The 123,523-nt window shown below is 48.7% G+C and overlaps 5 protein-coding genes across 10 annotated transcripts; 4 read left to right on the forward strand and 1 right to left on the reverse strand.

The window, feature by feature from the left end:
• Positions 1-16,513: 16,513 nt before the first annotated feature.
• On the forward strand, positions 16,514-19,745 carry Prg2 (proteoglycan 2, pro eosinophil major basic protein). The gene is made up of 6 exons (XM_006989653.4): positions 16,514-16,557; positions 17,355-17,424; positions 18,062-18,366; positions 18,711-18,842; positions 19,285-19,396; positions 19,582-19,745. Exons 2-6 carry the CDS (start codon positions 17,367-17,369, stop codon positions 19,638-19,640), a joined length of 666 nt encoding a protein of 221 aa, XP_006989715.2. The 5' UTR covers positions 16,514-16,557; positions 17,355-17,366; the 3' UTR covers positions 19,641-19,745.
• A 6,239-nt stretch (positions 19,746-25,984) lies between these two features.
• Positions 25,985-32,109, forward strand: Prg3 (proteoglycan 3, pro eosinophil major basic protein 2). Its single transcript, XM_006989654.4, has 6 exons — positions 25,985-26,006; positions 26,370-26,504; positions 26,977-27,278; positions 29,495-29,626; positions 31,114-31,225; positions 31,817-32,109. The coding sequence occupies exons 2-6, from the start codon at positions 26,444-26,446 to the stop codon at positions 31,873-31,875; spliced, it is 666 nt and encodes a 221-aa protein (XP_006989716.2). The 5' UTR covers positions 25,985-26,006; positions 26,370-26,443; the 3' UTR covers positions 31,876-32,109.
• Positions 32,110-35,704: 3,595 nt separating this feature from the next.
• P2rx3 (purinergic receptor P2X 3) lies at positions 35,705-71,777 on the reverse strand. Its single transcript, XM_006989655.4, has 13 exons — positions 71,568-71,777; positions 69,527-70,143; positions 61,342-61,477; positions 60,888-60,959; positions 60,629-60,692; positions 59,990-60,083; positions 59,668-59,745; positions 58,847-58,988; positions 58,210-58,346; positions 38,350-38,443; positions 38,013-38,078; positions 37,305-37,382; positions 35,705-36,766 (listed from the first exon to the last, which is right to left on the reverse strand). The coding sequence occupies exons 2-13, from the start codon at positions 69,643-69,645 to the stop codon at positions 36,653-36,655; spliced, it is 1,194 nt and encodes a 397-aa protein (XP_006989717.2). The 5' UTR covers positions 69,646-70,143; positions 71,568-71,777; the 3' UTR covers positions 35,705-36,652.
• Positions 71,778-71,796: 19 nt separating this feature from the next.
• Positions 71,797-82,632, forward strand: Ssrp1 (structure specific recognition protein 1). 3 transcript variants are annotated; one of them, XM_006989659.4, is made up of 17 exons: positions 71,797-71,950; positions 72,428-72,602; positions 73,016-73,201; positions 75,058-75,163; positions 75,436-75,626; positions 75,730-75,960; positions 76,086-76,189; positions 76,315-76,443; positions 76,713-76,934; positions 77,577-77,649; positions 78,039-78,177; positions 78,304-78,349; positions 79,774-79,903; positions 80,838-81,008; positions 81,128-81,216; positions 81,726-81,912; positions 82,140-82,632. In XM_006989659.4, exons 2-17 carry the CDS (start codon positions 72,549-72,551, stop codon positions 82,209-82,211), a joined length of 2,130 nt encoding a protein of 709 aa, XP_006989721.1. In that variant the 5' UTR covers positions 71,797-71,950; positions 72,428-72,548; the 3' UTR covers positions 82,212-82,632. The 3 variants fall into 3 exon arrangements, with proteins under 3 accessions (XP_006989721.1, XP_006989722.1, XP_076425941.1); XM_006989660.4 differs by lacking the exon at positions 71,797-71,950 and adding an exon at positions 72,046-72,152; XM_076569826.1 differs by lacking the exon at positions 71,797-71,950 and having other exon boundaries at positions 72,186-72,602.
• An 857-nt stretch (positions 82,633-83,489) lies between these two features.
• Tnks1bp1 (tankyrase 1 binding protein 1) lies at positions 83,490-109,802 on the forward strand. Of its 4 annotated transcripts, none has more exons than XM_006989661.4 (12): positions 83,490-83,624; positions 86,443-86,542; positions 87,545-88,172; positions 89,620-89,689; positions 93,667-95,013; positions 97,729-99,830; positions 106,264-106,633; positions 106,882-107,032; positions 107,144-107,280; positions 108,455-108,612; positions 108,851-108,923; positions 109,354-109,802. In XM_006989661.4, exons 2-11 carry the CDS (start codon positions 86,458-86,460, stop codon positions 108,909-108,911), a joined length of 5,109 nt encoding a protein of 1,702 aa, XP_006989723.2. In that variant the 5' UTR covers positions 83,490-83,624; positions 86,443-86,457; the 3' UTR covers positions 108,912-108,923; positions 109,354-109,802. The 4 variants fall into 4 exon arrangements, with proteins under 4 accessions (XP_006989723.2, XP_076425940.1, XP_015863531.2 ...); XM_076569825.1 differs by lacking the exon at positions 83,490-83,624 and adding an exon at positions 83,672-83,719; XM_016008045.3 differs by lacking the exon at positions 83,490-83,624 and adding an exon at positions 83,981-84,553.
• Positions 109,803-123,523: the final 13,721 nt, after the last annotated feature.

Genomic DNA, 123,523 nt, shown 5'->3' on the forward strand with positions numbered 1-123,523 from the left:
TCCACTAGGTAAATGTACCACATTTTCTTTATACATTCCTCAGTTGACGGACATCTAGATTGTTTCCAGGTTCTGGCTATTATGAATAAAGCTGCTATGAACATAGTTGAACAAGTCTCTTGTGGTATGATTGAGCATCCTTTGGGTATATTCCCAAGAGTGGTATAGCTGGGTCTTGTGGTAGATTGATTCCCAGTTTTCTGTGAAACCGCCACACTGACTTCCAAAGTGTACACGGTCACATTCCTGCCAGCAGTGGGGGAGTGTTCCCCTTGCTCCACATCCTCTCTAGCATGAGCTGTCACTTTTGTTTTTGATCTTAGCCATTCTGACAGGTGTAAGATAGAATCTCAGAGTCACTTTGGTTTGCATTTCCCTAATGGCTAAGGATGTTGAACAGCTCCTTAAGTGTTTTTCAGCCATTTGAGATTCTTCTGTTGAGAATACTCTGTTTAGATCTATACCCAATTTTAAAAATTGGAATATTTAGTTTGTTGATAACTAGTTTCTTGAGTTCTTTATGTATTCTGGAAATCATCCCTCTGTCAGATGTGTGGTCGGTGAAAATCTTTTCCCATTCTCTAGGCTGCTGTTTTATCCTATGGACATTGACTCAGACATGAATTCACACACCTATGGACACCTAATTTTCAACAGAGAAGCCAAAATTATACAATGGAAAAAAGAAAGCATCTTCAACAAATGGTGCTGGTCTAACTGAATGTCAGCATGTAGAAGGATGCAAATAAATCCATATCTATCACCTGGAACAAACTCAAGTCCAAGTGGATCAAAGACCACAACATAAAACCAGATACACTGTACCTGATAGAAGAGAAAGTAGGGAATAGCCTTGACATAGGAGACAACTTCCTGAAGAGAACACCAATAGCGAAGACACTAAGATCAACTTAATAAATGGGACCTCATGAAACTGAAAAGTTTCTGTAAGGCAAAGGACATTTCAGTTCTTAACATCTATGCCCCAAATGCAAGGGCACCCACATTTGTAAAAGAAACATTAATAAAGCTTAACTCACACATCCACCTTCAACACCCCACTCTCACCAATGAACAAGTCATCCAGATAAGAACTAAACAGAGAAATAATGGAGCTAATAGATGTTATGAACCCAAATGGACCCAACAGATATCCACAGAACATTTCACCCAAACACAAAATAATATACCTTCTTCTTAGCACCTCACAGAACTTTCTCCAAAAAAATCACATACTCTGTCACAAAGCAAGTCTCAACAGATATAAGAAAATTGAAATAATCCCCTGTATCCTATCAGACCACCATGGATTAAAGCTGAATTTCAATAACAACAGAAACAACAGAACGCCTACAAACTCATGGAAACTGAACAACTCTCTACTGAACGACTACTGGCAGAAACAAAGAAAGAAATTAAAGACTTCCTAGAATTCAATTAAAATGAATGCACAACATACCCAAACTTGTGGGGCACAATGAAAGTGGTGCTAAGAGGAAAGTTCATAGCACTAAGTGCCTTCATAAAGAATTTGGAGAGATCTCATACTAGCAACTTAACGGCACACCTGCAAACTCTAGAAAAATAGGAAGCAAGCACACTCAAGAGGAGTGAATGGCAGGAAATAACCAAACTGAAGCCTGAAATCAATAAAAACAGAACAAAAAAGAACAATACAAAGAATAAATGAAACAAAGAATTGGTTCTTTGAGAAAATCAACAAGATAGACAAGCCCTTATCCAAAGTAATTAAAAGATGGAGAGAGACTATCTGAATGTACAAAATCAGAAATGAAAAGGAGGACATAACAAAGGAAATCCAAAGAATCATAGGTCATACTTTAAAAATTTGTACTCCACAAAACTGTAAAAATCTAAAAGAAATGGATAATTTTCTCAGTAGATACCACTTACAAAAGCTAAATCGAGATCAGATAAACAATTTAAATAGACATATAACCCCTAAGGAAATAGAAACCAAAGTCTCTCAACCAAAAAAAGCCCAGGTCCAGACAGTTTTAGTGCAGAATTTTACCAGACATTCGAAAAAGAGCTAATACTAATACTCCCCAAATTATGCCACAAAATAGAAATAGAAGGAACATTGCCAAATTCATTTTATGAGGCCACAGTCACTCTAATACCCAAACCACACAAAGATTCAACAAAGAAAGTCAGACCAATTTGCCTCATGAACATAAATGCAAAAATAATAAAATACTCACAAACTGAGTCCAAGAACATCAAAAAGATTATCTATCATGATCAAGTAGGGTTCATTCCAGAGATTCAGGGATGGTTCAATACATGAAAATCAGTCAATGTAATCCACCATATAAATAAACTGAAAAACAAAACAAAACACATGATCATATCATTAGTTTTTTATGTTGAAAAGCCTTTGACAAAATTCCACACCCTTTCATGATAAAAGTCTCGGAGAGAGTAGGGATATAAGGGATATACCTAAATATAATAAAAGCAATTTGCAGCAAGCATATAGCTAACATTAAATTAAATGGAAAGAAACTCAAAGCAATTCCACTAAAATCAGGAACAAGACAAGGCTGTCCCTTCTCTCCATATCTATTCAATATAGATAGTACTTGAAGTTCTAGCTAGAGCAACAAGACAACTGAAGGAGATAAAGGGGATACAAGTTGGACTGGAAGAAGGTAAAGTATTGCTATTTTTAGATGATGTGATAAGTGACTCCAAAAATTCTACCAGGGAACTTCTACAGCTGATAAACACCATCAGAGAAGTGGCTAAATACAAGATTAAAAAAAAAATCAGTAGCTCTCCTGTGTACAAATGACAAACAGGCTAAGAAAGAAATTAGGGAAACAACACCTTTCACAGTAGCCACAAATAATATAAAACATCTCAGGGTAACTCTAATCAAGCAGGTGAAAGACTTGTTTGACAAAAACTTCAAGTCTTTGAAGAAAGAAATTGAAGACAATATCATAAGATAGAAAGAGCTCCCATGCTTGTGGATTGGTAGGATTAACATAGTAAAAATAGCCACCTTACCGAAAGCAATCTACAGATTCAATGCAATCCTCATTAAAATCCCAACACAATTCTTTACAGACTTGAAAGAACAATACTCAGCATCATATGGAAAAACAAAAATCTCAGGATAGCTAAAACAATCCTGTACAATAAAAGAACTTGTGGAAGTATCACCATCCCTGATTTCAAGCTGTACTACAGAGTTATAGTAATAAAAACCACATAGTATTGGCATAAAAACAGACAGGTTGATCAATGGAATCAAATCAAAGACCCAGGCATAAATCCACACACTTATGGATACCTGATTTTTGAAAAAGAAGCCAGAAATACACAATGGAAAAAAGAAAGCATCTTCAATAAATGATGCTAGTCTAACTGGGTGCCTACATGTAGAAGAATGCAAACAGATCCACACCTGCCACCCTGCACAAAACTCAAGTCCAAGTGGATCAAAGACCTCAACATAAATCCAGATACACTGAACTTGAATGAAGAGAAAGTGGGGAATCACCTTGAATGAATTGGCACAGGGGACAACTTCCTGAACAGAGAACACCAATAGCTTAGGTACTAAGATCAATAGTTAATAAATAGGACCTTATGAAACTGAAAAGTTTCCATAAGGCAAAGCACACTGTCAATAGGACAAAACAGCAGCCTACAGAACTGGAAAAGATTTTCATCAACTCCACATCTGACAAAGGGTGTCTTAGGGTTTTTATTGCCATGAAAAGACACCATTGCCATGTCAACTCTTTTTTTGGTTTTTTGAGAGAGGGTTTCTCTGTGTGGTTTTGGTTCCTGTCCTGGATCTTGCTCTGTAGACCAGGTTGGCCTGAACTCACAGAGATCCTCCTGGCTCTGCCTCCCAAGTGCTAGGATTAAAGGCATGCACCACTGCCACCCAGCTGCCACGTCAGCTCTTATAAAGGAAAATATTTAATTGAGGGTGGCTTGCTTACAGTTTCAGAGGTTCAGTCCATTATTACCATGGTGGGGAGCATGGAGACATGCAGACAGACATGGTGCTGGAGCCGAGAGTCCTACATCATACAGGCAACAGGAAGTTGAACTGAGACATTACATGGTATCCCGAGCATAGGAAACCTCAAAGCCCACCCCTACAGTGACACACTTCCTCCAACAAGACCATGTCTCCTAATATTTTCACTCCCTATGAGATTATGGGGGCCAACTACATTACAACTACCACAGAGTGCTAAAATCCAAAATATATAAAGAACTCAAGAAACCATACATTAACAAACCAAATAATCCAATTAAAAATGGGTTACAGATCTAAACAGAGAATGAAAATTTGAGAAATCTCAGATGGCTGAGAAACAGTTAAAGAATTGTTCAACATCTTTGACCATCAGGGAAACAAAAATCAAAACTACTTTGAGATACCATCTTACCTGTCAGAATGGCTGAGATAAAAACACAAGTGACAGCTTATGCTGGTAAGGATATGGAACAAGGGGAACACTCCTCCATTGCTGGTGGAAGTGCAAACTTGAACAGCCACTATGGAAATCAATACAGCAGATTCTCAGGAAATTGGGAATAGATCTAATTCAGGACCCTGCTTTACTACTCTTGGGCATATATCCAAAGAATGCTCCATCTTAGCACAAGGACACTTGCTCAACTATGTTCGTAGAAGCTTTATTCATAATAGCCAGAACCTGGAAACAACCTAAATGCCCCTCAACCAAAGAATGGATAAAGAAAATGTGGTACATTTATACAATGGAGCATTACTCAGCTGTTAAAAAAATGACATTATGAGCTGGACAGTGTTGGTGCACATCTTTAACCCCAGTACTCAGGAGGCAGAGGCAGGTGGATCTCTGAGTTCAATGCCAGCTACATTGTCTACAAAATGAGTTCCAGGACAGCCAAAGTACACAGAGAAATCCTGTCTTGCAAAAAACCAAAAACCAAAAAGATGTCATGAAAATTTCAGGCAAATTGATGGAACTAGAAAAAAAAAAGTCATCCCAAATGAGGTAACCCAGACCCAGAAAGACAAACATAGCACATACTCACTTATAAGTGGATATTAGCTGTTAATTAAAGGATAACTATGCTACAATCCACAGGCCCAGAGAGGCTAAGTAACAAAGAGGGCCTAAGGGGGGATGTATGGATCTCCTTGGGAAGGGGAAATAGAATAGAATAGATGGAGGGAGAGAGTAGTGAGAGAAATGATGGAAACTGGAAGGTATTTGGAGGATGGCATGGAAATCCAGTGCTGTGGAACTCCCTGTAATCTATGAGGGTGACCCTAGAGAAGAAGATTTTTAGTATTGGGGGATATGGAACCTGAACTTGCCATCTTCTGTAACCAAGCAAGGCTTCCAGTGGTGGGACTGGGACATCAACCCAGTCATAAAACCTACCATCTACAATTTGTCCTACCTGCAATATGTGCTGGGATAATGTTGTCATAGAACTTATGGGAGTGGTCAACTAGTGATTGGTCCAACTTGAGGCCCTCACCATGAGAGGGAGCCCACATCTGACATTGCCTAGATGGCTAGGACCCAGAGGCTGGATAGCCCAGAGACCTAGGATAGAACCAAACACAACTGGCCAAAAAAGAAAAAGAAAAGTCAATGAAATGATTCTTAATGATATTCTGCTATACTCCATCGTCATCTGAGGGGCTTCATCCAGCAACTGATGGGAGCAGATGCAAAGACCACAGCCCAACATTAGGTGGAGCTCAGGGAATCCCTCAGAAGAGGGGGAGGAAGGATTGTAGGAGCCAGAGGATTTGAGGATACCAGGAGAACACAGCCCACAGAATCAACTAAGCATGGCTCATAGGAGCTCACAGAGGCTGAAGCAATAATCACGGAGGCTATATGGGTCTGAGCTAGGTCCTCTGCAAATATATTATGGTTGTTTAGCTTGGTGTTCTTGTGGTATTCCTAACAGTGGGAGTAGGGGTGTCTCTGACTCTTTTGCCTGCTCCTGGAACACTTTTCCCCTACTGGGTTGCCTCCTCCAGCCTTGATATGAGGGTTTGTGCTTAGTCTTATTGTAACTCGTTATGCCACTGTCTTACTATTGCTGTGAGGAGACACCATGACCATGGCAACTCTTATAAAGAAAACATTTAATGGAGGGGGCTCACTTACAGTTTAGAGGTTCAGTGCATCATGGCAGGGAACATAGCAACATGCAGGCAGGCATGTTGCTGGAGAAATAGCCTAGTGTTCTACATCTTGCAGGCAACAGGGAGTTGACTGACATTCTGGGCAGTATCCTGAGTATATGAAACCTCAAAGCCCACCCCCACAGTGACACACTTCCTCCAAGAAGGCCATACCCACTCCAACAAAGCCACACCTCCTAATAGTTCCCCTCCCTATGAGATTATTAGATTATGGGATTATGGGGTTCAATTACATTTGAACTACCACAGTCATGTTTGGTTGATATCCCTGGGAGGCCTGCTCTTTTCTGAAGGGAAATGGAGAAGGAGTGGATCTGGAGGAGAAGGGATGTGGGGGGATTGGGTGGGGTGGAGGGGGGGGGAACTCTAGTGGGGTTTAATGTATGAGAGAAGAACAAACAAACAAACAAACAAATAAATAAATACATAAGAGTTCAAGGAGTTTAAAGAAGACACAAAGAAGGGCTGGAGAGATAGCTCAATGGTTAAGAGCACTGGCTGCTCTTCTAGAGGGTCCGGGTTCAATTCCCAGCACCCACATGGCAGCTCACAACTGTCAATAACTCTAGTTCGCTGGGATCTGACACCTTTACACCAATGCACATAAAATAAAGCTAAAATAAATAAAAAATAAAAGAAGACACAAAGAAACAGCTCGATGAATTCAAGGAGAAAGAACTTAAGGAGAGTAAATGCTGGAGCGAAGTAAAAGAAAGCACAGACATAAAGCTGAGGGAAATGACGGAGCCAATTCAAGACTCGAGAATGGACTTCAGTCGGGAGATAGAAACATTGAAGAGTCGAAATGAAGATGGAATGGAAAACTCCAGTAACTCAACTAGAAAATGCAAAGGAAAACCTTGCAGGTAGAATGGATCAAACAGAAGACAGAATATCAGGTCTCAAAGATAAGGTAGAGTATCTAGACCAAATAACCAAGCAAAATGAATTAAATATAAAAGCACAGGAAAAGAACACAAAACAAAAGTAGGAACTGTGAAAAAAATTAAACATTTGAATTATAGGCATAGATATGAGAGAAGATTCCCAAGTCAATGGCATAGACCAGCATGATCATAGCAGAAAACTTCCCCAAACTAGGAAATGACACACCCATACAAACACAAGAAGCACACAAAACACGGAGACCAGAATAGAAATAGACAAGACCAGAAAAGAAATTCCCCATGGCATATCATAGTTAAAACACTAAGTATACATAACAAAGAAAGTGTACTGAAAGTTACAAGAGAAAAAACACAAGTCACATATAAAGGAAAACCCATCAGAATAACAGCTGATTTCTCAATAGAAACTTTGGAAGCCAGAAGAGCCTAGAACAATGCATTCCAAGTCGTAAAAGAAATGACCAGCCTAGAATAATATATCTAGTAATGTTTGTTATTTTCCATGAGTGAAAGAGAAAAAAAAAAAACTTCCATAATATAAACAGCCCAAAAAAGTTTATATAGTGTAAACCAAACCTAAACAAAGCACAGGAAACTTTATTTTGGGCTGAAGAGAGGAATGAGCTATCAGGATAACTGTGGCAAGAAATATGAAGCCATAATTATTAAAACAAAAATACCACTGAGAACACAAACACCACCAAGAAATCAACAGCACATGACAACAATTAACACACACATGATAATAATAACTTTAAATGTTGCCAGGTGTGGTGGTGGACTCCTTTAATCCCAACACTTGGGAGAGACAGGCAGTTTAAGGCCTGCTTGGTTTACACAGAGAAACCCTGTTTTGAAAAACAAAACAAGCAAGCAAACAAACAAAACTTTAAATATCAATGGCCCCAATTCTCCAATCAAAAGACATAGATTGACTTAATGGATCAATAAACAAAATTCCTCTCAGTTGCTTTCATTAAACACATTTCAGTTTTAAAGACAGGCAGCACCTTAGAGTGTGGACAAAAGTACTCCAATCAGACGGGACCAGGAGGCAAGCAGGTGTCTGTATCCTAATATCTGACAAAGTGACTTAAAACTAAAAGTAAACAGAAGAGAGAGACACTTCATTCTAATTAAGGGAACAGTTAACCAAAAAGACACCACTATCCTAAATATATATATACACCAAACTCTGGGTCACCCAATTTCCTTAAAAAATAATTACTGGATTTAAACACAGATTCACACTAATCCATTAAAAATAGGTGATTTCAATATCTCACTCTTTCCAGTAGACAGGTCATCTGGACAAAAAATAAATAAACAGGGAAGTATCAGGATGAATTGTGATCACATCAAATGAACTTAACAGATATGAACAGAATATTCTACACAAACTCCAAAGAATACACATTCCACTTAGCAGCACATGGAAGCTTTTCTAAAACAAACCACATCCTGGGACACAAAACAAACAGTTACAAATTGAAGGAGATTGAAATCATTCCTTGTGTCCTATCTGACCACAATGCACTACAACTTAAAATTAACAGCAAATAAACCTCCAGCAAGCAAGCAAACTCATGGAGATTAAACAACTTCATATTGCATGATGAATGGGTCAGAGAAGAAATCAAGAAAGAAATGAAAAACTTTCTGGAGCTAAATGAAATGAAAACACAACAAAACCTCTGGGATACAATGAAAGTGGTCCTATGAGGGGAATTTATATCTCTAAGTGCCGACATTAAATCAGAAAGAACACACTAAATGGCTTAGTGATGCAACCGGAATAGTTGGAAAAACAAGAACAAACTAAATCTAAACCCAGTAGACAGAAAGAAATAATAATAAGAATCAGAACAGAAACCAACCAAACAGAAAAAGAAAACAATACAAAGAGTCAACAAATCTAAGAACTTTGTTTATCTTTGAGAGGATAAACAAGATGAAGAGACTGTTGGCCCAACTAACTTGAAGAAAGAAAGAGGGGACACAAATGAACAGAATCAGAAATGAAGAGGGAAATATTATGACAGACACCAAAGAAATACAGAATATTATAAGGGAATATTTTAAAAACCTGAACTCCAATAAGATGGAAAACCTAAAAGAAATGGATAAATTTCTAGATTCAACCAAACCACTAAAACTAAACTCAGAAGCCAACAACCTAAACGGACCCATAACAAATGACAAAATTGAAATAGTAAAAAAAAGCCTTTCAGCTAAAAAAAAGTTCAAGACCCAATGGATTCACACCAGAATTCTACCAGATATCCAGAGAATCTCTTTAATTTATTAATAAAAAGAAAGGGGGGCTGGAGAGATGGCTCACAGGTTAAGAGCACTGCTTGCTCTTCCAAAGGTCCTGAGTGCAATTCCCAGCAACCACGTGGTGGCTCACAGCCATCTGTAATGAGATCTGGTGCCCTCTTCTGGCCTGAAGGGATATGTGCAGATAGAACACTACATACATAATAAATAAATAAATCTTAAAAAAAAAAGAAAAGAAAAGAAAGGAAGGAATGAATGAATGAAGGAAGGAAGGAGCACCCCAGACTTTTTCTACAAAGTCACTATCACTCTAATAACCAAATCAGGTAAAGACACAACACAAGAAAAGAAAACTACAGGTCAGTATCCCAGATGATTGTACACTCAAAAATACTCAAGAAAATATGTTCAAACAGAATATAGACATACATAAAAAAAAATTATACACAGTGACCAAGTTGGCTTTATCCCTGAAATGCAGGGGTGGTTCAACATATACAATCAAGAAATGTAATAACTGGGTCTTGGGGTAAATTGATTCCCAATTTTCTGATAAACCACCATACTGATTTCCAAAGTGGCTGGACAAGTTTGTATTCCCACCAACAGTGGAGGAGTGTTCCTCTTGCTCCACATCCTCCCCAACATAAGCTGTCTTCAGTATTTTTGATCTTAGCCATTCTGACAGGTATAAGATGGTATCTCAGTGTTGGTTTGATTTTCATCTCCCTGATAATTAAGGATGCTGAGCAATTCCTTAAATGTTTTTTGGCCATTTGAGATTCTTCTGTTGAGAATTCTCTGTTTAGCTCTATAGCCCATTTTTTAATTGTATTGTTTGTTATTTTGATGTCTAGTTTCTTGAGTTCTTTATATATTTTGGAGACCAGCCCTCTGTCAGATGTGGGGTTGGTGAAAATCTTTTCCCATTCTGTAGGCTGTCGTTTTGTCTTATTTACTGTGTCTTTTGCCTTACAGAAGCTTCTCAGTTTCAGGAGTTCCCATTTATTAATTGTTGTTCTCAGTGTCTGTGCTACTAGTGTTATATTTAGGAAGTGGTCTCCTGTGCCAATGTGTTCAAGACTATTTCCTACTTTCTCTTCTATCAGGTTCAGTGTAACTGGTTTTATATTGAGGTCAAGACCCAGCTACCACTCTTGGGCACATACCCAAAGAATACTCAATCATACCACAAAGACACATGCTCAACTATGTTCATAGCAGCATTATTCGTAATAGCTAGAACCTGGAAACAACCTATATGCCCCTCAACTGAAGAATGGATTAAGAAAATGTGGTACATATACACAATGGAGTACTACTCAGCAGAGAAAAACAATGACATGAAATTTGCAGGCAAATGGATGGAACTAGAAAATATCATCCTGAGTGAGGTAACCCAGACTCAGAAGGACAAACATGGTATGTACCCACTCATAAGTGGATACTAGATATAAAGCAAAGAATAATCAGGCAACAACTCACAACTCCAGAGAAGCTAACTAACAGGGAGACCCAAAGAGGAACACATGGACCACCCTATGAAGGGGAAATAGATGAGATCTCCATGAGTAAATAGGGGATGATGGGAGGCCAATGGAGGGTAGGGGATAGGGGATGAGAACATAAGGGAATGGGATGGCTGAGCTGGAACAGGGAGGGAAAGGGAATGCAATGAAAGAGATACCATGATAGAGAGAGACATCATGGGGATAGAGAAAAACCCGGGGCTAGGGAAATTGCCAGGAATCCCCAAGGATGACCCCAGCCTGGGCTACTAGCAATAGTGGAGAGGGTGCCTGAACTGAACTGGCTTGCCCCAGAGATCAGACCGGTGAATACCCCAATTGTCATCACAGAACTTTTCTCAAATGACTGATGGAAGCAGATGCAGAGATCCACAGCCAATCACTAGACGGAGCTCCAGGAGTCCAATCAAAGAGAGAGAAGAGGGATTCTATGAGCAAGTGCATCAGGATCATGATGGGGAAACATGCAGGGATGGCCAAACCAAACTAGAGGGAACTCATGAAAGTTGGATTAATGGTTGTGGAGCCTGCATGGAACTGGGCTAGGCCCTCTGCATGGTGAGACAGTTGTGTAGCTTGATCTGCTTGGGAGGCCCCTGGTGGTAGGATCAGAATCCATCTCTGGTGCATGAATGGGCTTTGTGGAGCCCACTACCCATGATGGGACACCTCGTGCAGTCTTGAGGCAGGGGGAAGGGCTTGGACTTGCCTCTACTGGATGTGCCTCCCCATGGGAGGCCTTGCCTTCTTGTGGGTGGGAGTGGGGATTGGGAGGGGGAGGCTGGGGGGGTCGGGAGGAGGGAAGAGGGGAATATTTTATTTTATTTTATTTTATTTTATTTTATTTTATTTTATTTTACAATACCATTCAGTTCTACATATCAGCCACGGGTTCCCCTATTCTCCCCCCTCCCACACCCTCCCCTTACCCCCAGCCTACCCCCCATTCCCACCTCCTCCAGGGCAAATCCTCCCCCGAGGACTGCGATCAACCTGGTAGACTCAGTCCAGGCAGGTCCAGTCCCTTCCTCCCAGACTGAGCCAAGTGTGAGGGGAATCTTTGATTGGTGTGTAAAATGAATGAAAAAATTTTCTTAATTAAAAAAAAAGAAATGTAATAAACCACACAAATGTACTTAAAGACAAAAATCACAGGATCATCTCAACAGATGCAGAAAAAGCCTTTGACAAAATCCAACACGTCTTCATGATAAAAGTACTAGAGAATGTAGGGCTAGAGGGAACATACCTCCACATAATAAAAGGTGTATACAAGAAATCCACAGCCAGCATCATTTTAAATGGAGAAAAGCTTGAAGCATCCCACTGAAGTCAGGAACATGTCCACTATGCCCACACCTTTTCAATATTGTGCTAGAAACATCAGTTGAAGCAATAAGGCAAGAGGTGGAATTTAAAGGGTACAAACAGGGAAAGAATAATTCCTAATGTTTTGTTCTCACTGTTTCAGTGTTTCATGGTTCCTGTGCAGGTCTTTGATGGATTTAGAGGTAACTTTGTGTAAGGTGGGGGATTCAGGGCCAATTTCATCCTTCTGCACGTGGCCCTCAGGTTTCCCAGCACCGTCTGTTGAAAAGCTTTCCTTTCTCTTTCGTCAAACATTAGGTGGCTGAGGTCACATGTATGCATTTTGGGTCTTCAGTTTTGGTCTATTGGCCTACATGTCTGTTTCTGTGCAAGTACCATATTGGTTTTATTACTATGCCTCTGTAATATGTAACAATAATACTATGGCTTAAGAACTGAAATTGTAAGCCCTCCAGCACTGTTTTTTTTGCTCAGGATTGTGCTGGCTTTCAAGGTCTTTTGTTATTCCACGTGAATCTTAGGGTAGTTTTTTTGTTTTGTCTTGGTTCTGTTTGTATTTTTCTATTTCTGTGAAGAATGACGTGGGGATTTTGATTGAGATATCACTGAATCTAAGGTTCAGGGAACACTGAGGAAGCCTGGGCAGAAAGATTTTAAGAGACAGAGGATCAGGGAGTTTGCTGTGAGATTTTTGTCTCCTAATAATGTCAGAAACTACATCCATAAAGTCTCATCAATGTGAATGCCCGTATGTGAGCTGAACAAAGATGATACTGATGGCCGTGCCAAAGCAGACAGGGAAAACCCACAGAGCCTCAGCCCTACACAAAGAACTACAGGCAACTGACAAAAGAGGGGAGCAGGAGAGATGGCCTTCCCCAGGGAAGAGCACATGAATTAGCTGTCCAGGGCCAAGCGGCAGCCCTGAAAACATACATAGGAGTCACATTATACAGACTGAACAGGTTATATTTAGGAAAACACACACACACACACACACACACACACACACACACACACACACACACACACTATGCACACATGCATGCACACACGCACGCAATAGTTTTTGTAAAGGCCATGAATTTGAAGGAGATCAGTGAGAGGATTTGGAGGGAGGAGATGGCAAGGGAAAATGTAATTATATTATAGTCTCAAAAGTGAAACTAAAATACAAAAAGAAAAAGAATGATGTGGATCAAAGTAACTGGCTATGATGGGTGGGTGTGTGCTTGTCTAGACGGTTCTTAGAGAAGGCTTGTGTGAACAGACAACCATTAGCTGGGGGCTACCAGTCGAGCTAGAGTAGGTCAGAGAAGTTGGGATCACTATGATGAGGACCTATCACTCTAGTGAAGTTGGATCAGTGGACAGGACCCTGCTAGTGGACAGCCTTGCACACGGCAGCAATGAGATCGGGTTATTTGCTTGGGAGCAGAGAGACTTTCAATACGAAGTGTGGGGATGATGGGTTTTGTAAAACATCACCCATGGTGGCTTGGGCCTGTGAGACTGCAGCTGAGAAGGAAAGGGAGCAGGAAGGAATCAGGTTGCTTGGTCTTTCGATAGCAGACACTTGGAGGCTGGACTGGCTCGTCTCTCCGGGCTCTTCCAGCTCTGGGATGTGGGACATCTTAATCTATAATAAGTGTTGGGACATCCGAATGAGGAAGTGCCAGGGAAGCTGTTGTCAGGGCTGATTTCACAGAGCAACAGCTTCATCCCTATCTCTTGGGCCACTTGGCCCTGGGATTGTGTTGCCCCTTTCGCCACCTTTTATCTGCCCCACAAGAGTGTTGGCCAAGTCCAGGCAGCGGGCCGTTGATCAGATCTGGACTCCATCTTTTTTATGAGGCTGGGGAATCCAACTGGGCCGAACTTGATTCTATAAGAGGCTCCTTATGGTTTTTTTTTTTATGATCTGAAGGGACTCTCCCGCTGTCCATTGCCTGCTCTTCTGTCCCTGCCTTCTGTTCTAGCAGGTCCTCAGGCTCATTTCCTGGGACATGTGTCCCTGCCACTCCCTCTGCCGAGCGCACCAACTGACAGGGAGATGGGCCCGAGGTTGTTAGTCACCCCTGCCACAGGACACATTGCTACACATTTAGCAATGTCAGGCCACATGCATTTATCAGCACAGTTCAGTAGATCAGAGATAGGAGCATGGCATGGCTGGGTTTCTGTTTGGGGACTCGCAAGGCTGAAATCCAAACGTTGCTCGACCACATTTCTGAGCTAATGAGGTTGTGGCGGGATTCTGTTTCTTGTGGGTATGACACTGAGGTTCCTGATTCCTTACTGGCTGCAAGAAGGGGCAAGAAGTTAGGCCCTCAAGACTGCCCACATTCCTTGCCATGGTGTCTTCCACTTTAAAAGCCAGCAATAGGTCTTCTGGGTTGAATATCCTAACACTTGGGATCTGTAACTTCAGGAAGAGCCCAGCTTCTTTTAAGGGTTCATTTCATTAGGCAGATTCACCCCATATAAGCCATTCTTTGTCTTCTGTCCTTCTTACCTACCTCCCTTCCTCTTCCCTCGTTTTCTCTCTCCTCCTATCTGGTTTTTCTCCTGTCCTGTCCTGTCCTGTCCTCTCTTCTCTCCTGTCCTCTTCTCTTCTCTTCTCTTCTCTTCTCTTCTCTTCTCTTCTCTTCTCTTCTCTTCTTTTCTGTCCTCTCCTCTCCTCTCCTGTCCTCTCCTGTCTTTTCCTGTCCTGTCCTCTCCTGTCCTGTCCTCTCTTCTCTCCTGTCCTATCCTCTCCTGTCCTGTCTTCTCCTGTCCTCTCTTGTCCTGTCCTCTCCTCTCCTCTCCTGTCCAAACCAAAACAGCACACATATGTAACCCCAAAGCTGTGCAGGAGAGAGCAAGGTGGAATCAGTTCCTGAGAGCTTGCTGGCCTGCTGGTCTAGCCTACTAGTGAGTGCCAGCTTCAGTGAGAGACCTTGATTAAAAAAAAATAAGGTGGAGCACACATGTGCACACATGTGCACACATATGTGCATAGGTACATGCATATACTGCACACAAAGATTAAATGAGGCAGTATTTCCACACACAGTACTGAAATCTGTACAGTAAATTTTATGATTATGAAGGTGGTAGATTGGCCAACCAAGGGGTCCAATTCTGAGGGTGAGTAGTTGGTGCATGAGAATACTTCTTGTTCACCAAGCTCCTCAGCTCAGTGATTTCCAGGTCCATTTGCATCCCCATAACCTGGACACGTTAAACGCAGCTGTTTGCTTTCTACTCTAGAGCAACTAACCAATCAGAATTTCCCAGAGACGGTCTTATGTGTTTTAAAAACATGTTTAATAAGGTCTCACTTCAGCATATAGATTTTGCACACATAGATTGCAATACCTGGAGACATATAGAATAATAAAAGAAGGAACAGTTACCTCCCTTCTCACTCATGGAGGCCACCAAGGTCGTCAGGCTGGTGTGAATTCTTTCCACATCTAAATATGGTCTCGATGAAAACTCACAGGAAGGAGCTGCCCAAGGTTTCTTCTTGTAAAGTGGTGTTCTCACACTGAATATTTTCTCCTTGCTGGGTGTGATGGTAGCACATGCCTGCAGTTTCAGCACGAGAGAAGCTGAGACAGGAGGATTGCCACAAGTTGGAAGACAGCCCGAGCTATATAGTATCAGGCCAGTCAGGACCACATGGCAAGACAAAAAGCAAAAAACAAAGGGGAAACAGAGGCAGTGAACAGACAGACAGACAGACACATGTTTTCCTGTCTGTCTTGCTTTGTTCCCTTCCTGATGGGGCACACAGCTCCTTAGGCTCAGAGGCACAAGAATTCTCTAGAACAGATGTGACCCATTTCAGTCACCATCCATGGCCCAGTCGTTTTGATGGTACAATCAACCAATAAACAACTTTGTGAAAGTTTTCCTATGTACAGGTGCTTTTCTATCTAAAACAACAGGCTACAAAGAGGGAAATTGGCCAAAAGTCAGTCTTTAACAGATAATGAGTGTTTCCCCCAATGACTTAGGTAAAGTGGGAAAATAATGAATTGGGGAAAACTCCCATGGAGAGTCAGAAATGGAGCCCAGAAATGGAACTCTTAGCTCAGACCAAGAACTCAAGGCTCCCTTCCCCCACACGTGGTGGCTAAGGAATAGACTCATCAAATAAGTGAAGAAAGGACTCTTATCAGCCCACCCTCTCCCTCTGGCTGAGGCAAACCCTCCTGTGCCCAGGGGACTTCCTCCAAGGTGTCTATAAAAGTCACTGTGAGATGGGGTGAGGAGGGATCCAGCTTTGCAAACTTGATACGACCCAGGAAGACCTGTAAGTTTTTTCTCAACTGGGGATGTCCAGTCTCTGGGGAGGCCCCTGACTTCTAGGCTGAGGGCTCTAGTCACCTGGCAGGGCTTCATGTGGCTTTTGGCTTCTGCTGGAGCTAGTGCGATGAGCATCACTTCTGAGCCACAGACACACTCCCCTTGTCCCGGCGAGGAAAGGAGAATCCTGTGTGGCTTGGGGCAAGGAACACATGGTTTAAGGGCTGTGCATTCCCAGCAAGATCAACAACCATTGCTTCTCCATTCACTCACATTGCAGACACGGACAAGCTTGTTAATGTAAATGAATGGAGAAATAAATAAATAATTCATTTTACTTGCTGGCTTACAAGAAAGCTAGGCAGAGCTGCTCCTTATGGAGTGCTTTATTTTGTTCAGAAAGGACTTCCTGGAGCTGGGGCTGGGCCTCAGTTGGTAGAGTACCTGCCCAGCATGCACCAAGCCCTGGGTTCAATCCCCAACAAAATATAAACCAGGGGTGATGGTACATGCCTATAATCTCAGCGCTTGGGAAACAGAAGCAGGATAATCAGGAATTCTATGCCATTCTTGGCTACATATTGAGTTCCAGGCTACCTAGGCTATATGAAACCTTGTCATGAACAGAGCAAAACAGATGAGTTCCTTAGAACCGCATGGACTGGGCTCAGCCTTAGCTCTTCTGGCTCATCCTAAATTCTTGCCTTCTTTTTCTACACCCTCCTCCCATAGGTCCAAAATGGTCTGGCTGTAGAGTGTGTGTGTATGTGTGTTTGTGTAAAACATCTGTGTTCTCTGTTTCAGGACAAAGCCAAGATGAAATTCCCTCTGCTTCTGGCTCTTCTAGTCGGAGGAGCGTCTACTCTTCATCTGAGTGAGTCGTCAGTTCTCTCTCTCTCTCTCTCTCTCTCTCTCTCTCTCTCTCTCTCTCTCTCTCTCTCGTTCCTGTGTGGAATAGATGAGGTCTGACTCACATAACCAGTGCCATCACCAATCATTCCCAATTTTAGAATCCCTGTACACTAGAGTACACAGGGGTTCTGCAGGACCCCTGAGAACATCCGTTAGGCCTGTAGCCTTGATTCTGTTCCGGCATTTCCAATTTTGTTCTTTCTACATAATTCTAAATGATGTTTCCAGTAATAATGGCTTCTTTTGACTTTGAGTTTACTGAGCATTTTCCTCTGCATGTTATGTCCTTTAGTCCCCAGAGCAGCCCCATGAAGTACCTGGGGTTGTATACCAACTTCACAAACAAAGAAATAAAAGTGGTAATTGCCGAGTCCAGGACCCAGACCCACAAAGAATGGACTCTAAGCTACTGTGGTTAGCTTTCTTGACCTCATGTGTGACATGGGGTGTCTCCTCATGGAGATGTGGCTGTAGGTTTCTTTCTTTTCAGGCAGGGTTTTGCACACTAGTGTTCAGGGAGTGAGGCAGGAGATGCCCACAGGTCTAGGGAGACTAGGGGAAAGTGTGAAGGAAAGACACTTGAATTTTCTACTTGCCAGGGTCTGACACTTCCGACTTCAAAAGCCCATTGAGAGATGAGAACTTGCCTAGGGATGTGGGGATGTCAAGACCGGAAGTAGAAGAGTGTCCTCCTGGGGAGGGGCTAATACCGCTGGAGGAAGAGGAAGGTTCTGGAAGTGAAGATACTCCTGGGGATGAGGGAGCTGTCTCAGGCCAGGATGTGTCCAATGAGGACCTTCAGTGCCCTAAGGAAGAGGACACAGTGAGACTGATGGGCGACTCCGGATGTAAGACCTGTCGCTACCTCCTGGTGAGGAGTCCTCACCAGTTTGACAACGCTCAAGTAAGTGGCTGAGGCGGAGAGCAGGGACAGACAGGAGACATGTCTCCATTTCCCACAGCGTTAGTGCTTGCTCTTTTTGTGGGCTGGTGGTGGGGGCATCAGCAGAGGATGAAGTTTCAGAGATGTTGGGTGGGGAGAAGGTCTTGGGGAAATGTGCTGGACTTTGCTCTACTGCTTTCTAATGGCTATGGTTATGGAGGGAGGGGAAAGAGGGCAGGGAGTAAGAACAGAGGGTGGGGGCGGGGAGGAAGGGAATGGAGACACAGAGACCATGACTGTGACCATGGGCACTCCTGGCGAGGGGTGAGGGACTTCCCTTCTTCCTCTTCTGTTTTGTTCTGCAGGCGGTTTGCCGGCGCTGCTACCGGGGCAGCCTCGCCTCCATCCACAGCTTCAGAGTTAACTTTTATATCCAGTGCTCTGTCAGGGGACTCAACCAAGGTCAAGTCTGGATTGGAGGCAGGATCTCGGGCTGGGTAAGAGGGATACCAGAATTAAGTGGGAGCACCTCTTGACCCCATCCAGTATCAACTTTGCCACGGCTTTGTCTGTATTTCCCTTTACTGTCCCCTGAAGAGCCGGGGACAGAAGGCCACTCAGACAAGACACTGAGGTGCCACCAAAGATCTAGAATCAGGCTTGAGTCCAAGTTCCTCCCAGCTTTTTACCTTTGTGGTCCGGGGGTTGTTGCCTTACCTGTATGTTTTCCTCTGCCCCACTTCTGGTTCATGATATAAGAATGACCACGCCATAGAGATGAGAATGGGGTGGTGATGATCGCTGTGAGCCAAAAGTTCAGCTTGCCAGCTTATCCACGATGGCCCTGTGGTCAAGGACCTTGGGGGTTAGTAGGAATAGTGCTGGCTCTGTCCCTTACCCTCCCCCACACTGTATCCCTTTGCCTCCTACCTTCTCTAGGGTCGCTGCAAACGCTTTGGATGGGTTGATGGAAGCTCTTGGAACTTTGCATTTTGGGCTGCTGGCCAGCCTGGCCGTGGTGGTGGCAGATGCGTGACCCTGTGTACTCAAGGTGAGGCTGGCTGGAGATGAATGAAGGGGAGGCCAGGGAGACTCAAGGAAGAATGCCAGGAAGTGAGGCTGGCCACTGAGGGAGCAGCTTTCTGAGGGAAGTGTAGAGTCTGTGGGAACTACAATATTCCTAGTGTCACGTGAGTGTAGACAAAGAGCTGAAATTCTCCTATTCTCCCTTCACAGGAGGCCACTGGCGTCGATCTGTCTGTGCCAAGAGACGTCCCTTCATCTGTTCGTATTGAGCTGGTCCCAGCCAGGAGTTCTAATTCATCCTCTCCTGGGTCCTGCCTCTCCTTTCCTGCCAGATGCCCCCTTCTTTCGTCCCCTACAATAAAACTGCTTCCCTGAAATAGATTCCTTTTCTCCTGTGATCATTCGTGGCTCAGTCTCCTTTTGTGCTTTCTGCTTTCTCATCTCACTCTGCTCCACACCTTTCATGAAGGAGCCATAAAGTCAGCACTCTTCAGGAAATGACGGTACAGTGGGGTTTATGAAGGCTTTCTTCTGACAATAGGGAAATGTGTGCAGGTGGCACGAAAGTGCCCATGGAAGACCCGATTAACTAGCATCTGTGTATCAGGTATTGTCAGGGCCCCGCCAACAGCTTCCAGGCATGTGAAGGTTTTGGGTGGACTCTCACCTACACTGGCTCTTCTTTCCCACTGTATTAGCTGCTGTGACAAAATATCTGACTCAGGAAGACAGAGCTTATTTGGGGCCACAGGTCAAGGGGTCCACTATGGTAGGGAAGTCCTGGTAGAGAGACTCAAGGCAGGTGGTTACATTGTATCCATAGTTAGGAAGCAGCAAAGAGATGAATGTCCGTGTGCAGCTAGCTTCTTCCAGACACAACCCAGGACCCACACCCAGGAAATGGTGGGACTTCACACCTCAATGAACCTGATCAAGATAATCCCTCCCAGGCACCATTTCTCTGTTTTCTATTAAGGAGGCTGGCATTACAGCATGTATTTTATTGGCTGCTTGTCTCTCCCCAGATGAATCCTCTCTTCCTCTAGCAATGTTTCTGTACTTCCCCGAATTAACTATAGGATGTGGACTCAGATCCTTGTCTCAGGCTCTGCTTTGGAGAGAGCCCAATAATGAACTCTTTATTATGAGTCAGACTCTCAATGAGGTCTGGGAATCTAAGACACAGGGTGTGTGTGTGTGTGTGTGTGTGTGTGTGTGTGTGTGTGTGTGTGTGTGAGAGAGAGAGAGAGAGAGAGAGAGAGAGAGAGAGAGAGCTCACGAACATGTGCTAGTTGTTACCAATGATTGAGTACTTACCCGCTGTGGCAAATGCCTTGCATAGATCACACTTTGCCATCCATCATCATTATCTCTGCCATGCAGAAGCAGGCTCAGAGAAGTCATACATGGATGAAAGACTTGCTCAAGACAGAACATCTGGATGTTCCCAAAGCTGAGATTTGATTTTCTTAGCTCCAAAGCCTGCTCCTTTAGCCATTGTTTCCATGCTTGGAAGTTTTTGACTGATTTCCTTCACTCTTAACTTTCTCTTGGGGCATAAGACTCAACCTATCTGGAGGAAAAGAAGCCCAGTTAAAGATGGGGAAGAATGGCTTTAATATTACCTGGGAGAGAAGCAGGACAAAAGGGCTCAATGGCCTGAGCCCTTTTCTTCCAGAAATTTTCCAACTCTATATGGGTCCAGGGTCCCGGGGAAGCAAAAGAAGACCTGAGAGTTTTTGAGTGAGAAGAAGGTCTGTTTGTTCAAGGTTAGTTACTCTGTAAGCTGAAAAAGAGACAGAGCCACATTCTGGTCCATGCGACCACTGTGCCATGTCAGCTGTTGATTTTATATATGGTGAGCTTCGGAAATTCTGTGCGTTTGGCTCCGTGGTGGGTGCTATGAGGACATAGCTGAGGCAGAACTGTCAACACTCATGGAGGCCATCTTCTGCTGTGGGACGGCACTGCTGCTCTTGTTTTAAGATTAATAATAAAGATGGTGAGGGGCTGGGACCATAACTCCGTGGTAGAGTAGCTGCCTGGCGCATGTGAAGTCCTGAGTCGGGATTCCAGCGCTGCCATAAAAGAATGAGTGAATGAACGCATGAATAAGACAAGATGCTCCCCACCACCATTTGCTAGGCATCTACTACATTCAGAACTCCAGGTAGTTAGGTAGATTTTTTTTTTTTTTGTCTTGCTTCTCTTAGTGGGTTTTGTGGTACCTGCTCCATGGGAGTCTCTTTAAAGGATGCCAAGGAGGAAGCTCCAGGATACTTTACCATGCTAAGCAGTGGACTGTACTTGCTCAGGAGACTAAGCTCCTCCACACTGCTTTGACTTTGTTATTTCCTTCCTTACCACGCTGACAGTGAGAATCACCCTTTTGGTAAAATGGTAAACTGGAGTTTTAGGACAAGATGAATATCTAGAAACCCACGTGAAAGGTGACTATATTATTCATACATAAAACCATTTTTTTTAAGTAAAGTGGGCCTAGGGATGTAGCATGGTTGGTAGAGTGCTTGCCCAGCATGCATGAAGCCCTGGGTTCTATCCCCAACACCACATAACACAGGAGCAGAGGCACGCATTTGTAATCCTAGTACTTGAGAGGTGGAGGCAGCAGGATCAGAAGTTCAAGATTATCATCAGCTACATGGGGAGTTTGAGGTCAGCTTGGGCTACATGGTATCCTGTTTCAAAAAAAAAAAAAGTCCAGGTGGTGGTGGCACATGCCTTTAATCCCAGCACTCGGGAGGCAGAGGCAGGTGGATCTTTGTGAGTTCGAGGCCAACCTGGTCGACAGAGTGAGATCCAGGAAAGGTGCAAAGCTACATAGAGAAACCCTGTTTCGAAAAACCAAAAAACCAAAAAAAAAAAAAAAAAAAAAGTCCATGAAATAAATAAAATAAAAAGACTGGCCTTGTGTCCCAAGAGATAGCTTGTGTGAGTATTCTTCCTTTTTTGGCAAGATGCTGACTGAGCTCTCTGTAGCAGACATCAACCCTTTCAATGGAATGCCCAGAGTGCAGCAGCATGCAAAGCACAGAGTGGACACTCAGCCTCCTGAGAAAGTACAGTGCATCATCTATTCACTGACAAGGACCATGGGAAGCTCAAAGGGCCTCATCTCACAAGGACACCCCGGCTCCACACACCAGGCAATTCTCTGACAGCTCTGCCCTGGCTGGTTTCTTTAGAGGAAGATCTTGTCACTGTCCTCAGTTTGGGATTTTATTATATATCATGCTGCTAGCTTCTCATCATGATTAAACTCATCATTTGGATGAAACAGGGTATAACTGAGCCTTGGAACGAAAGGCCAATTTGAACATAAATGAAAACAGTGATACCAAGACTTGTAAGCATTGGTACCATTGGCTAGATTGTCAGGGTAACACCTTTGGAAGGAAACAAGGACTTGTGAGCTGTGAGAACTGGAAAAATCATTCACCTCTATTAGTTTTTTCAGTAAATTTGTGAAGTTAAGGTGGTTAATGCCCAATTTGTAGGATAATTTTTTAGGATTACATATGGAAGTAATAGTTGTAAAAAATCTTGTGGAAACATAGTACCTGGTCGGGAACAAACCTTCAAAAACATTACTTCTGGTTTTCAGTTACAGAGGAGTCACTGTGACCACCGACAAGGTTACGGAAGCTTTTGGAATGGCCTGTTTTTTTTCCCCAGGATTTGTGTGCAAGGAAAACAGGATCCATGTGAATGAATGAATGGAGTTGGAGAAGACAGAGGTCAAAGAGAGGAAGGCCAAGGTCGGGTGCATAAAAGGCACAAAACCCTGGGTTTAGCCCGGTCTCTGACTTGCCGTGGGACCTTGGGCAACTCCTTTAAGCACTTGGAGATTTGTAAAAAGAAATAATGCATGCAAGGCTTATGGTAGTGCGGGCTCATGAGAAGAGCAACCCCTGGGACTCACCCCAGACACCCAATGAAATGTCACCGCTGTCATGGGCCCCAGGGTGAAGGAGAGCAATAGGGAAGGGCATCTATGTTTCTCCTTTTCTCACTGGAGCAATCTCAAACTTGAAACTTATAGACCAAGTTTTGGGGTTACTGGAACTGACCAACCTTCCCACTGTCAGGTAGATAAGCAGACAGTCTGGTCTGTTGGGTGGAGAGATAAGGGCCAAGGCCGTTACTTCGAAATCAGGCCAGGAAATGGCCTCTCAGTTTCTTCTCCAATTACAGGTCCCTTGGGAGAGGAGAGGAAGTCAAGGCATTCAGGCCATCTTGCCCTCTAAGTGACCCGCATCTGCTTCTTTGGAGGTGTGGGCCAGTATATAGGTAACAAGTGTGCACTGTCCAACAGAACACCTCCCAGTTGCATCAACCTCACTTCCAACAATCTACAACTCTTGGCAGGACGATGTGGCAAAGCCAGGGCTATACACTCACTGTGTTCTCTTTGGGCAACAGTGAATGAACTGGAGCTTGGCTGTTTCAGTAAAATTAGTCATTGTGAATATATTTGCATGCAATTTGATTTTAAGAATGTTTGCATTAAAATATTACTTATATTTAATATTGAATTTGTTAGCCGGGCGGTGGTGGCGCATGCCTTTAATCCCAGCACTCGGGAGGCAGAGGCAGGCGGATCTCTGTGAGTTCGAGGCCAGCCTGGGCTAGCAAGTGAGTTCCAGGAAAAGGCGCAAAGCTACACAGAAAAACCCTGTCTCGAAAAACAAAACAAAACAAAACAAAACAAAACAAAAATATTGAATTTGTTTAGTGTCTTCTTAAATTTGTGGCCTGAGATGAGTGTTCCATTGCTTGATCCTAGTCCTAACCCTGTTAGTGTCAGAGGGCTGGTGGGAGGTAGACAGTGAGGGTGGGGAGGGCAAGGTGATCTACAGATTGACCGGAAGACTTAACATGAGGGTTTTCATCCCAGTTCTTTGCCAGCCCTGGAGGTACATCTAGAGGTTAGATGAAATGATATAGTCCAGGACGGTGGTCTCTAAACAATCCAGAGGACATCAGGCGATGAAATGTGTGGAAATGGTTTCGATTGTTGCCTTCTGGGTGTATGTGTGATGTCAGATATCTCATGGATACAGATAAGTGGTGCTATTAAACTTTAGATAATGCATAGAGCAGCCCCCACAACTAATACATGGTCTATGTATTAAGAAGATAAATGTTGAGAAACTTGATGCAAGTCCATAGTACAGAAGAAACAGTGTACATATTGAAGATGAGAACTAGAAAGGGCCTAGTCTGTGAACAGGGAAGGATGGAGGGAGGGAGAAGGGAGGGAGGGACAGAGGAAGAAAGGGAGGGAGGAAGGGAGAGAGAGGAAGAATGTGAGAATGTTTAGGACTTAGAAATCCCTGCCCTTTGACTTCTTATGAGTCTTAGTTAGGGTTTTTATTGCTATGATGGAACACCATAACCAAAAGCAACATGGGAGAAGAAAGGGCACACTTCCACACAACTGTTCATCATCAAAAGCAGTTCAGGCAGGAATTCAAACAGGACAGGAACCTGGAAGCAGGAGCTGATACAGAGGCCATGGAATGGTGCTGCTTACTGGCTTGCTCAGCCTGCTTTCTTTCTTTTCTTTTCTTTTTCTTTTTTGTTTTTTTTTCAAGACAGGGTTTCTCTGTGTAGCTTTGCACCTTTTCCTGGAACTCACTTGGTAGCCCAGGCTGGCCTCAAACTCACAGAGATCTGCCTGCCTCTGCCTCCCGAGTGCTGGGATTAAAGACGTGCGCCGCCACCACCACCCATCTATTTTTGTTTGTTAGTTTTGTTTTGTTTTTTCGAGACAGGGTTTTTCTGTGTAGTTCTGATGCCTTTCCTGGATCTCACTCTGTAGATCAGGCTGTCAGCCTGATTTCTTATCGAACCTAGGACCATCAGCCCAGAGATGGCAGCACCCACAATAGGCTGGGCCCTTCCCCATCAATCATTAATCTAGAAAATGCTCTAAGGCTTGACTGCAGCCTGCTCTTATGGGAACATTTGTCAGCTGAAGTTCCCTTATCTCAGATGACTCTGGCTTTTGTCAGGTTGACATAGAAACTAGCCAGGGAATCATGAAAGCTCAGTGAGCTTTACTTCTGTGAATCCTATTATTTATATCTGTGAAGCAGGGAAATCCTAAAGTCTCAGTGGAGATGGATGAAGCTGGGATCAGGGGTGTGCTGTTTATGAAGCACCTCTTGTGGATGCTCAGGCTCACCTCCTCTCATCCTCCTTCCCTTCGTAGTCCCTAGCTGCTTCCCTAGGATTTGCACATCACTTCGTAGAACCTTGGAAGGTTGCTTCTGAATTACAGGATATCATTCAGGCTGGACACTTTCGGGCCATTAATTCTAACTATGTCTGGTTGATAGGCATGGCATTACACATACCTCTTAAATAAACTGGCGCACATGGGCTTTGACTTAGGGCAGCAGGCCCCAGAGGGCAGGGCTCTGCTGTCTTAACAGAGAGCAGGGTCTGGGGTGACAAAACTGAACAAATTATTATCAGTTCCATTATCCCCAAGCCTGGCCTGGAGCAATCACCCTGGCCCCTTCCACTTCCCCAAAAACCCAGTATAAGGCTTGAATGTGCAGCAGTAGCTGCAACCACTGAGAGCGGGGACCACAGACTCTCATAAGGTGCGTGCTGTGCTGGGCCAGGGTCAGGGAGGAAACAGGGGGACACTAGCACCCAAACATCTGGGGAGCCTGTTTCTAGGATCACTGCAACTACTGTCTTTACCTCTTCTTTTCCCACATAAGTGAAGTCAGCTCTGGCTGGGGGCTGCAGGTCTGGAATCTGGGTAGAATGTGGTCCTAGGAAACAGCCATGAAGATCTTAGGAGGGCACTTTTGCAGCTTAGTTGCCCATCCCTAACTCCTGTTTCAGACTTTCCAGCTCAGGGTCTGTCTATCAGAGGAGGAGGAGGGAGAGGAGGAAGAGGAGGTTCTCTGACCTTCCTTTTAATCAGGTAATTAAACGAATATCATGTCATGTGTCAGAAGCTGTGTTGGACACAAGAAGGACAGTTCTGAGGACGAAGGCAGAATTGCCTCTACTACATGATCAAGGAGATATGAAGCAGCCCCTGGCCCTGTCTCTTCTCCTGTTGGGGACAGTTTCTGCTTTTCATCTGGGTAAGTCCTTCCCTTTCATTCTCATCCATCTTCCTCCTTTTCCTTCTCTCCCACCCTTTTGGTCATTGTTGCTGTTATCACAGGGCCAGGGTCACAGTGTGTTCTTTTCAGGTTGCTCACAAATCTCTGGTTAGATATCTCCCAGACCCAGAACTGGCTCCTTCAGGGGGAAATAAACAAAAACAAAAACAAAGCATCTATATTATAGGATGAAGGGCCAGTGATCATTTCAGGCTTTTCTCACAAGGTCTTCCCACCAATATACATACCTATGGTGTCAGCCAGCATTCAGGCTGTTGTCCCTCTATGAGTCTGGTGTAAGACATCTCTTTTTACCCAACCTAGAGGAGTTCCTTACTAGTGTGTGTCTTCAGATTAGGACCCAGGAAAGCTCTAGTGGATAGTTGGAGCTGTCCGAGGTGCTGGAGGAAGAGAGCATCTCATGTGATGGCAGGTTACCTCTTCTTCCTAGAGGCTACACCCACCCTGGAGGACCCAAAGAGACAGCCAGACCTGTGGAAGGATGCAGATGGTTCAAGGGAGCAGGAAGGAGATTTGGCTCTGACCCAAGAGACAATGCAGACAGAGGGAGAGGAGGCTGAGGGTTCTGAACATCAAGACATCTTTGAAGATGAGGAGTCCAACCCAGGTGCCTTAGACAAGGACTCAGCATGCCCCAGGGAAGAGGACACAGCTAATTTGCAGGGAGCTCCTGGGTGCAAGAGCTGCCGCTACGTGCTGGTTAGGACTCCCAAGACTTTTGATAGGGCTCAGGTAAGTGATAGGAAGACATGAAAAGGTCAAGGGGAGGGAAAAGGACTGGGTTAAAAATTCTGTTCTCTATTCATTTAGACTAGTGTTTCTCAAAGCTGCAGAACTGCCTGGAGGTCTTATTAAAATATAGGATCTGTAGCTCCATCTTCACAGTCTTTGAATCAAGAGGCCTGAGGGGTGCATTGCTCTAAGGACTGTAACAAAGTCATAGGGAACGGAGATCATCTTGGTCTGAGGACTGCACTTTTAGAACCACTGACTTGTGTACAAACACTTTGGTGACAGGGATACTTGTGTTTCATGGAAGAGGAGGTGGAATAGGTGTAAGAGCCAGAGGTTGAGGGTAAGATTGGGGTGAAGTGGCGTCTTCTGGAAATGATAGAACTGTTGCATTCATGAGCCCACAACAGCTGTGGTTGCCTGCACAAGACCTGCAGAAGATCAAGCCAGTCACCATTCCATCGTGGATGTGCAGGGGTCCACAAGCACCATCCTTAGATGAGGAGTTATTGTCAATTGATGGCTGCTAAGAGAAAGTCAATTTCCTTTAGGGGTGTGGCCACTGGTAGGTTGAGTATGGTCATGCATGTATGGACAGCATTAATTAGTCTCTTTGGATCATATGTTTACTAAAAGAGGATATGAGGTTGGAAAGAGGATATGTATGTGATTCAGGAGGAGCTAGAGTAGGGAGCGGGGAGATGAATATGTTAGAAACACATTGTATGTGTGTATGAGAATCTCAGAATAAATAAAATATTGTATTAAAACCATATAGAGCATTAAAAACAACTCCTATAAAAGGGGAGATTCAAAGTGACAGACTAACACTTCTGTACCTGACTCAATACTTCTGGGGTGTGTGTGTGTGTGTGTGTGTGTGTGTGTGTGTGTGTGTGTGTACATGCTAACTAGGAAATGTCAAGATTTGACAACTGCACTGAAATGAATTTTAAAGGAGTAATCTTACCTCTAACAAGAAAAGAAAAGAACCCCCTGTGTTAAATACTGCCTTCTTTCATTGACCATTAATTTTTTTTCTGGGTGACTCTCTTCACCTTTCAGAGATCAGGCTCTTCCAAATGAAGATATATGGTTGCCCCTTAGTCTCCATGGGACATTGGTCCCAGGACCCTTCCAGTAGAAACTAATATCTATGTTCAAGGTGCTTATGTATAGATGGCATAGTGTTTGCATATAATCCTCGTACATTCTCCTGTATGTTAAATGTTTATGCTTATTATTTATTGTGTGTTCATGCGGGGGTGCACACACTATGACATATGCATGTAGGTCAGAAGACAACGTTTCTCTTTCCTCCATGTGTAACCTGGGATCAAACTCATTTATCTACTCACTGAGCTATCTCATCACCCCCTCTTGTATTCTTTAAACCATTCTCTAGATTATTTGTAATACTGAAATGTCAATTCATGAGAATAGTTTTTATACTCTATCATTTGGGGACTAATGTCAAAGGAAAGAGTATCATTCAGTGTAAACATAACTAAAAATACACATTTTTAGGGGCTGAGGAGATGGCTTCATGGGTAAAGTGAGCTTGTTTTGAAAGCATGAAGACTTGAGTTCAAATCTCCAGCACCCAATAGAAAAATCTGGATATTGCAGTGCATGCTTGTAACCTTAGCACTAGAGGGCAGAGACAGGCAGATCCCGAGAGCTCACTGGCCAGGCAGCCTATCTCAAGCAACAAGCTTCTGGCTCAATGAGAGACCCTGTCTCAGGCTGTAAGGCAGATAGTGAGTGATAGAGGACACCCAGCCCGATGCTCTGCGCTGGCTTCTGCAGGTGTGCATCCACACCCTCACAGGCATGCATTACTCTCAGAGCCCCACATACAAACATACAAGAGATATTTTCAGTGTATGGTTGATTGAATATGTGGCCAAGAAACCCACAACTATGGAGGGCTCACTGTATGGTACTGCTGTTTTTTAATTGTAGTACAGGTCAGAGGAGATTATGCATTTGAATTGCCATGTGAAGCAGTCTCTAAATGGTGACTATAATTATTATTAGGATTATTATTTCCTGCAAGGATGCTTTGACCACTGATAAAGAAGCAAAATAGAGGGTTGATAGAAGCAAGTGGATTCCTTATAATGAATCTGTGAATAGTTGTAGGGATCTTTCTTGGTGATTCAGGATCTTGAGGCATAAGAGTGAATTCTCTATCCCCTCTCTTCTCTCTGCAGCGTGTCTGCAGGAGATGCTACCGAGGCAATCTTGCGTCCATCCACAGCTACAGTTTCAACTACCAAATCCAATGCTTGGCCAGGAAGATCAACCAGTCCCGCATCTGGATTGGAGGCATCCTTAGGGGCTGGGTAAGTTCAGATCCAACTCAGTACAGAAAGTTTTGATTGTCTTGAGGGATCATTTGCTGGCTCACAGTTAAGGTGTCCTTTAAATGATAGGCAATGGGATGCTGGAGTTGTCCTGTACTGTCTTGGGAGAATTGATTGCCCATACCTCTCACTAATTTCATATTCAATTACTTCAGGCTTATAGCTCAAAATTAGCCATGGTAAATTTACACTAAGAAAATTGACAATTGTTACCAGCTAGTCAGCTGTCACTGTGACAAAATGCTTGAGAGAATCACTTTATAAGGAAGAAAGACTTATTTGGCATGTAAGTTCAGAGACTTCAGTTTACACTCACTTGAAGGTGTTGGTTTGGATTTGACACACAGGATGTTATGATGGGAGTGTGTGGCAGAAGACGACTATTTACTTCTGATGACAGAGAAGCAAAGAAGAATGAAAGGGTTCAGGGTCCTAGCATTCTCTTCAAGAGCATGCCCTGGATGACCTAAGTGTCTCTTAGTAAACTCTACCTCTTAAATGTTCTACCACCTCCCAATTCTATCACGAGTTGGGGACACAGTCTTTAACACATGGTCTTTGGGGGGACACTTCAGATCAAAATTAGTACATGTTATATAAGGGTTCCTTCTTACTTCTCTCTCACCCTTTCCTAGGTTTGGTGTGTGTGTGTGTGTGTGTGTGTGTGTGTGTGTGTGTGTGTGTGTGTTTTCTGTGTATACCTGAATGTGGAGACCATAGGCCAATCTCAGGTGTCATTCCTTAGGAGCCACCTAGCTTATTTTTCAAGACAGAGTCTCTCACTGGGACCTAGGCTATCCTATCAGCTGCACTGGCTGACTATGAACCCCAAAGGAATCCATTTCTCTTTGGTACCTAACACTGATATTCCAAGTGTGAACCAGCAGCCTGGATATTTAATGTAAGTGCTAGAGATTGAACTCAGGCAAGCCCTTTACCAGCTGAGCTGTCTCTCCGGTCCTCAGAGCTGGGTTTTTGAGACAAGTGATCATACAAAACTGAAGTGACAGACAGATTCCAGGAGACTGACTCCGGGCTCATCCCGGTTGTTTGCTATCTGAGGAGCACCCTCAGATCCTTGGTTTTTCTTCAGCTGCAAAACAGGGATCTCCATCCCTGGTGGTAATACCAAGACAGTGGATGAATGAATTATACTTAGTACTAGAGGATGGTCCATGGGCCATCATCATCAGTATCACCTGGTAGCTTGTTAGAGCTGCAGAATAATGGGCCCCATGCCTGAACTCCTGAATCCGAGCCTGCATGTTAATAAGATCAGCATGGTTGGGGAAATCTGCCCTGTATGGTGTCTGGGAGCAATGGTTATTCTCCATCACATCCCCTGCAAACCCTGAGAGATGGGTGATGAGAGCATTCAGCCTCTTTCCAGGCAGTGAGAGGAGTCAGCAATGGCTTGGATCTTCCTGCCTTCTTTGGTTCTCTGATCCACTTTCTTTCTTCTCTAGTTCTTCTGGAAGAAGTTTCGCTGGACTGATGGGAGCTGCTGGGATTTTGGATACTGGGCCCCAGGGCAGCCTGGGAGTGGGGGAGGACACTGTGTGACTCTATGCACCACAGGTGAGAGAGATAGGCTCCGGACAAAGGAGATGCATTGATAAAGTAGAATTTTGGTTGCTGTTTCTTTGAGCTGCCTGGACACACCTCTTCAAACCTACTCACTCTATATGGAGAACTCAGACTTGGTCTGTGGGGAGGGCTGAGGAGTAAAGACTTCTCAGGGCAAGTCCAGATGATGGGACACCTTGTAGAGGGAGTAGGTGGGAGCCCTTTACCTCCTCTGATACCAGGCTAACAAACTTGAATGACTTAAGTGGTCAGCAAGACCAGCAGATGCAAATGGAAGGAGTGGATGTAGAAATTGGTGATAACTGAGACAAGATGCTAGCTTCCAGCTGCACATGTGGGGAACAGCATACATGGCAGATGTGCAGCACTTTAGTAAAGTGGCTGAATGCATGCTAGAGCAAGAGGGCTGTGATTTGCATGCCACCCTTGCTACCTACCAGCTACGATATAGCAAATTGTTGCCACAAATCTCTTCCTCCAAAGATGATCACTATGGAAGGGGATAGAAAGGTACCTGATGAGGGAGGGTTGGAGCTCAGTGCAGACCCCAGTCAGTTTATATCACTGCGTTCTCTGCTGCAGGGGGCCATTGGCGAAGAGCTTCCTGCAAACGCCGCCTGCCTTTCATCTGCTCCTTCTAAGTTGGAGGTAGGACTCTACCTTCGAACCTCCTGCCTTCACAGCCCTTCCTGCTGGTGTCCCACAATTTGGCATTCAGTTCTGTCCCCTGCCTCTCCTGGTCAAAAAGTCAGGCTTTCCACTGCACCTAAGTCTTGTTTCTTTCCTTTGTGGAACTCGCTCTGCAAACCAGGCTGGTCTCGAACTCATAGAGACCTACCTGTCTCTGCCTCCTGAGTGCTGGGATTAAAGGCGTGTGCCACCAAGCCCAAAGAGTCTTGTTTCTTCATTGCCCTTTCTCAGAGACTCCTGTTTGTTGGGAAAATCCTAGAAGTGAAAGATGGTGGGACTAGGCAGCCTGATGCGGGCGGGGAGCAGTGACAGAGCTTGGGGCATTGTGTGGTGGCAGTACCAAGTCACCTGGAAGCTGAGCAATGCTCTCTGCCGTCTCTTCTTCACTGGCTCTCATTCCACCTTTCTAGCCAGTGAGAGGAGAGCAGAGAAGAGCCATCTGCTGGGGAGCTGGTCCTGCTTTTGCTTGGTCTTATTATGAGGTGGGGGGGGGGGGGGGTTGAATGGCTTTCCAAATGGAAGAGAAGGGGCTTACTCAAGAGCTGGTATGCAATACTGAGATTGAGAGTGGGGGACACCCTGAGGGGTGAAAACCCTCTTTTACAGAAGTCTGTTCCTCTAGTGCTATGCTTTTTGACATCCAGCAATGACTCCCATTTCCCATTCTCTCAGCCTCCTCCTGGGTGTTTCAAGAGAGAGGCGGCCCTCTCCTCCATTATCACCCACTCTTTCTGTAGAGAGGCTACAGTTTTGAAGGGATCTGTCCTACACTCATAAGCCCAAGGCAGGAGACTGGCAAGAGCATAGATCCTACCCTTAGTTCTATTATCTTGGGCCTCGGCATTCCTTCAGGTCACTTTCTCAGACCTGGGGAGATGGAGGGAATATCATTTTTACCGTTAACTTCAAGCCAGCTAGAACAGTGGGCTAGAAGGATTTCACAAAAAGGATTTAGAGTAGACAGAACAGGAGGTTCACAGTTGAGACTGGGCATTACAGAGTATAGAGAAAACCTCAAATTGTGTGTGTCTGTATGCTCATGGTGAGAGAATTTCTGTACATGCACTTGTAAATGTGGGATACCCAAAATACAAACGTATACTGGTATCCCACACATTCTCTCTCTAAGACTACTGGATTTGAGGGATGGGAACAGGGATGGGGCACAGTCCTAGAGAAACAGTATAGCTAAGTCCTTTGAACATGGAGGTCTTTGAACATGGATGAGTAGGCCCTGACACCCATGGCACCTCACTGGTGGAGGATGCCCAGGGTCTGTCTTGGTAGAGGGAGCGTTGGCTCAGCTCCTAATCGTGGCAAGAATCCTGTCAAGAGGTGGAGTTGTCTAAGAGTGGGGTACCATGGAGGTCCCTGCATCGAACACTGCAGCAAGTGGACTCTTGACTCAATGCTTCTAGAGAAAGTGGGATTGTTGCAGGGGGTGGGGTGATAAGCAGTAACGAGGACATTTCGGGGTACACCAAGCTCCTGATGCAGTCACTCGCTCCCTTTCTTGCCACCTCCTCTCCTTCCCTCACAGAGAATGGTGTCTAAAGGAGCCCAACACCCTGATGGCCAGAGCCATAGGCAGAGGTGTGTGTGTTGGGGGGACAAGTGCCTTCTCGACTAAAGCCTCCTTAGAGCACGCCTAGCTAGTAAAATGCTCCTCAAGTCTCTGGCACTGTTTCTGAGTATCACACTCTGCCCTTATGTGGCAATTGTGCTGGCTGTTTACAGCCTCTCACTCTTGCTTAGCTCTTGACTAAAAGGCAAATAATCTTGAGAGAAGACAGTCCCCAGAACCTTATCAATTACTATCCCCAGGAGACTGACTGGTAACTTGCTGAGAACAAGGTGTTGTGAGGAGGAACACAGAAAGGAAGGGTATGGGATGTCAGGGTATGGCGGGGATCTGGTGGGAGGGAAGGGAAACAGACTGCTGTGTCCACTGCGTTCGCTTCCTAGAGACTCAGGAGGACAGCCTCGGCATCTCTGCAGACAGCTGGCTCTGAAACTTGTTCCTGCTTCTGGCTAGTGCAGGTCTGGGCACCAGATGATTCTTACAATTCTCCAGGTCTCTATTTCCCTGCCCCTGGGAGACTGTGTGCCTCATCCTGCCTAGCGACTTCGCTTAGACTTCCCCAGTTATTGCGGCAGGATCTTGCTTAGCCCAGGCAACAAATCTAGACAAAAGGCGTGACACATTTCCTGACTTTCCCCCAGTAGATACACACAGAAGTCAACATCTCACACTCCAGCATCACAAATCTCTGGGGTCACGTCACTTCTGCTTCCATTCCCTCATTTCATTCAGCCTCAGTTTCTTTTGTAAAATGAAGATTGAGTTCGGCAATGCCTGTCATCCATTTAGCCCACAGCTTGCCAATGGTGAGCCCCTCCACCACTGAATGGCAGTTTGTAGCCTGGAGAGTGAACACAGCTTCCAGCTCTAGTTCCAAGAACTGTCTACTTGTTTTTCTGCCAAATTAATAACAAACCGCAGAAACCTCCCCAGGTGTGGTCAGGGCCCTCGTGACCACATCGGTGACGGCGCTGAGTAAATCACAGTGTATCAGATACAAGCTGGCTGTTGTAATTTCTATTAGCCTACATCTAATAGCACACAAAAGTGGACTTGATTCAGACAAAGGGAGTAGAGAATGGGGCTTACACACTTACTGGAAGGTCCAGAAGAGGCTCAGGCACCTGGGGGAGGATTATCCTAGTCTGGGGTACAGTTCCCTTCCAGGACACAGTGTCTCCATCTCCTCCTAGGAAGCATCTTTGTGAACTCAGCCTTAGCTCAAAGGGGGCCTAGGGGCCTCCTTTTTGGAGGATGTGCTGTTTCCTTTACTGATGTCTCTGCTGGAGAGATGAAGCCTGGCCAGGTCTACTGGATACTACCCAGGAGCTGATGCTGGTGCTAGGGAGACAGTATCCCATTGCCCATAATGATGGGGGCTGTGAGTAGCAGATGGAGGGCAGGATTGATGGACCTGGTGAGAGGACTCTTACCCCTTCTCCCCCTGGGTGGAGATCATTGGGGTTGGGTCTGTTCAAGCACTCCCGTAGAAGTCTTCCCAAAGTACTCCTACACCATCCCTTCTCCCACATCTCTCTGCACCTTCTGGTGAGGGGCCAGCCCTCTGTCTACATGCATGCTCATCTCTCCCAAGACCTCATCACCACGTCCATGTTCCCAGGGGAGACTGGCCCTGACACTAATGAAACTTATATCTCAGGCCTACTCTTTTTCATGAACCTCTCTGATACCTAATTCTGTATTCTTTTTAAAGAGGTGCCCCCAGCTGGATGGTGACACTTGCCTGTAAATCCCAATCCTGGGGAAAGGGTGAGGGAGGAGGACTGTAAAGTTGAGGCCAGCCAGGGATACATAGCAACGTCTTTTCATCAAAAGCAACCAAACAAGAAAACCAAACCAAACCAAAAAAGCCTTGCAAGTTGCTCCCTCCCCAAACCTTGATTCTGTCCTTGAGCTTCTGAGATTTAGGGCTTCCTCTCCCTTTCCTCTTTACTTTAAAAGACAGAGACAAGATGGACTTGACTTCTGTTCAATAGTGTCCTTCTCTGAGCACAGGACACCTGTGTTCTCTCTTGGCCCCTCACTATGGCAAAGGGAAGCCGTTTTCCATTTCTGGCCTTAGTGTTGATCTGTAAGCAAGAGGGTTGGACATGATGTTTCCTGAGGCCCTTTAGCCTACTAGGATCACATGGAACAGGCCTGGCTGACCTGGCTGAATCCCCCCCCCCCCCCCCCCCCCCCCCCCGCCGTCTCTACCTCCTGAGTGCTGGGATTACAGATGTGCACCACACCTGGTTTATACAGTGCTGGAGGTTGGCCCTAGGCTTTCTTTACCCATGCTAAACAAACACTGTATCTATTCAGCTACATCCCTAGCCCCTAAGTAAGGCTTTTCCAACAATGCTTAAACAAAGACAGCTGATGTCCTGGGGCATGATGCTAGGTTTAGAAATCACTTCTCACCTGTCGTGTGTGTGTGTGTGTGTGTGTGTGTGTGTGTGTGTGTGTGTGTGTTCTATCTGGATTCTGGAGTGAGGGTCCAGATGTGTGGGGGCCTATATGGAGAATACTGGGCTCCCCTAAAGTGGGGCCTGCATTGCCGAGAAAGCTCACTGGTGATCTAGTCACGGGAAAGGCAGGGAAAGGCAATGGACACAAAGGAAACACATTCAGGGAGTTCATTCTTCCCTCACAGATGTGGGCAAAGGCGTTAGATCTGGGTATAAACCCCACTTTCTGGTCACGTGGACTGGGGCAAATGACTCAGTCTCTCTGAGCCTTTGCTTCTCTTCAAAAACAAAAAACCCCAGAAATATACCCTATAGGATTATTTTTAAGGGCTCAATGAGATAATGTGTATGGAAGTGCCTGGTACTTGGTAGGCCCTACAGGTGTAACCGTAGCAACCGTTTTCTCTCTCCTTTGGAAAGGGATGGATACTGCTGTCCTAGGACCCTGGGAAGCAGATGGGAGGCATGCAAGGGGTAAAGGCAAGATTCGGGTCTTAGCAGGAAGCATTACCTGTCTGCTGAACAGTAAGGACCTAGATACCTGGCTGTGGTCTTTGGGATGAGCAGCAGAAATGAGAGCCCTCTCTCCCCCATCCCACCCCCATCTGCCCAGACAGGGTGGCCCGTTGGAGAGTCTGCAGCCTAAGGGTGAGCATGGGACCCTGGGGAGGGGCCCTAGTGGCCGATGGAGTAGGCCCCGGAGTCCGTGGACTGCTTTTCCACAGTGGCCTGGTCACCAGGGAACACCGGGTTGGTGGAGGCTGTACCCTTCAGTGTTGTCTCGTTCACCTGCAAGCAGAAGAGTTGGCATCGTCACGTTTGACACTGGACAGCATCTTCCAGTGTGACCCCTTTGACAAATTCAGCAGCTGGGGTGGGGTGGGGGTTGCCTGGTCATTGGGGGAGGTAGAGTAAGTCTCCGAGAACCCAGGACTCTGCATGCGCTCCAAGGGAAAACTGTAACCCAGGCCATCTCCAGGCAGGATCCGTTCTGCCCCGGAAGTGGACAAGCGACAGTGAGTGGCGGGCATGTTGACAATGACCCACAGAACTGCCCCCTCCCCATTGCTTTCTCGTAAGGGAAGGGCTGGTGTCTTTGTGCATGCTAGGTAAGCAACAGACCCCTGAACTCCACCCAGCCCCAAATCCCCGAAGAGCCCATTCTTGGCCCAGCGCTCTCTTGGCCCCCACACACTAATGGATGCCCACTGAACTTCCGTTCAGAACACCCCGCACACCCCGCACAGTAAGCCATCAAGAGTCCCCGGGGTCCAGCAGCCCTCCTTGCTCTGCTTCCTTGGCTCTTCAGTCTCTTCCCCCAACTCACCTCCTCAAACTTCCTGGCTTTGTAGTGGTCGGCCCCTTTGAGGAAATTGAGCAGGATGATGTCACAGAGAACAGTGCCCTGGAGGGAGAGCAGCCGTGCAGGCTCAAAGAGCGGCTCTGAGATGGGCAGGGCTCCAATGGCCCCTGTGCTGCCCAGCTCGGGGGCCGGGACCGCCTTCAGCAGACAGGTGGCTGAAGCATCGTCAGGAGAGGGGCATGAAGGGGTTGAGTCTTCCAGAGAGACGACTGTACGGCTCTTCTCAGAAAATGCCCGGAGGCTCTTCGGGATCCTCTCTGGCCCACCTCTCTAGCTACTGAGAAATGCCCTCGGCTCACAAGCACAGAGAGTGTGAAGGGAGAAGCAGAGGGAGCCAGGGGAGGAGTCCCTGGGAGTGGGCCTTTGTCCCCACCTCGCCTGGTGGCTCTGTCCTCACTAAGGTATCCTAGGACTGCGGAAACATGGAGTCTCTCCCTCCCTTCATGGGGAGAGGCAGGACTTTCTTATAAGACAGAAGCACCTGAACACAGGGATGCAGTCTCTGCAGGCCATGAGCCTTGGGGGGTAATGATGGGAGATGCCCAAGCCCGGGCTACTTAGCAGCAGGTGTTGGAGCCCGGAGGAGGGCTTACCCTGAGCTGTTTGATAGTACCATGCCTGGCCTGGCCCCACCCTGACTGCCCTGTAAGAGGCTGGAAAGACTGAGCTTACCACTCCCACAGAAGTGAAGGCGGCCACGGAGCTGATGATGGTAGGGATGATGTTGAACTTGCCAGCCTGTATGCATAAAGAGCAAAGCATGAAGACAGAGGGTTGAACAGAGAGAGGGTGAGGGCTGAGGTTAAACTTGGGCTCCTTGTTACAGAGGCTGTGGAGCCTGCAGAGTTTTTAGTGGGTCAAACCGTTCCACCCTACATAGCATAGGGAGCTGATGGGAGATGCGGCCAGTTGGCCAGTTGAAGACTCCCCTCCCCTGAGAGCCTCTTCAAGGCCCAAGTGCAGGAATTGGACCCCACCACCACCTCATCTGCTGGATCCCAGGACTCACGTTCCCATACACCAGCACATCAAAGCGGATGCCAAAAGCCTTCAGGAGTGTGCGGTACTCGCTGCCATTCTCCATCTTGTAGTATTTGGCAAACCTGGAGGCCAGAGGGGAAATGGGGTCTGCCTATGAATTCTCCTGCCTGAACTCTTAGGGTTCTTTAGAGCTCAGCAGTCATTATCAAGCAGTTGGTGGTGGGTTAAGATGCCTGCTATCGTTCTTCCCGCACTGATAAGGAGACTTCAACAACAGATTCTGGGGCCATCCCTAGAACCTACAGAACCAACATCGTTGTTGGTGAGAACTAAGACTCTTTTCTTAAAATAATCTCGACACAAGGTTTGTGTGTGTGTGTGTGTGTGTGTGTGTGTGTGTGTGTGTGTGTGCCCATGAGTGTGAATGTCATGGCCTCTGCATGTGTGTAGCTTGAGGTCAACTTCAGATGTCTTCTTTGACTGCCTCGCACCTCATCTTCGAGACAGTGTTTCTCACTAAACCTGGAGCTCATCGGCTGGCTGGACGGGCTGGTTAATGAGGCCCTGGAAACCACTCATCTCCACCCTCTCAGCACTGGGATCACAGACATGTGGCTTTTAAAAGTGTGAGTGCTGGGCGCGGAACTCAGGCCCTTATGCTTGAGCACCAAGTACTCTACCCACTGAGCCATCTCTGAAAACCTCTCTCCCTGTTTTTTGAGTTTTATGTTTATGACAGCTTGAACTACAGCTGACCACAACTGGCCCCAGACTTCTTAGTTCTGCTTGCTTGGGGGTCTCAGGGCCCAACTTTAACCTACCTGGGCTCAAAGCCTGACTCCTGTAACTGTGTACATGTCATTTAACCTGAGACTCAGTGGCTGCATCTTGGGTGGCAACAGTAGAGCAGTCCTGCTCTACGGGGTTGCCATGAGAACTGAGAACACGTGGCGGTGTTGTAGAACAGCCCTGGGCACAGGAAACAGACACTGGTGTTGGCCATTGTTATGTGCTGAAGAAATACGTTTTATACCGTAACTGAGAAAAGCATTTCCTGCTCCCTCACCTCATTCTACCCTTGCCTCCATGCCATGGCAGAGGAAATGGTTTTCATATTTTCCGAGGCTCTGCAAGGTTAAATGACGCACCCAGGATTTCCCACTGGAAACTCGGCACTAGCTCTGCCCAAGTCCTTTGCTTTGTCTCTTGCCCCTCAGCTTTGGCTGATGGATGCCTTGTGGTGAGCTGAGGGCTCATAGGAGTGATCCCATTTCATTCTTCCCACAGACTCAGTGGTACCCACACGGAAGGGTGACGTTCACACCCTAATTTGCAGATGCCTATGGCGGGGAGGGGAACTGCCTGTGGCTTCGAAGCTCGTAAGTGCTAGGCTTGGGATTGGAATTGCCGTTGGGGAACTCCAGCATCAGGTGGAAATGAGTCTGGATCCCACAGTCATCACCTGCAAACAGCGTGGCCTTGAATGTTTCTTAGCTCTCAGGGTGTCAGCTTCCATGTCTATAAGATAGAGGTGCCCCTGTCCTGTCAAAGCTCTGTTAGCAGCAGCTGAATGCTCACTGAGACCGACTCACTGAACACTACTGAAATCCCACAACAGAGATTCTGTCCACCAGACACCGTCTTTCTCTGCCCAGCTCTGGCCCAGGGAGCCTGTCTCTTGCTGCTGCTACCAAGCAGTCTGCTCGGCTTTTAGGTGGGTTCATCCAAAGGAAGTAGCAACAGGAGAGCAGAAAGGATGGGGTATTCAGTCTGCTTGGCCTCCAGCAGTGGCTTTAGCTCCCACACAGGCTTCCAGAGTGGCTTCAGCTTTCTCTAGATCCCGAGCTTTCCTCCCTTTGCTTGCCCATGCCAGCGCTGGGATAACAGCTTCCGCAGGCTGCCAGCCTCGGGGTCCTTCACCACCGAGGTTGGCTCCTCTTGTCCCATGTGTACCCGTGTGCATTGCTTCTTCACGTAATCACACCTTTTGAGCCCCCCTCCCCCGTGTCCCCTTGGGATACCTACTCTAACTGCCCCCACTTTGCAGACAGGGAAGCTCAGGCCCAGATGCTTCTGTCATCGGGAAGCAGTCCAGGAAGTTCAGGGAGCAGGTTTCTGCCCCTACCCATGCCTGGGCTAGGCCTGAGTGCTGAACCTGCCACCAAGTAAGGCTGAGAACCATCCAGTGGAAGCATTCTCAAGGGTGCCTGATGCCAGGTGTTTCCTGTTGGCCCTGCAGCTGAAGGGACAGAGTGAGGGAAGGCAGGAGAGTCTTCTCCAGAGAGTGAGTCCCGGGGTAAAAATGACAGTGACCTAAGAGGGATACTGGATGAAGTACAGCCACTGAGCAGGAAGAGAGGAAGGCTTGGGGGCCAGGGGAATCCGTGAGGAATGAGACCATCTTTAACTCTGGTAAGTGTTGTCTGGGTAACAGTGGGGGGGCTCCATACAGGTCAAAGCAAGGCAGCGTGTGTTCAAATGCAGCAGCAGAACAGGGGTGGAAGGGATGCAGGAAGGGTAACAGGTCTAGCTCCCTGAGACCCAAGAGCCCAGACCTTCAAGGAGACCTCCAGGGATAGCTCAAAGAAATGTTTGAAATAGACAGAAGATTTCAGAAGCCTATGGCTTTCAGGCTGCCTTGAGGGTATGTAGACCAGACAGACCATGACCATCTCAGCACCCACTATTTATAAAGCCCCAGAAATATATGTAGAATACCTCAGTTAACCTCATGAATAATGCACTGTTGTTGACCCATTTTATAGACGAGAGAGATGAGCAGGTAACTCGCTTGAGTCAGGATTCTGATGACTTCTGATTCTAGGACTCCACAGCCCAAGCTTGGAATCTCTGAACCATCTGTCTTTAGCTAGTTTTAATGATGTAAGCACCCGGGTGCAAGGTCTGCGAGCCCTTCTAAATTCTACATTCTCACACAACTGGAGAATTCAAGGTCCTTGTCACAGAGATGTGCTCGGGGCAACTGGGCATGGGGAGCGGGGATGAATCCCAGATGTTTGAGGCGGGGCTGGGGTGGAGACTGTGGTTCTGCAGCCTTCATCATGTACAGCCTAAGGCTGCATCCATGACAAGTGCTCTGACATGGACTCGGAGAACAAGAAGTTGGCATCCTAGGCTCCACTGGTTAAATTTATCCTGGGAAGGAATGTGAAGGGAACAGGGAGAGAAATCAGAGCGGACTTGGTTTTCTTCCAGCACCTGCCTTCCAAGAGGCAATAAGCGTGGTAAGATCATTATCTCACCAGCCACCCACCCTCAAGGAGGCTTGGCAGGGAAGGCTTCTCTTCCTGCTGGGCGGGAGGAATTGCAGAGCTCGGGGAGGAGGGTCTAGGGCTACAGATAGGGCTGGACTCTGCAGGGTCCAGACTCCACTCCAGTGGAGCCAAAGATCACAGAAGAAGCTGTCTCATCCCTGAGGCAGGGGATGGCTCAGATCACAAGGGCTTGGGGTATCTTCTTGTTGAGTCACACTTGGACCTGATTTCCCTGTCCCTCATACCTGGCTGGTGCTCCATCACTGGCTCTTGTAATGTGGATGGAAGTGAGGCTTGTTACCTGGGGCTGAGATGGTTCAGTGCAGTGTACCTTCTGTGTTCTCCTGCTCCTGCCTCCCGCCATCTAATGGCTAACTATTTAGGAACCAGGGGAGATTGATGAGGCAATCTTGATGGAGACCGAGTTAAGATGGCAGGCAGGAGACTAGAGCCCAGAATGACTCTACAAAGCCCTCCAACATCCCTGACCCACAATGTTAATCCACCGGTGAGAGGACTGTTTGTTACAGCAGTTATCAATACCTATCCTGACTGTTACAACCGTCCTCACTAGTTTTATCTTTATGAGAAGACTGAGGCACAGTGAGAAGTGCTTTTCTAAAGGACAAAGACTGAGTGAGCGTCGGGGAGGACGAGACCAAATGGGTCATTCCTAGGAATAAGCTCTCTAGGAAGGTCCGAGATCTGAGGATGCCACTTGGCTCTTCTTAAACTAGCATTTTGTCCCTGAGCAAGTCACCCAACCTCTCCGAGACTTTTACTTTTACTAAAAAGGAGGGAGTGGGCTATGGAGAGAATGAATTAAGAGAGCTAAGCTTCTTACCCTAAGGCCAAGATAAAGAATATTATCTTTATTTGCCATAACTCTCCTTGCTCCTAGAGATAATAATATTAGTAACAATTGTTGCTAACATATACTAAATTCTTACTATGTAGTACATAGTACATAGCACCCACAGAGTTCTCTGTAATACTGTAGCTGCCAGCACATCCCGAGTACTAGGTACCAGCACTGTACCAAGTGTTTTACACTTACCAATTCACTTTATTCACAACCACCCCTGTGGCATTAAGTCCTGTTGCTCTTCTTACTCTACAGATGAGTAGGCAGGATCAGAGGGGTTAAAAAGTCTAAGCCATAAAAGACAATAGTCAGGAGAGTGAATCTGGAATCCAAGCCCAGTCTGTCCAGGTGCAGAGTCCATGCTCTTAGCCAGCACCGTGGTTTAACATGGTTTGTCGCCTTTGAAATGCATGTTGAAACTGAATCTCCATGGTAAGACATTAAGTGGGGTGGACAGGACCTTTAAGAGGTGATCAGGCCCTCTCCTCATGAGTCTCTGTTCTTGCGATTAACAGATAAATGGGTTAAAGAGTTATAGCAAGAATGGATGTGTTGGGGCTGGGGAGGTGGCTCAGCAGTTAAGAGTACTTGCTGCTCCTGCAGAGAACCTAGGTTCAGTTCCCAGCACCCACGTGGCGGTTCACAACTCTCTGTAACTCCAGTTCTGTGGGATCTGATGTCTTTTGACCTCTACAGACACCAGGCACACATAAGGTGTACATACATACATGCAGGCAAAACACCCATACACATGAAATAGAAATAAATACAACTTAAAAAAAAGTGTGACTGGGTGTGGTGGCGCACGCCTTTAATCCCAGCATTTAGGAGGCAGAGGCAGGTGGATCTCTGTGAGTTCCAGGCTAGCCTGGTCTACAGTGAGTTCTAGTACAGCTAGAGCTATGTAGAGAGACCCTGCCTTCAAAACAGAACCAAAAACCAAAAACAAGGAGTGGGCACGCTGTAACAGCAGGTCCAGCGGGTCTCTTGACTGCTACCTGCCTGTCATTATGGGATGTCCTCTGCTGCCTCATAACTCTGACAGCAAGACCATCTCCAGATGTCCCCTCCACCTTGACCCAGAATCGTAACTCAAAATAAACCCTTTTCTCTGTCCTTCCCCAGCTATGGTAACAGAAAACGGAACAGGACGGTCAGAGTTCTAGATTGTTCTCGGCCCTCCCTCCCTGATTAGGTCCTGACTGAGGGAGGAACTTCTGTCGGGGCTTAGGAGGGTCTACTGCATTTGCTGGTGCCGCTGACTAGGAAGAGCCCAGGAAGCACGGGAGAGCCGCTCACAGTGGGAAGACGGGACCTCTTCCGCTCACAGTGGGAAGACGGGACCTCTTCCCCTGCAGACGCAGACGGAAAGGCTGGCCTCTGCTGGAGCCCCGCTCTGATCCCGCTCGTTCTGAATGTCTCGGCCAGGAAGTGGGGCTGGCGATAAGAACACTGCCACTCAGCACCGTGGCCTGGAGCACAGGCCCTGCTAACATGAGCAGCTCTGTTTCCTACCACACGGTCCTCCCTCCCACAGCACACGCCTGCCTTCCTGCAAGTCCCGAACATGCGCCACAGACATGTGGAGCTTCGGCTCACGCTGTTCCCCCTCCTCCCTCTCCACCCTGCGAATTCACCTATTCATTCATTAAGGCGCAAGCTCAGACAAGCTCTCATTTTTCAGTAGTTGATCAGTGCTTAGAGTGCCTACTGGGTACTGGGCACTGGGCACCACTGACACACTGATGAGCTCTAGTGCTATGAGAGGGAGGGAAATATCAGTCAGTCACACAGTCCAAAATAGGGCACAGAGAGGGCCTGGGAAGCTGAAGAACACCAGTCTAAGAGCGCAGCAGTAGGTGAAGACTTTTGTTTTTTCTTTTATTTCTTTCTCTTACTTTATTTTTTGAGACAGGGTTTCTCTGTGTAGTTTTGGAGCCTGTCCTGGAAATCACTCTATAGACCAGGCTGGCCTTGAACTCACAGAGATCTGCCTGTCTCTGCCTCCCAAGTGCTGGGATTCAAAGCATGCACCACCACTGCCCGGCGAGGCAAAGACTTCTGGCCTAGACTCGACTGTAGGCAAAGCACACTGAGACCGGAGGGATAGGTGAGGGGTGGAGGCAGCAGCCCTGGCTGAGAGAACAGCAGGCTCTTTTGTGGGAAAGGACATGTGCTTTTGGAGAGGCCGAGAGTGTAGAGACGGACTGAGGCGGCTGTGGCCCGGTCCACCTGCTCTGCCTAGGACAACCAACTGTATACATCTCCTCCCAACCCCACGTTCAGTGACTTTACCCTTGTAGCTTGACCACAGTGGAAAATTTACTCTACGGACGATGGCATCCTATTCCCCAGAGAACAGGTTTGCCAGTGCAGAGAGCTATAGTGGTGAAATGCCCCTGCCCTACTGTCCCATCTCCATCAGGACCCAGGCTCTGGGACTACTCTGGTGCGTGGTCTGTGGGCTACTAGGCCCACATTACCACCTGTGTTTGGTCTGGTGATCCCAGCAAGGGGCGGAGGAAACACTTACTGGAACAGCAAATGAATTTCTCAGATTCTTAACCCCGCAAAGACTGAGTTTCTCGGTGCCAGCCTCTGGGCATCCTTCTGCTGGCTGGGCGTCTCCAGATTCTCCCAATTTGGCAGATGGGACTAGGATGGCGGTAACAACATGCTGTTTTCTCTCTCAAACAGAAAACATTTAGATCCGGCAGCTGGCTAGGTGGGAAGGTAGGTGCCACTGGTGGGGGACGTGTTGGGAGGAGAGAGGACAGAAGGTATGTGGAGCACTTACACAAGCTTCGCCCTGCCTAGAGGCTTCTCACTCTGCTACCTTTAGGCCTCACAACAGCTCAGCAGGGTGCAAATAGCCCTAGGTGGCACAGGGACTTAGACAAGGGACAGTCCTGGGGTCTGAATCCTCACTTTGCTACTTGAAGTACTTTATACAACCTTGGGAGACCTCTCTCTCTCTTTCTCCTCTCCCTCTCTCCCCTCTCTCTCTCTCTGTATCAGTTTCTCTGATACAGAGATATCTGTAAGGTGGACACATCAGCATCTGGTGGTTAAGGGGATTAACTAGGGATGGAAGAGAGAGGGGAATACTTAGGAAGAGCCAGGAGAGAGAGAAAGGAGAGACAAATAACACTAAGGATTTTTTTTTTTCAAAAAAAAAGCTATTGGGAAACACACTGTTTTATAAGCTTACACACACACACACACACACACACACACACACACACACACACATATGTATATATATACATATATATCAATCATATTAATACATATGTTAAATGGAGTGATAATGCTTCCCACAAGAGCCATAGACTATTTAATAAAAACCACAGTGCTAGGCATGAGAAACCTCCCTCTGAGTTGCTGGTCAGGGGAGCCCAAGAGGTTACCATCATTGTCCTTGGTATCTTCTAGCTTACAAAAGTAAGACCTTAGCGCACTCTGAACACAGAACTTGGAAGCATTAAGCTAGAAATGACCTGCAGCCTCTTTCTTGAGGACTGGCTCTCATAGTATCTCAAGGTGCTATACAAGCTGCCAAAGGAGAAAGGCAATCAGTGGGTCTCCCCAGCTGTAAAGCCTATGAATCACGACAATGACCAGCAGGGCAAGATATCCCTAATGGTGTAATAGTGGTACTTATATCTTGGTGGTAACCAACAACTGTCTAATTGGACTTAAGGCTTTCTGGAAGGAAATCATGTCTCATATTGTAAACCTAGCCAACCACCCAGAGCTAGCGGTCATAGATTTCTGAGGAGAACCGACTGCTGCCACTTTTCTAAGCCAGTGTATCTCCTAACTGTATTCGAAATACTAATCCTCATACTTACAGGTAAGGGTAGCTCTCAGCTCTCATCAAAGGAGTTCGTTTTGCAGCTGGTAGAGACCATTACAGAAAGCCACAACTAGTCAAAATATAGAGAACAACTAACTATGGGATGCCTATCCCCAACTGATACAACACAACCCTTATATACACCCAAGGCTCAGAGCATGGGAGAGGGGGCTGGAAAGACTGTAAGAGCCAGAGGACCAGGACTCCTGCTGTTAGATACGATTTTCTAGACAGGGAGGCTGTATGCACGAAATCACAACAATATAGTTGTCTAAACAAGACCTGATGACATGCCAGTGCCAGTGGGGAACATTTTCCAAGGCCTCACCCCCACCTGAAGTATTACAGGTAGTCAATGGCTGCCGACAGAGGACGAATCAATTTTCTCCAGGAATCAGTTCCCTGATGTGTTGTTCAATCCTAAGTGGCAATCCCTAAACACTGAATTGAATCAGTAGGGTGTGTGTGTGTGTGTGTGTGTGTGTGTGTGTGTGTCCTGTTTGTTTTCACTTCCTTTACTTTTTTTGTTTTTGTTTGTTTGTTCATTTTTTTGTTGTTGTTGTTGTTGCTGCTTTTGAGATGGAGTCTCACTACGTAGCTTGGCTGGCCTGGAACTCTATGTAGTCTAGGATGGTTGTGGTATTCTTCCTGCCTCTGTCTCCTGAGTGTTGACATTTCATGGTCTATACCACCCCACCCAAACTCTCTTTGATTTTACAAGCCACAGAAAAGCACAAAAACTGTCAGGTAAGGGACACGGTTGGGATCTGAACTCAGGCTGCTCAAATCCAGAGTCTGCTACTTCCTTAAGGCAGAAACGGAAAAGGAGTTGATGGTGGCTTCAGAGGAGGTGGGGCGCTTGTTCACTAGGTGCTTCCAACAGCACCCCAGTTGCGGAGGAAAGCACCCCCTGCCTGTGACTTGTGATCTCAAGTATTAGAGAGACAGCTGGAGCAGCTGCCCTTGCTGAGCTGAGCAGGGGAAGAAGACGAGGAGAACCAGGGCTGGAGCTGTTAGGGATGAGAGGCATCACTACCAGGCCAACACAGAAAGGCTGCCGCCGCCAGACACAAGCAGGAAGCTGCTGTGCGCCGCTCCTCTCTTGCCTATAGAGCAGGAGATCTCAACCTGAGGGTCGCAGCCCCTTTGGGGTGGGGATGGGGGTGGGGTGAGGTATGGGGGAGTGGGGGCGAATGATCCTTTCGCAGAAGTCACATATCTGAAGTTTACCTTATGATTCATAACAACAGCGAAATTACTTATGAAATAGCAATAAAATAATTTCATGGCTGGGGGTCACTACAACGTGGGGAACTGTACTAAAGGGTCGCAGCGTTAGGAAGGTTGAGGACCGCTGACTAGAGTGAGTCACTGCTCTTTGGGGTCCGCCGCCTTGTCCTCTGGTTTCTGGAGGTGTGGTTGATGAGTGGTACTGGCTGGCGACTAGAAGAGAGCAGGAGGGAGAGGTGGGTATTTCTTCTGCCTACTGCTTCCCAGCCCTGTCTTGGTTTTGCTAGTGGCTCTTTCTGTTTGTGATTGCTGCTTCTGGTTTACATCTGGGCACCTAGTCCTCCCATGATGACTACAATCTAGGGTGGCAATGGCCCTCTGTGTTCACCTAGTCCTCCCATGATGACTACAATCTAGGGTGGCAATGGCCCTGTGTGTTCCTCCCCACCTGCTTCGGCTCCAGGATTGGTTCCTTAGGTGTACAGTTCTTCCCAAGCCCCGGCTCAATGCACTTTCTTGCTGAGACCTTCACAGAGACACCTGTTCTGTGACCAGACAGACCAATCCCTGACACTGGACCGAACTGAGCCGATTTGTGGCCTGACAGTACTGAGATGCTTCACACGTGTTCCCTTGTGCCGTTAGCAGGAACGGATAAAGGATGAGTAAGTACAAACGTCAATTGCTGTAATAAATCATCTGTCAGATGTGCTTCTGTGGGGCAGGGTTGAAGCTCCATCCCAGTGTGACAGGGCTATAAATAACAGTGCACACTTCAGCAGCCCCAGCTTCCAAAGCCCTTCCCCGGCCCCCAATCCTAGACACCTATGTGTGTTAATTTAGGCTGCCAGAGTTTAAAAAGGCTTTATAGTCCGTTTTACAGAAACGGAAACAGGCCCACAGAGGGGATGAGACTTGCTCTCAATCACACCAAGTGTCCTTGATTTGAATCCATATCCTGGGCTCTAACTACTTCACCCTTGTTTGATAGTGATGATGATGATGATGACTGTTATCGAGACAGGGTCTTACTATGTAGTCTAACCTGCCCTGGTTGGCCTGGAGTTCACTATGCAGACCAAGATGACTTCTAGCCCCTAGGGCTCTGCATGCCCCTGTATCCCAAGTGCTAGGTTTAAAGGCAGACAGATTATTCTTTTTGTTTGTCTTCTGTAGGCCAGCCTGGTCTCAAACTCAATATGTAGCTGAGAATGACCTCGAATTTAGGATCCTCTTGCCTCCACCTCCCAAATGATTCCAGGTGTGCACCACCATGTCTGGTTTTATTCTGTGTTGGGCATCAGGGCTTTGTGTACACTAAGCAAACAGTCTACAGCTGAGTTCCATTCCCAGCTTCATCTTAATTATTATTCTTAGTCACCCTTCAGCAGTCCCAGGAGGTTGATTCCAGGAGCCCTGTAGACCTTATATAAAACGGCACAGTGTTTGTCTATAAACTATGCACATTGCCCTGCATGTGTTAGATCCTCCCTAGGTAACTTATAATGCCTGACGAAGTGTATCTTCTGTCAAGTGGTGGCCATGCTGTATTGTTTAGGGCATAAGAAGGAAACAAAGCCTGCCCTTCTTTGGGGCAGGTACAATCGCTTCCTCAAGTATCTTTCATCTATGTTTGGTAGCGTCCACAGATGCGGAACCCACAGTTAAGGAGGGCTGCCTGCATTTTTATGTATAAACAGCTTTGTTATTGGGGTTTAGGTTCATCATTCTCTTGATCACAGGAACTGGCCTCATTCCACTCTCCGTCAGCCATGAAGCTCAGCATGTGACAGAACCAGAAGCTGAAAGAGACCTTCAAAGCCATCCCCTCATTATCCATGAGAGTTTCCCCTCTTGGGGCCTGCCTGAATGCTCCTGTGCAAGGAAACATGCAGCCAAATTTAGCTTTAAGTAGTGCCAACCATTGCAAGGGCTTCCCCATGCTGAGCTGACATTCAGTAATGTTTGCTGAATGGAGAAGGGTTTTTTTTTTTTTTTTTATCACGGTGTACAAATCCCTTGGAAGCACTCATATCTGTTTAGAAATGATTTGTCCTCCCATAGAGTAGTGGAAACTCCTTCGTAAACCAGGACCCAAACTGTTAAACCAGCAGGAAAAAAACAGCAACAAACGTGCAGGATCTGGGCTGACTTGGGAGGGAAAATCCAGGCCTGGGATTTGGGTTTCTCTGTGAAGGAGGTGCCGTTCTCAGCAAAGCTTTGCCTGCTGGGAAGTAATTTTGCCAGCTGAAACACACTTTTACAGTTGATTCTGTACCGATAGGAAAATATCGCCTGGCAGTCTCTTTGCATCTGGGATGGGGGCCACATCCTCAGAGCCTGCTGGGACTCCTCCCCTGAGAGACAGGCCCAAAGCCAGGTTTATTTATTTAGAGTCTGTGGACCTGATCAACTGCAAAAGCAGCCGTTTAAAAAGTTGTCTGCTGTTGGTTTTTAAAAACATATCACTAGCTGGCTGTGGCGGTACACACCTGTCATCCCGGCATCGGGAGAGTAGGAGGGTGAGTGTGAGTTAGAAGCTAGCCTGGCTTGCATAATGAGCTGCAGCCCAGCCCGGGCCACCGGGGGAAGCAGAGGGTGGGGGACAACCTTACTGGTCCTACTAGCTTACTTGTAGCTACAAGTGTAGGCTGCGGGGCCAGGCTGACAGCCTTTGAATGCCTTCTTTGGTTCTAGATAAGGTATGTGGCCTTGTCCAGGTAAATGAGACCCCCGAGGCCCAGAGTTTCTCAGAGGTGAAGAGATAACGCCCTTGGCTCCTTGGTCAGCACTCAACAAGTTTGAGATCCTATTTTTTCTATTAATAACATTGATTTCTGTGCTGCCAGACGGACATGGGTGTTAAAAAGGGCTATACGCACCTGGACCAATGGTCCCCTCTCCCACGGACATCACAGAAAGGTGAAGAAGGAAAAGGACCATGGGGACATGCAAGCACACCTCATGGAAGAGGCCTTCCCAATTACGGTTTTCTGTGGAAGTGGCTGCCTTGAAAACACATCCTCTGTGGCTTTTGAGAAGAGGAGGGGGAGTCCAGATTGCAGAGGGAATGATGAAAGCCAGGGCCCACTTCAGCTCTGTCTGTCAGTTGGCCTGGGAGCTTGGGGATCTGCATGCTGTGCTATGGAAGGGGAACCAGGCCAAATCCTGAGCTTCATGAAAGCTGCTGTCGGTGGTGCATTTCCAACATGGGACGCCTGCTGGAAACACCTAGCACACGAGCACACGAGGAATAGCTAGCAGATGAACAAGTGGTTTGGGTTTTTTTGGTCCCAGACACGGAGAGAGGAAATCCAAAACTGCGTTGCCTTTTAGTAGCAATGCTGTCTTAGGAACTCTCAGAAGGGAACTGAGAAAGCAGACGTCATTAAAAGTGCTTGTTCCCCACCCCCAACCCCAGCAGTCAGCACAGGGTAAATCTCTTATGCGAGTCACATAATGGTTGGAAGTATGCTAGAAGAAACGAATACAAACCAGGTCTCCGGCTCTGAGCCTTGATGAAGTCGGGTCATTTCTGGCAAGTTTCAAAACCTTTCTCGGTGGAAAGGTGTGGTGGTTTGTGAATGAGGTCAAAGCACAGGTATAGGTGTGAAAGGGCCTCACAGATTCAATGCTAAGGGCTTTTTTTTTTTTTTTTTTAAATAAAAGATTTCACACACACACACACATACCCTGATTGGGGTTTTGCCTGCATGTATGTCTGTGTGAGGGTACCAGATCCCCTGGAACTGGAGTTACAGATAGTTGTGAACTACCACATGGATGGTGGGAATTGAACCCAGGTCCTTTCGAAGAATAGCAAGTTCTCTTAACCACTAAGCCATCTCTCCAGATGAGGACCAGAAGTGAGTTTTTGAGGTCTTCAAAGACATGGAATTTTAGGTTGTGTATGTATAAATATATAACTGACTGAAAACACCCCTCCCCCCACCTGGCCATCTAGGATGCTAACTCCTGTGAGGGAGCAGGACTGTATGAAGAAAAGGAGCCTATGTTACCACTCTGTGTAGGTCTTATATTTGAAGACAAATATCTTTTGGAGGCATGCTAGGGACTGAACCCAGGGCCTTGTACATGCTAGGAAAGTACCCTACCACTGAGCTACATCCCTAGCCTAAAAAAGCATCATTTAAGAAAACTTCTATTTGTAGATAAAATGGCCTCTAAGAACAAAACACAAACCTCCTGAAAAATTGCTTGTGTCTGCGAGTACACGCCTTTTTACTGGGCAATGTTTCATACTTCCATTGGGGGCATAAAGGGTTTGGAGACCTCCGCAAGGCAGCAGAGGGACTTGGACTGGATCTCACATGTGTCCCCTGGTCCAAGCTTCTCCCTGCCTTGGTGGGCTGCTTTGCCTCTCTGTTCTGGCTGCTGGTGGGGCTTCCCTCTCCTCACATGCCCATGCCTCTGGAGCTCTAGCCCCTTTCCACAGGCCCTGTGATTTCCCTGCACCCTGCCCACACTTTCAAAGCAGCCCCTTTATTAAGCTCTCCTCCAATTACTCAATTAAAGTCTGTCATTTGGTTCCTGCTGAGCCCCCGATAGATATGATGTTATAAATCTGTCGTTAAATCACCAATGCTCACACATGCACACACACACACACACACAGACTTGTTCTCACTTGGCCTAAAACATTTAATCACTAACAAACACATGTATGCTCTCACAAACTCACCATGCTCACATACTCACGTACAACAATTAGCCCACTTTAAAATCCTGTACTGAACTGTCCTGAACTGAGGTGAACGGAGGGCATACCTGGGCTGCAAGATCCCACCCGAGTCCTGTGTCTAAGCTACAGGATGCCACCTCCTGCCTCTGGGGGAGTGAAGGGGGATTGTCTTTTATCTGTATATTGTTGAGCTGCTAGGTCTTATTTTTAGATATGGCTAAACTTTGTCCACCACAAATCCAGACAACCTTAGCAACTGCACTCTCAATATGCTTAGAAAAAAGCTTAAAAAAAAATAAAACAAAACAGTAAGTTGAGAGAGCTTTAGAATATCTAACTATACAGAATAGACAAACCTACATGTAAAACCAAAATAGTCTCTCAACCAAGCTGCAGGTGGGGAAGAACAAAAGCCTTTAGGGATCACACAAAAATTAATGTAAATGGAGAGAACCAAGTCCATTAGGTGAGAATTGAAGAGAGATGCATCCTGAGGCCACCTTTCCAGTAACTGGACCTGACTCATGACCAAGAGGCCACCTTATGAAGTAACCTTTTGTTTGGGGTTGTGTTTTAGGAAAACAGATGCCAGGAGCTTGGACAGAGTGACCTCTAAGGCTACACTAAGATGCTCTCATGATCTTAGACAAATTACTTCCCCTTCAGAGCGTCTGTTTCCTCTCTGGAAAGGGACAACTTTGTCTAGATGTGCCCACGGGATCTTTAACACCTAGACAATTTCAAAATCAATGATTCTGCAGGCAAAGAGCTGCAGAAAGCAGGGAGGTGGGGGCATAGAAATGAGCTGGAGAAGTAATTAGTGATGGAAGCGCAGGTCTCTAGCTGCCCCTGGGTATCAGATGTGCGGCTTAAAGCAAGGCCAATCTTGTCTGAATAATTCCGCTCTCTCCAGAGCCAATGGCAACAAAAGAGTGGTGAGAAATCTGGCTTCCGTTGGAGGGAGAGACACATGAACTTCTCTGGGAGGCAAGAGGCCAGGCTGTGGATTGTGCCGCTGGCATCTGCTAGTATTTTCATACCCCAGGAACTCGGGTTCTTTGTTTTTCAGCAGGGTGGAAAGGATCAATCACCTATGCACGCGTTACTGAAAATTAACAAGCGTGAATGTCCCTAGCTTTCCTGGTTGCGGTAGATATCATTCAAGAAAATTTATTCACATCCAGCACCTGCATGTACTAGATGTGTGGCAGTGGCAGAGTGAACTCAATGAGCCTGCCTTTTCTCGTCAAGACAGTGGAAGGATTGTAGCACTGACCTTCTAGAATGGGTGCGGAACAGACAAAACACAGAATGTTACGCACATGGGGTGATGAGGGTCAGTCCTACCGCTAGGTAGCTTTGTGAGATTTAAACAACAGCATGAAATCACCATGTCACAGAAACCACGGTGTGTGCCCTCTTCTCTTATCCGAGCATTCAGAAAGATGATTTTGTGGCCTCCCCACCACACCATCAGTTTGGCCTGGAGTGTCTGTATATCTACTGCTGTATGAGAGGGTGGTGGGGGCCAGGTGGAGAGATGTGACAGAACTTAGGCAGTGCCCTGCTTGGCACGGATGTCATCTGTCTCCCGATGGCAGTTTTCTTTGGGCTCTCTGAGAACATTACCCAGGGTCCGACAGGGCAGTTTTGCCTGCCTTGTACTTCTGGCTCTATTACAAGAGTAAGTTATTCAGGCTCCTCAGAGGAGCTGATACCTCTCAGGTGGCTCCCCTAGATCCTGAATATGACACTGGAAGAGTCCTTGGAGGTCCTCTTTCCAGTCTTGTCCAAACCAACAATCTAAGCTAATTTATTTGAGACAGGAGCTCAGACAGCCCAGACTGACCTTGAACTCCCCATGTAGTCAAGGATGACTGTGAACTGACCCTCCTGTTTCTACCTCCTGAGTGCTGAGGTTACAAGCAAGTGCCACCATTCCTGGTTTTAGGTTTTGCGTGGTTTCTTGAGCTGGGGCTGGGACCCACGCTTCTTGCATGTTAGGCACACACTCTACCAACTGAGCTACATTCATACCCTCAACCAAAGCTTATTTTGAACCAAGTGTATCTCCAGTCCTATTGCGCCTAGATAGGGCACAGTCACTGCATAATCAACAGGAGATATAGAACTCTCAAGAAGTTCTTCCTCAAATGAAAGGCACTATTCTAAACTGTATGATACCCATAGTTGGGGTCTTCATAGAAGACATGGTCTTCACAAGCATTTCTGTCAAATGAGTCATTTGGAGGACTGAAGACTTTCTAATGGCCCAAGGGGAGTTCTAGTATGAAAACTTGTACTTTAGATTGAGAATTTTATTAAAATATATTACTATTTTTAAGCTACCATACAAATATCCTTTGTATTGATCTCAGTGTGATGAACTGACTGAATAAATATGCCAATTTCTTCCAGTGAGCCAAACAGTATTTTTAACCTACTTTAAAATATGTGTTGTTTCCTATGGTTTTTTAAACTCTGGAGTTGATTATGAAAGCAATTTCAATTTTTAAAAATTCTTCTTTCCAGAGAACATACATATATATATTTTAAACTATCAAATGTAAAGCTTAATGGGACGGGCCATTATTTTTTAAAGTTGCAAAGTAAGGTGAAAAAGAAAGTGGATTATTATGGTTAATCTTTAATGTCAACTTGATTTAACTTAAAACACCCAGGATACCCACTTATGGGCATGCCTTTGAGGACTCTTCCAAAGAGATTTCACTGACGGGTGAAGACCAACCCTGGAAGTAGGCAGTACCATTCCATAGGCTGGAGTACCCACCAAGTACAAAGGAGAAAGGAAGTGGAACCAGCATTCACCTCTCTCTGCTTCCTGACTGAGGATGCAACAGTGCCCTGTCCCCTCACACTCCTGCTGCCACGCCTTCTTGTCACTAAGGATTATGTCCTCTAACCATGAGCCAAAGCAAATCTTTCCTTCCTCAATTGCTTTTGTTGGACATTGCATCACAGAAGTTAGAAAAGTAATTAATGCAAAAAAAATTGGTACCGGGAGCAGGGTTACTGCTGTGATAAACACAATCACGTGGGTTTGCAGGCCTTTGGAACTAGTTGGCTGGAGTTTGGACTCCAGACTAGAGAAGCCCTAGAATGACACAGAAGAGAGTGACGGGCCACTCTTTGGCAGGTCTACAGCGGGAAAGAGCAGCAAGGACAGCAGAACACATGAAGTGTGTAGTACGGTGAGAAAGGAGTATACGAGAGTTTAAAGTGGATGTAGAGAAAGCAGCTGGAGTTGTTGAAGAAATCAACGTCATTCAAGGGAACTGGCACTCTAGGACAATAGGAAAGGTACCCTCAGGGCAAGGCCTCACTCACAGAAAGCTCCCACTTGTGAAAATGCAAATTCATTTGAAAAAGAGAAAGCCTACATTAAGGATGCTAGCACCAGAACCAGAGGACAGGCATTCTTTGCCCCCAGTGGCCACATAGGAAAGTGTTTTCCCAGGGTCGGCCTCAAAGACACACAAAGGTTGCGATAACTGTTGTCTGAGGGGGTTATGCTACATCTTGATCTGGCAGCATTTCCCACGAGGCACTGCTTTGCAGGCATGGAGGATACAAGAATGAAGGAGTCCCAGAGTGGGCATTGAAGCCAGGCAGTATGTAGTTGGGTGAGGTCAGACTCCCTGTGAGGAGGCATTAAGAGGCATGGCATGAAGCCGAGAAGGTGAAGCCGACTTGCAATGAAGACCCCAGAATACTGGAGATGCTAGTAATGGAATGTTTTCCAAGAAGAACTGCAGGCGTGAAGTGGAGCTGGCCCAAGAGAGAGTCTATGCGTACAGTAGGCACAAGAACCAGAGGACTGCAGCTACCCAAGGGAGTTGCCGCTCACATGATGCCGTTAAGAGCCTCAGAAGCCGGACATGGAAGTACAGGATTTGGTGTTTGCCCTGCTGTGATCCAGTTGTACCTTGGCTGAGTCTTGCTTTCTTTCTTCTCAATCTTCCTTTTTTGGAATGAGAATGTTTTCTTCATGATATTGTATACAAGAAGTATATGACTTGTAGGCTTGACTTTTATAGGCGCTCACAGATAAGAGATTTCTCAAATCTCACAAGAGAATGTATTTACACTTCTGAATTTTTGGAACTGTTGAGATACTGGAGACTTTTAGAGATGAACTAGATGTATTTTGCATTACAAAATGAACACAAAATTTTAGGGATCAGGGATGGAATGCTTTGATTTAAAAATGATGTGCTTGGTTGTCAAGCTGATAAAACGAAGCCTTGTGATAGTTAATCTTGATTATCAACTTGGCAGAACTTAGATTTACCTAGGAGACAAACTTCTAGCCCTGTGTGAGGGAGTGTTTAATTTAGGTGGGAAGACCCACCCCGGATGTGGTGGCACAATCCCACAGGCTGGAGTCTCAAATGAGCGGAAAGTGGGTGGAGCATCTCTCCCTGTTCTTTGATCGAGGATGCCATGTGACTAGCCACCTAATGCTCATGTTGCCATGATTCCCCGTCATGATGGACTGTACCCTTAAACTGTACCAAAACTGCTTTCTTCTGGAATGTTTTCACAGGAGCAAAGAGAATAACTAAAATACACACATCATGTAGCACCACACTGGAGACTACTACACCAAAGGGAAGCTTGAGCGACCATTCTTCAGATGTGGGACAAATGTACTCTTCTCTGTATTTTGCCCCCATCATTGCCCTTTTAGTTTTCTTCGCCTTTTTTAGCATATAACATTGTGGACTTAATCAGCGTCCTTCTGGGAGTTGGGGGATTTTCAGAAATGAAGGGAAGGACCGGGGAGATAGCTCATTTGGCAAAAGTGCTCAGTGTGTAGGCCTGAGACCTGAGTTCAGATCCCCAGAACACATGTAAAAGTCAGATGCAGTGGCACAGGGGTTGGTAATCCCGGAAGCCAAGTCAGGAAAGTCACCACAAGTGCACAGACCAGCTATCCTGACGTGCACGATCCTGCCTCAGACAAAGCAAAGAATAAACGCAGCTTGTTCTCTGACCTTTGTAAGTACACATGTGCATACACGCACGAGAGAGAGAGAGAGAGAGAGAGAGAGAGAGAGAGAGAGAGAGAGAGAGAGAGAGAGAGAGAGAGAGAACAAACCTGAAAGCCAAAGCACTCTGCACACTGGCCAGTGGGCCCCTCGATGAATAAGCACACTACCAACGCTACCAGCTTTTCACAGACAGGGCCATGACCAGGAAGGGGTTAAGGACTCATTCCAGGCCCCAGCTCATCACCCTCTGCCTCTCCTCTTTCCCTTTTGCCGAGTGGAAAAACTCCCCAAAGTAGAAATCCTTTAAGCCTCAAAGCTATTTGGAATATCAATGAGATGATGTTGTAAAAACCATTTTTTTTCCCCCAGAAAAGCATGAAAGAACCAGCGATCATTATAGTTGCTGACTGTGAACCATGGGATTTCCTGGTTTTAGAAAGAAATGTCAATTTACCATTTTGGAAAAAGAAACAATGCCAGATATTGTGCTTGCTTTGTGGGAATAAGAATCTTAGAAAATTCAGGCACAGGGCAGGGAAGGGGGCTAGTTGGACATGAATGAGGCACATTATAGCTGCAGGAACAGAGCTAAAAACAGGCAAGGAATTACAGAATCGAGTACTCCAGGAGACCTTGGCCATCTGGTGTAACTACTGTCCTCAGCAGATCCAAGGTGGTCGGACCACTCCCCCCCCCCCCCCCCCAGAGCTGAGGACCAAACCCAGGGCCTTGTGTTTGCTTGAGCTAAATCCCCAACCCCCGGACCCCTATTAATGACAGGAATCCATACCTCATAGCACAATTCACCAGTCAGGGACGGCTAACTGTCAGGAAGTCCTCCCCAAGCTTGACTGAACCCCTTCCAAATGTGCATTTTTGCTTGAGATGAATGTCTCTGGAGCTGCCTGTGGCCTCTGGCCCTGCTCAGACAGCAAGGTTTACCTGAAGTTGTAGCCAGGGGAGACGCTGCTCTTCTCAGAAACTCCATCCAGCCGAGTGAAGGAATATTTGGGGATACACTGGTCCCAGGCCTTGTCCAGATCGCACACCCAGCCGATCTTAATGCCCAGAACTCCACCCTGAAGAAAGGGCCAGATATGAGCTCTCCTCTGTGCTCAGTCAGGGCTGAGGATTTGTGATGAGTGATTTCTTTCCCTTCTCTACGTGGGAGGCGACAGGGAGGAAAGAAGGTCACTGGTAGGGAGGGGGTGTCCTTGGGGAAGAGCCTGGAGCCTCCAAGTCCCTGAGACACAACACGGGAGAGAGACCTGCTGCAGACCACTTTCCTGTGTTGTGGCACTTTTAAGAGACCAAAGGCCTCTTCTGAGGTGAAATGGGATGACAGGAATGGGAAACTGAGGCTTGAGGAAGTAAGTAGAGGCCAGATCTCTGGGGGGAGAGATGGATGGGATTCAGGATAGGAATGGATTCAGGGATCTGCATGTCTGGATGTTTCCACCAGGTGGCACTGTCTTGCTGTGGCTCCTGCCCAGCATGCCAGTGGCTGTCCCTGAAATCTATGGGAGGGCTGAGCTTTCCAGGTAGGTAAGGGGGTCATGGAGAAGAGACAGGTTCTTACCGTGCGGGCCAGCTTGGCAAAATCTTGCCCAGCGAACTTAACCACATCCCCTACCCTCAAGATAGGGCAAAATGGGGCCCTTTCAGGGTGGAAGCGGCAGGTCTTTATGTCCTTGGCTGTCAAGTTGGGCAGGAGGTTTCCCCTGGGAAGGAAAGAGGAGAGAGATGAGGCCCAGAATTAAAGACAGCGATGCCTAAGTTTCCTCCAGTCTTCTGGATGCTTGCGGCCCTCCACACCCAGGTGGGGACATCTACTTGCACCATTTCTCCGTCACTCCCCATCTACCCACCCTCTTTCCCTGCATGGCTTTGTAACCCTCATCATGTTCCATCGAATGATAAGGGGGATGAATGTCCGGCCAGTGTCTCCAAACTACCAGGCTGGGCTCCTGGTGAGCAGAGTCTCTCTAATTGCTCTGTGTATCTCCATAGTGCCTGGCAGGGTGCTTTGCACATGGCTGATTACCACTAGGTAGTTGTCGAACGTACTAGTCAATGTAGTGAGGGCAAACTAAGACAAAAACCAAACCAAACCAAACCCAAAACAACAAGCTCCAATTGAGGGCTGTAGGTGGGAAGAAATAAAGTGACAGACACTTCAGACTCCAACTGCGGGAGGCCTCGGCGTCCACAGCCAGCTTATGGTGTCTTTTCCCAGCTCCAGGCAGAACTCCTGTGTGGGTTCAGAGTTCCAAAGCGGGGAAACTGGCAGAGACATGGGCTACGTGACATTTGGGATAGGATCTCCAGGGAGATGAGGAGATGGGGAGACAGTGGGGGACCTCTAAGGCAGACTGAACGAGGGAGGAATTGAGGACTCACTTCTCAAAGTTGAAGAGAGGGAAACGGATGCTATTCTTGATGAAAATGGTGAAGTTCTCAGCTTCCATCATGATAGGCCTGTGGGTGAGGATGGCGACTCAGCTCTCCAGAAGAGGGGAGATAGGGGGCTTTTCTCAGCAATATTTTTTTTTTGTGTGTGTGTGTGGGGGGGTAGCTCTTGAAAGGAGACATCTTATGAACCAAGGGCCTATGGGAGCAAGGGTGAGAGGCAGAGGCAGGGCAAGGGGGATGACACCCTGAGATACCATCAGCTGGAGACACACAAAACCCTTCATATGCCTGGGGATGCTCCGAGTCTTACATCTCCACGGTGTCCACTTCGGTGGGGCACCAGCCCTGGATCTCACAGGTCCGGCGAACAGAGCTGTAGTTCACACAGCGGCCCGTGAGGATCCCTGGAGGGTGGAGCCGCATGACCAGGTGGCATCCTGCCCCCTTGCCACTCCCATCCCCCTCTTCACCAGGGCCCTTGGCAGGTGAGCGAGGCAAGCCAATCTGCTGCGCGTGTCCTGAACAGCCCAGAACTCTTCTTCCTGGCCTCTTCGTCTGAGCTATCCCTTCTGCCTAGAACGCCCTGCAGGAAGCTCCCTCCATCTGACCAGATCTTCCTCATCTTCAGGTTACCTCCAGGAGGGCTTTGGAGCCATCTCTTAGAACCATCCTCGTTCCCTCCCTTGGGGCTCCCCTTTGTGTTTCCCCAATACCACTTCCTACCCCACCCTACCACTGCAATACCCAGACTGAACGCTTGGGGCAGGAGCCATGCACCTCCACAGCCCTGTCTGCTTCTGGCACCCAGCAAACCCTCTTGTAACACTGGCAGAATTCCGTAGAATGGGGTGGACCCCTTTCCTGAAACGGGCTATCCCCATGGAGAATTCACTGCCTTTTAGAGTCCCATGAAGGCTTGGAGTTGGGTAGAGGAAAGGGCAGCACTCACCCCCACCCGGGAAGCGCTCAGGCCCACACTGGCTGTCGGACACACAGCGGTACTTCTCCTCGTTCTGTGGGGGGACAGGGTCACAGGTGTGTGAGGGACCCTCCCTCGGCCCTGGTCCCATTGCCTCCCACGAGTTCCCGGAGCGGTGGCTTCTGGTGGGTGGCAGGTCCAGTCACAGCTCCAAGGCTAGCCGGTGGGCCTCTGTTCACACCACCTGCCCCGCTCCCGGCCGTGCGCTGCCTTGACCCGTTCCACTCACCTCGGGACAGAATCCTTGCATTTGATTTTCAGTAACGATCATCTTGGTGATGATGACAAAGACAGAGGTACCCTTGGGAGGAAAGGGGAGACGAAAAGAGCCCCATCCCAATCTGCAGGGCAGGAAGTGATTTCTGCTCTGCAGGAGCAGGAAGCCCCAGTCTGCCTGGGCTTTGGCCAAGGCGGCAGGGCTAACAAGGGGCACAGCTGGCAAACCAACTTCTTCTAACCACGGCCCCTCTTGCTCTCTTTCTGTATTGTTCTCCACAGAAGCACAGGCGCGACAGGGTCGGGTGCTGGGGAAGTCCAGCTTCTTCATGTCCAGTTCTGCACTTTGGAGGGCGGGTTCTTGTTCCCCCAACAGTACCGGAGCCGCTGGCTCAGGATGCCTGCCCCTCTGTCCCCACTCTCCCCAGACGTGGGCATGCACATGTCCCTAGGGTAGGGCACCATACCTGGGGTGGGGTCACATAATCGGACACGTCCATGACTCTGTTGGCATAGCGTCCGAAGCCTTTCACCTTTGTTACTACCGAAGACTCGATGGCGGTGTCCCGCACTTGGTAGGCCTTCTCGTGCAGGAAAACCCACCTGCGGCAGGAGAGCAGGGATAGAGAAGGAGTCCGCAGGGTCACCAGACGGGGGCTGGGAAAGGTCTCCTTCCCGCCAACATTAGAGTCATTTGGGGGTGCTTGGGAGGCACAGGTGTTGGGGGTAGGAACCAGGATGAGTCCTGGGTTAGTGCAGTGAGTCTTCATAACCACCTCCAGGAAGCAGCCCTTTTTCTAATTGCCTTCCTATGGAAAGTCTTACTATTCCAGCACTGCCATGGGGTGTATAGATGTGTGTATGTGTTTGGAGGCCAGAAGTTGATATTAGTGTTTTTCTTTCTGAAATAGAGTCTTTCTGTGTAGCCCTGGCTGGACTACAGCTCATTTTTTGTAGACCAAGCTGGCCTTGAACTCACAGAGATGCACCTGTTTCTGCCTCCCCAGCGCTAGAAATTGAAGACCTGCACCACCATGCCTGGCATGAGAAGTTGATACTGAGATAGACATTCCAACATCACCTCTATCACTGTCTACCTTATCTTTTTTGAAACGAGGTCTCACCGAATCTGGTACTCAGTGACTGGCTGGCCAGTGTGCCCTCTATCCACCGTCTGCACCTGCCAGCACTGGGCTACCAGTGTGCACTGCCATGCTGGCATTGTTTTTTAAAAGATTGCACCGGGAACTCTAGAACGCTAGGAAAGTGCTCTATCAATATTGAGCTACAGTCTCAGCCTACTTGTGATTTACACATAAAAAAACCTGGAGTTATTTTTAACTCCTAAGAGGAATTTCCACCCCCTTGTTAGCCATATGCATGGCCAAAACTATTACTGATAATAAGGTCCCCCCTCTAGAGAGAGAAGAGACAGAAGAAGGTCCCAGGCTGCAGACCCTGTGCAGACCAAGCTTTATGCATAGTTGTGCATAAATGCAGACATTTAAGAAACTGAGGGAAAGTCCATGGAGCAGTCTACTTGATAGTCTTCATCTGGCCAAGGGTCAGCTGGGAAATTAGGAGGAAGGGGGGTATGGACAGTGGTTGTGCCTCTGCCTGGGAGGCGAATACTGTTGAGGAAATGAGGGTGCTAATCTTATTCCTTGCATTGTGCTTCCACCTAGTGGTCATTACCTGTCTCCCCATAGTTTGAAGTCATTATGAGACCCAGGGGATGAGGCAGGAACCCCTTTCTTCCATTCCCACCTGCTTGGCAGCCTCTCCCAGGCCTCCCTGGCAGCAGGAAGGCCTCAGACTGCCAGCTCTGCTCATCTGTGAAGGCCTGCCTCCCCGTGTGAAGAAGTCACCACAGACCTCAGGGCTTAAGACAATCAGTCTCTATTACTTGTCCCAGCCTGACATTTGGGCCTGGTGGCACACTGGAAGGTCAATGCAATTACTGTCTTTATTCTGTAGGTGAGAAAAACCTATCAGATAGGTTTGGGAAAAGATGCACACTCTATACAACAAATTTTGTTAACCTTATTGTTATCATTACCACTACTGTGGCTATGATATTGCAGTACTAAGGACGGAACCTAGGGCCTCACAAGGGCCAGGCAGGCACTCTACCACTGAGATACACTCCTCAGCTCGCTCATCCTACTTGACCACAGAAGCCAGTTTGGGAGAGAGAACTTGTGGCAGCTGGCAGACTCGAACAGCATACTTTGGAAAGGCTGGGTTAACATCTTTTTCTGCCTTTCCTGAAGGTTGGGAAATGGCACCGGAAGATGACAGGAGGCGTTTGGGACAGTTTAGCTCAGAGCATACCTTGCTGTGGGCAACCCTGGCAGGGCAGCTGCAGAGGCAGTACTTGGGTCGGGCAGGCATGAGGCATTTGAAAGGAGGCAGCGGGTGTCCAGCCCAGGAACTCCTGTCATTGAGTTGGCCGTGAACGGCTGCTTCAGAAGGTGATGGACACCACATGGCTGCGAAAACTGGGGAGCTTGCTTTTCCATGTTTTGTGTATGCTGAGGAGATGTTTTTAGGGGTGGAGGTTGAACTGTATGACCTTTGAGGTCCTTATACTGTTAGAAGATCAGAAGGAAGTTGCTTTCAGACCACTAAGGGAAGTAGAGTCACTTGCAGGACAGACTCAGTCTTTTTTACAGCAAGCACAGGCTGATCTTTGTGAGGGCTTTGTTCAGTGAGTGGTTCAGTACCATCCCCATAACTTTTAAACCTCTCTCTCTCTCTCTCTCTCTCTCTCTCTCTCTCCCTCTCTCTCTCTCTCTCTCTCTCTCTCTCTCTCTCTCTGTGTGTGTGTGTGTGTGTGTGTGTGTATGTGTGTATGTAATTCCTCAGAAGCTATCTACTTTTGAATTACTTTTGTGGGAGTGGGTATGTGTATGCCGTGGTATACATGAGGAGGTCAGAGGGCAACTTGTGGAAGCCAGTTCTCTTCTTTTGTTCTGTGGGACTTGGAGACCAAACTCAGGTTTTCAGGCTTGGTGGAAGGTAGCTTTACATAAAGGCTCTCTTACTGGTTTATCATCTCTCTATCTCTCTACCTATCTATCCATCTATCTATCTATGACCGGGTCTCCTTCCTATCTATCTATCTATCTATCTATCTATCTATCTATCTATCTATCTGTCATTTATCTATCTGTGATAGGGTCTCTCATGTGTCTGTCTGTCTGTTCATCTATCTATCCATCCATCCATCTATCTATGACAGGGTCTCTCATCTATCTGTCTGTCTATTTTCCATCTCTCATCTATCTATCTATCTATCTATCTATCTATCTATCTATCTATCTATCTATTATCTATCTATCTATCTATCTATCTATCTATCTATCTATCTATCTATGACAGGGTCTCTCATCCATCCATCCATCCATCCATCCATCCATCCATCCATTCATCCATCCGTCATCTATCTACCTGAGACAAGGTCTCTCACTTTTACCTGGCACTCACCAACTAAGCTGGCTTGACTGGCCAACAAACCCCAGAGTTCCGCCTGTCTCTGTTTCTCCAGCACTGGTATTAGAAGCACGTCCAACAGTGCCAGGGCTTTCCCACACAAGTTCTGGGGCTGAATCTAGGTCCTTGTGCTTGCAAGGCAAGCACTTTACCCATTCAGCCATCTTCCCAGCCACTCTGTTTTCACTTTAAATGCAAGGCAAGCCATCATTGTATCTATGGGGCATAATGTGAATGTTTTGGGGCATGTATACCTTACAGAATGAGTCTATTAAACTAATTAGCACAACTATCTCTTATATTTGTCTGCTTCTTTTGGTAGCATCATCCTCTTGGATTCCGAATGCTTTCTCGCAGGAGAGAAAGAGGGTGGAGTCGCATCTCTGCCGAGTGGCTCTGAACCTGTTACCTGCTTTACTGCGGCTGCCTTGTAGCGGCCGGCAAGTTGATTAATGCACCATTAAGCATTATCCACATGTTTGTAAAATGCTCTTCTGAGCACCACCACGCCTTTATAGAAATCTGCAGCGCTGTTTGCTTTACCACGCTTGCAAGAGTTTTCCCTGTGAAGGGGAGGAATTTCATTAAGGTCCCATTCACCATGTTATGTTCCAACAGAGATGGAGGCAGCATCTTGTTACAGAATCCAAGGAAGTTATCTGAAAGAGCACCATTAGCTCATGGCCTTATGCCCTCTGGAATGATGGGGAATGAGGTCTGGGGGCCTGACTCTCTAATTCAGCTAAGATGGTGGCTGCTGCTGAACGCTCATCACGGAGTAAGCCACAGTCCAAACAGACTTCTGGAACTCCAGGGTGCCTTGTCACAGGACTGACGTGACAGTGATGATGGTGAGCTAAGGAAATGGTTCTTTGAGGCCAGTACCCTGTCCTTAAAGTCAGGGCACATTTGTGGGTGCAAAGAGCATTCAGAGTGTCGTATCACACACCAAGGCCCAGACACTATGGACACTGACCCAGTCCGTAAAGCCTTGGTGAGACAGCTGTGTCATGAACATTGTGCCACAATTGGGGAAACAAGACAAAAGCTGACTTGCCCAAAGTCACATAGCTGGGACGTGGGTTCCAAAAGGCAGTCTGCTCTGGACCACTCCCAGCCACACCACTGTAGGGCCCGGAGCTCTATCTCAAGGTCAGACCCCTGCTTCACTGACAGAAAAGCATCCCTTAACTCAGGAAGGTCTTAGGAGGAAGGGGCTTGGGATGGAGAAACAATTAACCAGTCTTTTCCTCCTCCTCTTCAAGACTCCTTGTATGCCCAGTAGGGAGAGGAGACCACATTAGAATTCTCTCTGAGTTAACAAATGGAAGAATTTCAGTGGCCCCATGGGGCTGAGCACGTCATCAGGGTAGCTAGCAATGGGAGGTGAAGGGTTGCTTCATTTCCAGAACAGAGGGGCTGAGGCTGTCTCTAGAGGCCAGGGCTTAGGAGATGCTGCAGGCCTGAGCCTCTGATTCTTGGCATTTACTCTGCTGCTCCGACTTCTTTTTTTTTTTTTTTCCCCTTGCATTTTCTGGTTTATTATTTATAGAGCGGAAGGCGGTGGCAGCTCCTTGGCAGGTGGGATGTGCAGGAAAGAGGCCCAAGCAGCATCCCAGCACCCTCCCGGCTACCCCAGGGAGTCAGGGAGGAGGAGGAGGCCAGGGAGTAGGTGTGAAATGTGCACAGCTGTGTGTCAGAGGAGAGGGGTCTTTTTAGGAAGGTGTGAGCTGGGCAGAGGGGAAGGGGGAGGCACAGCAGGCAGTCCAGGAACGATAATCCTCACCACATTTAACTTAATACTACTGAGTCACCGTCTGGGGAGAGGCACTCGGCTTGTGTCATCTCTCGACCCAGAACTCCCCGACAGGAGCTACTCTTATACCCATTTCCTAGATCTTGGGAACTGAGACTCACAGGCCTGTCTCACAGCGGTGTCAAAGCAGGGATGTCACACTGTGCGGTCCCTTCATCTGAGGCTGTGGTGTAGGGAGAAAGCAGGCAAACAATGGGTGTCACTCTCCTTGGTACCTAGAGGATGAGGGATTCCAACTGGTGCTCCCAGCATGTCACCCAGTGTGCTGGCAAGGAGCCCTGGGTGCCACCTGGGAGTCAAAAGCATGGTATCTCCAGCCCCGGGCACACCTAGGGTGGGTGAAGGAATCTGGGTGAAGTGGTGTCAGCCACAACAGGTGTCAACAACAACCAGATGATTAGGGAAGTGTTGCTCTGAGTGTATAAGGTGAATGCTTAGTTCATGTTCCACACTTCCTAGGTAAAGCTGTGTGTCCTGTCTCCCTGGTTAAGTGCCACAGTAGTCACTGTACATCCTTTAAAGGGACGGGGGCAAGCTGGCTCAGGGCGTGAAGGCACTTGCTGTCACGTCTGAGGACCTGGATTTTATCGCTGGAGCTCACACGGTGGAAGGAGAGAACGGATTCCCCCTCCCCCCGGCTCCGTCGTTCTCTGACCTCTACACACGTCCGTGCTCCACTACCGCACAGAACGAATACAATAAAATATATAAAAAATGGAAACCCTTCCCAGTTCTATCGCGTCTTCGAAGTGCCCTCTCTCTCCTTTAGGCTCCCCCACACCCACTTCTACTCCTTTCAGTCCCTGCACACCCGGGCAGCTCAGACCTCACCACAGCAGTCTTCCTCAGTCTCAGCCACATGCGTGGGCTGGAGAGTGTCAGTAACGTCCCTGCCATTCTTCACTCTCCTGTGAAAACGAAGGGGCCCGGGGCATGCTAGCTCTGGTCTCCGTGCTCCCAGGAGCCTTTCTACACTCTAGCCTCGACTCCCATAAACTTTTCTTCCTCCCATAGACCGAGATCTTTTCACAGAGGTGGGTCCTCTGCCTTGGGACTTCTTCCATCCTTCTGTTCACCTGGTTGCTTCTACCCATCCTTCAGAACCTAGGTTGAACATGCCATTTCTAGAAAACTCCCCCTCAGTTTCCAGGTGAAGCCAAGGGCCTCTACAGGGGCAGCCCTTTTGGTGTTGCTCGGATTGTAGACACTGTTAAAACTTTGCATTTGTTTGTGGGGAAATCTCTGGATTAATACCCACATCTTGCCACATTCACAGGGGGTGATGCTTACAGGATGAAGACCCCGTCTGCTCCTGTCCATGGCTCTACCTTCAGTGCACAATGCCTGGCATGAAGAGAGATGCTTGATGCGCTTTTGCTAAATTAATCACAATGGGTTCATGAAGTCATGTGGTGTTTAGGCGCCTATAAACAGCTTGGGCCAGGGGGCTGGGCTGCCGAGTGTGCTGATGTAACTGCAAGGCACTGTTCCACGGGGAGCTGTCAGGCTGGTAGATGGATGGGGTTGCGTATGGAGACGCCAAAGAGCCTCTCTCATGGTCCCCTGAGCAAGCTGGACTCAAGCCCCCAGCACTGAAGGATTCAATCGGATTCTGATGAGGGGCAGCCAAGGGCAGTGCAGGGCTAAGGGGCTAGTCCAGGAGACGGCTGTCTCTGTCTGCTATCAATGTCCTGCCTGGAGCCAGGAGAGCCAGGCCAGGTTAGGAATGTGCTGAAAAAGCTTCTGCACTCATTTGGACCAACATGCCATCCCGTGACTATCAACAATTAAGGCCCTGAATATATATGTGAACATAGAAGGCTTAAGAACTAACTGAGGCTGAGGATGTAGCTCAGCTGGTAGAGTAATGACGTACTATGCACAAAGCCTTGTGTTCAACCTGCCCATATAAACTGGATGTGCTGGCCCACACTTATAATTCCAGCACTAGGAGAATTAAGAATTCAAGGTCATCTTCACCTATGTAGTAAGTTCAAGGCCAGTTTGGGATACATAGGACTCTGTCTTAAAAAACCAAAACCAAACAAACTAGCCAAGCAAAAAGGAACCAGTTTTGAGCCATACTTTGGAGACAGGAATATGGAACATTTCTAAACATCTCTCACAAAACAACAATGGGAAGTAGTTTCAAGGCCATTTAATCCTATTCCATAGCTTGTATTCCTTCTGATGTCCTCACAAGGCTATATGGCTTTGTTATACACTGGAATACCCAAGTTTACTGGCTTTCATCAAACCCATGAAACAAAAATCACTTTAAAAAACCACATCTGCCCATCTCTCCACACACCCCACCTCTCCACATTACTCCAACCTTTCAGCTCCAGCCCACATGCACACAGGATATATTCTTCGATTTGCCTGAATTAACTCATGACCTAGTCAGTGGCTTGCTGTCTTTCATAAACAGACTCATTGTCTCAAGGAACAGCAAGCGACCACAGACCCGAAAGCCAGGAAAGAAAACCCTTGAGGTTTCTGCCTGCATTTCCTGGTGCCGACCAGTGTGTAGAAATGACCACAAGAAGGACAGACCTGTGTTTTCCTCCCAGCCATTATTTGCTCAAGTCCGTGTGTGTGTGTGTGTGTGTGTGTGTGTGTGTGTGTGTGTGTGTGTTAGAGGAATGAATTTACGCTTTTTTAACAATGAGTGTTATTTCTGCATTCTTGGTTGGAGAGCCCCACACTAAGGCGGAGAAGGTACTTTTCTCTTTGGCCACTCTGCGAATGTATCTGTGCCCGTGCCTCTCTCTACCTGGAGGGGCAGCTCCTCCCTTTGTTCTACTCTCCACGAGCAAGGGTCTCTTCTTGCCTTTCTAACCTCTCCCCATCTAGCCCATGGCAGGAAGGAATTCCTAACTCTATATTAAGCCCAGCACTCACTCCTCTTTTCTCCCCAGCTGGTTCTTCTTCCACACAACATCAGTCCGTCTCCCTAGTTTCAGTACCTCCTTCCTGTGCTCCTGTATCTGAGACTCCAAAGACTCCATTGAGGGGAATGGGAAAGTGTGGGGAGGGGTCTTCCCCCCCCTTTTTTTTTAGTTTGGGAAGGACCATATGGGTCCTCTCCTGCCCAGGGAATGCACCTATCCTTGGAGCATGTGTCTAGAATCATTGTCCAGCCCTGGAAGAGTTACTGGGTAAAATCATCCACCTGAAGACAGGACTGGATGGGAGTGGCAGAGACGAGTCCCCAGGACATGGCTCTCACAGATCAAAGTGCTTCCCAGAAGGGAAGCCCTGGAAGCTGCAGAGCAGTCTCGGGAGAGGGAGGGAAGGACATCAGGTAGCCCTCCTGTCCCGGGACCTGAAGGACTCACCCCACAAAGTAGGAGATAATCAGCAGCTGGACGGCTCGGTTGATGATCCCAATGGTCCAGCTCTTCACAACCACTGACTTGGTAGTCTCGTAGGTGAAGAAGTCTGATATACAGTTCATACTGAGAAAGTGCTCACAGCCACTCAGAAGGGCAGCCCAAGGAGACGACCTCAGGGAGAAAGAGATCAAGGCCCGGAGTGGGCCGCTTAGTGGGACTTGAGGAATAGAGCTAGTTCCTGTAAGCCAGGCAACTGCAGTCAGTGCCTCGCCTCTCTCTCTCTCCTCTTGACACTCTGGCTGCCAACGGTCTAGGGCCTGGGCGGCGGACCACCTTTTTATTCGTCTTCACTCCACACCCCTGTGATGTCACGGCAGGGGTGGGGTCTCCAATTCCGGGCTCCAGATTGCCTGGGATGCAGCTGGCTCGGGCCCTCTGGGACTCATGTTTTATCTGCTCTCTGTCTACTGTTTCTATTCTGTTCTCTTATGCGGTGTCTCTCCCACAGCTCACCAGCTGCTCCGGAGTCTGTCTCCAAAGCCCCTTGTAAGGGTCCATTCCTGAGTTAGCCGGTCTGCCTGAGCCAAGAACTCCAATCCTGTGTGTCTGACGACTTCTACCTAATAGCGCAAATGGGGGAGAAAGGGTTCTTGGGTCTCCTGGGAGGACGAGTCACATATTTCCTACCATTCCCCCACCCCCTCTCTGCCCTCCAGAATCTCATTATGTTCCCTAACTGGTCTCACTTGCTGTGTTGTTATGTTTCAAACTGACAATCCTCCTGCCTCAGTCTCCAGTGTTGTGATTACAGATTTGTACCGCTGCAAAGTGGAAAGTCATTTATTTCTAACTCCAGTTGGCAGCAGTGGTTGAAACTCTTCTGGTTGCACAGACATTGTCGAATTTTCCTTTTTATCCCCAGGTTATTCGAATCTTTTGTTAGGGAATGTGCTCTTGAAAGGCTGGGGCTGTTTTAACAATCTTCAATAGTTTCCTCAAATCTTAGTAAAGTGCTGCATTAACAATAGGTTCTCGTCGGGCGGTGGTGGCACACACCTTTAATCCCAGCACTCGGGAGGCAGAGCCAGGCGGATCTCTGTGAGTTCAAGGCCAGCCTGGGCTACCAAGTGAGTTCCAGGAAAGGCGCAAAGCTACATAGAGAAACCCTGTCTCAAAAACAAAACAAACAAACAAAACACACACACACACACACACACACACAAAAAAAAAAAACAACCCAATAGGTTCTCATTACATGTCTTAAGCCATTTGACTTAGCTGAATAAGGCTAGCAATTTATCAGTATTTAACCCAGTGGTTAAAGTCACAAATTCTAGATGGCAAGAATGCATTTCGACTATCTCATATCCCAGGACCAAATTAGCAAGTCAGTGCGACGACTGTCAGGAAAACCAGGAGTTTAAACATCCTGCCTTTATGCACATGCTAGCAATTACTTTAAAAGTTGGATTCTCGTGATTATGATAAAAGGCTGATGTTAAGGAATCTGAGTTCTAGGCTCCAGCTTTGATGACAATGCACTGACACCCTGGGCAAATCTTCCGTGGCTCTCACTTTTCTCGTCTGTAAAACCCCCATTTTACAGGGCGAGATAAACTCAAGCATCTCTTTCAGACCCGGCTTCAGATTTTGCAAGATGCACCCCCGTGCTATGTGAGGCCATCCGGGTTCTGCCAACTCAGGCTGATGTGGTTTCAAGTAAGTTCTAGCTCAAAGGTAAATCTGACACCAGCACTTGAACTTAATGCGGCCATCTGCCAGGCTCTTCCCGAGAACCCACAAATTAGGGATATGGATGGGATGGTGTTGGGGGTGGAAGGGTGAACTCATTGCAGAAAGGATCCGATCCACTTGCCGGGGTACAGCGGGTAAGCAGGCAGTCACCGACACCCGCATTCCCTTTGCAGCTTAGTGGGGGCGTCAATTCTGGCCACAGCTCTGTATTTTACTTGCTCGACAGACCTCCTTCCCAGACTATTTTACAGGAGGGAGGGACATGAACGATTCCAACACACAAACAAACCTGACAGCCTGACAAAACGGCATAATTTCTCTTCGGAATCTACGCTTTGAAGAGCGGCTTGTAACTTTCTAAGGAGCGCTCCCATTTCCTAGTTAGGAATTCAGCCGCGTGGGGTTCCACAGCAAGACCCTCGCTTTGGCAGCCTAGGGTGCCTGGGGGTACCGACGCTCTAGGCGACGGTCCCGTTGGTCCTCCCGGCTGCTGTCTTTCTAGCCAAGTCTTCCTCTCTATGGTCTGTGAGCGACTTCCGGTGGCGGGACGCGGGACCGCGCACGCGGGAAAACCTTCCCCGGCGTCCCCTCCCCCGCACCCCTACCTCCTCCCCCGCGTCCCCCTGCGCCCACCGCCCGCCCTGTGTCGTCGCGAGGCTGCAGCTCGAAGAGGTGGGTGGTCGCGATCCCCGGGTCCCGGGTGTGCATGGGCCCCGCTCCCCCCGCGGGACGCTCGCGATGGATCGTTCCGCGTTCAAATTCGCGGGAAGTGGGCGAATCCATATGAAAAGGAAGGGGGAGAAACGTGGGTCCAGGGGGCCGCGGGGTGGTGGGTTCGCTGGGATCCGGACACTACTCTCTGAGCGGAGTTGAGGTGCGCTCTCTCAGCAGGTCCCGGGGTTCCGCCGATAGTTGCCTTGCCTGTCGGTGGAACGTCCCGAGAGGGTGTCGGGTTGGGGTGTAAACGCCACTATAGGCCTCGTTCTGCACCTAGGGTCCTGGGCCTTGGCCCCAGGAACGCTGCAGAGCCGGTCTGTAAGTTCCCAGGCGTGGAGAACTTGAGACAATCCAATCCAGGCACCACTACCCATGGGTGAGCCGAGTAAGGTGGCGTCTTTACTTGCTTATCAATCTCCTTCCCGAATTCAGATTCCCACCCCGCTGAACATCTGCACACCTAACCAGGAATTGGGGCACAGCTCCCAGAAAAGGGTTCGTTTCTCTGGTGCAGCCTAGGGCTCTGTGCTCAGGCCACCACGGGCAAGTGAACATGGCAGAGACACTGGAGTTCAACGACATCTTCCAGGAGGTGAAAGGGTCCATGGTGAGAACGGCTTGGGCTTTTAATAAAGGCAGAGATTGGGAAGAGTTCGTGTCCATTAATAAAGCTCAGCTGACTGCTACTTTGGAAATAGTGTATCTGGTGTTTCCCCGAGCAAAAGGGGCAGCAGAGTCTCGAGTTGTGATCTTGAGTTTGAAGAGATTGCATGTGCAGTTCTGTCCTCAACTCCTGTGTTAAAAACCAGGAAACGGGGCCCTTACAGGGCCCTGGGTGCCAGAGTCAAGCGTGCAGTCTAGAGTTGGTGCCTCTTGTGTCTTTTGCTTTGATCTTACCACTTGACCTGTTGCTTTTCCGTTGATAATCTGGGCAGCCTGCAGCACCACACGGGTGAGGGGTAAAGTGAACCTGTTAACACACTGGATCCTGCTCTGAATCTGGGTCTGTATTTTGGGCAGAATGATGGGAGGCTACGATTGAGCCGCCAGGGTATCATCTTTAAGAACAGCAAGACCGGCAAAGTGGACAATATCCAGGCCGGGGAGTTGACAGAAGGCATCTGGCGCCGGGTAGCGTTGGGCCACGGACTTAAACTGCTCACAAAGAATGGCCATGTCTACAAGTATGATGGCTTCCGAGAATCGGTGAGAGATCCTGCTGCCGTGACCCTCTCCTTTTGTAACTGCCCTGTCTTGGTTATTTTTAATCTTCTAGAGACAGTTGGTGTTCTGATAATCATGTCATTGCCCATTTGGGCTGCTCAGAGCAGAGCTGCTGGAGACGATTGAACAAGAAACTAGTGTCCCGTTTTTCAGTGCCCATGCCTTGTGAATTTCTTTGTACCTGGACTCCAGGTTTTCTAACACCTTAATTTAGGTAATGGTTTCCACTTGGCTCCTCTCCTGCTTCAGAATCTTAGCTTGGTGCTCGAGAATTTTTTTTTTTTTTCTTTTCCATTTTTGAGCTGCTTGAGTTATTTTGTTTTAATATCCACTTTCATCAAAAGAGCATCTACACAAAGTTTAAAAACTCAGGTGTGATACATACATCTGGGAATGGAAGCTCCTTTATTCCTCCCCTAGCCTGTTTTTTTCTTTTCTTTTTTCTTTTTTTTTTTTTTGTTTTTTGTTTTTTGGTTTTTTGAGACAGGGTTTCTCTGTGTACCTTTGTGCCTTTCCTGGAACTCACTTGGTAGCCCAGGCTGGCCTCGAACTCACAGAGATCCGCCTGGCTCTGCCTCCCGAGTGCTGGGATTAAAGGCGTGCGCCACCACCGCCCGGCTTCTTTTCTTTTTTTTTTTTTTTTAATTTTATTTTTCAAGACGGTTTCTCTGTGTTGTTTTGGTACCTGTCCTAGATCTTGCACTGTAGACCACACTGGCCTCGAACTCACAGAGATGCGTCTCGCTCTGCCTCCCGAGTGCTGGGACTAAAGGTGTGCGCCACTGCCGCCCGGCTAGCCTGGGTTTTTTTTTTTTGCGGGGGGTGGGGGGGGTGTTTCTGTATATGTGTATATATAATTATTTATTTTGCTGGGTGGTGTTGGTACATGCCTTTAATCCCAGCACTCTGGAGGCAAAGGCAGGGGGATTGAGGTCAGCTTAGTCTAAGAGCAAATTCCAGGACAGCCAGGGCTAAACAGATAAACCCTGTCTTGAAAAAACCAAAAACCAAATAACAAAACAAAAAAAACCCACAAAAACTTATTTTATGTATATGAGGCTTTGCTAAGCATGTCCTCCTGTGCACCATGTGCATGCCTGGTGCCCTCAAAGCTCAGAGAAGAAGGCATTGGATCACGTGGAATTGGAGTTACAGACAGTTGTGAGCCACCACCATATGGGTGCTGGGAATCGAACCCAAGTCCTTTGCAAGGACAAGTACTCTTAACCACTGAGCCATCATGTCTCTAGCACCGTTTTAAGCAGCCTGCGTGGTAGTGGCTCACACTTTTAATCCCAGCACTTGGGAGTAAGAGGCAGGCAGATCTAGGACAGCCAGATCTGTTACACAGAGAAACCCTGTGTGGAAAAACCAAACTAAATCAAAACAAAAAGGTTGTAAGCATAAACTTTAAGAGAAGGAAGCTGGGTGGTGGCAGCACACGCCTTTAATTCCAGTACTCCAGGAGGAACTCTGAGTTCGAGGCCAGCCTGGTCTACAGAGTGAGTTCCAGGACAGTCAGGACTGTTGCACAGAGATACCCTGTCTCGGAAAAACAAACACAGACAAACAAATAGTTAAGAGAAGGAAAGAGGCTTGGAAGAAGGACATCTGTTGAGAGCGTGACTGAGGGCATCTGGGTCCCAGAAACAGCTTCTGGTAACAAAGTAAAATTGTTTTTAAACAGTTTCCCAGTTGATGTCCTGAGTTAGCTGTGGCGTCTGATAAAGGATGTATTGCTGAACTTTTTCTGAACTGGAGAGTCTCAGGACTTTGAAATTGTGCTCAGATCCAGAGGGTTTACTGGGATTGCACTTTCTTCTCCTTACAATTTACAGGAGTTTGAGAAACTCTCTGATTTCTTCAAAACTCACTATCGCCTTGAGCTAATGGAGAAGGATCTGTGTGTGAAGGGCTGGAACTGGGGAACAGTGAAGTTTGGTGGTGAGTGAGGATGATTGAGGTGTGGGGAGAAGGTGGGCTGAAGGGCTTCGGATGTTACCTTGCCTAACTCTGATCTAATTTCTAATTCCCAGTTCGTGTGTTTAGCACGTATTTGTCTAGCACGTATAGTGTTTTAGGCACCGTACCTGCTCGTGGCACCGTGTGAACAAAGTTCCCCTGGTCCTCTATCCTCACGGAACGCAGAGCTGGTGGGAATGCTTCTGCAGACTCCTGGGGAGGAGTTTGTGGCTTGAATAGTTCTTTCCTCACAGGACAGTTGCTTTCTTTCGACATTGGTGATCAGCCAGTCTTTGAGATACCCCTAAGCAATGTGTCCCAGTGTACAACAGGCAAGAATGAGGTGACCCTGGAATTTCACCAGAATGATGATGCCGAAGTGTCTCTCATGGAGGTGCGCTTTTATGTCCCTCCCACCCAGGAAGATGGTGTGGACCCTGTAGAGGTGAGGCTTCTGCTTGTTGGGCCGCTAGATATGGCTGAGTAGACTTTGGCTGGCTGGCTTGGGAGCAAAGGCTGGCTATTTGATTACCCATGTGTGTTTGCAGGCCTTTGCCCAGAACGTTCTTTCAAAGGCAGATGTGATCCAGGCCACTGGAGATGCCATCTGCATCTTCCGGGAGCTGCAGTGTTTGACTCCTCGTGGTCGCTACGATATCCGGATCTACCCTACCTTTCTACACCTACACGGCAAGACCTTTGACTACAAGATCCCCTATACTACAGTTCTCCGTCTCTTCCTGCTGCCCCATAAAGATCAAAGACAGATGTTCTTTGTGGTGAGCAAAATCCTGGGGTGCCTGGTTTTCGCCTAAGTCTTTGGTAGATAGAGGTTACTGATGCCTAGAGTTCTGTATTGTTTAGTTATCTGGGTCTCAACAGTCTTGTCCACTGTCCTTACCAGATCAGCCTGGATCCCCCCATCAAGCAGGGCCAAACCCGTTACCACTTCCTGATCCTCCTCTTCTCCAAGGATGAGGACATCTCCTTGACCCTCAACATGAATGAGTAAGTATCTCAGTGAACTTGTTTCTTGCCACTGTCCAGGAAGAGAACAGGCCTGCCATTGGACCTTGCCACTGTCCAGGAAGAGAACAGGCCTGCCATTGGACCTTGTCTTGCTTTGTTTATAGGGAAGAAGTGGAGAAGCGCTTTGAGGGGCGGCTTACCAAGAACATGTCAGGATCTCTCTATGAGATGGTCAGCCGGGTCATGAAAGCACTTGTAAACCGTAAAATCACAGTCCCAGGCAATTTCCAAGGGTAAGCGTGTGGGTTGAAGTCCTGACCTGCTGAGGATGGACATGGGCTGGGCTGGGAAATGTTCGGTCGCCTTCGTAATGAAACCGTTCCTGTGGTGGGTCCCCTCGAGTTGAAGCCTGGGTGTACTTCTTGTAATGGTCAGCACCCCTGTCAAAGCAGCTCAGTGGGAGTGACTTCTGAGGGCCTGGGCATCCGTGTTGCTGCTGCCACATGTGCCCTTGGGCTCTGCTGTGCTCGGTGCTGACCAGGCTCCCTGCACCCTCCGCCAGGCACTCAGGGGCCCAGTGTATCACCTGCTCCTACAAGGCCAGCTCAGGACTCCTGTACCCCCTGGAGCGGGGCTTCATCTACGTGCACAAGCCCCCTGTGCACATCCGCTTTGACGAGATCTCTTTCGTCAACTTTGCCCGCGGCACCACAACCACTCGCTCCTTCGACTTTGAAATCGAGACCAAGCAGGGCACTCAGTACACCTTCAGCAGCATTGAGAGGTAAGCGCCGCCCCCTCCAGGGACTGATCCCACCTCTGCAGGGAAGCCCAGCCTGGCCTCGGGTCCTTTCTGGGCTTTCCCAGCTGAGTTGGATTTTCTTTCAGTTTCTCTGAGATCTGGTCTTTCAAGTACTCAGACTCTGGAAATGTATGGATCATTTTTTTTTTTGTCCTTAGAAAAGTTATTTTTTATATTATGAAAGCTGTGTGTGTTGGTTCTAGCTCGTTCTCCTCTACTCCCCCAGTGGTGGAAATATTATCTCTTTCTTTCCTGGAATGAGCTGTGTGCCCAGGAACACAGCAGCTAATGTTTATTGAGTACACTCAGCTGTGAGCTAAACATTTTACAAACGTCTTTGTGTTTAATCCTCATAGCCCTGCAAAGGGTGAAATGCAGACCAGTAAAAAAGATAAAAACCTCCCTTCGCACAGTGCCCTGCTCGGGGCCTGCTTGGTGAGTGGGCTCTCCTGCCGCCTGCCTTTTCTGTCCCATGACTCTCCAGGGCTGTGTCTCCCCTAACTGAAGTCTTAGGTGGTGTAGTCACGAGTTTGAGCCCCACTTGGCCTGTCGGTATCAGTTGATGATTTCGTCCACCTGAGTTGGTTCTAACCAGCTGGCGACGGTGTTTATTTCCCCTCACAGGGAGGAGTATGGGAAGCTGTTCGATTTCGTCAATGCAAAAAAGCTCAACATCAAAAACAGAGGACTGAAAGAGGTATCTGTGGGAAGGCTGTGCCTCTCTCCTGTTCTTTCTATAGAGGAGAAAGGAGCAGAGACTTGGTGGCTTCTTTTTCACTCTTTCTTCTCTTCTTACCCTTATAGAAAAAGGAGGTGCGTGTGGCTCCTTCCCCTTCCTGAGCAGGTTCTCTCTGCATGGCCTTAGATCAGTCTATGCAGCCTCTTAGGAGCCTTTGTGGGGCCAGGAAGGGGAGGGGCTTGGATTAACTCACTTTAGTAGGCCCTGCATGTTGGCTGTGTGGACATTCCTGCTCAGGGGCTCCTGGGAGCTGCTGCTCTGATTTCACAGGTGTGGGGAAATGCCTTTGAGTGCTCAGGAGTTCTGGCTTGAACATGATGGCTGACACTCATCTCTTCCTTGGCTAGGGCATGAACCCAAGCTATGATGATTATGCTGACTCTGATGAAGACCAGCACGATGCCTATTTGGAGAGGATGAAGGAGGAGGGCAAGATCCGGGAGGAGAATGCCAATGACAGCAGTGATGACTCGGGAGAAGAAACTGGTGGGCTAGCCTCTGTGCTGGGGCCTGGGGCAGTCAGGCTCTACGCCGTGGCCTAGGCTGGGTGTCTGGGGAAGGGATGGGCCTCCGACTGGAGTGGAAGTTGATGCCGTCTGTGTTCTTTCTTAGATGAGTCCTTCAACCCCGGTGAAGAGGAGGACGATGTGGCAGAGGAGTGAGTTTTGATTGGACCTCACAGGAATAAGATTGTGGCCTATACATTTAAGGGTTGCTGAGTATTTATCATGCCCCAGTCTTAGCCAGTGGTCCAAGATGGAAAAGTGACCGCCAGTGAAGTGAGACATGAAAGTATTTGTCAAGGTGTCAAGGAATTTCTTAGTGCATAGCATGCTTTAAAACCAGAGAAGTGGAAAGAGAATGGGAAGGCGAGCTAGTGCTTATGCATGCTGGGAGTCCTCACTTGCAAGTCATAGTGTAACAGTATCATTTGTATCAGTCAAGACTTCTGACTGTCCTCTCAGAAAGTCACTCAAACTGCCTCCACAGGGTTGTGCTGTTTTGTTTTGTTTTTTTAGTTCATGTAACTGGAGCTCAGAAGTTGTGAGGAATCTATTTCTTGCTTCTAATTTTATTATTAGAAAGTTTGCTCCATGTCCCTCAGAAGTCTAGGCAGGCTTAATATGCATAGCTTAACACCCAGACGCACGTCTTGGTGAACAGCAAAGTGGACAGTTTTGTCTCTGGTCAACTGTCTTCCGAGCTTGAGATAATATATATGTTCAGGGCTCTAATGGACCAGAACCACCCTCAGACCCTGCAATTGGAATGATCCCTGCAGAAAACTGGGACTGTATATCCAGAAAGGTTGGGCAGCAAACTCAAAACCAAATTGTGAACGTCCTTCAGAAGCCCACTAGTTTTGCTCGCAAAGGTTAAGACACAGATGCTGATGAAGTGCCTTGGGAACTTTTCGGCAGTAGGCAGGTGTCGGCAGCTGCGTGTTCAGAGGAGATTCGGTTTATTGAACAGGAGAGTCGGGCACAGTCAGGGACTGGCTTCACTTGAAGCTTGGTTTGCTCCATTTCAGGGCTGTCTCTTTATCAGAAAAGACTGTAGTGTAAACTACGGTGATTTAACCAAAGCGGGTGATGAGATAGACTTGATGTGCTGCAGGCTAGCAGGAACAGTGTTGTGTACTGAAGGGCAGAAGTGGAGCGGAACCTACCTGACTTGGAGCAGAGGAGCCCACGGGAACATTTGTTTTTCACTGATTGAATCAACAAATAACCCTTTGTGGTGGCTGGGTCTGGAGAAGGGAAATGAAGCCATCTTAGGAAAAGGCAGGAAGCTGGGGTGGCAGTTAGTGGTGGAGGCTGTCCTTGGGACTTACTCCCTTGGCCTTTCTGGGCAGATGTCTAGATTCCTTTTACTTCTTTCTCAAGACTTCTGGCTGGGTGCTTTAATCCCAGTACTTGGAGGCAGAGGCAGGCAGATCTCTGCGTTCAAGGCCAGCCTGGGCTACAGTGGGTTCCAGGACAGCCAAGGCTACACAGAGAAAGCCTGTCTTGAAACAAAACAGAAGGGAAGGTCTGTATCCCTCCCGCCTTCCTTTCTTGAGGCTGAGCCTTACTCTGGCAGGTTTGACAGCAACGCCTCCGCCAGCTCCTCCAGTAATGAGGGCGACAGTGACCGGGAAGAGAAGAAGCGCAAACAGCTCAAAAGGGCCAAGATGGCCAAGGATCGCAAGAGCCGCAGGAAGTCCTCAGAGGTACAGGCTCGCCTCTAGATTGGGAGAGTGTCAGCGTGTGTCTCACTTCCCATTTTCTTTCTCCTGCTCACTGCCAGCCCTGTTGGTTGTGCTGCCTTTGTGGGCGAGCGTGGCTTTGGTGGCTAGCTTCTAGGTTTTCTTTTGGGACCTGAGGTACTCTGTTTCGAGAAGATCTGGGTTTTTTGTTCGTTTGTCTAATTTTAATATTTTTGACAATTTTATAATACCTTCAGTGTGCTGTGATTTTATTCATACCCCTTTCTGATTGCCTCTGTTGCCTCCTTCAATTCCCTAACTAGTCCGTCTTTTACGTTCACATCTCGTCTCTTTGCTTTGTATCTGGTGAGTTTAGCTAGGACTGCTTGTATAGCATGAGTAAGATCTTACCAGTGGCTGCACCGCTAAAGAAAATGATTCATCTTCTCCTAGCAACTGCACATTAACTGCATATAGCTCCTTAGGAAGGGTCAGCCCTCGTGGGTGCCTCTCTCCTCTATGAGAGAATATCAGGGCCCAATCTTGTATTGGGCTATCGACGGTCACAACAGCCATGTTGTATCTGGGTGCAGTGTTTCATAGCACTCCGCCTTTTTCTCTGGCTCTTGTATTCTTCCTGCTCACCTCTTTAGCTATCTCCTCAGGGCCGTCTTGGTGATAGAGATGTTCTGTTCAGGACTGAGCACTCAGTTGTCACTTATTCTCAGCACCATGACAGATGTGAGTCTCTGCATCTGAATTAGGAGACATCCTGCCTCTGCCGAGGAGATCTCTTGGAGAAGGAAGAAGTTGCCATTCCTGCCCTTAAAGCTGTTCCTGTGTACCCAGTACTATTGAGTTCTTTGTGCATCTCCTCCCCCCATTGGTTTCCTTGGGAAAACTTGGGATAGTTGTGAGATGTGGATGGCTCATGGCATTTGGGTTCTTTCTCATATAGGTGAAGAAGGGCAAAGATCCAAATGCCCCTAAGAGGCCTATGTCTGCATACATGTTGTGGCTTAATGCCAGCCGAGAGAAAATCAAGTCAGACCACCCTGGCATCAGCATCACAGATCTTTCTAAGAAGGCAGGCGAGATCTGGAAGGGGATGTCCAAAGAGAAGAAGGAGGCGAGTAGCGGTGGAATGGAGGGGTGGAGAGAAGGGCTTTGTGTGGGGTACAGGGTGTGCACTTAGAACAGCTGTAGATACGGTTTGCTTGGGTCGGGCTAAGCGACTGTCTGTGACAGGAATGGGACCGCAAGGCTGAGGACGCCAGGAGGGACTATGAAAAGGCCATGAAAGAATATGAAGGAGGAAGAGGGGAGTCTTCTAAGAGGTGAGTGTCAGAACAAATGGCCTCAGTGACTGCTTTTGTAGCGGATTTTTTTCCAGGTCAGAGTTGAGAGTTGTACATGTCTGACAGCAGTGAAGGAGTGGGTGCTGCTTATGCTGTTGCTGTGGTGTGGGCGAGGTACGGGGTTAGCAGATAAACACGTCCCATTTTCCTCCATCGGCTTTGTTCGAAGTAATTAGAAAGTTTAGAAAAGAGTATCTTTGTGAGCTTAATTCAAAATCTATATGAGCTTTGAAATAGAACAAAAGTGTCAGTGTCAGGTAAGTTTTGCATGAGTTGCTCAGGCTGTGACCTTGGTTCTTCTGGGGTACTTGTGTATGATCCTCTCCTTTGGTGCACTTTGGGATGACAGAGCCGACATTACATTTCCCATGCCGAGAAGAGTGTGGTCAGTACTTGGAAAAGTCCTCCTTAAAGCCAGGAGAAGTGTGGCTTATCTGATACAATGGGGAGCCTAATGGCCCGGCTTCTTTTGCATTTTCCTAATCTAGGGACAAGTCTAAGAAGAAAAAGAAAGTAAAAGCAAAGATGGAAAAAAAATCCACCCCCTCCAGGGGCTCCTCATCCAAGTCTTCATCAAGGCAGCTGAGTGAGAGCTTCAAGAGCAAAGAGTTTGTGTCCAGTGATGAGAGCTCTTCAGGGGAGAACAAGAGCAAAAAGAAAAGGAGGCGGAGCGAGGTGCGGTGGGAATGTGGGGTTGAGGGGCATGGGCGTCGGGGGTGGGTAAGATGGGGTTGTGGTTGGTCTATCAGAGTCTTGAGTTAGAGTGGGCAGGTGGGTTTCTGAGGTTTTGATAATGCAGGCGTCAGTAGGAGGAACCAGGCATTAGGTACTCTTCACCACAGAGTGGCGGGGAAGGTAGCTAGGACACTACACCTTTCCCTAAGAGACCTTTGGTTTTTCAGGACTCTGAAGAAGAGGAACTAGCCAGTACTCCTCCAAGCTCAGAGGACTCTGCCTCGGGATCTGATGAGTAGAGGAAGGAAATTCTTGTCCTTGCCCTGTCCCATCTCCAGGCTTCCTGCTCAGTTTGGTACCAGTTTCTCACATAGTCCTTGGGTTCTGTGCCATCTGAGTAACTGCTCCTGGTGGCTTCCACTTCTCTGAGGCACCGAGGGAAACATCTAACCTCTACTGCTTTGCAAGGATGGCTCCTTATAATCTGGGGAAAGACTGGGTAGGAGTGTGTTCTGTCTGCTCACAGTGCATTGAAGGATCCAAATCCTCGTCTCAGTTTCCCGACTGTAGGGATAAGGCTGCTTCCTATCTTGTTCAAGTGGCTGCCGAAGGGGTCGTGTGAAGTCAGGCCTATAGCTCCTAATAGGGGCCTATTTCTACTTTTTATTTTGTATTTCTGGTCTGTGAAGTCAATTTAATAAATTGAACTGACTTTGGAAACGATGTCCTTATGTCTCCTTTCCCACTTTACACGTGTTTACCCTCCTATCCTTACTGGGCAGGTCCCTCCTGCCCGTCTGGGAAGCAATTCTCTAGGTACATCCTGTTCTTCCCGGCTGGACAAGCATTGGTTTTCACCCTCGTCTGTGGAACTGTGCCACCTGAGAGTCAAGAAATGAGTGCTGATCTGATTAGAAAGCCTCTCATAGTTCCACTCCATTAGCCAGCACCGGGGTGGGGGTGGGGGTTAGTTCTGAGCTCCATCCTTAATCACCTTAGGAGTCAAGGGTCTTACAAGGCTTGAGATAATAGAATGAGGATCGACTTTCCTTTCTAGTGTAGCGAGTGGAAACCTGAGTCAGAAGGATGAGGTGTGTGTATCTGAAGAAGGGGAGGGCTACAAAATTTTTGTGTTTGGGAAGTGTATCTAAAAGAGATCTTAAACGGATAACACGAGGGGAAAAGCGACCCCACTTGCCACTGTGGCTCTCAATCTGAACTTATCCACGTGGGGTGGCCACGTCGCTTGCGCTCCCAGGAAGACTCAGGTGTAACAGGAAGCCTCTTCAGTCCGCCAACGGTTCCTTTCGTGCTGCCCGCGCTCTATGGTGCTGTAATCAGTGTAGGCTTAGGGAAAGCAGTCCAGGGCGGTTTCCTCTCTAGGCTGTCATCTCGGTGGCGCTGGGGTAAAATTGCGTCAGTTTCGCCTAAGTCTCGGGACCGGCCCCTCATTTACAAGGTCATGAATAATTATGTACGAGCTGTGCTTGTTTGCATACGGTGCGCCGGACTCTGCTCCGGCTTCCCACTCCCGGATTCCTACATGAATATTCATGAGCGACATGGAGGCGTGGCCCTGGGCGGGACTAGGGGAGGGGCCCCGGGGCTTGCACTGGCTCGGTCCCGCGGTGACGGTGGTGGCGGCGGCGGCGGCAGCAGCGGTCACTGGCGTCGGGGTGCCTAGCTGAGCAGAGCTCATCCTGGGGGAGCGCGTGAGTGCGCGGCGGCGGCCGGAGGGGGCGGGGTCCGGGGATGGGGGCGGGGAAGGGCATGGAAAGAACCCGGCGCTTAGCAGCCAGGACCTCAGGTTGGGGCGGCAGCGGCGATGGGGGCGGGGAGGGGGGGGTCACCAGGAAAGTTTGCGAGGGCCTGGGGCGCTGGGGACGCGGGGGCGCTGCAGAGCTGGCGCGTGTGTGCGGGGGTGGAGGGCACTCGTGCCCGGAGCCAGAAGAAAGCGGGGAGAGGCGAGGGTGGGGCGGGGCCGGAGGCGGGCGGAGCTGCTCCAGGGACCCCCCCCTCCTACCCCTGCCTTCACTGGCCCCCTTCCCCGGCTCCCATGGCACGCCCCCAGCCACCCCTGGCCTCCCCCACAATCCGCGTCGCCAGTCCTCGGTCTGTTCCTTCGCGGGCTGCTTGGCATCTCGCACTGTCCTCGGTTGCTGCCGCCCCCTCCTCCTCCACCCTCGTCTGCTCCTCCTCTTCGGCTGGCCGCTCGATGTCCGTAAGCCCCCTACGGAGGCCCTCCAAACAGCCCCTTGCCCTGGGCTGTTCCGTCTTCCTGTTGGTCCTCCCTCTTCCAACACTTAACCCTCCTGGTTGCACTAGCCGCACATCCAGTGAGAGACCTTTAGAGACGACCCTGCCTGCCCTTAGGGTGCCTGCCCAGGGTTGAGGCTACCTAGCTCCTTCCCATCCTTTGGGGGGGCAGCCTTTACTCCCAGGGCTGTCTGGCTCCCCGAGACCATTAAGGGTGCGGAGTTCTTGAGGCACTGCGATTCTGCAGCTTGAGGCCATGGCCTTGGTTTCCTGGGGCTCCTGGCTGGGGCCTCTCTACTGTAGCCACCTCCCCTCTTGGGGACTCGGAGCCTGTTTTCATCTCTGCCGCCCCTTATAACCGCAGAGGTGTCCATCAAGCCCGCAGGTGAGAGGGTTTTTCTGTTCTGGACTAGTTTTTCTCTATTGCTAACCACCCACACCATATCCCTTGTAATAATGTTCAAGGACAAGGAAACAGTCTTGTATATTTTTAATTTTATTTTTTCTTGTCATTCCCCCCCCCCACCCCTCCACGCGTTATTCTCCCACGCACCAGGGATACATACAGCCCGTGGTAATTGGCTGATCAGAGACTGACATTGTCAGAGTTTCTCTCCATACCCTCTTCGAAATAAGCTGCGGCAGGGTCAAGGAGATAGGGATGCCTTTTTGCAAAGACTGGGCACCACAGGTCGTTTTTTAGAATTGAGAGCGGTCTTCTCAGACCCGCTGGAGTGGGAGGGGGACTTGGAGGCTGCAACACCGCGAGGGGTGGGTTGCCCTCCAGGGCTGTGTGCATTCCATGTGTTAGGCAGCTTCTGCCTTGCTCTTGAACCTGAGGGGCGGTGCTCGATGTTCCCCAGGCTGCAGCGCCCGAGGGGGTCTGGTGGGTGGGAGGGTGCTTCAGCAGCCAGGGTGGGAACTGAGGAGGTGGAGTGCCTGAAGAACTGGTGACTTGGGGGCATGAAGGAATGGTCTAGGAATGCAGCCTAGGCTAGGGGGGGAAGGTATAGGTGGTGACCATGGATGTTGTTAGTTAGCTCATTGGTGACACTGAATGTAGTCACATTAATAAGTGGCCAACCTATCACTTCCCTGCTTGATATTTTGCATGTGTCGTGTGGCTTGAAACTCGGGTCTTACTACCCTGTTTTCCAGAGAGGGAAAAGTCACACAGCTGTAATGTGGTAGACCCACTTAGCGGTTAAATCTTTTAATATCAGATCGAGAAGCTCCTGTGACAAGCAGTTACTACTCTGTGGCTATCATCTGGTTTAATTTCTTCTGGTCCCTCAAAACTCCTCCAGGCCTTCTCCAGGCTAGTGATCCATACATATTCCCATTTCACAGGCTAAGCAGGTCCCTCCCTGACTGCCCTGGAAGGCAGAACCCTGGGGAGTTTTCCTCCAAGTCACCACCCCCTCCCACTCCCCCATGTAATCAAGCCCAGTCCGTTCTCCCTTCCCATCCTGGGCCGGCTCCTCCTTCCCTTTGGCTAGGCCCTGGAAATCCAGTGGGAGGCCATTGCTATGGTAACAGGACTAGGCCTTGGCTTTACCTCATCAAATTCCAAGCTGAAGCCAAAACGATTGAGAAATTAAAGGAAAAAAAAATGTATTCCAGATGTTTACTTTTTATTTCTTATTTCCCAGTGTTTGGATGAGACAGCTCTGAGAGGAGGAGGGGGGGGCAGGGATGTGGAGGAAGAATGGGGAGCGGGGGTAGGGAGCCACTCCCAGGCATAGAGGGAGGGAGGAGACTGGGAAGAGGGGGGCCGGCAGTGGGGCGGAGCCGCAGGTTGGGGAGGAGCGGGTTTTTCCCGTCTCCCATGAGGTGATTCCCGAGACTTGAGACTTTCCGGCCCTCTTGCCCCGCCTGGAGTGTGGATACCTCTGGTGGGGCTGCCTAACCAAGAGGGGTGTCTGGAGAACTGTAAGTAGGGTGTCACAGGAGGGGGCTTGGGGGTGGTGTGAGTAGAGGTGGCGCTCTGATGCTCCAGATCTTTGAGGTTCAGAGCCAAGAGTTGGCGAGTTGTAGCAAGAGTGGAGGATGTGGCTGTGGGGACCTTCCCCACCCCTCCTGATGGGACCTCCCCGACCTCCTCCTGGAGTTCTCTCTTCCTGTCCCACACAGCCTAGGTTAGAAATAGACTTCCTTGGCCAAGCCTGTTGCCTCGCCCAGCTCCTTTCCTTCTTCACCCCCCCCACCCCCTCCACCCCCACTTCCTGGGTCTTCAGCCACCCCAGCTTACAACTGCTTCGCTTTCTCAAACAGGGCCTGCCGCATGTGATGAAAGTCTGGGAAGGCACTGCCATGGCTTCCCCACTGCCCCAGGAGATGGGGGAGGAGCTGGCGCCTGTTGGCTCGGAGCCAGGTACCCATGGGTGATGGGTGCAGGGTGGGGCCGGTGACTGGGAGGGTGGGGAGGGCAGAGGCTGCACCCCTATTCTGTCCTGCCAGGTAGCCTTTGAGTGACAGTTGTGTTAAAGTGAGAGGCAGCAGGTGTCAGGTGAGCGCCCAAGGGCCTCGGGACCTGGTGAGAGTGAGGAGGTACAGATCGGCCGGGGTGGAAGCAGAATCTTTAAGATGGGTCGAGTCACACTTTGAGAAGGAGACACTGAAGCTCAGGAGAAATGGAGTACATTTCTTTCTCCCTGTCTAGACTTTTTTTTTTATGCTTAGCTGAATGAGTGGGTGATACAGGATTCTATTATAGAAGGGTTGTGGCCGTGAGTAATTCCCAAGGTCTTTTATTTGGCATTAGAATGACTTATATAGAAGGTAGACTTCTGGCTCTTTTTTTTTTTTTTTTTCCCCTGTCTTCCTGTGGCAGATTTACTTCTGTTTGACATAGGTCAATACTAAGTTTGCATTCCTGATCACACACCAGATGACATTGAGGAGGCGGCCTGGGAGTGTGCAGGGAGGCAGAGGGCTCAGCTAGGATAAGAAGTTCACTATGGAAACGTGGTACCTGGGGCCCTATACAGAAATGGGGCTAAGTTGGGTACCCAGGCCGAGTGCTGAGTGGGGTAAGGCAGATGAGGATACTCATTTGTTCATTCATTTATTTAATGGGAATCTGTGCTAGGTGCAAAATGGGATGCTAGAGAAACCAGGTGCCATAGCACCCATAACATAAATAGCTTTAGCTTTTAAGAAGGGGGTCGGGTAAACATTGAATGAGTCTGGAGAAGGTAGGCTACCTCTGGGGTGTGAAAAAAAATCCAGGAAGACTTCATGGAACAAGCAATGCATAATTGAGCCTGGAAGGATGGGAACTTCCTGAAGTTGGAGGGTGGGTGCAGCAGGAGTCGCAGAGAGTTAACGTTTCACGATTCTTCTGACAGTTCCAATGCATCCTTCCTTTGGATAGGTGACCCTCGGGCTAAGCCCCCGGTCAAGCCCAAGCCCCGGGCCTTGTCCAGTAAGCCAGCTCTGCCTGCCAAGCCCAGCCTCCTGGTTCCCGTTGGGCCTCGGCCTCCTCGGGGTCCTCTGGCCGAGCTGCCTTCTGCCCGGAAGATGAATATGCTGGCCGGACCCCAGCCCTATGGTGTCAGCAAGCGGCCCCTCCCTTTTGCCCCAAGGCCTACAGCTGAGGCACCCGCTGGAGGAGAAGTTACCCAAGAGTCTGGGAAGGAGGATTCTGGGAAAGAAGATTTACCCCCTTTAACACCCCCAGCTCGGTGTGCTGCCCTGGGGGGCGTGCGGAAGGCCCCCGCCCCCTTCCGTCCCTCCTCTGAGCGGTTTGCAGCCAGTACAGTAGAAGAGATCTTGGCCAAGATGGAGCAGCCTCGGAAGGAGATCCCTGCTAGCCCCGACCGCCTCTGGGGCTCCCGCCTCACTTTTAACCATGATGGAAGCTCTCGATATGGCCCCAGGACCTATGGTACCCCTGGACCCAGAGAGGAGGATAAGACCCCTGCCAAAGGACAGGCCCAGGAGGCGACAGCAAAGTCTACAGCAGAGTACCTGGAAGAACATAGCAAGACTCCCGAGGAGAGGTAAGGGCTAAGGAGAGGTAAGAAGTCTTGAAGGGGGCTAGGGAGCAAGTGGGCTCCAGTTTGGGCTGTCACCTTTACTGTTAGGTTAATTATGTGAACACAGGCCAACCCTGTCTACGTCTCAGAGCATCTCTGCAGCAAATGGTGATGTTATTGCGCGCTCTCTAATTCTCTCTCTCTCTCTCTCTCTCTCTCTCTCTCTCTCTCTCTCTCTCTCTCTCTCTCTCTGTGTGTGTGTGTGTGTGTGTGTGTGTGTGTGTGTGTACAGTGCTGGGGACTGAACCCAGAGCCTTGTGTTTTTTCATTGAACTACATCCCTAACTCACCATAATTTCCTTTATAGAGTTGGTTCATGTTGTGCCAGAGAGTCTTAGGGTTTGGAAGACCAGTTTGTAGTCCACTGAATACATGCATACCCATGCTCTTTGGAAGAAGGGACTGTTAGGTCTATTTTAGAGACTGGAAAACCCAAGCTTCCAAGTGACTTCTTACAGTCTCTCAGTTTGAATTCAAGCGTGTATATGATTCTAAAACCTGTAATCTTAACTGCTAGCTCTCAGGATCTGCGGGGCAAGGCCTTAGCATGAGGAATGTGATGGGAGAGATGAGACATTTTAGTTGGAGACATTTTCCCATGGTGTGTTTCTTACCCATAGAGCTGGCCTGCATGTAAAGGAAGGCTGGCTGGGGGGTGCTCCTTGGGTTAATAAACTCGGCATGGGAGGGAGGTGAGGGATGTGACCACCCCAAGGCTCCGGGGCAAGAGAGCACCAGCCTGAAGATGCATTGTTAGGCCTTCTCTCTCCCACTGTGGAGGCCAGACCTGTTGTGGTCTGGGCTGAGCCAGTAGCTGATGGCCCAGCCCGGCCCTGCCCTACCCTGCCCGGCCCAGCCCTGCCCTGCCCTCCAGCTTTCCCTTCTCTTACCTGAAAACACCTGGTGGTTGGGCTGGGAGGTTTAACCTTTGCATATCCAGGACCAGGGCGGCTGCGAGGCCATGCTGCTTCCCAGCCTGGATTCCTCCTTCCATCCACGCAGGGTTCAGTCTTGGAAAATCACCCCTACGCCCTGTCCCCCAAAACTGTTCAAGAAATATCAGTAGGGCTGCCAGGACTAGCTACATTCTGGCCAGAGAAGAACTTTAACCGCTTAGGGACTAGGAGAGGGAGACGTTGTCTTCTTAGGAACCCCTGAGCCATCTGGACACACATGATGCTCTTCCTAAAAGGGAGGGGGCATTTCAACCTGTGTGTGCAGGAAGGGAGTGAGAGTTGTGTCCTGGGCATTTGTTGTCTGGACACCACCTAGCCTCTTTATCCCAAGTGGTCCCAGGCTAACCTCAGGAGTAAATCGTGTTTAACCTTGGGGTATGTTAAAATTGGTTGGGGATACCTTCCCTCCTTTTCTTCTGCATGCCTCATCTCCCCCCTGTCTCTTTTCCTCTCAGGAGCCTCACTTCTAGCCTGGCAATGAACGGGGACCTGGCTAAGCTGACGAGCTCTGAGCCACCTACCGACGTGAGTTGTCTTCTTGTGAGCACAGCTGTGGTACAGTAGAGTTGGGGAGTCATCTGAGATCACCTCTTATGCTCTAGAGTTTAGATGGGGAAACTGAGGCCCATGGACTTGCCCAGGGACTGGCTTCCAAGACTCAGATTTTTTTTTCTTTTTTTTTGGTTTTTTCGAGACAGGGTTTCTTTGTGTAGCTTTGCGCCTTTCCTGGAGCTCACTTGGTAGCCCATGCTGGCCTCGAACTCACAGAGATCCGCCTGGCTCTGCCTCCCGAGTGCTGGGATTAAAGGCGTCCGCCGCCGCCGCCGCCGCCGCCACCAGATTTTTTTTTTTTTTTTTCTAAAACTCCCAGCCAGTGTTCCTGGTCATCAGAGTGGCTAAGTATGGTTGATATGGATGATCAAAAGGGGCAGTACTCACGATACCCATACCACTGACCAATCCCCTCCTGTGTGCAGGGCATGTCCTAGGAACATTAACCAATTTAGTCCTTTTGGTGACTCTAGCTAGAGGATCTCGTAAGCCCCTTTTCAGAATGCCAGGACTCGGGCTAAGTAAGTCACGTGGTCTGAGGCAGGACCTGAAGTGTCTGACTCTAGAATCTTCTCTGGCTATGCTGCTACTTCTGGGTTCAGAAAGAGAAAAGTCTGGGCTTCCTGTTCATTCCTTATCTCTGATGAAGCCTAATTTCCTGAGCAAACCAGGTCAAAAATGGCCCTTGCATGGAGAGCCATTGTCAGCTAGAGGCCGTCCCACGTGCCCCGGAATAGAGATCTGACTGTATGTAATTGTACGCTATGTGTTGGGACATCAGAGAACAAGATATGCATTGTGCCTGCTGTAAGGGCCTCACCTTCCAAAGGGAGCCAGTCAGACACGAAAACAGACATCCTGTAAACCGGCAGATACATAAGGTGTTGCACACACGCTAGGAGAGTTGGGAAGGTCACGTGCTGGGTGAGGGTAGTGGGAAGTCCTCACTGCCTAGGTCGGGTAGTGAGTGGTGTGATGCCGAAGGAATAGCATTCTGGACAGAGGACTCAGCATATGCAGAAGCCAAGAAGCCAAGAGGTCTGGGGTGCAGTGAGAGGATAACTGACTGGGTAGTAGTGAGGATCAAGGGGCCACTGGTGCTAGACGGCAGAGGCTTGGAGGCCTCTAAGGGCTTTGGCTTGAGCAAGGAGAAGATACCACTGAGCAGTCTGAAGTCAGAGGAAGTTGTGTCTGATGACTTGGGCGTAAGGAGACATCTTGCCTTCTAGGTTGAGAAGGGGCTCTAGAGAAGTCCGAACAGCAGCAGCAGGGACCAGTGAGATGATGGTTAGCTGGATCCAGGGACAGATGGTAGTGGCTTGGACCCTAGGGGCAGCTGTTGGAGCTGGTGGGAAGTGGTCGGATCTGGACTGGAATCTGTAGGCGATAGAGAGGGGACATGCATAGTCTCTTTGAGGAGGAAGGGAGAGAGAGTCTAGGAACACCGAGGCATGTGGCCTTAGCAACGGGCAGGATGAGATTCCCACCCAGTAAGATGGGGGCTTTTAAAGGCAGAGCACAACCGGGGGACGTATGAGGAGTTTGCTTTTGAGTTTGTTGAGTTCATGATGCTCTTCAGACATCCAAGTGGAAATGTCAGTTGGAGGATTGGCTAGAGTGTGATGACATTTAGGAGAAGTGAGTGTGTTTGAAGGGAAGTCTGGGGTTTATGGGTGTAGGGATGGTGTTGGAGACTGGCTGGCTCAGCTGGTGTACTGGAAGGAAGAGGCCCCGAGCACGGCAGTGGAGACAGGGAGAACAGCTCCAGAGGGTGGCCAAGCAGAGAAGCCTCTAGGACTGCAGGGGTGTGCCAGCAGCTGCCGGTATCTCTGTTGGGTTTTGCCTCTGGTTAGTATCGCTTGGATTTAGCTACAGGGAGGTCGTCTGTGACCTTGGCAAGTAGTTAGGTGCAAGGTGTGACTTAGAAGGCCTGTCTGACATGAGGCAAGAGGAGCTGTGTATAGTGAAGGTAAGCAATACCTTCCCGAAAGCAAATGGTAGCTAGAGAGAGAGAGAGATGTGGGGCCAAGAGTGAGCTCTCTCTTTTTCTGTCTTTCTTGTTAGCTGTGAAGACAGAAGAAAGTAGAGCAGTTGGTGTGCCCCGAGAACGGTCAAGTGGGGAGGGAAAAAATCAGCGATGCAGCTGAGAGAAGTGGGGTTGGCCTTAGCCTGGAGCAAGGACACCGCCTGGTCTTGGAAGGGGAATCAGGCCCTTCGGCTTCCTTCCCTGCTCCTGGTGGAGGGTAGGAAAGGGTGCAGCATGTGTTTGTTCTCATCTCTTCTGAGGGAACAGGAAGCAAGGCCATCAGCTGAGAGAGATAGGAAGGTGTTGGAGGTCTGAGGAGAGACTTGTAAATACGTTGTTTATGGGGCGAAAGGAAAGGAAGTACATAGGGTGGGCGGGCACTCCGGAAGCAGTTGGAGGTCAGCGATGAGTCTGAGGGGAGACCAGGGACCCTTGCTCTGGGTTCTTCTCCAGCCACAGCTAGCTGCCCAGGTGCTAGGATTGGCAGAGAGCTGCGTGTAAACAGCTTGACACGGTGTGCCGAAGAAAGAGCGGGAGGGGATCGGGGGCTGCCCTCGATGGTAGTACAAGAAAATTGAGAGCGAGGAGGAGGGGATGGAGCCGTGAGAAGGAAGTGGGGTCACTGACCCTTGCTTCCCAGAGGGGTTGAAGAATGAGAGAGTTGGGAACATGAAAAGAATGAACGGGACAAATAGGAAATGGGCTGGTGGCAGACTCAGAGTCGAGACTGGAGGCAGTGGGGATAGAGTTGTTATTGGGAAGGACCGGGGCTCACCGGATGGCCTCAGAAGAACGCAGGGCACCGAATCAAAGCCTGGGGAATCAGGATGCCAGAAGAGTTTTTTGACTCTGCTCTTGAAACCACTGTGAACTGTACAAGTGATGCTGGGAGGCTTCCAATAATCCAGGGGCTCCTATTTTCAAGGAATAAGTGGCTTTCGGAAGACGGACAAAGGGGTGGGCCGTCGGTGATACAGTTTACAGGCACTGGTTTGGGAAATAGATTATTGCAGAGGAGAATGGGGATGAGAGGGGCTAGAGAAAGAAGTAGAATTCTTTCTGTCACCCAGATCCAGCAGGCGGTGACATTGGAGGCAGTGGCTAGGGGTCACGACCTCAAGTGTTGGGGCACAGACGTCGGGGCAAGTGTCAGTGTATCTGGATTCACTTAGTTTGTGTGGGGACAAGCAGAGTGGCACAGTGCGGGAGAACCAAGGGCTCGGTGTCACCTCTGCCTCCTTCTCCTGGTGTCATCTCTTCTCTCTGTTCCCAGGAACCACAGCTGGCTTTTTTTTTTAAATACCCAGGGTCCACATGCACCAGTCTTTTTTAATCCTTATCTAACTCTGAGGTGGATGTTGGCGTCAGCCCAAGAGTACATGTGGGAACCCGAGGCCCTCAGAGACCCTGTAGGAAGGAGACATTCAGCTCATAGGAGCCAGTACTGGGATTACTAGAAGCCATGTGCCTTGGATGACTTCTGTCATTCTTTGCTCGAATCCACGGTCTTTATGCTTGCTTGGGTAGCGCTGAGACCTGTGGGCGCACAGAGCAGAGGATGGAACTTCATTCCTCTGCTTGATGGTGCTCCTGGGAGATGCTCTGGCCTGGGAACGGACTTGTAGTCCTTTGAGGCCAGACCTTTCCCTTCCGTTCACAAATACCTAGGTGGTCAGATTCTCCCCACCCCTTTCTAAAGCATGTGTTGTTTGCCCCAAAACCTGCAGCCTCTTGGAGGAGATCCCTAGGTGAGCCTTTGAACCACTGAAGTAGTCAGAATGATGGGTACCTTTTCTGGGGAGATGACCTGGGGGAGGAGCCCTACTTGAATTCATCTCCTGGGTCTTTCCCAGCTGACCCAAGGTCTGTGTGAGCTTGGACCCAACTGAGAAGTGAGTGACAACTCTTGACCTTTCTCTTGCAGGTTTCCAAGACCGGGATCACCCCAAGTCCAGACCCCGTTTCAGAGCATGGAGGCTGTACCAGCACAGACCTCCCCGCTAACGAATCCATCCCAGCCTCTGAATCTCCCCAGCTTTCAAGCCACCAGACTTCTCCCCACCATTCTCAATTTCCAGAAACCCAGAGTCCTGCAACTCCTGCGGCTTCAGTTTGCCCCCCTGTGACTCCAGCATCCCCCAGTGCCACCTTGCCCGATAAGCATCCCTGCCCTTCCCCCAGCCCAGAGCTACCTGCTGAGGCAGCCCCAGAAACCCTTAGACCCAGTAGCTCTCCTGTGGAGACAGTCTCAAGGCACTATAACCCAGAGCAGCCCCCAGGTGTCTTGCCTCAACCCCTGATTGAGGGGCCTGAGCTGCCAGACCTTACACGAACGTTCCCATGTGGGGAGGAGGCAGCAGAACCCCGTCCCAGCAGCCTGGCTCAGCGCCGATTCTCAGAAGGGGTGCTGCTTCGGCCACCTAGCCAGGACCAAGAGAAGCTGGGAGGCTCCCTGGCTGCTCTGCCCCAAGACCCGGGGAGCCAGCCAGCCTTAGATCGTCCCTTTGGAAGTGGGGCAGAGTCTAACTGGAGCTTGTCACAGTCATTTGAGTGGACCTTCCCCACAAGGCCCTCAGGTCTGGGTGTGTGGCGGCTGGATTCCCCACCCCCATCTCCCATTACAGAAGCCAGTGAGGCTGCTGAGGCTGCTGAGGCTGGCAATTGGTCTGGATCCAGCAGGGAAGAAGGAGTGTCCCAGCTGGGACTAGGAACCCCATCAGCTCCAGAGAGCCCAGGAGGGTCTATTTCTGGGGTTCAGGGAAATGATCCAGGTGTCTCCCTACCCCAGAGAGATGATGTAGAGAGTCAGCCTCAGTCCCCGGCTGTTCTCCCCTCTACAGTTGAGGGCCCATCTGGAACCCCCTTACTTCAGGCAGAGGAGAGCTGTGAGGACCAGGAACCGCTGGCGGGGCAGGAGTCTCCTATCACTTTGGCCGCCAGGGAAGCAGCCCTGCCCGTTCTAGAGCCAGTACTGGGACAGCAACATCCGACACCCCCCGACCAACCCTGCATCCTCTTTGTTGACGTGCCTGATCCGGGGCAGGCATTGCCTTCTGAGGAGGAGGTGGTGACCCTAGGCTGGGCAGAGACCACCCAGGCCAGGACAGAGGCTCAGGACCCTTGTAGGGTGTCCCCAGAGCCTACAGGCCCTGAAAGCAGCTCTCGCTGGCTGGATGATCTCTTGGCATCACCACCTCCCAACTCGGGCAGTGCCAGGCGGGCAGCTGGATCCGAGCTGAAGGATGCACAGTCACCAGGCACCTGCTCCGAGGTAAGGTGGACGGACATAGGGAGGAATGGGGCATGGGGTGGGGGGTAGCGTTTGGGTGGGCTGTCATTTTTTAGCATGGAGACCACCGAGTATAAGGCAGCTGTGGACCCACACCTCATGTTTCTGCAGTTGCTATCAGAGCCATATAGGGTAGTGCTCACTGTTTAGCTGTTTGCGTTCTAGTCCCAGCACCAGCATGCACTAGCTGAGCATTCTTAGGAGTGAACCTTAATTGTATGCTTTGTCCTTTCATAGAGGTGTGTGTGTGGGGGGGGTGGGCAGGTCAACCTCAGGCATCTTTGTCCACCTTATTTTTTTAAGACAGTCTCACTGTGCTGTAGTTAGAGTTTTCCTGCCTGGCCCACGGTCAGGACAAATCTTTGTCCCCCGCCAGTCCCACAGCTGCTCAGACCCAACCAAGTAAACACAGAGACTTATATTGGTTACAAACTGTATGGCCATGGCAGGCTTCTTACTAACTGTTCTTATAGCTTAAATTAATCCATTTCCATAAATCTATACCTTGCCTCGTGGCTTACCGGCATCTTCACATGCTGCTTGTCCTGGCAGTGGCTGGCAGTGACTCCTTCTGCCTTCCTGTTCTTTTATTTCTCCTCTCTGTTAGTCCCGCCTATACTTCCTGCCTAGCCACTGGCCAATCAGGTTTTATTTATTGACCAATCAGAGCAACTTGACATACAGACCATCCCCCAGCACAGCCGAGTGCAGACCATCTCAGATACCTGCACTCAGGCCCGTGGTCCTAATGGTCCTCTATGCTGACCTGCTGGGTAGAGCCATGAGGAACCCAAGAACAGGCTCCCACAGGACATACAGAACATCCCACAGCACTGTGCCCTGCAGTTCACCCATTGACCTAGGCCGGCTAGCCGGCCAGTGAGCTCCAGGGATCCTCCTGTCTGCCTCCCCATCGCAGGGATTATGGACACATGCCCCTGTGCCCAGCTCTTATGGGTCCTGGGGATCTGAACTTGAGTGCTAGGCTTGTGCTGTCGGGACTTTCCTGGTGTAGCCGTCTCCCCTGCTCCCCCTGCTTGCCTGGAATGAAATGGAGAAAGTGCTTCAGGCAGGGTATAGCATATGCCAAGTAGTCAACCTCTTATTCCTGGCAATATTATGCAAGGGAAAGTTGTGCAGACCGTGAGGGCCTGGGTTCATCTGATAGCATAGGTATGTTACCTGTGCTCAGCTGGCTCCACTAAGGCTTTGCCCAGGTGTGACCTTGAATCAGATACTTTTCTACCCTCTGCCTCAGTTTCCGTGCAGGTAAAATGGTGATGGCTGTGATAGGCTGTACCTCAGAGAGTGAGAGAGGATTAAATGAGTTAAGACATGTAAAAGTACTGAGGATAGTGTTGGGCTCATTATGAATAGTTTATTAAGTGTTGGCTTTAACAACTGGAATTACCGTCGAGTTCAAGATCTGTTGCGTAGACCAGCAGCCAAAGCCCAGAGAGGAAGTGGTGTCTTGTGCAGAGTTACCCAGCAAGTTGGTAGCTGGGCCTAAGCCAGGAGCAGCCCAGTTTTCGGCTCTGGGCCTTTTCTCATACCAGGCTGCCTCTGCATTTAAGGGCTAGAATCCAGGTGGCTTTTGAGACCTATTTTTCAGTCCTGGACTGGACTGGTTGGGGTGGAGCTGGAGGCAAGGAGGAGCCCCCCAGAGGCCCCCTGGAGTTGGGAGGAGGTGGGGGGAGGAGGAGGAGGAGGAGGAAGGGGTTAACACCACACTGACTCCTGCAGTAGGTGTGTCTGTCCCAGGATGTGAGTGACTCAATTGGCTTCTGGGCGGGGCTGCCAGAACTGCAGCTGCTCCCGGAGCCGGGGAGCTGGGCCAGGACAGGCGGGAGCCAGAGCAGAGCCGTCGGACAGGTCCTGGCTGGGGGAGCAGCCCAGCCCTGCCCTGGTACCTGGCTCACCCAGCAGCCCCAGGGTGGTCAGTAGGGAGGTGTTGGGGGCATGGCCTGGCCTGGGGAGAGGGAGGCCAGTATGTCTGTCCTGGAACGCCTTCTGGCCAACGCGGCACTGCGGGACGAGGCTGGCAGGCTCCGAAGCCCTGAGCCCCGAGCCCGCCCGCCCTCTGGGGTGAGTCAGGGAAAGTTGGGTGGGGGTGTAGGGAGCCTCGTGCCCTGAGTTTTCTGGGCTGGCCAGGGGGCGGAGTCTTCCTGGGGAAGGCTGTGCAGAGGGTTGGAAGGGCCTGGGGTGCTCATGGGGGCTCGAAGAGCTCTGGGTGGTGTCAGTACCTTGCTTCACAAGGTATGCTGCAAGTGGCTGCAAATCGGTTGCCCTTCATTGACAGTGCCACCCCCCACCCCCCACCCCCCAGGCGCATATTTAGGCCTCTCCTTCGGGCAGGATTTCTCCTGGCAGCTAGCCAGGTCTTGCCCAAGGGCTGTAAACATGATCACAGGCCTGTCCAACTGAGAGTCCATGTGTGCCAGGCTGTTTAAATGCTCTTGATTGATCCCGACACACCAGTCACATGTAGTAGGAAGTATCTCTTTGAGGTGGAGGATCTTTAGGCCCAGAGTAGTTAAGTGATTTGCTCAAGGTCACACAGCTGAAATCTAGGCAGCATTCTCCTGCCCGAGTGGGGCTCCTGAGGCACTAGGTAGCCGTCATTCTCGATTTGAGTTGATTCCCGCCTCAATTAACTCTAAGCATTGTTTGTCTCCCCTTCCCAACCCCGTTTCCCAGGGACTCCTTGGCTGGGCTCAGAAAGACCTGCAGAGTGAATTTGGGGTTGCAGCGGACTCGCATCCCAGCAGTTTTGGTCCTTCTCGCTGGTCTCAAGATGCTTCTCAGAACTACAGCCTAGGAGGCAGGAGTCCTGGTGGAGACCCAGGCCCTGGGAGTAGAGACTGGAGCAGCAAGTGTGGGCAAGGATCTGGGGAGGGGAGCAGCAGGGAGTGGGCCAGTAGATGCAGCCTTGGCCAAGAGGTGATAGGAGCCCCTGGCAGCCAGGATGCGAGCGAAGTGTCTGTCCGTGAATGGGCAGTGGGGAAGCCAGCTCAGCTTGGCACTCAGGGCCTGGAGGCTGATCCACAGGAATGGGAGTTCGGGAAGAGGGATCCCCAGGGCACTTACTCCAGCCGTGACAAAGAGCTCCAGGACCAGGAGTTCGGGAAGAGAGAGTCCTTGGGTTCCTTCAGCACCCGAGAGGCAAGCCTTCAAGACTGGGAGTTCGAGAAGAGAGATTCGGATGAGAAGGGTCAGGAATTGGGGATGAAGGACCTCTCCGGAAGCTATAGCAGCCAAGATGCCGAGGAGCAGGACCGGGAGTTTGAGAAGCGAGATTCTGGGCTTGACGTCCGTGGCAGCCGGGCCCCAGCCCAGCAGGACCAGGAGTTCGGGAAGAGCGCTTGGTTACAGGGTTACAGCAGTGGTGGGTCAGGGACCCTCACCTCGCAGGACCGGGGATTCGGGGCACGAACCCTGAGCTCTGGGTTCAGCCCCGAGGAAGCTCAGCAGCAGGATGAAGAGTTTGAGAAGAAGACCCCAAGTGGCGAAGACAAGTTTCGTGAGGCCAGCAGGGACACGGGCCAACGGGAGGAAGGAGAATCGGGGGCCCTGCTGAGCCCTGGCACACCTACGTTGCAAGATGGAGCCATCAGGCAGAAAGACCAGGGCAACTGGCAAGATGGCGATTCCAACCAGGAGGTCACAGGGCTGCAGGGGGGAATGCAGGCGGGAAGTCAGAGCCCTAGCCATGCTGACTTGGAAGACAAAGAAACCGGGCAGCGAGGCTGGACTGGGGAGTTCAGCCTTGGTGTTACAGCCCAGTCGGAGGTAGCATTTAGTCCCGGGCATCAAGGTTGGAGCAGGGACTTATGCATGGAGGCTCCTAAGAGTAGCTCTCAGTTTGGCATCATTGGTAATGACAGAGCGAGTGGCGCTGGCCTCAGCCCCTCCGAGAAGATGGGAGGTGGACCCTTTGTGCCACCTGGAGAGACCAAGGCTGGAGCTGTGGACTGGACTGACCAGCTAGGTCTCAGGAACTTGGAAGTGTCTAGCTGTGTGAGTTCCAGGCGCTCAAGTGAGGCTAGAGAGAATGTTGTGGGACAGATGGGCTGGTCAGACAGCCTGGGCTTGAACAACGGGGATATGGCCGGTCATTTGGGAACTGGAGGCTCCGAAGAGCCCAGGGGGATGGGAGTAGGGGAGAAGGACTGGCCTTCTGACGTGGAGGTGAGGAGCAGAGACTTGCCAGGGCGGGGAGAGGTAGGAGGGCACAGCCAGGCCAGAGAGAGTGGTGTGGGGCAGCCCGACTGGTCGGGTGTGGAAGCTGGAGAGTTCCTTAAGTCAAGAGAGCGAGGAGTTGGACAGGCAGATTGGACACCTGATCTTGGATTGAGAAACATGGCCCCAGGGGCAGGCTGCAGCCCCGGAGAGCCCAGGGAACTCGGTGTGGGTCAGGTAGACTGGGGTGACAATCTAGGTCTGAGGAATCTGGAGGTGTCCTGTGACCTAGAGTCAGGAGGTTCTCGGGGCTGTGGAGTTGGGCAGATGGACTGGACCCAGGACTTGGGACTCCGGAACCTCAATCTCTGTGGGGCCCCAAGTGAAGTTAGGGAGTGTGGGGTGGGGAGAGTGGGCCCTGGCCTAGAGCTAGATCTTAAGAAGAGTGGCAGTTTGTCCCCTGGTTTGGAGAATGAAGACCCCTTGGAGGCCAGGGAGCTGGGGGTTGGTGAGACAAGTGGGCCAGAGCCGCAGGATGAAGGCAGCTCATCGCCTTCCTTTGAGACCCATCCTGAAGCCACTGGAATGGATACAGAAGAAGCCCCGGGCGTGGGAGCCAGGTAAGGTCCTCCATCTGGGCACTGGGAGGGGGCATGTGATTGCTTTTTAAATGAGGGACCCCTTTTAAGGAGGGAAAACCAGCTTTCTCTCTGGGCTGTAGTATTTGGAAAATGGAGTCCTTTCGGGCTGTGAACGCTCAGTTTCACATTTTACATTTTATGTTAAACTTTGAAACAAAACTTAGATGCATTCTTTTGGGGGGGGAATGAATATAAAATTTGGGGTACCATTTTGCAACTAATGTTTTGGGCTTTCTCGATGACTGAGTTATGGCTGTCCAGGGGAAATGGAATCGGCCACATCTTTGGTGGTTTCTGGTGAGTTCTGTGTGTGTGTGAGTGTGCGCGCGCATATACAAGTGCACTTGTGTGTGTGAGCACATATATACAAGCTCTGTGCCTGTGGGATGACTGACTACCTCTGCTGTCATTCCTGTCACCCTGTCTCTGCCTCCTCGTTGCTGGGATGACAAGCCCACACCGCTGTGTCTGGCCCCCCCCCCCCCCCCCCCCCGCCCTTTTTTTCTTTTAAACATGGGATCTGGGGGTTGTACTGAGGTGTTCATGCTTGGAAGGGATACACTTGACCGAGTGAGCTACTTCCCAGCTTGGCTGCTGGTGAGTTCTGTAGGCCTCAAGCCAAATGAGCTCCTAGGATGCTTGTGTAGGCAGTGGAAGGTGACCCGTGGGTAGTGACGGGTTGTCTGGCCAAGGGGTTGGGAACTAGGTGATTCAACCTGCTCTGTTATAAATTCCAGAAGAGAAGTGGTTGAGGAATCTGAAGTTGTAGAGAACCAAGTCCCAGCCCTGTGACCTTGACCCCAACCCCAAGTTAATGAAAGCAAACCAACCTTCCTTCCTTCTTTCTTTATTTTTGATTTTTGAGACAGGGTCTCTCTCTGTAGCCTGGCTGACCTCGAACTCGCTATGTAGGCCAGGCTGGCCTCTAATTCAGAGATCAACTTGCTTCTGCTTCCTGAGTGCAGGGATTAAAGGGGTGCTGCCTGGGAAAGAGAACTTTTCGTGGGGGCGGGGGCAGGCTGGTAAGAACCAACAATCTGGCGCAAGGTGATGTCACACCTTGTGGGAAGGGTATGAAAAAGGCATGGTATGTCTTTCATTAACATTTTCATCCATTGAGATTTGGTTTTCTTCTCTTTAGTGTGTAGAACTCTTTACCTTTTTCAGTCCCGGAGTGGGAGCCTCCTACCAGGCATGTGGGAAGGGCAGGAGAGGGAGGTGTTGGGTGGGGGCTGTTCTGAGTGGAAGGGCAGATGGCCGTGGGAGGAGAGCAGGAGGGACCAGGAAGGGGCTAGGGAGGCTCTGGGTGGGGGTTGAGAGAGACATTTGGCATGGAGGTGGAAGAGGGAGGGAGAAAGCATAGGGCTGGGAAGGGAAGCTGAGGAAGGGTGTTTTCAGGTGACGTGGCTGAGGAGAGGAGGGCCAGGGGACAGGGAGTGACAGAGGTTACAGTGGGCTCTGTATGGGCTGTGAATGTGCAGAATTAAATGTTGGGGGCGGGGACGTTCCCGTGAGCCTGGACTAGGTGTTGGGCTCTGAACTTCTATTTCTTCCCGTTAACCTGGGAGGTCCAGGGTTCTAGCAGGAGTCCCGGCACAAGGGAGCATGGGTTCCGTGTGCCTGTTCTCATTTTTCTTCCTGAGATCCAGCCCTCTCTGCTTGAGTGTTCAGCAAGGCATTGATCTTCACAACTGCCCTATGCAGCAGGAGAGAGGGATTTTGATCCTGCTCGTTTGTTAGGTTGAGAGATGGTGTGACCTGCTTGAGGTCACAGAGGCCACAGTACGCCATTCTGACTCCCCTTCTGTCAGCTGCTTTCAGGCATGGCCATTATATTCAAAAGAGATTACTAAGGAGTAGGGCTCTGCCCTCTGCCCCACTGGGGTTGGTTCTTGAGGAGGATGGTAGCATTCTGTTCTGTTGTGTAGGCTGGAGGGAGGATGCTCCCCCCATACTGACAGGACAGTGGCAGCATGTGGATGGCTTCGATGGGGCGGCTGCTTGAATCTCCACACCTCAAAGCACCCACGTTTTCTGGGACATGCTACCATGATCCACCTGGTGTCGTCATGTCACCCGAGCTTAGAGTTTAGCTGGAACGCAGGCAGCTGAGCCTCATTGTATATAAGAAAACACATTTCTTCCACAGCTGGAAGGAAGTCATTGTTTGGGAGGGCCCATGTGGATGCCATGTTTTCCGATACATGTCCTGAAGAAAGCCAGTCCTGTTTTTTGGAAAGAGCTGTGTGCTCTGTGACCATGCAGGGGACTGAGTGTGTCTGATAGCATATCTAGGACTTGAACCAAACTTTCCAAACTTCCCTGACCAATGCCCCACAGGCTGGTGCTGTGAACATCTGACATGGGGAAATTAATACACCGTGGAATGCTTATCTTCCAAGAAAAATTTGGAGATTTCCTTTGTACCAGGAAGTCTTTAAGAATGGGTCAGAGTAATCTGGCTTGGGGCCCATCTGCTGGTCCTCACTCTCTACACACCTCTGTGACATCAGGCAAGTGACCTGAAGCAGTGGCCTCTTCTACTCAGGTGTCTTTGGCCTGAAGACCCATATCCCCATATGTAAATCGAGAATTTACTCCAGGTTCTCTTGGGGTTTTCATGAAGAAGGTTAACTCATGTAAAGTGATTGATACAAATCCCCCCTCTCCTGTGGTAATTGCTTTTTTTAAAAAAAAAAAATACTAGTCACCTGCATTTGCATCTGTTCTGCAAGTTTGGATGTGAAGTGTCCATAAAGGGAGGCCCTTGGGGACATTTCTGTTGCTCTCCTTGTGGTGAACAAACACATCCTTGATGGCAATCGTTGGTTGGACTGCTGGCAGGATTAACTATGTCAACTAGCATGGAGGTGGGTGGTGTGAGAGGAGTGAGTTCTGGATCCAGGGCCATCTCACCCTGGTGAGAATGAGTCTTCTGAGTCTGACAGAGCTGGTACAGGACCCTCTATTTTCTGGCCTCTTGGTCATCCCTTGCTCCTGTCCTTTGGACTCCCAAAATGCGAAACCTTCCCAGCCAGTTTGAAGTCTTGGTAGGCTCCAAGAAGACTCAAAGATCATTGATTCCAGCCACCCCATTTCAGGGATGGAGAAACTGAGGCCCAGAGGGGGAGTGTGGTTGTGAGTTCCTTTCTGTTCCTGTGGGCCCTGATTTCATTGTCCTCTCTGAGTTCCTTCCCTGTTTCTCCCTGGTATCAAAGGCAACTTGGTCCCTTCAAATGCATCAGCCCAGCTCTGGCCCTGGTCCTCCCTCATTTTAGGTCTTAGAGCCTTAAACACCAGGATCTCTCCCCAGTATTTGCATGTGAAGTAGTGGCAGGGTAACGTTGGACAGATTGGTGATAGTCAGACTGGTTGGTGTATGTGGAAGGTTTAGGTGAGGCATCCTCTCAGGCCAGGGGCCTCTGATCAGAATGACGAGGACCATCTTAGCAATTTATGTTTATTACGTATCAACCATATTGTAGTCATAAAGCATGACTACAGACACCTGCCAGTATGCCCAGTGAACTTCTGGGACTTTTTCGATTTCCATTTAACAGATGAAGAAACTGAGGCTTGGACTGGGCATGCAACTTGGGGCCAAGGCTGGCGTGGGTGCAGGATAGAACCTAAGTCGCTTAGCCCCCAGGTTCCTGTCCCTTCTGTCCTGCCAGAAAGCCCCTAAGTTGTGGATGCCCCGGGCTCTCAATGAGGGAAGCTTCTCCAATGCAGAAGGCAGAGGCCCTTGGGTGGGTGTACACTGCACCCCTAGAACCCACTCTGCAGAGTCCCTCACTACTGTCTGTCTTCAGTGGGCGGGGAGTAGATCTCTCTGTCCCTTCTCAGTTGGCTCACATCATCTCCGCTGCCTTGCTGTCCGGCCTGGGTGGGGTACCACTGCTGCTCTCTCGTGCCAGCTCCCGACTCTAAGCTGGCTTCAGGGTGAGCTGGTTTGGCTGCCATCCAGGCTCCTGAGTCCTCTGTCTTGCTGGACTGTAGCCTCTGCCACCTCTCCCCCCCCCCCCCCCTTTCTCTCTAATTTCCATCTGTCAGCAGCTTGTGGAAGGACAGACTGACACATTTCTCCCTGTCCCTGTCTCATCTTCCGGCTCAGGGTTGACTCACCTGCCTGATTCTTTACCTTCTACGGTATCACCGATTCCCTAGCAGTCTTGCTTCCAGGCATTGCCCGCTAGCCTTCACTACCCGTGCGTGTATCAGGGTGTGCCTTTGTGCTGTGGGTAGGTGTGGTGGGTACCAGCACACACCCGCCTCCTGCCCTAGGTGTCTGATGAGTGAGCATGTTTTAGGGAGTGGCGGCTGGACATGGTGTGGGTGGTGCCATCCTGGTATCTGTGCTTTGTTCTGAGAGAGCATTGGGCAGAAGACACATTGCTGTGCTGTCGTCTGAGGTGACCCTGCCCGTCGTCATTCAGCAAATGTTTGTGTGGTCTCGTCTCTCTGCTAGAGATGCTGGGGGCACAGACAAAAAAGGAGCCTGGCTTTGCCCTTGAGGAGCTCCCAGACAGGCAGTGGAGGCAGACACACAGGATTGAAGGTGGCTGGTGCTGTAGGTTCAGGCTGGTGCAGGTTGGAGCCCACAGCTCTCAGAGCTGAGGAGAGCTGTGTGAGCTTGGGAAGGGAACAAGACAGCTTTGGAGGATGATGTGGGCTCTGCAGAGGGTATCAAAGTGTGGGTGTTGAGAAACTTCCCACGTGAGGGGAGGGAGCTACTTGTTCCAAGATGGCCGTGTGTTCTGCCCAGGTGTGTCCTAGAGAGCCCAGGTTCTGTGAGGCCTGGGGGATAAAGAGTTAAGGTGTGAAGGGGCTGGAGACGAGATGAGGGTGAAGGCAGATGGGCTGACTCTTGACTTCTCCCAGGAAGTGTGACCATCCAGGCCCATGCTCCTGATGGGAGCTTGAACCACACTAACTTAGGGCAGCACTGATAAGTGTGATTTCTGGGAATGTCCTGAGTGCTGGATGCTATGCTGAAAGGCTTCAATCTTTATTTTTTCCCTCCCTAGTGACTCTGTAGAGGAATACAGGGTATTTACAGGCAAAGGGACTTATGTAAGGGCTTAGGTACAGGTACTTATCCTAACCCAAAGATCTAAAAACTTTTTTTCTTTGTCTCTTTCTTTCTGTCTCTCTCTTTCTTTCTTTCTGTCTCTCTCTGTCTCTCTCTCTGTCTCTCTCTGTCTCTGTCTCTGTCTCTCTCTCTCTCTCTCTCTCTCTCTCTCTCTCTCTCTCTCTCTCTCTCTTTCTTTCTTTCTTTAAGACAGGGTTGCTCTGTGTAGCCCTGACTGTCCTGGAACCCACAGAGATCTGCCTGCCTCTGCCTCCTAAGTGATGGGATTGAAGGCATGTGCCACCACTGCCTGACAGATTTACTTATTTTTAATTTTATGTGTGTGAGTGGTTTGTTTGCATGTATAGCTGGGTACTATGTGCACGCAATGTCTGTGGAAGCCAGAAGAGGGTGTTGGATCCCCTGGAACTAGAATTAGCTGTCATTTGGGTTCTGGGAATTGAACCCCGGTTCTCTGGAAAAGCATTCAGTGCTCTTAGCCACCGTCTCTCCAGCTCCATAAAATTTGAAACTTTTTGAGCACTGCATGATACCACACAGAAATCCATACCTGGCCCCAGTGGCAGGTCACAAAGTACAGGTACACCAAAATTACCATAAAATTACCTTAAGTCTATATGCGTGAGGTAAATATGAGACACAAAGGACTTTTTTGTTTAGGTTTCGTTACCCACACAGCTCCTTACGGGGCTAGGCAGATGGCTGGGTCAGTCAAGTGTTTACAGACCTGAGTTTGGCCCCTGGCACCCAGGAGGAAAGCTTGACGTGGTAGTGTGCACACTTGTAATCACAGTGCTGGGGAGGCAAAGACAGGAAGGTTTCTGGGGCTTCCTGGCCGGCCATCTTGGCCTACCTGATGAAAGTTCCCGGCCAGTGAGAGATCCTGTCAAAAGAAAAAGGGAGCAGGGCCAGTGAGTGTCTACTGTCAATGCTTGACTATGCAGATTTGATCTCTGGAACCTGCATTGTAGAAGAAGAGAACTTACGCCCAAAAGTTGCCCTTGGAGACACGCATGCCAGGAACAGTGTCTGAGATTGTTGTTTGGCCTCACCACACGTGCTCACATGCATTGACACACAAAGAAATTGCATTTTATGCATGTGTAAATATTTCAAAACTTGGAACTCGAAAACTGGACCCAAGCATTTTGATAAAGGATGCCCCCAGACTGTAGTATGTGATAAAGCCTAGTCTGGGACCTTCTAGGCAGCCAAGCAGGCTCATCCCTATCTTCTTTGTGTGCTGTGTGCTTCAGGGAAGAGAAGCGAGGTCTCACTGCTTGGCAAATGACTTTGGCTTCTGGCCTGTCCCCTTTGCAGCCCCGGCAGGTGCCTGGCTCGTTCCCCACCTTCCGGCTCCCAGAGCCTTCTGGAGGGGATAATGGCAGCCAGCAGCTCAAAGGCAGCTACTCGAAGGGAATCAGCAGCTTCAGGCCTCCGGGTTCTGCTGGAGGAGGAAGGAGCCACTGCAGGCGCTGGCCACGGGGAACCCGAGGAGTCTAGCAGGGACCCTTTGCCTTCCTCGAGGCCTCAGCCTGATGGGGAAGCCAGCCAGGTAGAAGAGGTGGATGGCACCTGGAGTCTTACAGGGGGGGCTAGGCAAGATGAGCAGGGGTCGGCCCTGCCCCCCCGACGGCCTCCCAGAGGACCTCTGCCCAGCTGCCCCAGTGAGGACTTCTCCTTCATAGAGGTCAGTGGAGGGTGTACTTGCCGTGGTGGAGGGGCTGGTAGAGGGGTCAGGAGATGTGGGTAATGGAGTCAAAGCCCCTGTCTCAGAGCTTTTCTGAGCAGTCATGGGAGACAGATGAAGGTTGTGGGTATCTCATGGCAATGAGAAACTGCAGTGGTCATCAGCTCCTGGACTAATGTTGGGGAGCCCCATGGGGTCAAGTGGATATGGGTCAATAATAGCAATGGTGTTGGTGTTGTTTTGAGCAGGACACCGAGATCCTTGATAGTGCCATGTATCGGAGTCGTGCCAACCTAGGGCGTAAGCGGGGACACCGGGCCCCAGCCATACGGCCTGGGGGTACCCTGGGCCTGTCAGAGACAGCAGACTCGGATACTCGGCTGTTCCAAGATTCAACGGGTATGATCAGTGTATCATTTAAATGGACTCTGTGTCAATGTCTGGGTTGTGGGTAAGGGTGGTGTCTAGCATGTTGCTCAGGTTGTGATACCCTTCCCCTGACATTTGCAGAGCCAAGGACTTCCCGAGTACCATCTTCAGATGAGGAGGTAGTGGAGGAGCCTCAGAGCCGCCGGACACGGATGTCCTTGGGCACCAAAGGGCTGAAAGTCAACCTCTTTCCTGGCCTGAGTCCATCAGCCTTGAAGGTACCATCTGATCATTCAGCACACACTACTCTGCCAGCCTTGCACCCAGCATTTCCTTCTATCCGTCTGTCCATCCATCAATCCAACAATCAACCCATCTATCCATCTACCAACCCATCCATCCACCCACCAATCCAACCATCCATACATTCATCTACCAACCCATCCATCCATCTACCAACCCATCCATCCATCCATCCATCCATCCATCCATCCATCCATCCATCCATCCATCCATCCATCCACCAACCCATCCATCCATCCATCCATCCATCCATCCATCCATCCATCCATCCATCCATCCATCTACCAACCCATCCATCCATCCATCCATCTACCAACCCATCCATCCATCCACCCATCCACCAACCCATCCATCCATCCATCCATCCATCCATCCATCCATCCATCCATCCACCAACCCATCCACCCATCCACCAACCAACTTATCCACCCATCCATCTACCAACCCATCCACCAACCCATCCATCCATCCATCCATCCATCCATCCATCCATCCATCCATCCATCCATCCGTTCCTTCTCCCATCTCTTCTCTTATTATGCTAAAGAGGATTCTGGAAGGTTCTCTTTGTTCCCTGCTCAACTTTTTTCAGTGTGCCAAGTTTGATGGAACAAAGAACAGGATATTCTTTCATCTCAGAGCCTCCAGGGTATTGGGTGAGGGCTGGGTTGGGCATGGCCCTTGCCCATGAGTGTCTCTGGTGAAGGGGGACAGATGTATAGGCAGATGTAAATGGGGAGTTCAGCCATGGGCTGGGCTGTTCAGTAGAAGGAGTTATTTCCTGACCTTAGCTGGGAATGGGAGGTGTCTTGGACAGGGTTTCTTGAAGCAGTTTCTCTTAGCCTTGAGGTTGGCACAGGAGTTGGCTCAGGGTTGGGAAGGATATTGCCTGCAGAAAGGATAGACAAGCAAAAACAGGTGCAGGAAGTTACTGCTCTGTGTTCGGCCTAGTTGACTGAATTTTGTTTCTCCAATATCTTTCTGATGTTCGAGGTGTGCGGATCATTTCTGAGGAAGGCAGATCTTTGATTCTCTATCTATATCTATAGAGAGGTTCGGGCCTGGTTCTGGGGGCTGCACCCTTTTGGTAAAGGCCTGGCCTTCTGAATCTTGCTGCCTGTCCGGACGTCTTTCATCTGTGTCTTCCAGGCTAAGCTGCGCTCCCGGAACCGCTCAGCTGAGGAGGGGGAGGTGACAGAGAGCAAGTCAAGCCAGAAGGAGTCCTCCGTCCAGCGTTCTAAGTCCTGCAAGGTCCCGGGGCTGGGGAAACCCCTCACGTTACCCCCCAAGCCAGAAAAATCCTCAGGGTAAGTAACTGAGTTCTAGGTATCTCCTGAGCTTCAGGTATTATCCTGAGAAGAGGAAACCCACTTTGTAGAAGTGGGAAACCGAGGCTGAGAGGAGGTTGAGCTGCCTCACATTAAGTAGGGGGTCCAGGCCTGCAACTGAACCCCAGTCTGCCTCTTCTGATTGGAGGGTAGATGTTCTCACCTTGTTCAGTGTCTTTAAACTTTGCTTTTGTGACCTTTGCACTCTGCTTTCCAGGTCAGAAGGCTCATCGCCCAACTGGCTACAAGCCCTGAAGCTGAAGAAGAAAAAGATCTGATCAGGGGCCAAGGTAAGGCTAGGTTCCTGGGCTTGGGTGAGAGTAGGGCCTGGTGTGGAGAACTTCGGAGGTCCTGTCCTGTGTCCTCTTCTGGTCCTTAAGGCTCTCTTTCTGTGAGAGGCTGGAAGGAAGCAGGTGAAGCCGAACTGAGACCTGGTTAGGTCCCTTGGCTCCTCTTAAGTTTGTTCATGGGGCTGGAGTATATCCTGGGATTGAAGAGGGGGCAGGGCTTCCATCTTAGCCTGTGTCTCTGTGTGTCCCTTCAGCTGCTGCAGTTGGCCTAGTGTGGTCAGCTAGCCTACACAATTTAGAGCTCCCGACTTGAGGTCCTAGTAGGGACCGCCTCATCCCTGGGCTCCCATGAGGGAATTAGAATGGCCCCAGGGCAGAGGAAGCTGGACCCTGTCTCTTCTCTGACCTTTGTCCTCTCTCCCAATTTCAGGTCCTTCCATCTGGCAGTCTCAGGCAGTGCCATTCCTGTGGGGTCCCCAAGTGAGGAGACAGCTGGAGCCCCGCTAAGGCTCAGACTGCAGCCTCCTTCCCCCTCCACTTCTGAGGAGTGTCTGGGAGGCACATTTATGCACTTTGTACCACCGTCCCAACTTCTTCCACACCTTCCTCCCCGGCCCGGATTCCCTTACCTAGTGGTGGGAGGTTTTGGCCCTTCCTTCCCTCACTCTTCCCTTCACCCTCTTTGCTTCCTTCTTCCGCTTCCCCGGGTTTTCTTTTGATACCAATTTATAGCATTTTTTATAAAAGCCTTTGATTTTTGTAATGGGTGGGCCCCACCCCAAACCCCGCCCCAGGTCTCCCTCCTTCCCGCTAGGTGCCCCACAGAGACCAATGACATTTTACCACTTGAAACAATGAATAAAGTTTTTTGGGAATTGGTGTTGTCCAGGACTGTGGTGCGTGGCGGGACTCGTATCCCTCCCATTCTAGGGGAGCATTTGGAAAACGCTACTTCTTCCCTGTGTTAGTTTAGCTCTGCATTTCTATGACAAGATCCTTGAGCAAGTACCTCAAGAGAGGAAAGATTTGCTATGTCTCGTGGTTTCAGTCCATCACGGTGGGGTGGGCAGATAGACCAGAGCAGAGACATGGTGTCCAGGAAGCAGAGAGAACCCTTTGGCTTTTGTGCTACCTGGTTCCCAGCTGTCGGGTACTACCATGGTCATTCAGGGTGAGTCTCCTTCCCCTGTCCCCAGACACACATAGGTGTGTGCTGCTAATCTAGGCTGTTCTCTATCCAGTGGGATTAACTTGTTGCCAGGGGCTCACTCAGACATTAGATATGTCACCACCACCCCCACTCACCCCCCCACCCTTCCACTCTTTGGGCTTAGTGTCTCTGCAGGAGAGTATACTGGTTGTAGTGGGTTGATTGCTGATTCAAACACTACCACCCCATCTCAGTAGATTGACACAAAAAAATTTTATTTCTTACTGTACAGTCCAGTGTGGGTTGATAGTGTGGTGACGTGTGTTTCGGTCATTGGAGTTCAAAGTCCTTCTTCGTGGAGGCTGGCCATTCTTAGGGCCTTGGAATCCTGCCATGCTTCCATCAGAGGGAACAGGGAGTCAGTCTTAGTCACCTTGGGCTGCTATAACAAAATACAATAGGTTGAGTGGCCTATAAATGAATTTATTTCTGATGAATTTGTGGGCTGGGAAGTCAAATCAGGATGCTGTCAGATTCCATGACTGGAGAGGAATTCATTCATGGTATATAAATGGTAGCTTTCCACTGTGTGCAGACACAGTGGAAGTGACCATGCAGCTCCAGGGCTCTTATAATCTGCTAATCTCACTTATGATGCCTGTATACTCAATCACTTCCCAGAAGGCCCCTTGTTCCTCACACCATCAACTTGAAGGTTAGGATTGCGACATTCTGGTGACAGACATTCCAGGCTTACATTCCAGCCACCCAAGGTCTTTTCTCAATCTCACTTAATCAGATATGGATGACAGTTCAAGGTGCGGTTTATCCTGAGGCACATGCTCTCCTGCTGTGACCCCACGAAGTCAAACATTTTATATGCTTCCCGAAGACACTACAGGACAGTCATGGGCTAGACATTCCCAGTCTAAAGGGAGAAATAGACAAGAAGGCAGGAATAAAACATTCCCTGCATGTCTAAAACCTTAAAGCTGGAAAATAATCTTTGAGGCTCTGCCTTCCAGGCTCACTGGAGTAGAGGCCATGCCTTCTAGAACTTCTTGGGTGGTGGTCTTGCATTTAGGGTTGGTTTTTGTGGCTCCCTTGGGGTTGCATGCCTACAGCTCTCACACTGGTGTAGACAAATTCTATTAAATAAGACACACAGAGTCTAATATAGGGGTGAAAGCCTTAGAGATCAGGGAAATAGAATAGCCACCAGCCACCTTACCTCACCACACCACAGCTTCCAAAGTGCCACGACTTCCTGTCTACCCAAGCTTTTACTGTCTTGCTGTTCTGCCCTCTCATTGACTCTTAGCCCAGCTACCTCACTTCCTTGTCACTGCCTGTCCTTACAGACCTCCAGGTCTCTATGGTTGGTACTAGAATTAAAGGCATGTGTTACCACACTTGGCTCTGTTCCCTAGTGTGGCCTTAAACACACAGAGACCCTGCCTGCTAAGTGATAGGATTAAGGGCGTGTGCTACCACTGCCTGACTTTTGTGTTTACCAAAAATGGCTTGCTAGTTCCTCTGATCTCCAGGCAAACTTTAAAAACTTTATTAACATACAAATAAAATATCAACACATACTGGGTTTATATACTAGTGACTCTTCTATTGTGAGGTCTCTTGGAGCCCATGGCTCCACTGGGCATGGTCCTGAGGGCCAGAGGGCTCTAATTAAGCCTATGCCTTGACTGTTCCCTTTCTGGGTCCTGAGACACCTTTGGCCATCCTTTGGCATTCAGGCAATGAAGGTAGCCATATCCTTGAGGCTTGTTCACTTTGTGCACCAACTGAGATGGCACTGTACAGATGCCACCAAAGGGGACCACCCGAGCATCCTGCAGTGAAAGAAGCCTTTATTGTAACAGGGCCCACTGGAGCTGAACCTGAAGAGGCAAGAAGTGCTGAAGTGAAGAGTAGAACCTTGATGTGGTGCTGTGCAGTGAGTGCTGACGACCCATGGCTCTCCTGGTTCTCTTCCCAGGCCCTGAACTTTTTGGCTTGCAGAAGAAGGCTTGGTCCCTTTCTGAAATGCCACGGGATGATGTATTCCCTATTTAGATGAGTAGCCCTTGGCTGGTCTGTGTCAGGTAATCACCTGACCACACTCCTGCGGTTCTTCCCTGAACATACCATGCTTTTGTGTCCTGTGACGGAATCAAGGGCGGAAAGGCTGGATTGGGCTGGCTCCTGGTTTCATATGGTCACGTCTCATGTTGGAGAAGGCAAAGCGGAGCAGCAGGGCCCATGGTCAGCAATGTTTGGTGGCAGATTTGTCCTAGACGAGACCTGGAAGCAAGGATGCTAAACCAGGACCAGGTGCAGCCTCCATATCCCAGAAGCTCCAAGCCTTCAAAACCCAACAAGCTGGCAAGAGTGCTCAAAATTGTGTGTGTGTGTGTGGTGTGTGGTGTGTTGGGGGAGTACATTTCAGATTAAAAAACTAACATCTGCCTTAACATTTTATTCTTAAATCCTTTCTGTATTTGACTATATGTATTAAACAAAAGCCAAGTTGTATCTTCAGCACGTTTCTTAGGGTTTCTTCAGCTAAACATCCCGTCTTCTCACTGTGCTCCTGACCAACCCGCTGTCAGATGGGCTTCCTACAGCTCTCTCCTTGGGTTTGATTAATTTGCTGGAAAGGCTCACAGAAGTCAGGGAAGCATTTCTGGTTTATGATGAAGGATATTATAACAACCATCAATAAAGAGGTGCAAGCTATGAGGTGTGGAGAAGGGGCGTGACCCTTTGCCCTCTCTGGATGCATCACTGTGTTGGCCAGCTTTGCATTGCTATGCCAAATAACTGAGATTGAAACAACAACAAAAAGCATTTATTTTGATTCATAGTTCCAGAGATTTCAGCCTATGGTCACTCAACTTGTTGCTTTAGTGTCTGAAGCTAGGTATTAAATATATCATGGTGTGGGTGGATGGCAGAGGATAGCAGCCTATCTCACAGTGGACAGGGAGGAGGGAAGAGGGGAGAGAGAGAGAGACAGACAGACAGACACACACACACATACACAGAAGTGGGGGGGGATTAGGTGGGGTGGAGAATGTACCTCGGACAATATATACATTTCAACGGCTTGCCCCTAATTGACCTACTTCCTCCAACTAGACCTCACCTCCTTGTAGCTGGAGTTTTCTCTCTGGGTCCCGCCAAGCCCCGGCAGTCCGACAGCCCACTTATAAAATAAACACACAGACACTTATATTATTTACAAACTGTATGGCCGTGGCAGGCTTCTTGCTAACTGTTCTTATGTCTTAAGTTAACCCATTTCTATAAATCTATACCTTGCCACGTGGCTCGTGGCTTACCGGCATCTTTACATGCTGCTTGTCATGGCAGTGGCCTAGCAATGTCTCCCTTGCTTAGCTTTCCCTTCCCAGAATTCTCCTCTCTCCTTGTCCCGCCGATACTTCCTGCCTGGCCACTGGCCAATCAGTGTTTTATTTATACAGAGCGATATCCATAGCAGCTCTTAAAGTTGCCATTGTCCTCCAATAGCCCATTGAGCCATGGACTCATGAATAAATTACTCTGTTGGTGAGCGTATAGCCTTCATGATCTAACCACCTCCAAAAGTCCCACCTATGAATACTGCAGCACTAGGGACCAATCCTTCAATGTATGAGCTTTTGGAGGCATATCAGAACCAAAGCACAACAGTTACCGTCTAGAAACCTCCCTGAGTTCTGCTGTCCAGAATCTCCAATCCCTATTCTGTTCTTTATGGAGACTTCCTTGTCTGAGCAGTTTTGCTGATGGACTGGTTGGGGAAAACTAGCAGTGTCTTCCAAGGTTCTTCAGCATCCCTTCCTTGAAGGGTAAAGCACAGGACCTCTGGAGTGACGTGGGTCTTAGGACCTATGATCAGACAAGGCAGGTCAGATAATACTTTTATGGCCATTGAAAAGCTGGGGAAGGTCAGAATTTCTGTCTTGGGGTGGAAGCAACAAACCAGAAACCATGGTTGAAAGCCAAAATACATATGTCTTATATCACAACCGGCTGTCGAAAATACTGTGAACTAGATAGCTTGTACACAACAGCTCTTAGATTTTGGGAGGCTAAAATGCATAAGATGGAGGCACTGAGAGATTCGGTATCTGGTGAGGACCCATTTCCTGGTTCATTTCTTATTTGGCTCACATGAAGGGAACAAGGCAGCTTCATTGGGACCCTCATAAGAGCACAGATATGCTTCAGGAGGGCTCTACCCTTGTGACCTAATCACCTTTCATAAGGCTCCACCTCCTACTAGCATCACACTGGAGATTCTTGGGTGTAGGGGGTGAAAACATTTGGAACTTAGTAGAGACTTCCATTAGACTGCATTGGGCAAGATTCAACTCATGACTCTTAGGAACTGCAAGGCCAACTGAGAAATGTAGTTTCATTATGTGGCCAGAGCATGGACTGGATATTGGTTGAAAAATCGTCCTTCTTGCCAGAGGATTGGTTCCTTTGGCCCTTCCAGATTAGGCATTCTGGAACGACAGGTGCTGTCTGTTCTCACCTAAGCCCCCTACCTCTGACGCCGTCACTTGCCAGTTCTCTGTCGTCTAGATCTCCACACTCGTCTTCTTAGAGCCACCTTTGCTCCATTTTGGTCCCTTGAGTCCTGTACCTTGAGTTTCTGCCTTGACGTCCCTTGATGATGGACTGGGCCCTGTAAACCCAATGAACCCTTTTTCTTCCAAGTTCATCTTGGTCAGTGTTTTATTTACAGCACTAGGAAACAAACTAAGACAAATGCATTTGTGAATTGTCTCAAACTTCCCCAGAACCCCTACTTTCAACTTCCTAAAGTAGCGGTTTTTCTTAAACAAAAAATTTGGTAGTGAGTTTCCTCATGGCGTCTTCATGCACATGTGCCATTGTGCTTTGATCTTCTGCGTTCCCCTTCCCTGCCACCTTCCCTGCCACCTAGCCCCTTGCCTTGCTCCAGCTGGTTTCCTGTCTTCCTCAAGGTAGTGCTCCCCTCTGTGTTCCTATTACTTGTAATCCATGACTCTATTTCCCATCTCTTCTTCCTCTGCTATCATCCCTAATTTCATGACCTACACGCACACATAAAATGTCGATATGTGTTTATGGGTGTGCAAATACACATATGTCTATGCACATGGAAGCTAGAGATTAACATCAGTGACTCTGTCAATTACTCTCCACCTTAAAAAAAAGATTTATTAACTTTATGTGTACAAATATTTTGCCTGTATGTATATCTGTGCACCATGTGTGTGCCTGGTACTAGAGGAGGTCTGAAGAGGATGTCAGATCTCCTGGAACTGTAAGTTACAGATGGTTATGAGCCACTATGTGGGTGCTGGGATTTAAACCCAAATCCTCTGCAAGAATGACAAGTGCTCTGATGTGATGCTGCGCTGTCTGCCCTTCTTGTGTTTGGAGACTGGCTTTCTAGCTAGACTTGGAGCAAACTGATTCAGGGAGAGCAGCAGGCCAACAACTCCCGGGATCCCACCCTAGTCTCCCAGCACTAAGATTACAGACATATGCTATTGGAGATCAGAGCTCAGGTCCTCCTCATGCTTCTGTGGCAAGCACTTTTACTGACTGAGCCATCTCCCCAGCTTATATACATACACAATTTTAAATTTAGGTTCTGCATGTGAGAGAAAAGATGTGGTATTTGTATTTCTGAATCTGGCTTATTTCACAGAGTGCAATGATTTTCAGTTACAATCCATTTCTTTGCAAAACACGTGATTCTGTTTTTTCTTTGTGACTGCATAAAATTATCTTGTATTGTTATGTACCACATTTTTCTACAGCATCATTCTTTTTTTTTCCTTCTATGTGTGCTTGCATGTTGGCATGTGTGAGGGCGCATGTTCATATGCACGTGTGGAGGGCTTAGGTGGAAGTCAGGAATCTTCCGCATTGTTCTTCTGCCTTATTCTTTGAGGCAGGGTCTCTCAGTCAATTCCTGGGCTCACACACTAGTCAAAGTAGCCAGCTTGCCCAGGGGATCCTCTGTCTCCCCTTCCTGAGGCTGGAATTACAAACATGTCCACCCAACATCTACCTGGTTCTGGGGCTCCAAACACCTGTCCTCTTGGTGGCAAGTGCTTTAACCCATGAACCATCTCCCTGATCCTTAAAAGAAATAATTCTTAATCTTCACTGTATACTACTGCCTTCTGGGTTGCTGATTAAAAATGTACATTCCAGAACTGGGGAGATGGCTTCGTGGTTAAAATTCTTGCCAAGCAAGGTCAAGGACTTGAGTTTAGATTCTCAGAACCTGCTTAAATATCTGGTGAGTTTGGTATCCCACCTGGAATTCTAGTTTGGGGAGGTGGAGACAGAATCCATGAGCAAACTGGTTACATACACATGCATATGCATACATGCCATCCAGACATACACATGACAGGGGAACCAGAAAAATGCACCTTCCTGGGCCCAACCCTGGGATTCCAACCGGGGAAGTATGCTTAAGGAGTGTGCATTGGGGGAAGTCTCTGAAGTGGAGAGAGAGGAAAGCAGCCTCTGAAAGGGGTTGCCTGGCTGCATTCCCGATTGGTTTTGTGTCAGGCAATCCCTGTGCCAGTCTTCCCAGGGCCCAGCATGGCTGAGCCCACATCAGCTCTGTCCCATTCTCTTCCACCCCCTCCTCCCTGTAGGAGCAGGACTGGCAGGCACCCAAGCCAAACACTTAAGACTCATTAGGGGAACAAATGGAGCCTGGGTCGATCCCAGCGCCAGAGTGGGTGCTGGGAGAAAGGCAAGGCAGGAGCCCCTGGAGCTGAGTCTCAAACTTTCTTTCGGTAGCAGGGAATAACTTAGGGCCTTTGTTAGGAGTCAGGGAGAGGAGATAAGTACCCACAGTGCTGCGGCACAAAGGCAGGTGTCTGCAAAGCTCCCAAGAAAAGGGTGTTATTGTTTTCCTGCAGCCCTTTCTCAAACAGTGCCTGGGGTTCTAGGGAGTGGCCTTCTCGTAGGGCCTTATATACTCATATTGGGGGAGACTTGAGACCATCAAGCTAGTTGACCAATCAGAGTCGAGGTGGCTCTGAAGACAATTTCTAGAGAGCTGAATGAGCTCAGGAAGTCACTGGATCGCTCTGAAGGCAGAGGCTCAGCACAGTTGTTTCTAAAAAACAACCCACCCGTCTCTTACCAGTTAGAGAGCTGGGCTGCTCTTCCCCTGGGCGTCTGCTGCTAATGCAGAGAGGGAATCTGGTCCTAGTCTCCGTCACAGTTAGAAATGCCTCAAACCTCTCCTCCCAGCCTCTGCTTCTGAAGCCCTTGACTGTGTGTGTGTGTCAGCTGGGCTCCAGGATGGTACAAGATGCTCTGGGCACTGACAGACGTCTCTGCTGCTCTTCCACGTTCCCATGATCTAGACGTTGCTGTCCGAGGAAGCCGGCCGTGGGGGTCCTTTGTGGTGGCGGTGGCAGGGTATTGTGGCAGTCTGAAGGACTGCTGTCTATTGTGTGCCACTTCCTCCAGCATCCTGCCTCCGAGATGTGGTCCAGCTATCTACTGCGGTCACACCTTGTTCCTTGAGGGTTAGTTTAGAAAAACACGTCCCTATCCCCAGACAGTTCTGAAGGAGTCATGAACAGATCAAAGTTCACAGCCTTCTTGGAGCTCAGCTTTGAAATAGGTATGTGCCGGGTGTGGTGAGGCAAGCCTGCACAAGAAGCATTTTGGAGGAAGAGGCTGAAGGATCAAATGTTCAAGGCCAGTCATGGTCGATTGAGAGTTTGAGGCCAGTCTGGGCTATATGACACTCTGTCTCAAAAGACAAAAAAAAGATAGAAGCACTGAAGAGATGACTCAGTGGTTAAGAGTGTTTGCTGCTCACTGCTGAGGACGATTGTTCAGACCCACATGGCAGCTTATAGCCACATGTAACATCCATGTAACAAGTGGGGCTTCCTGACACCCTCTCTTAGCCTTTGCTTCTGCATGGGCACAGGTGTGCACATCCACCCACCTATTCACACATCAATAAATAAAGTAAAAACTTTCGGTAAAAACTTATTTATTTTTACTTTAGCTATGTGACAGTTTTGCTGGCATGAATGTATGTGTACCATGTGCATGCCCAGTGCCTGTGGAAGCTAGAGGAGGGTGCTGGAACCTCTGGAACTGGAGTTACAGAGGGTTGTGAGCTGCCACATGGGTGCTGGGAACCAGACCCGAGTCCTTTGTGAGAGTAACAAGTGCTCTTAAATGCTGAGCCATCCCTCCAGCCCAATAAAGTAAATTTTGTTTGTTTGTTTGCTTTCTTTTCTTTTTTTGAAACAAGGTCTCACTATGTAGCTCTGGCTGTCCTGGAGCTCACTCAGTAGACCAGGCTGGCTTTGAACTCACAGAGATCTTTCTCACTCTGCTTCTTGAGTGCGGGGATCAAAGGTGTACACCACCATACCTGACCCAACAAAGCAATTCTTTAAAGAAACAAAAAGAGAGAGCTGGAGAGATGGCTTAGTGGTTAAGGGCACTGCCTGCTCTTCCAGAGGACCAGAGTTCAATTCCCAGACCCCATGTGGTAGCTCACAACTGTCTGTAATTTCAGTCCCAAGTGGATCAATGACACACATGATACACATATGTACATGCAGGCAAAACACTCATGGGGGGGGCATTGTGAGTGTATTCACAAGACTTGAACAAGACCAAGAGCGACAAAAACCCCGGCTTTGATGTGGCAGGGCTAGCTGAGGTGCCATTGGCAACTGATGACTTTTGCAGGAGTAAGAGTCAGTTTACCTCAGGGATGCAGGCCCAAATAGTCTACCCATGCTCCAGCAGGTGGCCCTAATGCCACGTACCTAATGGCAGCATTAGGCAAACTCGGTGGGTTTTTAAAAAGAGCACATAAAGCTGGGGGTCGATTTGACCAAAACACATTTATGCATGCATGAAATTCTCAATATAAAATAAAAATGGATAAATAAAAAAGGTGTGAAGAGTGTTAGTTTGACCGGACTGTGGGGCTTCTGAAAGAGGGTGAACCCAGTCCCCAAGACAAAGCATTAGATGTTCTTGCCTTTTCTTTTGATCACATAGTAAGGGCTGGGAAACGTGTGTAGCACTCCCGCCTCCTAGTTCTATGATGGTAAGCATGCTGATGCTTTCCCTGGAGGCTGGGGGATATGATTTGCTGGAAGCTGATTTAGTGTCTGGCCCCTCTGAGCCAGAAAGGTTGGCTCACCTGTAAAACCCATTGGCCCTTACAGCAGCTGCTCTGACTCCTGTCCCTCCCCTGTCATCCAGTGCCCATCACAGAGAGGAAAAATGCTGGCAAGTTCCTCAGGCACTCCATCCTACCCTGTAGTGGGTGCCAAGCCCTGGTGGCCAGAGCTGCCTGGATGCAGAGTGAGTTTGAATCGTAGCCTAAGGAATGACTCTAATAATACTTTTATTTATACAGCACTCTGTCTCCGATGTCCTAGCCTCCATTCATTAATTTTTTAAAGCAATATTTATTGAATATTTTTTCTGGTGACTAGCACAAAGTACATTCATTGTAGACAACCGAGGAAACACTCAGAGGGAGAACTAAGAAAAGACACTGCGTGAGCTGGAGAAACGGCTCGGCTGGTGGCTGCTTACCCAACATCCACGAAACCCTGGCTGCCATCCCCAGCACCACGTAAACAGGGCGAAGCCGTGTACACCTGTAATCCTGAACTGCGAGGGTGGAGGCAGAAAAATCTGGGCTTCAAGCTCCTTTTTGGCTACATAGCAAGTCTGAGGAGAGCCTAGGCTTCATGTCTGAGGAGAGCCTGGGCTTCATGTCTGAGGAGAGCCTGGGCTTCATGTCTGAAGAGAGCCTGGGCTTCATGTCTGAGGAGAGCCTGGGCTTCATGTCTGAGGAGAGCCTGTGCTTCATGTCTGAGGAGAGCCTAGGCTTCATATCTGAGGAGAGCCTAGGCTTCACGAGACCGCAGCTCAAGGAAATCAAGCAAATAATTACATGAGTAAATAAATTGGCCGTAATCTCACCACCAGTTATATTGTCAGTATTTTTTTTTAAAGGAAGACAATTTTATTTTAGAAATTTAGAAATCTATAGGTGTAGATTTACAGAAAAGTTGAAATAACTGTGGAGAGTTCCATGCCCGGTTTTCCCTAGAACTAATACCTTATACTATCATAGCATATTTGCTACAACAAATAAAACGATATCAACACATCATTGCTAATTGAAGTGTGCGATTTATTTACACTTTCTTACTTTCTACACACTGTCCTTTTAAAAAGAAAACCTTATTTAGTTTTGTTTTATGTGCATGGGTGTTTGGCTTGCATGCATGTATGTACAGCATATGTGTGCAGTGACCCTGGAAGTCAGAAGAAGGCATCAGATTTCCCTGGGGACTGGAGTTACTGAGCCACCATGTGGGTACTGGAAGCTGAACTCCAGTCCACTAGAAGAGCAGCCAGTGCTCTTAACTGCTGAGACTTTTCTCCAGCTCTACCTAATGTCCTTAAGAAACTGTTCCAGGATCCTATCTAAGCCAGCACATTAAATTTAGATGTCATGTCTCCTTAGGGTTGACTCTGCAGGTTTCCAGACTTACCTTGTTTTTGATGACCTGGGCACATTAGTAGGATGTTCTTCTATTTGAGTTTGTCAGAGATTTTTCTCCTGATTAGATAGGGGTTATGTGTGCTTGGAGTCAGGACAAAGTACCACTCTTCTTATATCCTTCACATCAAAGGCACCTGCTATCACAGTGATTTATCAGTTGACTTTGCCTTGACTAGCTGGGCTGTGGACCTGTTGAGTGCTTGCTAATATTTTCTACTGTGAAGATATTCTCCTGTCCCGTTCATTCGTGTGTGTGTGTGTGTGTGTGTGTGTGTGTGTGTGTGTGTGTGTAATAGGGTCTCATGTATTCTAGGTTGGTCTCAAACTTGTTATATAACAGATGATGAACTTGAACTTTTGATCCATCAGCCTCCATTTCCCACGTGCTGGGATTACAGATGCCTGCTAGCCTATTTGGGTGGTTCTGGGAATCCAACCCAGCTTTCCATGCATACTAGTCAAGCACTGCATCAACTGAGCTTGGCAGCAGCCACCTTTCCCCACTGAGCCATCTTGCTAACCCTACACTGTACTCTTTAGGAAGAAGTTATGAAGGGCTAATATTTTCATGCATTTACTTTCAGTCTGCACTGACTCCCCACCCACACCATTCTCCAAAGGAACAAAATTCCACCAGACATCTGTTCGCCCCCAGCATCCATCTATTTTGCCCATTGTTTGGACCTGGGTTCCAGTCTTAATCTTTTAATCTTCTTATTTCTGGTGGTTATTTCATGTAGACGCCTACAGCCATTCTAAATGGGTCTATGCTTAGTTTCCTCATTAAAAACAAAATTATCCAGCACTTTCCAGGTGCCAGGCTTATGTGCTAAGTGTTTCCTTCTTTCCCATGCCTTATTCAGTTGCATCTGACCGCTGGAGGGATGTAATATTTCTGCCTTCAGGTTGGGGCTAAAAACTGATGTGTGTGGTGAAGTCAGTTGTACAGTCTGTACTGGTTAGGCTGGACTTCAACCCTTGGTCTGTAACCCCAGAGGTTAGCACCAAAACATGCTTCAGCTGACAGGTTCAGAGAAACCTAACGAAGAACCGTTCCAAGTGTGGACACAGCTTCAGATAACCCAGGTCAAGTCTTTGTGCCTTGGCTTTCTGACCTGTTTAATGGGGACATTGGGTTTCTCTCCTCCTAGGGCTATTATGAAGGTTATCAGCTCAGTGTAAGCAATGAGGAGGATTGCTATTATTTTGCTATTTTTTCTTTTGTACTCCTATGCAGTAATCTGTCCACCATCTGTGTATACTCCACCCATCCAGCAGCAGTACCGCCTATTCTCAAGCTGTAGAAGTTTTTAGCCATTTTTTTTTTTTTTGCATGTGTGTATGAGTGTGTCATAGGCTCTTCTGACAAGCTGGTAAAATAAGATATCATAAGAAGGAGGGCTATCTAGCAAGAGGAAGGAGATCAGTGGGCGTGAGAGCAGGACAAGAAAGAGTAATGGGGGTGTGAATATGATCAAGATACATTATATAACCTGTATGAAAATGTCATAGTGAAGCCCGTTATTGTATATTATAATTATATGCTAATAAAACATCAACAAATTAATTATCCTGAAAGCTTCCAAAATATTAAAAAGTATATTTGGGATGTAGCAGTGCATGTAACGATACATGTTTATGAATACTTATGAATACATGTTTACGATACTTATTTATGAATGCATCAAACAATACGATCTAGGGCCAGTGAGAAGGCTCAGAAGTGCAAGACTGGGGACCTGAGTCTCACGCCCCGAGTCCACATAAAGGTGAACAGAGAGAACCCCACACGTTGTCGTCTCACCTCCTCACGGGGGCAGTGGCACGTGCACCCCTCACGATGCACATGCAAGCACACACATGCACACAATAATACGACTGAGCAAAACAAAACGAAGATCTAGAATTATAACCTTGAGGCAATAACAGTGTTTCGAGATTTGCACAATGACGGTAATGAACTACCAAATACTTATCCTTTTTGTTTGTTTATTTGAGATTTATTTATCTTATATGTCTGAGTGTTTTGCCTCTGTGTGTGCCTGTGCAGCACATGCGTGCTTGGTGCCCACAGAGGTCTGAAGAGGATGTGGGTGGCATCTGTGGAACTGGGATTCTGGACAGTTGTGAACTGCTGTGTGGGTGCTAAGAACCGAACCTGGGCTCTTTGCAAGAGCAGCAAGTGTTCTTAACTGCTGAGCCATTTCTCCAGCCTCCTTTTTATTAATTTTTAAAGAGTTATAATGTTTTTGCTATTTCATGTATGCCCATGATTTATTTGGGTAAATTTTACCCCCCCCCCCCGTGCCCTCTCTCATCCCCTCCCACTCCTGACAAGCTCCATCCTTTAGGTTTTTGGTTTTTGTTTGTTTTGAGACAGGGCCTGTCTGTGCAGCTCTGGCTGTATGTAGACCAGGCTGGCTCCAAACTCACAGAGATCTGCTTGCCTCTGAGGTACGTGCCACCATATCCACAGGAGTGGGAGACTTGTTTTTTGAAACAGGGTTTTACTAAACAGCCTAGGTTGGCTTGAAACTCCCCATCTTCCCATCTCAGCAGGTCAAGTGCTGGGGGACAGGCCTGTCGTGCCGTGTGCCAGCTTGTTACTCTTCAGGAGAAAGGGTTGGTCACGCCATCATTTCCTATGTCTTGCTGGCTATGTTTATGCCGAAAAGAAATGCTACATTTCAGAAAGAGATGAGTGAATCCTTTAAGCCCCCTTCTTAGCTCACACACAGCTGAATTCTCAATGTGGACTCCTCATAAAGAACTGAACTGGGGGAATTCTTGGGGTCTTTTCCAGCTCTATGATTCTGAGTCTGACCCTGAGGAGTCCCAGGGGTGAGG

This window comes from Peromyscus maniculatus, chromosome 4 (genome assembly GCF_049852395.1).
Source record: "Peromyscus maniculatus bairdii isolate BWxNUB_F1_BW_parent chromosome 4, HU_Pman_BW_mat_3.1, whole genome shotgun sequence".
Lineage (NCBI taxonomy): Eukaryota > Metazoa > Chordata > Mammalia > Rodentia > Cricetidae > Peromyscus > Peromyscus maniculatus.

Coding starts and splice junctions, on each gene's coding strand:
- Prg2 (XM_006989653.4), top strand. CDS start 17,367: ATGAAATTCCCTCTGCTTCTGGCTCTTCTAGTCGGAGGAGCGTCTACT. Junction 17,425..18,061: donor AGCGTCTACTCTTCATCTGA/GTGAGTCGTCAG, acceptor TCTACTTGCCAG/GGTCTGACACTTCCGACTTC. Junction 18,843..19,284: donor GAGGCAGGATCTCGGGCTGG/GTAAGAGGGATA, acceptor TACCTTCTCTAG/GGTCGCTGCAAACGCTTTGG.
- Ssrp1 (XM_006989659.4), top strand. CDS start 72,549: ATGGCAGAGACACTGGAGTTCAACGACATCTTCCAGGAGGTGAAAGGG. Junction 73,202..75,057: donor ATGATGGCTTCCGAGAATCG/GTGAGAGATCCT, acceptor TACAATTTACAG/GAGTTTGAGAAACTCTCTGA. Junction 81,009..81,127: donor TGTCCAAAGAGAAGAAGGAG/GCGAGTAGCGGT, acceptor TGTCTGTGACAG/GAATGGGACCGCAAGGCTGA.
- P2rx3 (XM_006989655.4), bottom strand. CDS start 69,645: ATGAACTGTATATCAGACTTCTTCACCTACGAGACTACCAAGTCAGTG. Junction 60,693..60,887: donor TGCAAGGATTCTGTCCCGAG/GTGAGTGGAACG, acceptor GTCCCCCCACAG/AACGAGGAGAAGTACCGCTG. Junction 60,084..60,628: donor TGAGCGCTTCCCGGGTGGGG/GTGAGTGCTGCC, acceptor TCCACCCTCCAG/GGATCCTCACGGGCCGCTGT.
- Prg3 (XM_006989654.4), top strand. CDS start 26,444: ATGAAGCAGCCCCTGGCCCTGTCTCTTCTCCTGTTGGGGACAGTTTCT. Junction 29,627..31,113: donor GAGGCATCCTTAGGGGCTGG/GTAAGTTCAGAT, acceptor TTTCTTCTCTAG/TTCTTCTGGAAGAAGTTTCG. Junction 31,226..31,816: donor TGTGACTCTATGCACCACAG/GTGAGAGAGATA, acceptor TCTCTGCTGCAG/GGGGCCATTGGCGAAGAGCT.
- Tnks1bp1 (XM_006989661.4), top strand. CDS start 86,458: ATGAAAGTCTGGGAAGGCACTGCCATGGCTTCCCCACTGCCCCAGGAG. Junction 99,831..106,263: donor GCCCCGGGCGTGGGAGCCAG/GTAAGGTCCTCC, acceptor TCCCCTTTGCAG/CCCCGGCAGGTGCCTGGCTC. Junction 107,281..108,454: donor TGAGTCCATCAGCCTTGAAG/GTACCATCTGAT, acceptor TGTGTCTTCCAG/GCTAAGCTGCGCTCCCGGAA.